The sequence below is a fragment of the Sciurus carolinensis genome, chromosome 7 (genome assembly GCF_902686445.1).
Source record: "Sciurus carolinensis chromosome 7, mSciCar1.2, whole genome shotgun sequence".
Classification (NCBI taxonomy): domain Eukaryota; kingdom Metazoa; phylum Chordata; class Mammalia; order Rodentia; family Sciuridae; genus Sciurus; species Sciurus carolinensis.
Window position 1 is genome coordinate 119,105,502 of NC_062219.1, and position 144,179 is coordinate 119,249,680.

A 144,179-nucleotide genomic window follows, 5' to 3' on the forward strand; every position below is an offset into this window, starting at 1 on the left:
TATATCTTCAGGTTCACAGACATTTTTACTACTACAATATCTAATCTGGTATTAATCCCATTCAGTGAATTTTTTCATCTTAGTATTCTCCAGTTCACTTTGATCTTTTTTATATCATTCATAATTCTACTTAACATGTTCAACATTTGTTCTAGTCACTTAAACATATAAAATAGAGTTGTAAATTTTTAATGCTCTTTTTTAACTAATTCTATCACCAGTGCACTTCCTAGGTCAGTTTCAAGTGATTGATTTTTCTTCCCATTAAGAGTTGTAATTTTGGGCTGGGGAGATAGCTCAGTTGGTAGAGTGCTTGCCTTGCATGCACAAGGCCCTGGGTTCGATCTCTAACACGGCAAAAAAAAAAAAAAAAAAAAAAAGTTGTATTTTTCTACTTCTTTGCGTAACGTAGAACTTTCATTGGATGCTGTAGCTATCTTGTGAGATATTGTCAGTCTTGTTTGATATTGGATATATTTGTATTCCTATAAATATTCTTGAACTTTGTTCTGGGACATCGTTAGTTATTTGGGAACAGTTTGATCATTTTAGGTATTACTTTTGTGCTTTGTTAGGTAAGACCAGAGCAACATTTAAACTAGGGCTAGTTATTTTCCAAAACTGAAGCAAAATCTGAGTATCAACTTCTCTGAATATTGGGTTCAATAGAGTCAAAGAAGCCTCATGCTCTAATTAGTACACACACACACACACACACACACACACACACTGGGGATTGAACCCAAGGGTGTTTTACCACTGAATTACATTCTTAGCACCCCACCTTTTTGCGGTGCTGGGGATTGAACCCAGAGCCTCACACATGTGAGGCAAGTGCTCTACCACTGAGCTACAACCCCAGCCCCAATCCTAGCCCTTTATTTATTTTTGAGACAGGGTCTCACTAAGTTACCCAGGCTAGCCTCAAACTTGTGATCCCCCACCTCAGTTTCCCAAGTTGCTGGGATTATAGACATAAGTCATCATACTCAGCTTAATTTATATTATTTTCATACAAACCTGTAGATGAAAACTCTTTTGAACTCATGTTATAGATTTGTTAAAACAAAACTTATAAGAATAATACTTGCTTTTTAGTAAAAATCTATTTAACAGAGAAAAGTGGTCATGGGGGAAGGAATTCCTATATTTCTGCTGCCTAAAGAAAATTCTGTTAACATTCTGGTGTGTCTGCTTTCCTACAAATCATGGGCTCTGTCATAGTAGTAAAGAGATTTCCCTCCCCTCCATAACTGTAATAGAACTTTTTTTAAAAAATCAGCAAATTAGGAGGTAACTTGGCTAAATCTAAAAGAAAAGAACCCATTTTAACATGCATTTCTTGTTCTCCAGATTAAAATAAACTGGGAATCCCTGCTGGTTGCCTTCCCCTGGCTCAAGCCCTCTCAGTATCTCCCATACCTACAGATTTATTTGTAACATCCTTTCCTTCAACTTAATAAACTTGAGAAACTGCCGGGGAACCACCAGAAAGAAACTATGGCCAATCCCTCACCTTCCATTTTTTTTTTTTTTTAGGAAACCTTGGTCTATAGCTACTCTCCAGTCCTAGGGGAGGCTGTTTTTGGCCAGGCTGTGACATCCGTTTGCCTCTTCTGTTGAGGACTATTGGAGCACTTGCCATGTGCTGAGCCTTACGCTTATCTGGGGTTTTACAAGATGCATCCTTGCTCTGCAGGGGGAGACAGCATGTAAAGGAGGAACTAGAATGCTGTTGCTCTGAAGAGCTGCTTCAGAGAAGAGGGCTGGTAGTGGAGGCAGGACAGGACTCCACCCTGCCTCTGCTGGCGGTACCTGGGAAGTCCTGTAGATAAGAGTCTGAAGGAAATAATTCTCTGGCTACAGTACCCATGGTACTCTTAGCCCACTCCACCCACTGAAGCTTGTCCGCTGGTTTTCATTCCCCCTAGCATCTGGGTCTCTGTGACATCTCAATATGTTTAGTATAATGAGTGCTCAGGAGACAGTGTCTGAAAAGATCCCCACTCTCCCACTCCTATTATGTTGGGCTGCCCCTTCTCTCCCAGGTAACCCATGTGTTCTCTCATCAGGAGCCTACAGACAAGCCTAAATAATAATCTTCATGTATTAACACTTTAATGTGTGCCAGGTTCTATTCTGAGCACTTCATAAAAGCAAACACATTAATCTTCACAGAATTCCTATGAGGTAGGGTGGTCATTACCCCTGTCTTGTAAATGAGGACACTGCCCTGGATTCTACCTGAGGCCCCTAACTCTAACATTGTGTTTACTGCTTCATCTGCAGCATCAGGGGTTCAGAGTGAGCCCAAAGTACAAACTTCTGCCTGGTAAGAAGGGAAGATAGTGCTACCAAAGGAGGAAGAGGCCGTGTTGGGACGAAGGACAACTCAAATTTTGAGTGCATGCGATGGTGCAGATGATTACAGGCACTGTATTTAATTGTCACTTCCGCCACTGCCTGTCCTTTAAATAGAGACAATTATTCTGTTTATCCAGTGGAAGAATCTAAGACCAGAAGTTTGTTCAAAGTCATGGCTACTCAATTCATTATCAGAATTCAAACCCCGACTGGATTCTAAAAATCAGGTCTTTACGCTGCTTCTTCAAATTGGGGAAAGGTAGACTTTTGAATGCACTGTTTTAAGTTTGCTGAGTGTTTTGCATGAGGGTTGTTTTGTTTGCATGGTACAGGGATTTAATTTAGGGTGCTTAACCACTGAGCTACATCCCCAACCCCCGCCCCCCCCCCTTTTTTTTTTTTTGAGACAGTGTCTTGCTAAGTTGCTGAGGCTGGCCTTGAACTTGCAATCTTTCTGCCTCAGCCTCCAGAGTCACTGGGATTACAGTCATGAGTCACCATGCCTGGCACATAAGGCTAGTTTTTAAACAATTATATTAGTTGGGTAAGTGAGGAAAATGTTTGAAAGCTCAAGTTCAAGTTTCTTACATGCTACACCCAGTTCAGTGGGAGCCTCTGTCTCTCTGTCTCCTCCTCAGACCTCCCAAGACACATATCCAGACAATGGTAATTTTTACATTCTTTCATAACATTCCACAGATATTCACTGAGTATCTCCTATGTATCTAGCAACTTTCAAGAGCTGGAGATACAGCAATGGACAAAAAATGAAACATTTCTATCTTTATGGGGCAGACAAAACAAGCATGCAAACCACAAAGTTCTCTCTCCCTCCCCAATGAATTTCAGGTGCATTGCCTGGAGGTGTGAATCTCCCAGGGGCCCAAATAAAGGGACATACTGAAAAACTGGTGTTTGGATCGAGAAAGTGAGTAACTAATAACAGGGTAACATGTCAGATAGTTTTCAATCACTTGTTTTTGACAAAATTGAAGTTCTTCCTGGAGTTGTCAGCCAATGGGTCATTAAAGTAAGTTTTGATGGTTACTATGTGATTTCTTCTTTACCCACTAGGTCCTGGGTTCAATCCATACCACCAAATAAATAAATAAATGGTTAAAGGTACATATCAAATTGCTGAAGTATTTAAATTCCATTGGATGGCATTCAAAACTGTGATGTAACAGTTTATGTTAAAATTTCAAATTCCTTTCCAATTGATATTCCTTTTAATTTTATTGCTTAGTGGCCTTGGCTAGAACTTCCAGCACAATGCTGAATAGGAGTGGCAAGAGTGAACATCCTTCCCTTGTTCTAATCGTAGAGGGAAGGCATTCAGTCTTCCATCATTAAATATGACGTCAGCTGAGGGGAGTTTTACAGATGTACTTTACCAGACTGAGGAAGCTCCCCACTACTTCTAGCTTGCTGAGTGTTTTGCATAGGGTAATTTTAAAACAATTATTTTAGTGGGTAAGGGAACAAAGTATTTGAGAGTTCAAGTTCAAGTTCCTTATGTACTCGGTTCCTTCTATACCCTCCGTACCAAACATAGTGCCTGCACAAAGAAGGGGTTCAACAAACATTTGTGGAGCAAACTATTTCCCCCTACCACCCCCTTGTTTTTAAACTCCAGTGATACTCCAGTTTGTGGTCCCCACCCCACCAAGTCCCAGAACTGAAGTTTCTTCTTCCCTTCTGTGTGACTGGTGCCCATTCATATTTTCCAATTCTCACCTCATTCAGGAGATCCCTCTCTCTTTACCCCCTTCAAATCCTGAGCTGAGTGGGCCTTTTTCTTTGTGCTTTCATAGTACCTTGTGCATTGAACACTGCACATTGTGTTTAATTATTTTATTTATATATCCATGTCCGACTAAATGGAGAGGTAATATAGTGTGTGGTTAAGAGTATGAATTCCAGAACCCAACTGCCCATATTCAAAACCCTGCCTCTTCCTAGCCTATGTGATCTTAGTTGAGCCTGGGTTTTCTTATCTGTCAAACGATCTCCCAGGGTTGTTTGAGGATTGAGAGACAACAGTGTCTAGTAAACAGCAATTATTATATAAGAGGGTAGCTCTTAAGTGTTACAGAGTATAGCCTATGTTGCTTTCCTCTCTGCTTCTCATACCCCTTTGTCCTGTGCATGGAGTGTATATATTTGTTATGAAGATGAGCATGGTAGAATGTATTTGAAAAGAGAGAACATTTTTTTAAAAAATGAATTCAACATTGCAAAGCAGATAGAAATCAATGCTCAAATGTGTAAGTCACATGTTGTCCAATTCTATATATTTCCTAAATTGATTATACTTTTGACCCTGAGCCTACCACGCTGGAGAAAGTAAATCCCAATTATTATTGAGCTCATTTCTCCAGGGTCACGTAAGCGTCTGGGAGGCTTACACACTGCTCGGAAACCATGGAAAAGTTTTGATTTTCAGTTCATTATTTTTATTGTCCAAGTCTGCACAGCCCCTTGGACATGCTAAGTACAGCAAAACATCTTTGCCCAGCCTGGGAACCTCCTAAGGGTGCTCCATCTTAAGATGTTTATAATTTACTTTAAAATACTTTGGCTTTCATTTTTAGAATTAAAGCAAGGAAAGCATATTCTAGGTGAGGATGTTTAACAAAGCTATTCTGGTACTTCCATAACCTTAGATAGGATCCAGTGCATTCCTGTTTTGGCAAGTTGCATAGCGGGATGTGCTATGAAATTTCTTAAGCATTCCCTTAGCGTTGGACTTCCAAGTTGCTCCTTCTGCTGCTGCTCCTCCTCCTCCTCTTCCTTCTTTTTAGTTGGCATTTGAAATCAGTAAATCTATTTCTTAAACACTTGGGTGCTGGAGGTATAGCTTAGTTATAGAATACTTACCAAAAGTGCATGAGGTCCTGGATTTGATCCCTATACCACAAAAATACCCCCCCCCCAACACACACAAAAAGCTTGGGAATATTAAACTTTAAACATGATATGCCAGTTAAAAGTTATACATAGGTACAACTTGAGTTTTAATCCACAATTTCCATGCCAGGAGAGGTTAGCAATTTGCTTATTTTTGGTTTTGTACTGGGGGTTGAAGCTGGGAACAGTCTATCACTGAGTCACATCCCTGGCCCTTTTAATTTTTTAAATTTTGAGGCAGGGTCTCGTTAGGTTGTGGAGGCTGGTCTGGAACTCCCAACCCTCCTGCCTCTACCTCCCAAGTTGTGCAGTCACAGGCAAGCATCATTGGGCCCAGTGGTTAGCAAATTTTCTAATCAGAAAGTGGCTACAGCAAAAGTAGTTCAGACTAATTGAAGGCCACAGATTTCACCAAGGGCATTGCTTTTCTAACACCCACGTCTTTTTTTTTTTTTTTCTTTTTTTTTTTTCAAGCAAGTCTTTTCACCAGTAAAAACCTATTTCTGATAACACTTTTGGCATCAGTCCGTCTCAAAATAGCATAATAGGTATAAGGCAGACTCCATCTCAGATTGCCTGTTGCCTGTGATGAGGGTGACTCAGGTTCTGACTCTGGGACTCGAGTAAACCTTTCATTCATGCTTTGACAGCAGCACTCAGCAAGACAGAGAAGCTGGGGCCCCCAGAGAACTTACAAGAACAGGCCACAGAGGCTATTTTGTGCCTGTCTGCTAATGAATGTTTACCAAATGAGTGTAGAGCTTGTTTTCTTTATATCCTGAGAGTGAGGTTCTGGGAGAAGCAAATCCTAACCATTGTGAAGTTTCTCCCGCAGGTATTATTCCCAACCAAAAAGGAACAAAGAGGCTGGAGGAGGCTCAGTGTGATCAGCTCAAGTTACTTTGCAAACCTTTGCAGCCTCTCCAGAGCACTCCAGGGAGCAGTGCACTGACCCTGCCAGCTCCAGGGACCACTGATCTCTGTAACCTCCTTTTCCCACATTCCCTCTTTTTTCCTGCATCTTCCTTACTACCTCTATTTCTGCTTCTCCAAGCCCAGGCCTTTATTCTTTTCTCTCTTCCACCTCCTCCCCTAACTCTTCACCCAAACACAATTTCCTTATGAAGTAGAAACTTTCATAGAATGAAGCCAGAAACCGGGGGGAGGGGCGGTATCCCGGAGCAACTTCAGTTCTCAACTCTCTCCAGGGATCAGGGGCTCCAGAGGTGGACTTACCTGCTTGGAATGTGCTAGCTGTTTCGGGTGTATCCACTGCCCAGACAGGCTATGCTGGATACTCTATTTAGCCCTCCAGATCTACTCTCCACCCTCCTCCACCCTCCTGTGCCCTGGGGAGGCTGCCTTCTAACCTCTAGTGGGTTTTGTCAGTAGGAGCCACTAGCTTGAGAGGATGAGAGAAGAAGTTGAGTATTTCTTTCCCTGCTCTGTCCCTGCTGGGCTTATTTGTTGGGCCGCCCTTTCCTGCTGCTACAGCTTTGTTATGGGTTGAATTGTGTCCCCACCCCCACCCCCACCCCAAAACACAAAGGATATGTTGGAGTCCTTACCTGTGTTAAACAGAATCTTTATAGAGGCAATAGGGTTAAAATGAGGTTATTAGGATGAACTCTATTCCAGGATGACCCTTGTCCTTATAAGAAGAAATGGAGAAACAGGGAGAGAAATGCACACAAGTAAGACAATGTGCAGAGACACAGGAAGAAGATAGCCATCTATAAGTCAAGAAAAGGGACTGAAAAAGATGCTCCTTCACAACCCTCAGAAGGAGCCAATCCTGTCAACACCTTGATCTAGCCTCCATAAGTGTGAGACAATACATTTCTATTGCGAGTAAGCCACCCAGTCGGTGGTACTTCGTTATGGCCGCCCTAGCAAACTAATACAAGTTCTGGCTAAGTTCTGGTACTATCTCCTTCCCTGGTCTCTTCTTGCTGTTGCTAGTCCCTGAGTGCCTCGGCAAACCTTGTTGGTTTTCCTTAATCCTATCCACACCTCTATCCCTTCATTAAATTCTCTTCAATTATCCTTTTGGATTGCCACGTTTCCTGATACTCAGACCTAGAATATGTTTTATCTTCCCAATATGCTTCACAAAAGTATCACAAAGGTAAGACAAAGTTCCGTTGGGGTTTTCCCACGGAAACTTTCTCCTGTTGTTTTCACTTTCTCCTGTCGTTCATTTCATCAGCAGGATGGAAGAGAAGCCATAAGGGGATGTACTACTTTGGATTTAAGTCAGATAAAAATTTTGGACAGTGTAACCGTTTGTGACAATCTAAGGCAGGGAATATTGGATGGGAGGATCCATGCTCAACTTTAAGCAGTGGGATTTCAAAAATGTCAACGAAGCATTAGAGAAGTTCACAAGTGCAGTCTTAAAAGGTAAATTAAGCTCAAGAGGAATAAGATCTTTTCAGAAAATGAAATTCTGACACTGTCCATGAGCTGCCCAAAATATGATGTTCTCTGAATAATTATACTTTTAAGGAACTTACAGAAAAACAACTAAGGGGCTTGTGTGTGTATGTGTGTGTGTGTGTGTGTGTGCGCGCGCATGTAGGCATGTGCATAAAACAGAATGAACACCAAAGCTACAACTTTTAAGAATAATTTCTGAACTGGGCATGGAGGCATATGACTGCAATCACAGTGACTCAGGAGGCTGAGGCAGGATGATCACAAGTTCAAGGCCAGCCTGGGTTATTTAGTGAGACCATCTCAAAATAAAAATAAAAAAGGATTGAGGGTGTAACTCAGTGTAGAGCACCCTTGGGTTCAATCCCAGGACTACACACACACACACACACACACACACACACACACACAGAATAATTTCTGGAAGGGTAAAGATGATTTTAAAGCAAGAAATAGAAAAAAAAAAAAAGGGAATGACTTTAGAACGGGGGAAACCTAATGTAAACAGTTATAGAGATCTTAAAAGAAATGTGGAGAACTGAAGCATAGTGAGAGAATTAAAAAAAAAAAAAAGGAGAAATGGTCAATTCAGGGTACTTTGTTCAAAGAACTTAGCATTCTCCTGGAAAAATTCTTGAATGAGTTATTAAACGGATGGTTAATAAGTTCTTGGAGGAAAGAAGGAACAATCAATCAGAATGGGCCTGACAGAATGGTGGCAAGCTGAACACATCTCTTTTTGATGGATTGGCAGTAACCATTTGGATTTTAGCCCAGCTCTTCTCTTGACTCAGTATTTTCTCTGTTTTCCTGACGTTTCTTATAAGGTGTAGATCATTTATTCTTTTATTAGATAAATATTTGAGCACCTACTAAGCACCAGACACTGTGTAGGCCCTGAGGATACATCAAGGAAAATGTACACGGGGTTCCAGACCTTCCAGAGTTTGGTTTCTGGTGAGCAGTTCTTTCCCAATTTTAGAATTTTTCCTAGCCCCCCCCAACCCCGCCCACTATCTTTGTTAAACCATCTAGGTTGTTCCTGAACTTAAGGAATCCTCAGACTCCAGGGCTTCCTTTTCTGTCCCGGCTCTCCTTTTGTTCTCAAGTTTAATTTAGAAAAGAAACTGGACTACAGTCTTCCTTGGCCAAGAGGTGTTGTCCTGTTTCACAATATGCCTAGAAATGCTATCATTCAGGTTTCATGCAACAGATATTAATTATCTAAATTTCAAATTTGGCAAACCTACCTTTCCAGCCTTACCTATTTCATCCCTTCAATCATTACCAGTCCCAAACCCCACCCATGTTTCCATGTCTTTGCCTTTTTACTCAATTGATTTTGTCATTCAAGAATGCCTGACATCTCCTTCCCCACCTATGGAAATCCTACACGTTTCTCAAGACTGCTCAAAAGTTGCCGCCTTCCTGGCTGGACTTAAGTTATTTACCATCCTTGACTTGTGTTTTACTATTACACTCTCATCTTCTTTTCCCAGTTGATTGGTTACTTGTCTGAAAGTTTCAGTTAACACCAGACTGCATATACAACAGTAGTCCCATAGATTATACCACCTAGTGATTTTGTAGCTATCTTAGTTTGTGCAAGTACTCTCTGATGTTCCCAGGGCAAAATCATCTGATGGCGCATTTCTCAGAACACATCCCTGTCTTTAAACCATGCACTTAACAACAGGGGTTAGCAAACCAAGGCCTGAACTAAGAATGGTTGAAATGTTTGAAAAAAAGATCAAAAGGAGAGTATTTCATAAATATGACAAGTATATGAAACTCAGCTTTCAGTTCCCATAAATCAATCTCTGTAGGAACCCAGACAGCCCATATTTTCTATGACTGTTTTTAAGTTCAAGTGGCAGAGCTGACCAGTGGGAAAAGAAATCTCAGGATCCACAAAGCCTCAGTGTTGACTTTATAGTCCTTTTCAGAAACTCTGCAGATCCTGCTTTACAGTAAGAGTTTGATGATGGAATCAATTGGGTTGGGACACCAAGATTCTGCCTACATATCCTCTCCAAGTTTTAATTTTTTGTGTAATGTAGGTACTAACTATCTTGCCTGTTGTATTAAACATCAAAAGAGATAATGCATTTAGAAAAGTATAAAAACATCCTATAAAGAAAACTTTAGCATGTACTTTAAAGATGATAACGCGGTAAAATGAAAAAACATTAAACGTTTTTATTCTCCCTTCCCTTCTTCCTTTACAACTTTCATTTAAACTTGTAATTTAAAAATTTCACTTTTAAAGACTTTTTAAATGATAGGGGAACAGGTTCCTTTCCTCCAGGGTTCGTGTTGTTCCCACTTCCTTCTCTTTCTCCCAGGTTATTTCTTTTTTCCATTTTAAGTGTCTTAACTGGCCCTCAAAAGAGCTCTGAGAAGGAACTGGGACATGCCTGATTAATCCATTCCACAGGCCAGGAAACTGAGGCAGATCTCAATTACCTGCTCTGACTCAGCACGCAGGGAGCCCTCAAGGACGCGCTCTGCTCCTTTTCTAAGGGGTTAAGGCCGGGTAAATAGAACAAAACTAACCAAGCCAGGCTTCCAACTTTGGATCTCAAAATACCATTTAGCACTTGCCCTCCCCGTTCCTCCCTCTCCCCCGCCCCTCGCGACACCCTCCTCAGGAGCAGGTGGTAGGCTCCTTGGTCAACGCGCAGGCGCGCGGCGCCGTGGGGCGGGAAGGGGCGGGGACTGGGGCGGGGCGAGCGCGGGCTCGGTTTTGGGCCGCGGCGGGAGCGGGATTCGCCGCCACTCCAGTGCGCAGGCGCCTGGCGGTTACCGGTCTCGCCATGGAGCGGAAAGGTGAGCGGTGGAGGGGCCTCCGCCACGAGGGGCAACGGCCGCCTGGGCGAGGCCGGAGTTAGCGCCGGGAACCTCGCCTAACCGCCGCCGTCCGGTTCCCGGGCGTGCGGCACCCCTCCTTTGAGGTGGCGCCGCCCCCCACCCCCAGTCTCTGGGCTGCGGGTCCGCGCCCCTCAGCCCGGGCGTCCTCCGGCGCTGGTGGTCACCGCCCCTTGTTCCCCGCCAGGCCGGCTCGCGCCTTGGGGCCACTCCTGGGCCCGACCTGCGGCGGGCGAGGCAGACTCCCGCCCGCCGGACCCCTGACCGGTCCCGAGCCCCCTCGGGCGCATCCTGCCCGGGCGCTGCTGTGCGCCCCGTGGGCCGCCAGCCCTCTGGCCGGCCACCTCGCCAAAGCCGCGGCGCTCGCCCCGCAGCCGTCCCTCAGGCAGGCCCCGCAGCCGGGCCTGGCGCCCCTGCTGGGTCTCCACCCTCACCTTGGTTGCCTCTTTTCCTCCACATTCGCCCTTCACCCATCCCTCTCTCCTGCAGTGCTTGCGCTCCAGGCCCGAAAGAAAAGGACCAAGGCCAAGAAGGACAAAGCCCAAAGGAAGTGAGTCTTGTACCCCAATGCCCCGTTCTTTGGATTTCCTCGTTCACCTCCTCTGCTCTAGTTTAGTGTCTTGAACGTGCACGGGGTTTGAGCACTCCGCGGCCCCCAACCGCATGGCCTCAGGGCTGCTTGGCGGGTTGCTCAACGGCAACCATGTGGAAGGGAGCTTCTGTTTCGGAGCGCCAGGCCTGGGTCTTAGCTGCCCCAGCTAAGGCTTGCTGGAAGGGCTGTTGGAGGAGGACCAGAGCCTGCTCGGCACCTCTCTTCTCCAAATTCATGGGAGTGAGAAGCTCCCCAAGTTTGGGCCCCCACTGGAGCTGGTAGATCATTATCAGTCTGTCGGTGAACTCTGGTCTCTTTCCCTTACTTGCTTCTCAGCGTCTAACTTGCCTCGTACGTCCGCACGGTAGGCCATCAGGAAATTCTTGAATGGATTTTCCGTGTTTACTTTTGGTTCTGCCAACCACATGCTCCCTTTCATAGAGGAGGGCATGGAGCTTGTCCCTGGTTAGTCAACTTCCTGAGCCTGCAAGGCGCATCGCCTAATTTACAGTTTGCGGGCGGATCACACAGTCGATGTGTTACTTCTCTTCCTAAACCTCAAGTCCTCCTGCTGAACGCAGATAACCTTTTGGAGTTATCACGGTAGTTCCGGGAGAGTTCTTCGTCTAACGTCGGTGATGATTCTGGTTCGGTGTATTTCAGTGCTACAGGTCCAGTTTCATTAACAGGATGCAACAGTGGATTAGCGCTATTGTGAGGAACACAAAAGTTGGTCACAGCCTGGTATAAACGCCCCCGGTGGATGACTTCAGCAAGTGAGGCTTAGTCTTAAGAACTTTTATCTCGTATTAATGTTTAATAGCAAAGGCTCCTGGAAGTCAGTTTAGACAATTCGTATTCAGCGAAAAAGTTCGCCTCCTAGTTCTTAATTTTAGATGTGTTATTTCTGCCCGGTTTCCATTATTTGATTTTTTTTTTTGGTGTTGTATACCGTCTAGTTCTTTCTGAGCTGGTGTAACGCATTTCAAAAACCTAGGCTATACTCTTGAATGACAGTACTAGACGTGGATGGATAAGGGTGGGTTTTTTTGAAATCTAATGGTTGGGAAGAGCTTATAATTGCTTCTCTCTTTCAATAGAGCTGAAATAGTAGGTGACCTCACTTCTTGCTCCATATCTATTATCTATCTTATGAAATTTTTTCTTTTGTAAGTGCTTGGTGACCAAGGCATATGTGAGTGTGTGTGTTTACCTCTTGATTATCTACATGAGATTCAAAACCAGTTTTTTATCCTAGATTGATGGAAAAAGCAAGGTGCTAACCTAGTTCTAGAATGCAGGAGGAATTTAAATGTTACTTTTTTCTGTTCCTTAGTTTTATTCCATGTGAAACTGATATGAATGTTATAAAATGTTAGTTTTCTATTGGTGTAAGAAGGTAGGGATTTTATCATTCACTCTCTTTTTTTAGAAATTATCGTCTCAGGCCTTCTCTCTTGAACACTCATGCTACTTAGAATTTAATTGTGATAATTAGCCTGAATTATACTGTAGTTTGAGAAGTGAGTGTATATTGTTGACCATATAACTTTATTTATTTTATTTTATTTTTTTGCAGTGCTGGGAATCGAACCCAGGGCCTTGTGCTTGCAAGGCGAGCACTCTACCAACTGAGCTATCTCCCCAGCCCCTATAACTTTATTTTTAATTAGATGTTTGTTACTTTGGATTATCTATGTCAGTCAGGTGCTTTATTTGTAAAGCACTGTTACTCTTCTATTCACTATTATGGGTAACCTAGAGTTATTTCTGTTCTTAATTATTTCCATACTTGCACTTTTTTGCATATGGATTATAGATGATCCAGCAGTTATTTTACTGAATACTATGTTTTCTAAAACTTTGACTTCTGAAATTAGAAGTGAAGAATTACCTCCATTTATTTATACTCTCAAAAGCACTTTTTGTTTTTACCTTCATTAATAAGGTTTTTTTTTTTTTTTTTTTTTTTTTTTTAATAGTTTTACCTCCGTTTCCCTTTTTATATCTCCAACCTCCTTGTAAGTAACTGGGATTTCTAATTAATTAAGTTGGTTAGATTATTGTGTCAGTTCAAGCCCACCCGACTCAGGTAACTTGACTCTGTTCAGTCACTCCTGACTGCACTCCTGACAACTTCTCATTTTGCAAAGACAAACTTCTACTTACAGATTAGTCAGGAAAAAGTTCTGAGGAAGAAACACACCACAAAGTTTGGTTTTTGAAGTGAGATGCTCTGGTTTTGAATTCTGATTTTGCTACTTTTTAGCAATCTGACCTTGGACAAGTTTGTTAAGGAAACAGTCTCATATGCTGTTATGATTGGTGGCTCAGTCAAAATGAAAATTGGTCAGGTTCTGTAGGTTACAAAAACCAAGCATTCATGTCAAATTTTAGAAACCTTTGCAAGAAGATAACAGTAACTAGCATCCCTAGTAATTCAGTCATGGCATGATATAAGTGGAAAGGATTTTCAGTCCACTGATTTTGTAGACCTTAAAAACTAGAACCCACATTATTGAAATAATGTGCCTGGGTTCATGGAGTTGGTTGCAGTTGAGAGTGGGCTCCTGCCTTTCAGGCCATTGCTCTTTGTGTGTGGCAGGGTATGTTTCCTTTGGGTTCTATCACTGTGCTGAAAGGTTTGACTTTGGGGCATTGTTTTATTTGATCAATTCCTTCATTTTACTTTTACAGTTTGTGTTTACTAATATTAACTTGTTGGTGATAATCTCCATTTGACTTTACAGTAATGAAGTTTGTTAGATTACACCTCTAGAAAATTGTAAAGCTAGGATTTGAATCCAGTTTTTGAATGTTGTAAAGCCCTGGTTCCTAATCTTGGTATCTCCAAATGACAATTCCTTTTTATGTGGCTGAGAATAAATAGGTAGAAGTTGAGTGAAAATAGGATTTTGAATAAGAAATCTTGGGATACCTGGATGTGTGGTTACCCTTTCTTGACCCATTGTTTAATGTCTCTGAAAGAGCCCAGTGTCTGTCTTTGAGATTTCAGTGTTCAGTATGTGTACTAATAGCCATGGCCCTCTGTCTATTCATCATAAGCTTTTATGATTTAACAGTTTATAAATACTTGCAGAATTGTTTTGATGAAACATAATTTCAGAATGGATTTCCTACCTTGTAATTTTATTACTTAGATTAGGAAGTTAGTTTGAACAGTGATCTTTTACTTTCTTTAAAATAAAATAATGTTACAGTTTTAGTATAAATTTGGTATTAAAATTGAGTTGGAGAAGTTCTTTTGCTCTTTTGAGTCCTCGATCTGTGGAGTTGGGAGGGAGATAGTGGTTTTATTTCTTAATGTTCCAAATATATAAATTGTTATATTGAAAATCTAGAAGGAAAAAGTGCTTAAAACTTTTTGATACTTTCGTCTACTAGGAAGTAGAACCAGCACACTTGAAATAATTTTTTAAAATTAAACAATAGTGTTGGGTGCTCTTTATACTTAACAATACACTTTGGAAATTGGTTCTTTAGTGCTTCCAAATAGTGCAGCCTTACTGTATTATACTGAAGTTCATCTTTTTTTTTAATTTTTAATTTTTTTTAGTTGTAGATGGACACAATGCCTTTATTTTTATTTGTTTTCATATGGTGCTGAGGATCAAATCTAGTGCCTCACATGTGCTAGGCAAGTGCTCTACCACTGAGCTACAACAACAGCCCCTAAAGTCCACTTTTTTTTTTACTAAGTCTTAGAAATGATTCCATATTGAGACACAAGGAATAACTTTATGTAGCATTCCATTAAGTGGATATACTATTATTTGTTTTAGTTCCTGTTAATAAACATGTATGTACTTTTTTGTTTGTTTTGAGACAGGAGTCACTATGTTGTTGCCCAGGTTGATTTTGAATTCCTGGGACTCAAGTGATTCTCCTGCCTCAGCCTCTTGAGAGTAGCTGGAACTACAAGAATGTGCCACTTGCCTAGCTAAACATGTCTATTTTTAAGACAAAAAATGGAATCATTGGGTATATTTTCCATAGTAACATTAACATGAATAGTTTTCATAGCATTAAATGTTTTACTGTAGACCGTTTACCTTTACCAGTTAATTCACAACTAAGATGAATAATTTTTTGGATAAATCATTGCTTGCATTAGTAATAATTTCTTAGGATGGATTCTTTGAATTGCTGGAATGAACATTTTAAAGATTTTTAATTCATAGTGTCAAAAGTTTTCTCCAGCCAATGCAGAGCATCAGGCCTGTAATTCCAGCAGCTCAGGAGGCTGAGGCAGGAGGATGGTGAGTTCAAAGCCTCAGCAAATTAGCAAGGATTTTAAAGCAATTTAGGGAGACCTTGTCTCAAAATAAAATATAAAAAGGACTGGGAATGTTGTTGATCAATGGTTAAGCACCCCTGGGTGTTCAATCTTTTGTAACCGCCCCCCCCCCCCCAAAAAAAAAAAAGTTTTCTCCAGAAAGTTTTAACCCTGTATAACTCCTGTTCATTACAGTTTAACATATCCTAATCACTATTTTTCATCCTTGAAATACACAGTGGAAGAAGGGAGAATTCCTGCTTCTCTCTAGAGTTTTAGTGGAAGGGGAGTTAGAATAACATAACAATAGACATAATGCTCAGTAAATTACACAGTATTTTAGGTTGAGAAGTTGGGATTAGGTTACAAAATTGCAGGGTTTTGTTTGTTTGTTTGTTTCGTGGTACCCCCTAGCTATACCATTCAAACCTTTTTTATTTTGGGACAGGGTCTCAAGCTGGCCTTGAATGTGCTATTCTGCCTCAACCTCCTGATTAGCTGGGATTACAGGCCTATGCTCTGAGTAAATAGTAAGATGGAGTCCACATTTTAAGAGATTTGAAGGACTGCTCCAAGCAGAACAGTGGGAGTAGAATTGTTCTTGGTTTTCCTGCTTAGAAACTAGTTGCAACCAGAAAGAACTCAAGTAGTATTACTTGAAAAAAATATTTCCAAATCTGGCAATCTGTAAGTCATCTTGTTTTAATTTAAATTGTTTTATCTACCCCCCCCCCCCCACCCTTTCTCTCTTTTTTCTTTTTTTGGTGCTGGTGATTAAACCCAGGGTCTCACGCATGCTAGGCAACTACTCTACTACTTATCTATATCCTCAGTTTTTACTTTGAGATAGGGTCTCACACAGTTGCCCAGGCTGGCCTTCAACTTGAGGTCCTTCTGTATCAGCCTCCCAAATACATGGGATTGCAGGTATGTGCCACCGTGCCTGGTGGCTCATTTTTTTTCTTTGGGTTATAGATCTTGTTTCTTGATTTTTAAGAGCTCTTTATTAGGAATATATCCTTTGTTATGTGACATAGTTGTATTTCTCATCTACCAACTGAGCTATATCCCCAGCCCGCCTCTAGTGTTTTTTGACTGTTTTTTTTTAATGTGGCTAACTTTTCCTTTGCTTTTTTATTATTGAAATTTTTCCAATATCAATTGTCATCTTTCTTTAAAAGTTGCTTTTTTTTTTTTTTTTGCGGTGCTGGGGATTGAACCCAGGGCCTTGTGCTTGCAAGGCAAGCACTCTACCAACTGAGCTAACTCCCCAGCCCCAAAAAAGTTGCATTTTAATTGTATGATTTTTTTATTATCTTTAAGAATGTACTTATAAATTGCATTTCAGGAACTCATGTCAGAAATATTTTCTTTTATTCTTCATCAGTAAGTGTATATCTTAGCAAATTTTATGTTTTTGTTTCTACTGCAGTGAAACAAATTACTAGAAACCTGTAACTTGTTAGAGTGCTAAGAGTAAGTTGGGTGTATAGGCATTCCCTTGTTAAAAGTGAAGAAAAGACAGATGAACTAGAATCAATTTAGTTCTTATAGAGTAACTGGCAGTCCTCTGCCCCCACCTTAGGTAGTCATTTACGCATACTCTCCAACTCTTCTCTACCACTAATACTGGTTTGGGGACTAAATTTCTTATTACTATTTTTGAGACTGAAAATGTCACTTTCACTTGTTATTGAGAATTGTGAAGTCTTCATTACACAGAATATAATGTAAATATCACAAAACATAACAATATAAAAATAATACTATTCCAAAAATTGGGAGCTTATCACAGAACTGGTGGGAAGAGGTGTATATTTTCTCATTTTTCATAGCAGAAGTTAATAAATTCCATAAATCAATAAATAAAAGTTATCACGCATTTCTTTAGCATGGTTTATTCATTTATTTCTATTAATTTTTTTAAACAAACACATATAGAGCACTTGCTAAGTGTCAGGCAGCCTGCAAACATTTCCTTGAATTATCACCATTTGATGTGAGGGTTATCTGCATTTTACAAATAAGGAAAACAGGCCTGGAGAAGCTGTAGAACAATGCTCCATAGCATGAGGCAGAGCCATCATTTGAGTCTGTGTATAAGATCTTTTGTCTGGAACACCTAAATTTATTTTTATATTGTCCAAAGTGGTATTTTTAATGCTTCTCTCACTGTAGTTAATTCTAAGGAAGTAAGAAAATTCAGATACCTGAGAGGATTTTAGAACCCCTCCCTTCCAAGTGCTATGTAATAAGTAGAAATGTGTGTGTGTGCAATCTTACAGAAATTTTTAAATTGAGTTTAAGGTGCTTTCAATAAGATAACATTTTATGTACTGCTATGAAAAAAATACTATCAGTTAATCTGACAGAATTAACATTAAGATGTGTCTTAATTTCAGAAATGTGAAATAATGGGGGAGATAAATGCAGTAATCCAGCTAAAGTAGGTGTTGTTTTATCTGCATTTTCTCCCCCATTTTCCTGCTTCTTATTTTAAAGCAAATTCCAGATTCCAGGCTTCATAAGATGTAGATTCTTTTTTTTTTTTTTTTTTTTTTTGTGGTGCTGGGTATTGAACCCAGGGCCTTATGCATGTGGGGCAAGCACTCTACCAACTGAGCTATATCCCCAGCCTAAGATGTGAACTCTTAATTTGTTTTTAAATTTTTTTTAGTTGTTGATGAAACTTTATTTACTTTTATTCGGTCTTGAGAATCGAACCCAGTGCCCTATACACGCTATGCGAGTGCTCTACCACTGGGCTACAACCTTAGCCCATGGACTCTTAATTCTTAAAAACATAACTTTAATACTAATAATCATACCTTAGAATTTTTAAAAATAAATCCTTGCTGAATACCCTGCTAATTGTGTTTGAATCAGGATCCATAAGGATCCTACATTGCTATTGCTTGAAATGTCTCTATTGTCTTTTAATCTATGGGTTCTCTGGTTCTTTTCCTCACGGATTTGTTTCAGCTAGACTCTTTAATGGATGATATTGTATTCTCTCAGGAAGCATCTATTGTCTGAATTTATCTTTTTTGTGTGTTTTGTGTGATATCAGTGGCCATTGATCATTGCTTAGACTCATTAATTTATTTAGGGTTTCAAAATGATAATATTCTGTTCCTTAATTTATTATTGTAAAGAGTTTTACTTTATTCCTTTGGTTACCCAGAAGGACAATTTGTCATTGTTTTCCCTACATCCTCAAAATGATCAATAAAAATTAATTTGATTATAAACAGTGGTTTTTTTTCCTACAATTTTATGAAGGTGTAATTTACATATTACAAAATCATTTAAAATATGCAGTTCAATGATTTTTAATGTGTTCACAGACTTGTACCATAATTTTTTTTTTTTTTTTGTAATGCTAGGGATTGAACACAGGGCCTTGTACATGTAAGGAAAACACTCTACCAACTGAACTGTATCCCCAGCCCTCTTGTAGCATAATTTTAAGATTAGAATGTTTTCATTGTCCCAGAAAGAAACCCTGTTGTACCTGTTAGTAATCATTCTCTAAAGCTGTCCTCATCTCATTCTGTCCTGCATCCAATGCAAGGCAACCACTAATCTACTTTCTGTCTCTTTGAATTTGCCAATTTGGGATATTTCATATAAATGGAATTATGTAATATATGGTCTTTTGTGACTGACTTCTTTAACTTAGCATAATTTTTAAAAATATTTATGTTTTGCGCATGTAGCTGTTATTTTTATTGATTTTCCCCTCTAGCCAAATAGAGTCTCTTCAGAATGAGTCCTGAGTCCTTTAGACTTAATCTGAGACATCTTTGATTTGTTTTTTGCTGCCTGGTATGACTGTAATGCAGATTTACCTTGTATATTTTCTTCTCCGGACCAGGGAAGAACCTGTTCTCCAAGAATCTTTCAGTGAGAAGGCCATTTGGAGACCACAGTCTGGGTTCTTAGGGAGCTTATTCCTATTGAGCTTGTCATCATTTCTAGGCTTTTTCTGTGATTAGAGCTGGGAACTAAGTTGTGTTTTTTCTTAACCACTTTGAATTTACATCTCTCTCTTTCTTTATCCTATGCTTAAAACCTCACGTCTCAACACCACCACTGTAATTACATATTTTCTTTTTCACACAATGTACACATAACAGTCTTAGGATGACAATGCTACCACTGCCATTAACAACATGATGGGATTATATTGCTGAGTTTTATAATTGGACTCATTCCTTGCTGTGTTATAACCTGATTACACAATTCATTTATTTTTGTTTTCATTTTATATTATCTTTGGTTTCAAGATTCCAAATCTTACGGAATTATCTGTATTGGTAACTTAAAATGAATATCATATATAATTGTGATTATGTTGGTTTCTTTTCAGAGTATGGCTTATGAAACGTACTGTAGGACAAAAGGGAATGGTAGTTGTTAGAATGTGTGGAACAGACTTCCTCCTTTGTATCTGAAGAAAGATGTCTTAGCTCCTGCTGCTTATACTGTGAAAAGATGAGTCCAGTGTTACCATGTCATATGATTTTTTGAGAGAAGCTAATGTGATTCTCCAGATTGCTTAGTGTTCACAGTTTTGTGGAGGGGAGTTACCGAGGATTGAACCTGGGAGCCCTCAACCACTGAGCCCCATCCCAGACCATTTTATATTTTATTTTTGAGACTTGGTCTCACCAAGTTGCTAATGCTGCTCTTGAACTTGTGATCCTCCTGCCTCAGCCTCCTGAGCCATTGGGATTACACTCATGCACCACTACACCCCACTAGTGTTCACAATTTTTTTAAAACCCCTTCGTCAACAAAAGTATGGGGACAAGATTTGTTTATAGCCTGCAGTTCGTAATCTCTCCCTTAGAGTCTTTAGGGTGAAGTTTAGGCATTAATAGACCTGTCTAAAGCACCCTCTCCCAAAGATAGTACTAAGCATTGTTGTGGAGGATCCTGTGGTTCTTTGGGTCTTTTACTAAAGAATAATTTTTGGAAATTTGATAAAGACCCACAAGATCAGTTGTGAAAGACCACAGCGTCCAGGTTTTTAACCAGTTTAACAAGGAATGATTTCAGAAAGTTATTAGAAACCGCAGAATAATTTAAATGTGTTTTGTTTTTTCTCAGAGAAGTATAGTAGGAAAATATTCCTACTAGATATAAAAGTTAGTGGCAGGAGCTAGATAATAAAAATCATGTTCATTTTTTCCCATGTGTGCCTTCATGTATAATTTGCTTTTTAGGTAACAAATTTCCTGGTGAATTAAATGCTTTGAACAGTGTTGAAGATTATTTTAGAATAACTTATCAATCAATGTTTGATAACATTTAATATATCTTAGCTACTGTGTAAGAATTGTCACAGGTTGTGAGTAAACATCAATGCATGAAGTTTGGTGTTAGTACCATAAAATCTGTTGATAACCCTTATTTAACTTACTCAAATTCTAAATTCTTTGTTCTAAACATTTTAAACAAGTCTGCTAGTCCTTTTGGGGGTGATCTTGTATATTTTTGTTTCTTGGAATATTCAGTTAGCCTTTTTTTATAGTGTTGGTTTATTTTGTAACTGATAATAAATGTGCCTTATGGACCAACACTCTTGTTTACTTTTTAATTTTTTTGGTACTGGGGATAGAACATGGGGGCTTTATCACTGAGCTAAAACTTCCTCAGTGGTTTTTGTTTTGTTTTTGAGGCAGAGTCTTTCTACTTTTAGTCAGTGTTTTCTTTACTTGATGGCAAGGTTTTGAGGATGAGATGCATGTTGAGTGCTGAGCTAAAGTGAAGTGCTCCCTCGTGCTTTTCATTCCTTAATTAAATGGGTTTTCCTTTCACTTTTATATGATGTTTCTTATTACTATTCATGTATCAAACTATTACTGACTTATCTGTTGGTACTTCACAGATATGTCAGATCTGAAGATAAGAGATGGATTATATTTAGTTATTTGTGTGTAATACATGATAAATTTTAACTTCGACATTGCCAAACCCTAACTTCAGTTCCAGAATTTTTTTTTTCCCTTGCAATATCGGGAATTGAACCCAAGGAGCACTCTATCACTGAGCTACATTCCCAGTCCTTTTTAGTTTTTATTTTGAGACAGAGTCTTGCCAAGTTGTACAGTCTAACCTCAAACTTGTGATCCTCCTTCTTGTCTCCTGATTAGCTGGGATTTCAGGTGTGTGACCCTGTGCCTGGCCAGTTCCAGAATTTCTGAGTTGAGAAACTTAGACTACTTGAAGATGTTTCAGAAGTTAAGTTCAGATAAATTTAGATACATAAAGGATTATGTCAGTTTGCAAAAGAAAATGTCTTTAAGGAAATTATATATGGAAAAAGTAGTGGGAGAAATTTAGCATTTATTGAATTTCATCATGTGTGGGTGCTAGATCTAAAATAGTATCTCATTAAATCTTTGCATCAGTTATGAGTAAGTGTGATACTCTGGTGGGATATAAGGATGACTAGAATATAGTCAACCCCTCCTTAAGGTACTTCTGATTTCTTAAAGGAAGTAAGTGTAGAGATAGGATTTTCTTTGGTTTTCCATAACAAATTACCACAAAGGGGATGGCTTAAACAACAGAAATTTATTGTCTCACAGTTCTGAAGGCTAGAAGTATAAAAATCAGTGTGTCAGCAGGGTTCCTTCTGGGGATTGTGAGGGAGAATTGACCTCTTTTCCTTTCCTTGTAGATGGTTATCTCCCTGGGTCCAAATTTTTCCTTTTTTAATAAGGACACCAATCATAGTGAATAAGGCCTTATCCTAATAACTTTATTTCATATTTGGGCTCTATATCCAAATAAGATCAGTTTTTAAGTACTGGAGGTTAGGACTCCAGCATCTTGTTGCAAAGGTCACAATTTAACCCATAACTAACTGACCCTAGAAGACACTTCTCAGTATTAGGAATTCCTACAATTCCCCATTTCCTAAAGAAGAAAAAGACTAAAGTTGACAATTAAGTAAACTAAAATTTCTAAGGATTTTCTTTATTTTCTTATTTGTGCTTTTTAGTCATACATGACAGTAGAATGTATTTTGACATTATATATACATGGAATATAACTTCCCATTTGTGTGGTTATTCATGATGTGTAGTTAAACTGATCATGTATTCATATGTGAACATAGGAAATCTATGTCCAGTTCATTCTTCAAAGGTTATTTTCTAGTGAGTTTTCAGCTTATCTTTTTTTAAAAATTCATTTGTTTATTTTTATTGGTACATTATCATTGTACATTATAGTTGTTACAAATTTGTACATGCACATACATAATTTGGTCAATTGCATTCACCAGCATCTCTCTTTCCCCTTCTCTTTTCGTGTGTCTTTTATCTAAGGTATTTCTAAGATCTAAAACATACCATCTTCAAATAAGTTCTTCCTTATGATTTTCAGTTTTAATTTTGGAACCTCTGTTTTGAATCATTCCATATTAAACTCTAGCATCTTTCATTTCCTTACTCAAATGTCACAACCTTATTTAAAATATGAGCCGAGTGTGGTGGCATGTGCGTCTGTAATCCCAGTGACTCTGGAGGCTGAGGCAGGAGGTTTACAAGTTCAAGACCAGCCTTAGCAACTTAGGGAGACCCTGTCTCAAAGTTTAAAAAAAAAAGTGGAGAGAGGCTGGGGGGTGCGGCCCAGTGGTTAAGTGCTCTTGGGTTCAATCCCTGGTACCAAAAAATAAAATAGTATGAGTACATTCTGTCCTTACCCTACTTAATTTTTCTCTAGCCCTTTTCATGGCCTGACTGATATAGAATGTGTATTTCTTAGAGTTGTAATAGAGTTATGATTTTGATGGAATTTTGGTATTCCATCTTTTGCTATTCACTATCCGAAGTTCAAGATAGGTTTAGATAAAATAGGACTTTTTTAAAAATAGGAATTTTTTGTCCATTCATGCTAGAACATAAACAAAATGAAGGCAGGAACTTTTTTTGCTCATGTCTGTATTTTCAGTGACTAGAAAAGTACCTAGCAGACCTATACATACTCAGTAAAAATAAGTTGAGTAAATGAACAAATATTTGCTTGTTCTTTTCCCCTTATTTTCTATGCACATTGCTAAAATTCAGGCACTGTACTTTAAGCACAGGGTTATCATAAATCCTCCCAAATCCTGATGAGTGGTATTATTCCTGCCCTCATTTTACACATGAGGCAGCTGAGACACTGAGAACTTCTTATACTAGCAGTTTATCCAAAGTCATGGAGCTTTTCTGGTAAACTACAGAGCCAGGATCAAACAAGTCTTACAATTCAAGAGACCTTAGCTGTGACCACTGTACCACTGCACCGTCTCCTGCATCTTTTGTTTCCAGTACTGCTATGTTTTACCAAACCGTCCCAAGGAATCTTTCTAAAGCACTCCTTCCGTAGGGTCACTCTGATAAACCCCACTTCTAGATCCATTAGGGAATTAGTTGGGAGTAAGGTATAATGGGCTTCAATGAAGAATGATGAGTAATAGCTAAAAGGTGAAAGAGAAATACCTTGTATGTTCTGTTCTGTGTATTTAGGTATGGTAGTGAGCAAAGAAAAGTGGGGTTCATGAAGCTTACATTCTGGGAGTGTGGGGAGGAAGATAATAAAATGCCAAGTACTGAAGAAAAATAGCAGAGTAAGGAATGCCAGAGGGCATGTGGCAAAGAGTGATGTTTTACACAGGAAAGTCAGCCAAATTCTCTGAAAAGGTGTGACAATAACAGACCCGAGGAAAAAGATGAGTATGGAGGGCAATGAAGAGTCAAGATCATGTAAGGCATTATGGGTCTTTGTGTGTGGGGGGAATCTGTTTTGAGTGTAGTGGTTGCTAATATTTGTGCTTTATCAAGTACAGTTTTGTTTTTGTTTTAAATATAATGGAGTCTAAAATCTTGTTTCCTGTGAAAACAGACTGCTGGGATTAGGAGATGACAGAGTCTTCTAGTGACTCTTATCATAAATGTAGAGAGTAAGCCTTCCAGAGCCTTCCAGAGCCTTCCAGGCTCTACAAAGTTTCTGTTACCAGCTGAGTCCTATAAATGGACAATGTGGGTGCCTGAAAAAAAACCTTAGAAATACTCAAGATTAAGTTAAAACATCATGTTCCTTTACCCCCATATGTATTTCATGTATTCCCTTAGACATTCACTTACATAACCACATTATAATCACATTAATACATTATTATTAATCCATATCATATTCACATTGTCAGTTGTCCCAATGCCTTTGATAGAAAAAAAGTTTTTTGTTTTTTTCTGTTCAGTACCCAATCCAAGATCACCTATTTTATTTAGTTTGTGTGTCTCTAAATCTAGAACAGTTTTATAGCCTTCCTCCTTTGTCTTTCCTGATATTGACATTTTTAAAGAATTCATAGACTGCCCCTGAGTTTGGGTTTTTCTCTTTCCTTATCAGATTGTGCATGTTTGATATTCCTAATTAATTGTATTTTCCTTTGTGAATCATACCACTTAGAGGCACATACTTAGTATTGGTAGTGTTATCCTTGATCACTTAGTTAAGGTAGTACCTGAAAATGGTGATTATTTAATGCTAACATTTTTCCACATGATTATGGTCTGCATTCAGTTATTGGAAGGAACTTTGGCTTTTCACCATTAATTTATTTTTCATCACAATCATCATTGGTATGAATTTATGGAAGTCTGTTGTATTCAATGAGTTTTAATCCATTACACTCTTTTAATGCTCAAATTCTTTATGATTTAACTTAGAATCCAAATCTAAATAGTTAAATCATAAAGAATTTGAACATCAAATGAGTATAATGGATTAAAACTCATTGGATACAACAGACTTCCATAAATTCATATTAATGATGATGGTACTGGGAATTGAACCCAGGGGCAGTTAACCACTGACCCACATCCTCAGCCCTTTTCATTTTTTATTTCCAAACAGGGTCTTGCTAAATTGCTTTGGGCCTCACTAAGTTGCTGAGGCTGACTTTGAGCTCAAGATCCTCCTTCCTCGCCTCCTAAGTTGCTGGAATTACAGGCATGTGCCACTATGCCCAGCTCTCTCTTTTTTCATAGCTCCATAGTGCATACTGTGTGACTGTACCAGTTTATTAAACCACTCTTCGTGTGTGGGCATTTAAATTATTTTCAATATTTGTATTTTGGAATTTTTAAAATTATAAACTGCAATGAATAGCTTCTCGCAATTCTATTTTCAAATTGTTGGAGGTATTTCTTTCAAGGTAGATTCCTAGAACTTGGATGGCTGAGTTGAAAAACAAGCAAACATTTAATAAGTAGTGCCCAATTTCCTTCTAGCAGGATGGTATTTGCATTCTCATGAGCCAGTGTTTCAGAGTTCTCATTTATCAACAACTTCAGTAGTTGAAAAAAGTAATATGATAACCTATAGTTTCCTTTCCTGTACTGACTAATTGCTGATTTTTTTGCCGTATTTTCTTCCCTCTCTGTATATGCATTTGAAATATACATTTTGATGGGTTTTTACAAATGTATGCATCTGTGGAACCTCCACCAAAACAAAGTACAAAAAATTCCCAGAAGTTTCCTTATTCTCTTTGCAGCAGTGACTGATCTGCTTTCTGACACTACAGATTAATTTGCAATTTCTAGAATGTTATATGAATGTAATCATACATGATATATTCTTTTATGTTTGGCTTCTTTCATTAAACATAACAAAGAGATATTTCCATGTTCGGTATACATTGATGGCTATTTGAATTGCTGCATAGTTCAAGGGTATTTCTGTAATACAATTTGTCATCCATTCACCTTTTGGTGATTCTTTGGGTTGTTTCCAGTTCAGGTCCTTTATGAATAAAGCTGGCGATTTGGTGATTTTGTTGCTGAACTGTTTGGAAGTTGCAGAGTTCATGACACATTACTCTAAGTAACAAATATTTCAGCATTAAGCTTGAGAATGACATTTTCCTTTAATGACCATAATATATTTATTAAACCTAAGAAAATGGATATTAATTCAAAAGTCATCTAATTTAAGACCATATTCAGATTTTTCCACATTATTGCTTTTGTTTACTTGAGTTTTGCAGTACTAAGGATTGAATCCAGGACCTTGTGCATGCTAAGCAAGGACTCCACTACTGAACTACACCACCAGTCCCTTTTTATTTTGGATCTAGAATTTAATCAGGGTTCAAGCATTATATTGGATTCTGTTTCCTTTAACCTTTGAATTAATTACCTTTTGGTACAGGGAAAGGTTCTGCATGGTGGCGACTCTAATCCCAGAAACTGAGGCTGAGTCAGGAGAGTCTTGAGTTCAAAACCAGCCTCAGCAACTTAGTGAGGCACTTAGCAATTCAATGAGACCCTGTCTCCTAAATAAAATACAGAAAAGGGCTGAGGATGTGATTTTGTGGTTAAGCACCCCTGGGGTCAATCCCTGGTACCAAAAAAAAAGTGGTACAGGGAAATATCCCAGGTTCACCACATACCTTCATGTCCCAAACTATACACCCCTATTTCTTCTAAAAACACTTCATTGCCTTTAGTGAGAAATGAGTTTTGGAAATCAAGGTCTGGGTACTAGCACCTCTCATTGCTGTTAGGATTCCATTGCTTCTAGGCCCTTTAAAAGGCCCAAAGGGTGGAGCTGTAAATATATGGATATATTTATATAGTGCCAAATTTCCATATATATATATATATATATGGGTAGTTTATATTCCAATTGCTTTTTTCTACCTTCCCCATTTCATGTTTGCATATTCTTTTCTTTCTGGTTCTCAAAAACATGTATACATTTTTATTCCATTTTCTCTCCTATAGTGTGTGCAAAATAGTTTCAAGATTGCACATCAATATTGATATAAAATCTGAGTTCACAACTTCTGTAGTTCTTAAAAGACTTCAGGATATATATCCTACTTAGGCGTGAACAGGTTAGAGTTTGCTTTTCCCATTACTTTTTCTTTATTTTTATAAAATTTTATATTTCTTAATAAGTCCTCCCTATCCTCTATTCCTACCCAATGTCTAAAGGTAACCATTTCATTCATTTCTGATACATCTCTTTTTTGTGTGACAATAAACAAATGTAAATGTATTATTTTTTCATCTTTCTTGAATTATTATGTAGGAAGCATACTGTATGTATATTATTTTGCAGTGTGTTGATTTTTAATTTTTTTTCCCCTAACAGTACATCCTGAAATCCTACCATGAGTTAGTTTTTATTTTGTTTTGTTTTTGGTGCTGGGGCTTGAACCCAGGGACACTTAACTACAGAGCCATATCCACAGCCCCACACCCACTCCTGCCTTTTTTTTTTTTTTTTTTTTTTTGAGACAGAATCTCCCTAAGTTGCTTAGGGCCTTGCTGAGTTTCTGAGACTAGCTTTGAACTTGCCATCCTCCTGCCTCAGCCTCCCCAGCTGCTGGAATTCCATGCATGTGCCTCTGTACCTGTTGTCTTGAGTTATTAAAAATCCTTTGTTAGGGCTGGGGAAAATTTTTTTGGGGGGGATTCCCAGCTATTTTCAAGTTCTTATTTTTACCTAATAGAGACCCCAATGGGAAATGATAGTTTTTACGTATATTTTGTGTGTTGATGATATAAGAAAATGACTGGGAATACAGCTGTATGCAAAGAAATAACCTGCTTACTTAAAGTTTTAGCTTACAGTAAATATTTAAGATACAATTTTGTGGAATTTCTGTGAAGAGCTTTAGCCAGCTTTTTCACTTGATACAACTACCAGTGTGTAGTATCCTTGAATTATAGAACTTTTACCATCCTTTGAAATTCCATTTCTCTTCATCAGGTTGGCAAAGTTCCAAAAGTTAATATTTGAAATTGAAAAGGAAGTGGTTCTACATTGTTGTTGGAGTATAAATTGGTATAACATATATGAAAGAATTTAGTGAATATGTATCAAAAAGTAAATTACATATACCCCTTGGGCTGTCTTCTATCAATTTGTTACATTGATATGCATATATGTTATTCACAGTTGTGACATTGGAAGAAAATTGGCACAGAGAGAATCTATTTTTAAAAAATAGGATCTATCCCTCCTTTCTTAAGAATACTCTCTATCACTAAGTAATAATTTCTAAAATGTTACTAAATGAAACAGGAATGCCTTGGACATTGTATTGTTAGCCATTGTTTAAAAGTAATTCTGTATGCATGTACATTGTATGCACATTCTTATATACAATGATGAATAAATTGGCTTGTGGTCCCTTTTAGGAAGGGAAAATGAGGGATTGGTAAACTGAGGTGAGAAAAATCTTAATTTTTAGAGTAACAAAAATAAGTTAAAAAAATGTCTCAAAGTAGAAGTTTATTTCTTCCCTGTGTAAAATTCTAGGGTATATCCTGAGCTGTTTATAGTTAGTCTGCTCTTTCTTGGTTGCTTCTGCCATCCTAGATTGTGCTTCTTGTCCTTAAGGGCCAAGGTAGCCTTTGTGTCCCATGCATGAAAAGAAAAGGGCATCTAGGGTGCCAGTTGCTTCTTGAGGGTTTCCCTCTTAGTAATCATGTAGGCATAAATAGCTTAGAGAGATTGGGAAGTAGGTCTAGGTCTCTCTCTCTGGTAGTCCATGTGCCCAGCTTAAAAAGTTTTACTGTGGAAAAGGGGAGAACAAAAAGTGGCATAGCAGTCTCTGCCATGTTATCTTTGTACTGGTCTGAAGTTTTGTTGTATACATATTTCCTATTAAAAATGTATGTATCAGTATCCCTTGTCTCAAATACTTGGGATCAAAAATATTTCAGAATTTGTAATATTGGCATAAATTTTACTTGTTGAACATAATCTGATCCAAAAATCTGAAATCCAAGGATGCTGCAAAATCTCAAGTCAGCAATCAAAAAATTTCAAGTTTCTGAGCATTCCAGATGAGGGATAAAAAAAATCTGAAGAACTAAAATGCTCTAATAACCTGTACCTATTTATTGAATTTGAAGGTTAAACTAAATGGCAAACACATTTTAGTTCCCTAAAGTAATTAAACTTACTTTACCTTAAAAATCCAGACATACATCAGTTCCTTTGAAAAATTGCTACTTGAAACATCTGAGATCATACAGGGGAGATCAAAGAATACTGAATTTTAGATTTAAAAAATAATTTGGTGTAGAAAAATTTTCAAGTAGGTTTTATTAAAAGGACTTCCTAAGATCATAGAAACTTAGAATTTCAGACTTAAGAATTTTTCCAGGGCTGGGTTTGTAGATCAGTAACATAGCATTTACCTAGCATGTGTGTGGAATTGGGTTTAATTCTCATCTACAACTAAAATTATTAAAAAAGAAAAAAAATCCAAACCAAATTTTGAAAAATTGTTGTGATGAGGATCTTAAGCTGACTCCTATTTTTGTTCTCACTGATCTTTTAGTTAAGAGGTCCACCTATTATCCTCAGGCTCCTTGCAAATTTAAGGGCTTTTCTCCTGATCTGCTGCTATTCTGCTTTCTGATTCTCTGCTTGGTTTCGTCTAGGACCTTTCCTTAGGAAGAGCTGTGTTTTGGCTAGATGGCAAGAACTCTTAATAAACAAGGAAACCCTTTAATTCCTTGACTTGGAATGAACAGGGATAACTTTAATTTCTACTGGAGAAATAAGGAAATATTCTTCCTTATTTTAAAAACAGCTCTTCTGAGGGAGTGTTTTAAAGTAACAAAATAAACTTAAAGAGTGCAGTTCAATATGAGCCTGAATTTTCTCATTTGTAAGATGGCATTAAAGTAATATTAATAATAAAAAAATTTGCAGTTCAGTATGTTTTGACGAATGTGTGCATCCCTGTAGCTAACACCTTGTCAAGCGTAGGGCATTTCCATCATCCCAAGAATGTGTGTGTATCCTGTTGCATTCAGTTTCTCCCCAATCTGGCCCTAGACAACCACCAGTCATCCTTCTGTCACTGTAGATTAGTTTGTTTAATAATTTTATGTAAATAGAATCATTTAGTATGTACATTCAGTGTGTAGCTTCTTTTACTCAACATAGTGATTTTGAGATTTGTCTCAAATCTCAAATATGTTTTTTGTACTAGTATTTTGTTCCTCTTTGTCTTGGTTTAATTACTGGAATATGGTTAAAGTCTGTTTAATTTTATGTGAAACTACCAAACTATTTTTCAAAGTGAACTATACCATTTAATCTTACCACCAAAAGTATATGAGAATTCCAGTTCCTCTGTATTTGATCTATTTAAATTATTTTTTCATGATGACTAAGTGCTTAGAGTACTGACTAGTACCTGTGTGTTTTCTTCACAGAACTGTCCAAATCTTTGACCCATTTTATTTTATTTTTTATTAGATTGTCTCTCATAGATGTAGTGTTCTTTAATCCTTCCCCATTCCTCCTCCTCCCTTTGTTCTTCCCCTTCCTTCACTCTGCTCGAAAATGATGATGTTGGGATTTAGACTGGGTAAGAAACACTCATTTCTCCTCAGAATTAAGAAATCATTACTTATTATCTTTTAGTTTCCTGGGTTTCTGATGAGATATTTGATGTCAGTTTACTTACTGTCCTTTTGACCTGTTTTTTATTCCGTTTTTTTTTTTTTTTTTTTTTTTTTTTTTTTTTTTTTTTTTTTTTGGGTATGTTTTAGGATCTTAACACTGGGATTCTGAGATTTCCCTAATATATCTATACGTAGATAAAGGCAGTCTTTTTAGCACTAGGAAGGTCCTTTTGATTTTAGTGGAGATTCCATTCAATCTCCAGACATAGCTTGTATTTCTTTAGTGATTTTCTCCCGTTTTCTTCTTTCTGCAATACCTATTTTTCAGACGTTGAAACTTGTGAGTTGATTGTCTCTTTGCACCTGTTTACCTCCATAGGTGATTTCCTTTTCTCCTACCCCTCTACTACCTTACTTTCTAAAACTCCTTTCTCACTTTAATTACTCATTGCTTTGTGGCATTTTATTTTATTCAGAATTCAGCATCTTTTTTATATTTTTGGAAGGGAGGTATCAGACCTGGTTGAAAGGGCTGTGTAGGCTTTTTGTTTAGGTTGAATAGGTATGGAGCTGATTGTGATGCTGGTGGTTCCCAGTAAATGCCAGAAACTGAAAAACTTTACTCTGGGTTACCATCATCTGCACTAAAAGCCTTTGTTTTTTCTGTTTTGTTAATTTTTTTTAGAGAACAGACAATCTTTTTTCCCTACAGCAAGATAAATACCAGCCTGTCTACTGTGCAGTATAGGGTATCAGCTTCTTTTATACGATCCTTTGGTTAATCTCTCTTTTAACTGTCCCTCTTCTCACACCCTAATGCCATCATGCCTATACTTTGGGTTTTATTAGATCCACTCCCTCCTCCACTACAGACTACAATTTTCTTTTTTGAAGACTGGGTTTTGCTGTGTGCCCCGGTTGCTGACCTCAAACTTGTGATATACTCCTGCCTTTGCCACCTGAATAGTTAGAATTACAGATGTGTCCTGCTTCAACCAAATACTCTCCATCTCTAGGTTGCCAGCAGCTTGCTCTAACTTGATTCCACCTTTTTGCACTGATGACAATCACTGTGTCCAAATCTTTGTTTTCTTCATAATTAAAAAAAAATTATTTTGAAATAATTAAGATTCATAGGAAGTTGCAAAGTTAGTACAGAGAGGTGCCCCATATTCTTTAGCTGATTGCTCCCACTGGTGCTTCTTACGTAACTATAGTACAATATCAAAACCAGGAAATGTGACATTGGTATAAAGTACATATGTAGTTATCTTAGGGTAAATATTTAGAAGTGAAATAGTTCAAACTTGTGATTTCTACCAAATTATGTATATGTCTTATTTAGAATATTTTTTATAAGTAACCAAATTCAAACTCAGACTATATTCAGGGATTAATATATAGGGAGCTGTCCATGATGCTGGGATTTGAATGTATCTCCATAGATTTGCCTTTCTACTCCTAGCCAATACATGTTTTAACATTATTTTATTGTATTTTTTACTTCGTTCTCAGACATCTTTTTTTTCTTACTTGGCAGTCATTGTCTCTGGCAACTCTGTGATCCTAACTGATTTAAATTTCAGAAACATGGACTGGGATTGTGGCTCAGTGGTAGAGCTTATGCCTCGCTTGTGTGAGTCACTGGGTTTGGTCCTTAGCACCACATAAAACAAATAAATAAAATAAAGGAATTGTGTCTGTCTACAACTAAAAAAAAAAATTAAAAATAAGTAAATAAATTTCAAAAACAGCTTATTCCCTGCTTACCTCTGGGAGGGATTCTAGTTGATCTTGTTGTTTTGTGTGGGGGTAGTTGGGTAGGGCCATGTGGTTGACTGCCTTCCTAGCTTGGAAGGAGGCAATTCCTGAAAGGAAATAATGCCAGGCAGGCAGAAGACAAGCTCAGTTATTATGGTTTCCAAGTTATATTTATATTTCCTGCTTAACAAAAAAATTTTGGAATTTAGATGTTGTATAACATCACAGCATCTTTCTAAGGCACTGTTAAAAGTTCCTACATAGAATTTTTGGTGGTTTTTTTTTTTTATGTTGGAAAGAATAGATACAAAATTATATATCTAAATCTAAATTTAGCATATATGATTACACTACCTGTGTAGCTCTACATCATGTAAAACCAGAAGAATGAGAAGTTATACTGCATTTATGTATATGTCAAAATGCATTTTACCGTCATGTATTAACTAATTAGAACAAATTTTAAAATTTAATAAAGTCCAAAAATAAATAAATATATAAATTTAGAACATGATTGTTATCTAAATCATCTGTATATACTTTTGTTTGGACTGTTTATTTCCCATAAAGTAGAGAAGTTAACTATATTTTCATGCAGATACAAGTTTGTTCAAGAATTAACATGGTTGGGGTTGTGGCTCATTGGTAGAGTGCTTGCGTAGCATGCATGAGGCCCTGGGTTCGATCCTCAGCATCACATAAATATAAAATTAAGTTATTGTGTCCACCTACAACCAAAAAAGAAATTTAAAAAAAAAATGTAGTTGTATTCCCTCCCATTTGCATTTTATAGCAAGAGAGGCCATAGAAAATCACTCTTATGTAATGACTTGATGGGTAATGTCAATAAGGTTCCCACGTATGAAACCTTACTTAGTATTGGGTTTTGCTTGAGCCTGAAAACAGTCTAGCCCATACGTTTTAAATAAGGTATTTGAGATGTATACCCCCACAAAGAATATAAACACTTTAATTCCTCACCCAGTTTAAAAAATAAATTTACCACAAAACTGATATCCACATGTCTCTTTCCCCTTCCATATAGCCTACATTATAGTTCCCCTATAGAATTCATAAATCCAGAGGTGGTTCCCCCCCACTTTTCTTCCTGTGTTCCTCTGTTTAAACTATGTTGACCAACCCTAAAAGATACTTACTTCTTCGTATGTTTTTAAACTTTGATTTAAATGTTCTGTAACCTGCTGTAATCACTTAATGTCTTAATGTTTATGGAATTTATTCATGTTGATGCATATAGATAGATGGACAGATTGATTGATTATTTATTGGTTCCGGGGATTTAACTCAGGGGCTCTCGACCACTGAGCCACCTAGCACCATTTTGTGTTTTATTTAGAGAAAGGATCTCACTGAGTTTCTTAGTGCCTCAGCCTCCCGAGCTACTGGGATTACTGTTGGGATTACGTGCGTGTTCCACTGTGCCCGGCTTAGATCATTTATTTTTACTGTTGAGAATAATATTTCCTTGTATTGGAATGCATAATATTATCCATTCTCCTGTTGATGGACATTTAGTTGTTGCCAGCTTTTGGTTAGTACAAATAACGTTGCTGTGAATATGATCACACAAGCTATTTTTAGGATGATTCATAATAACCAAAAGGGAAAACAATACAAAAGTTCATAAATTCATGAATGGATGGATAAAATGTGGCATACCCATGTAATGGAATATTATTCAACTGTGAAAAGGAATAAAGTACTGATACATGCTCTGAAACGGATGAACCTTTAAAAGGTTATGCTAAGTGAAAGAAGTCAGTCACACAATACCACATAGTGTATAATTCTATTTATATGATGTCCAGAAGAGGCAGGTTCATTGAGACAAGGTAGTTTGAGGGTTCTTTGGGGAAATGAAATGATCTAAACTCAGATCATGGTAAGATTGTACAACTGAATGTATTAATAATTGAATTTTTTGAAAAGGTAAATAAATATTTTTAAGTGGGGATTAAGTTTTATTGTCCTCTATCAAAAGGAATGCTAAGGGCCAGGCACAGTGGCACACGCTTGTAGTCCCAGAGGCTCAGGAGACTTGAGGCAGGAGGATCAAGAGTTCAAAGCCAGCCTCAGCAATAGTACAGCACAGGGTTTTCAAGATGGCAGACTAGAGGGCGGCTGCATTTCATGTTGCTCCAGGACGCAGGATTCAAAAGAGGAAATAGTGAGAGACTTGGGACCAACTCAAAGCCGCTGGGTGAGTCTCTCCTGTTGGGGAGGCGTCCCGGGATGGGGCCGTAGTCCCGGAACGCAGGGAACTTTGTGAAGTAGAGTTGCCCGGCGAGACGCCCCCTCCCCCCCGCTGGAGCGGTAAACACTGACAACTGGGAACATCATAGAGGTGGCTGCTCAGCACAGCGCTTGGACTCAGAGCAACCACTGGGGCTCCGGGCGGCTGCCTGAGGAGGAGCTGCGTGGCGAGATGTTTGGACTCAGAGCGACCGCTTCTGAACACCGGGGGGCTGCCCGGAGGAAGAGAAGGAGCGCGGTGGGTCACTTTGTCTAGGAGTGACTGCATCAGAGCTACAGGCGGTTGCCAGAGGAGGAACTGCATGGCAAGCTGTTCAGACTCAGAGCGACCGCTTCTGAACACCAGGGGGCTGCCCAGAGGAAGAGATGTGTGGCGGGTCTCTGGGTTTCGGAGTTATTGTACGGGGGCTCCAGGTGGCGGCTCAGAGGAGGGGCCGCATAGGCAGGCGATTAGGTGCAGAGCAGGGTCCCAGGACCTAGGCAGCTTCTTGGTGGAAGAGCCACACAGAGACACGCTTAGGGTGGGAGTGAAGTTTCCAGGACTACGGGCAGATTCTCTGAGGAGAGGCAGCCTAAGGAGACTCCTCTGCGAAGGGCGAGGCTCCCAGGCCCAGGAGGTAGGTGTGGGCCCCTGGGAACCTTGCAGAGGAAGGCAGCCCAGACCAGGCGGTAGTTGTAGATTGAGGGGAACCTCTAGGAGGGGAACTAACCAGCGAGACCTCCCCACCGGGTGAGTCTTCCCTGCCGGGTGAGGTTTTCCCACAGGGACGGTAAAACCAGAGACACAGGCACAAACAGGCCTTGCCTCAGCTCGCAGCCCAGTTCCCCTTTGGATGACCATTGGTCAACAAGTGGAGGCACCTCTGCCCACTATCAGGGAATATACCCCACCTGAGGGTCACCACACCTAGAGAGGCAGCTTCTTTGTGGAGCACCGCATTATCAACTTTCTTCAAGACTTCAGGCTACTGAAGGATAAGAGGGGATATACTAGCAATCTTCAGGAACATTATAAGTCAGTAGAGGAAATCTGCAATATCTTAATGATCCACTGATTCCTGAACAATATGAGAAAATAAGGGAAGAAAATGCCCCAAACAAATCTAGATGTTACATCAATAGAATCCAACGACAGCATGGCAGAAGAAATGACAGAAAGGAAGTTCAGAATGTACATAATTAAAATGATCAGGGAAGCAAACGATGAGATGAAAGAGCAAATGCAGGCATTGAATGATCACACCAATTGACAGTTAAAAGAGCAAATACAGGAAGCAAAAGATCATTTCAATAAAGAGTTAGAGATATTGAAAAAAAAACAAAACAGAAATCCTTGAAATGAAGGAAACAGTAAACCAAATTAAGAACTCCATAGAATGCATAACCAATAGGATAGAACACCTGGAAGACAGAACCTCAGATATTGAAGACAAAATATTTAACCTTGAAAACAAAGTTGAACAAACAGAGAAGATGGTAAGAAATCATGAACAGAATCTCCAAGAACTATGGGATATCATGAAAAGGCCAAATTTGAGAATTATTGGGATTGAGGAAGGCTTAGAGAAACAAACCAAAGGAATGAACAATCTATTCAATGAAATAATATCAGAAAATTTCCCAAATCTGAAGAATGAAATGGAAAATCAAGAGGCTTATAAGACTCCAAATACACAAAATTAATTACAACAGACCCACACCAAGGCACATTATAATGAAAATACCTAACATACAAAATATAGAATTTTAAAGGCTGTGAGAGAAAAGAACCAAATTACATTCAGGGGGAAACCAATACGGATATCAGCAGGTTTTTCAATCCAGACCCTAAAAGCTAGAAGGGCCTGGAACAACATTTTTCAAGCTCTGAAAGAAAATGGATGCCAACCAAGAATCTTATACCCAGCAAAACTTACCTTCAAATTTGATGATGAAATAAAATTATTCCATGATAAACAAAAGCTAAAAGAATTTACAAAAAGAAAGCCAGCATTACAGAACATTCTTAGCAAAATATTCCATGAGGAAGAGAAAAAAAGCAAAGAAGCAAATCAGCAAAGGGAGGAATTATCCTAAAGGAACTGTCAAGTAAAGGAGGAACCAAGTTGTGTCAAAAATAAATAAATAAATAAATAAAATTTTAAAAATGAACCAAATGTCCGGGAATACAAATAATATCTCAATAATAACCCTGAATTCATCAATCAAAAGACATAGACTGGCAGATTGGATTAAAAAGAAAGATCCAACAATATGTTGCCTGCAAGAGACTCACCTCATAGAAAGAGATACCCATAGACTAAAGGTGAAACGATGGGGAAAAACATTCCATGCACATGGACTCAGCAAAAAAGCTGGAGTATCCATCCTCATTTCAAATAATGTGTACTTCAAGCCAAAGTTAGAAGGGATAAAGAAGGACATTTCATACTGCTTAAGGGAAGCATAAATCAGCAAGATATAACAATCATAAACATCTATGCCCCAAACAGTGGCTCATCCATGTATGTCAAACAAATTCTTCTCAATTTTAGAAATCAAATAGACCATAACACAATAATACTAGGTGACTTTAACACGCCTCTCTCACCACTGGACAGATCTTCCAAACAAAAATTGAACAAAGAAACCATAGATCTCAATAACACAATCAATAATTTAGACTTAACAGACATTTATAGAATATACCATCCAACCAAGAGCGAATACACTTTCTTCTCAGCAGCACATGGATCCTTCTCTAAAATAGACCATATATTATGCTGCAAAGCTAATGTCAGCAAATACAAGAAGATAGAGACACTACCTGGTATTCTATCAGATCATAATGGATTGAAGTTAGAAATAAATGAAAGAGTAAAAAACAGAAACTACTCCAACACCTGGAGATTAAACAATATGCTATTATATGATGAATGGATAACAGAAGATATTAGGAAGGAAATTAAAAAATTCTTAGAGGTAAATGAGAACAAAGAAACATCATATCAAAATCTCTGGGACACTATGAAAGCAGTACTTAGAGGAAAATTCATTTCATGGAGCGCATTTAATAAAAGAAAAACTCAACAAATAAACGACCTAACACTACAGCTCAAAGCCTTAGAAAAAGAAGAACAGACCAACACCAAAAGTAGTAGAAGACAGGAAATAGTTAAACTCAGAGTTGAAATCAACGAAATTGAAACAAAAGAAACAATACAAAAAATTGACAAAATAAATAGTTGGTTCTTCGAAAAAATAAACAAAATTGATAAACCTTTAGCCACACTAACAAAGAGAAGACGAGAGAAAACCCAAATCACTAAAATTCGGAATGAACAAGGAAATATCACAACAGACACTACTGAAATGCAAAACATAATTAGAAGCTATTTTGAAAATCTATACTCCAACAAAATAGAAAATTTCGAAGACATCAACAGGTTTCTAGAGACATATGAATTGCCTAAAGTGAACGAGAAGGACATACACAATTTAAATAGACCAATTTCAAGTAATGAAATAGAAGAAGTCATCAAAAGCCTACCAACAAAGAAAAGTTCAGGACCAGATGGGTTCTCAGCCAAGTTCTACAAAACCTTTAAAGAAGAGCTCATTCCAATACTTCTCAAAGTATTCCATAAAGTAGAAGAGGAGGGAACCCTCCCAAACTCATTCTATGAAGCCAATATTACCCTGATACCTAAACCAGACAGAGACACATTCAGGAAAGAAAATTTCAGACCAATATTCTTAGTGAACATTGACACAAAAATTCTAAACAAAATTTTAGCAAATCGCATACAAAAACATTTCAAAAAGATAGTGCACCACGATCAAGTGGGTTTCATCCCAGGGATGCAAGGTTGGTTCAACATCAGGAAATCAATAAATATAATTCATGATATCAATAAACTTAAAGTAAAGAATCACATGATTATTTCAATAGATGCAGAAAAAGCATTTGATAAAATACAGCATCCCTTCATGCTCAAAACACTAGAAAAAATAGGGATAGTGGGAACATTCCTTAACATTGTAAAGGCCATCTACGCTAAGCCCATGACTAATATCATTCTAAATGGTGAAAAACTGAAAGCATTCCCCCTAAAAACTGGAACAAGGCAGAGATGCCCTCTTTCACCACTTCTTTTCAATATCGTCCTTGAAACTTTAGCCAGAGCAATTAGACAGACCAAAGAAATTAAAGGTATACGAATAGGAAAAGAAGAACTCAAACTATCCCTATTTGTGATGATATGATTATATACTTAGAGGAACCAGGAAATTCCACCAGAAAACTTTTAGATCTAATAAGTGAATTCAGTAAAGTAGCGGGATATAAGATCAATGCACATAAATCTAATGCATTTTTATACATAAGTGATGAATCTTCAGAAAGAGAAATTAGGAAAACTACCCCATTCACAATAGCATCAAAAAAAAAACCAAAATACTTGGGAATCAATCTCACAAAAGAGGTGAAAGACCTCTACAATGAGAACTACAGAACACTAAAGAAAGAAAGAAACCTTAAGAAGATGGTAAGATCTCTCCCATGTTCTTTGATAGGAAGAATTAATATTGTCAAAGTGGCTATACTGCCAAAAGTGCTATACAGATTCAGTGCAATTCCAATTAAAATCCCAATGATGTACCTTATAGAAATAGAGCAAGCAATTATGAAATTCATCTGGAAGAATAAAAATTCAGAATAGCTAAAGCAATCCTTGGCAGAAAGAGTGAAGCAGGGCGTATCGCAATACCAGATCTTCAACTCTACTACAAAGCAATAGTAACAAAAACAGCATGGTATTGGTACCAAAACAGAAAGGTGGATCAATGGTACAGAATAGAGGACACGGACACAAACCCAAATAAATACAATTTTCTCATACTAGACAAAGGGGCCAAAAATATGCAATGGAGAAAAGATAGCCTCTTCAACAAATGGTGCTGGGAGAATTGGAAATCCATATGCAACAGAATGAAACTAAACTCATATCTCTCACCATGCACGAAACTAAACTCAAAATGGATTAAGGACCTCGGAATCAGACCAGAGACCTTGCATCTTATAGAAGAAAAAATAGATCCAGAGCTTCAACATGTCATCTTAGGACCAGACTTCCTCAACAGGACTCCCATAGCACAAGAAATAAAAGCAAGAATCAATAACTGGGATAGATTCAAACTAAAAAGCTTTCAGCAAAGGAAACTATCAGCAATGCAAAGAAAGAGCCTACAGAGTGGGAGAAAATCTTTGCCAATCATACTTCAGATAGAGCACTAATCTCCAGAATCTGTAAAGAACTCAAAAAACTCTACACCAAGAATGCAAATAATCCAATCGACAAATGGGCTAAGGAAATGAATAGACAGACACTTCACAGAAGAAGATCTACAAGCAATCAACAAACATATGGAAAAATGTTCCACATCTCTAGTAATAAGAGAAATGCAAATCAAAACCACCCTAAGATTCCATCTCACCCCAATTAGAATGGCGATTATCAAGAATACAAGCAACAACAGGTGTTGGCGAGGATGTGGGGAGAAAGGTACACTCATACATTGCTGGTGGGGCTGCAAATTAGTGCAGCCACTCTGGAAAGCATTGTGGAGACTCCTTAGAAAACTTGGAATGGACCCACCATTTGACCCAGCTATCCCACTCCTTGGCCTATACTCAAAGGACTATAATTCTTAAAATCAGCTTATTACAGAGATACAGCCACATCAATGTTCATAGCTGCTCAATTCACAATAGTCAGATTGTGGAACGAACCTAGATGTCCTTCAATTGATGAATGGATAAAGAAACTGTGGTATATATATACAATGGAATATTACCCAGCCATAAAGAATGATAAAATTATGGCATTTGCAGGCAAATGGATGAAACTGGAGAATATCATGCTAAGTGAGATAAGCCAATCTCAAAAAACCAAAGGACGAATGATATCGCTAATAAGTGGATGATGACACATAATGGGGGTGGGAGGGGTTAGTGTTAGGGTTAGAGTTAGGGTTAGGGAGGGGGGCAAGAATGGAGGAAGGAAGGACTGTATAGAGGGAAAAGAGGGGTGGGAGGGGTGGGGGGAGGGAAAAAATAACAGAATGAATCAAACAACATTACCCTATGTAAATTTATGATTACACAAATGGTATGCCTTTACGCCATGTACAAACAGAGAAACAACATGTATCCCATTTGTTTACAATAAAAAAATAATAGTACAGCACTGAGCAATTCAGTGACACCCTGTCTTTAAATAAAAAGTACAGAATAGGGCTAGGGATGTGACTCAGTGGTTGAGTGCCCAGGTTTAATCCCTGGTACCTAAAAAAAAAAAAAAAAAAAAAAAAAAAAAAAAAGGAATACTAAACCAGGCGCAGTGTTGCATGCCTATAATCCCAGCAACTCCATGGTCTGGTGTAGAAGGTTTCCAAATTCAGGGACAGCCTCAACAACTTAAGAGAGACAGAAAATATAAAATTAAAAGGAGAGTCAGACACGGTGGCACATGACTATAATCCCAGCAACTGGGGAGGCTGAGGCAGGAGAATCATTCAAAGCCAGCTTAAGCAACTCAGTGAGTCCCTGTCTCTAAATAAAATGCAAAAAAGAGCTCAGGATGTGGCTCAGTGGTTCAGTGTCCCTGAGTTTAATCCCACACCCCACAAAAAAAAAAAAAAAAAAAATTTAAAAGGACTGGGGGAGTAGCTCAGTGGTATTTCTTCCCTGGGTTTAATCCCTGTTGTGGGGGATGAGGGGATTGGAATGCTATAAATTGAACTTGGTGACATATTCCTGTTGTCCCAGCTACTCAGGAAGCTTAGGTACTTGGATTGACAACCCAAAAGTTTAAGGCCAGCCTGGGCAACATATAGCAAGACCCTATCAAAAATGAAGAAGGAAAAACAAAAAGGGAGAAGAAAGAAAGGAGGGAGAAAAGAAACAAAAGTGTTGTATGCCTTGTTTTTTAGCTAATGGCAGGCAGCTGTGTTAAGAACCTATATGCAGATCTAGGTCTTTTTGCCTGCTGAACTTCTCAGTGCACAAAAATCTTGATAAAACTAAATTGATGGCATACACAGAAAGGAATCAATACAATTTTAATGTATTACGAAATGACATTTCATTTTTAACTTATTAAATCAGTGAAGTGTTCTGAACTAGTAGCAGATAGGGATGTACCACCCTTTTGGAAAACATTTAAATTTATATAGCAGTCCTTAAAAGTATTTATGGCCAAAACTAGAGGGAAATGCCCCAATAGTTGTTCAGATTAGGGGTACCTTAAAACAACTGTTTATAGCATTTCTACATTTTGTTATTTTTGCAAATGAGGGAATGTTTTGGCCCCTTTTGGTACTCTAACTTTAGGAAAATAATTCTAAATTCAGAATAAACATTATCCAGAAACATTCAACACCTTTGTTTTTAATAATGAAAAATAGAAACAAGTCAAATGTTCATCTGACTAGAATGTGCCAAAGTAAATGGTGATATGTCTAAGGGAACTGTGTTAAGATTTAAGAGATTACAGAGAAAAAAGGAAAGAAAGTTTACACTAGAATAGAAAAAGTAAGAAACAAAATTATTTATAAAATGTGATTAGAGATAAATATATTTTTAAAGATACAACAAAATGTTGGAAGAAAATCCAGTAATTTCCTCAGTGACTATGTTTAGACATTAAAACTCAAGTAATTTTTCTCTTTGTACTCTTGTATATTTTCCAGCTTTTATTTAGATATCATGTACGAACTAACTTTAAAAAGTAGTATTTTCCTAACATGAGGTAAAGATCTAGCTAATTTTTTTTAGGCTGCCACTTGATAATAGTCTTTATTTTTATTTTTATTTTTTTAGTTGTAGATGGATACAGTACCTTTATTTGTGTGGTGCTGAGGATCGAACCCAGTGCCCCTCGCATGTGAGGCAAGCACAAACCCAGCCCCCATAATACTCTTTTTATATATTGTCTGAAGATGGGGGATTTGCTAATGATATTTTCTTCACCTCTTTTCTTCTGTCTATATGGAATGAATGTATTTGTGTCATTTCTTAGATCTGAAACTCAACACCGAGGCTCAGCTCCCCATTCTGAGAGTGATATACCAGAGCAGGAAGAGGAGATTTTAGGATCTGATGATGATGAGCAGGAAGACCCTAATGATTATTGTAAAGGTAAGTTTAGTTTATAAGGGGATACAAAGTAAGATATCCTTTTATTCATTTGGATATTTTGTCTATCAGTATAAGCTCAGTTTTGACGCTTTCTGCTTGTTGCGTCCTTTTTTGAAGATATAGAAAATTGTGTTTGCTCTTGGTTTGACTGAAGGTGCCAAAGTCAAATTTTATATTAATTAAATATTTACTTCTTTTTAAAAATGTTAGTACATATTACCTTAGAAATTTTCAGATATATATTAAATAGAAAAACTGTTTGCAGTGCTGTACCAGAAATAAACAAGTATAATATTTAAATAAATACTTTATTACTTATTTCTCATGGTGATAACTGCTTAGATAAGTTAAACTGGAATTCTAGATACTTAATGTGTCATCAGATTTCTTCTCTTTTCTGTTTCTTGATGAGACTTCCCAGGATCCTTGGAGTAGGAACTTATAAAATATTGTACTATCTAGGAAAAGAAATTGGTTAGTCCATATTCTCAGTAAGCAAAAGATAAATGTTAAAATATCTTGGTTCCTGACACTTTCGGCAACTATTTTAGGCCTTCCTGTTCGTTTTTATTTAGAGGAGAGCCTTCCATTTTCTACTTTTCAGCCAAATTAATAGAATTCATTATTCTGCCTCCTAAGAAATATCCTGAGGCTGCAACTCTAAGTAGATTTATATATTTAAGTAAATCTGTTGTGTTTTTGAGTGACAAAAGTAACCTTATACATAACCTTAATTTTCTTTGAGCATGGGGTTCTTTTGAAGAGAATCACTTGCTCAAGTTAAAATCTTACTAAGATTTTATGGAAGTTGGATAATAGAATCAGACATTATTGCCTTATGTACACATGTGACTGCGTGACTGGTGGGATTCTACATCGTATACAACCAGAAAAATGAGAAATTATGCTCCATTTATGTATGACGTATCATATTGCATTCTACTGTCATGTATAACTAATTGAAACAAATTTAAAAAAATAAAAAAATCTTTTTAAGATTTTGTTTGTAATATGAACTCAGTAATACTGTGGCTAATTTGACATTTAAGGTTTTCTTCTCTTGAACTGATTTTATAGGATAAACCTTTTTATTTGATAAAAGGCATATGAATGTTGAAAAATGGGATATAAGATACCTTTTCTTACTATTTGATTCTCATCCTGGTTATTCTTATATTCTTTCTTTCTCTGTTTTTTTCTTCTAGGAGGTTATCATCTTGTGAAAATTGGAGATCTGTTCAATGGGAGATATCATGTGATCCGAAAGTTGGGCTGGGGACATTTCTCAACAGTATGGTTATCATGGGATATTCAGTAAGTTGTACTGGTCCTGCAAAAGAATTAGTTAAAATGATACCTCCATGTTTTTGTCTGATTTCCCAAAGACAATCTGGGCTTCAGTCTATCTCTAGACTGATTGATTTCTTTTCCATATATATATGTGGTGTGATTTTTTTGTTTTTGTTTTTGTTTTTGTTTAATTATAGACTGATTTCTTGACCAGATTTTTGTTGTTGAAAGTAATCTTTATGTTCTTGGACAAAGCTCTTTTTGGGTCATGAAGTAATATATGTTCTTCTTGGACTGGGGACAAAAGATTGATTAAATTAGTATCAGCAAAGCACTTGGAACTCCAAATTCAAAGCCTTGAAAAATATTCAATTGTGTGTAAATTAATAATTGTCTCCCACTCAGGTAGGGCTAAATTTTTGGATAATGTTAGACTAACTTTTGTGAAATTATTTATTTTGTAACAGATTTGGTCAATCCTGCACTTAAAATTTTTCTCTACATAAAAATTATAGGCAATGCAAATACCCCTGTAACATTGAATATTTACCTACTTTTTACTTACTTTTATTACATACAAAATTTTATTTTATTTTATTTTATTTTAAAAAATATATTTTTTAGTTGTAGGTGGACACAATACTTTTATTTTATTTTTATGTGGTGTTGCGGATCAAACCCAGGGACTCATGTATGCTAGGCGAGCACACTACCTTTGAGCTACAACTCCAGCCCACAAAATATTTTATAAAATAAAATTCAGGTGTTTGCCATCCTACAACCCAAAACTAATTTTTTTTTTAAACTGAATGTTTTTTGTCACATTTTCAATAGTCCAGACAAAAACCTCAGTGTGACCAGCTGAGGCCCTGTCCTTGATGAAGTAGTAATTGCTGTCTATGTACTTAACTTTTTATCATTTAATTTTTTTGTGATTTTTGTCATTTCTGAGCCACATCCTCAGGCCTTTGTATAATTTGTTTGGAGACAGGGTCTTTCTAAGTTGCTAAGGGCCTCGCTAGGTTGCTGAGGTTGCCCTTGAACTTGTGATCCTTCTGCCTCAGCCTTCTAAGATGCTGGGAATGCAGGCATGAGTTACTGCACGCAGCTTGTCTTTTTGTTTTCATCCAAGTATTTCTTCTGGCTTCTTATAGGAAAGTGTTGTATATAGCTTTTATCCTTTAAACTTTTGCCATATAGATATTATACAGGGTACTTCTGATTTGATGGGGCTTTTCCTCTTATTTGTTCCTGTTTCTCAGTTTTACTTGGAATTCATGGGGCTATTAAAAAGGTAGATTTTAGCTAGGACAAAATATTCAATGGCAGATTATCTGAGAATGGATTCTTCTTCCTGTAAATGAAAACTGATCAGTTAGTGCCTTTAACAGTTATAAGCAATCCTATAGAAGACACTCAAGCTAGTTTGACTACAGGGAAATATGCAATCAGTATTTGTGTTTGTTCCCTGTGTCTCAGTTATAATCAAATCTTGTCTTCCAAAAATGAGGGTAGGTTGGGCGTAGTTGTGCACACCTGTAATCCCCATGGTTCTGGAGGCTGAGGCAAGAGGAGCTCGAGTTCTAAGTCAGTCTCAGCAAAAGTGAGGCACTAAGCAACTCAGTGAGACCCTTTCTCTAAATAAAATACAAAAAAGGGCTGGGAATGTGGTTCAGTGGTTGAGTGTCCCTGAGTTCAATCCCCAGTAACCCCCTGCTCCCCAAACCCCCCAAAAGAGGGGGTAGCATATTTAGTCTTAATTGCCTATGTTTGTTTCTTAGAGGGAAGAAGTTTGTGGCAATGAAAGTAGTTAAAAGTGCTGAACATTATACTGAAACAGCTCTAGATGAAATCCGGTTGCTGAAATCAGTGAGTATGTTTATGAACTGCAAAGCATTATAACGTTTTATAAGACATGCCAGGTGGTAGACTCTTTAACTTGGCTAAATTTTTAGTGTATTTCTGATACGCTAAGGAAATTTAGAGGAAGAGGACGATATTTACATGTTCCACTCCTGTAGTAGGGAATTGTTGGAACATGCTGTGGTAACTTTATTGAGCATATTTTATATTTTATATACCAGATAGTGGTAAAAATTCTCCTTACACAGACACCCCAAGATTTTTCAAACAAATAAAATTTTATTGAGCATGTTTTATGTGCCATAAATATTTATCTCTTCTACTGTGGTTAAATGGAAAGTTGTATGAGTAAATTTGTAACATCTATTTTGTTTTGAAATATGTAATATAAAATTAAACACCGTATTCATTAATTCCATCTTAACCTGAAAACTTGAACAAATTTTATCAAAAAATTACATTTTGTTGTAATTTAAGAAGATATCAGTGTGATAAAGGTGCTTAAACACGAGATTAGAAAACCTGGATTTTTTTCCATCTTTATCCTGGCATATTCTTCATCACTTTTTTTTTCCTTCTGACCCTCGGTGTTTCATTCATAAAATGAATGTTGGACCAGGAGATCTCCAAGGCAGTACTTTTCAAAGTGCCATTTTATGACAAGATATAAAGAACATGTGCCTAAAAGTAATTCAGCTTACTGTTTCTTTCAGAAAGTTTTCTAGGAAAAAAAAATGTCAACTGAACAAATAGTGTGGTTAGGTCTATAATTGATTTGCAACCTGTAAAGCTCCTTAATTCCTCATAATTTGGTAACCAGCACTTGATTTGGAGGCCACACTTTAGCAAAATTGTTGAATTAGAAAATTAGTGAATAGATTTATAGGAGCTCATTCTTGGAGTTGGGTTACTGTAGGTATTCTTCCATACTGAATACTGTCTCTTCCCCTAAACAGGTTCGCAATTCAGATCCTAATGATCCAAATAGAGAAATGGTTGTTCAACTATTGGATGACTTTAAAATATCAGGAGTTAATGGAACGCGTATCCTTTTAAGACTTTATTCTTAATAAATCAGCATTTGACTTTATCCCAGAGAAAGAAGCTGGATTTGTACAAATAGCATTGATGTCTTTTCTTGGCTAAAAAATATATATATAATAAGATTGCCTTCTTTTATTGAACTTTTCTGAACAAAGCTCTGATTTATGTATATTTTTGTGTGGCATGCTTTTTCAGGATATTGCTTTAGGCTCCCCTCCCTCTTCTCAGATAAATTAAAGCAAAACCAAAGTAAACATTTTTTTAAAATAGCTTTGTGTTACTAAATAAGAAAGCTTAGGGGAAAGTTTGTGTGTGTGTGTGTGTGTGTGTGTGTGTGTGTGTGTGTGAAAAATAACAGATAAATAAGAATTTAAGTTATGATTTTCTTTATTATTCACCAGGTCTTAATATTGAAGATACTGTGAATGTAGCTTTTGTTTAGAATTGAAAAAGGGAATGATTGTTTCCATTCTATTGTAATGAAAAAAATGACATTAAATGTTTTTATACATTTATTTAGAATTTTAATGTTGGAGGGAACCTTAACTGATTATGTTCATAAGTTAACTGATTAATGGGTGATGTGCAGTGAGCTACTTGAAAGGTTATTGCAACAACTATGCTTAAGAAAGCCTGTCAGTTTTTTTTAGAATCTGAAAAATTCAATTGGAGAATACAAAATTATTTGTTCAGTAGCTATCTAAAAATGGATAAGGAAGCCAGGAGTAGTGGCACATGCCTGGAATCCTAGCTACTAGGGAGGCTGAGGTAGAGGATAGCAAATTTGAGGCCAGCCTGGACAACTTAATGACACCCTGTCTCAGAATAAAATTTTAAAAAGATTTGGGGCTAGAACTCAATGGTAGAGTGGTTGCCTGGCATGCGCAAGGTTCTGGGTTCAATTCCTTATACACACAAAGTATAAGGAAAGACATGTCACATATCATTCTATTTTTCATGTCTGTTTCACTTTTCTGGACATATGTTCTTAACTGGTGGAGTTTTTGGTATTTTTTTTGTTTGTTTTTGAAATGGTGTACAAATGGCTCTGTAGTTACATGTGACTATGGGAAGAGATTTGGACAGAGAAGCAGGAAGAAAGGAAATTAGAGAAGAGATATTAATGTGAAAAGGCTCATCATTCTGAAGTTTTGAGTTATTTCCTTAGAGAAGTACAATTACAACCCCAAGATCTCTAAGGAAAATTGTTGACGTTCATCTTCAAATAATATCTTTTACCTACTGTGGACACTTCATCGATGGCTCTGTGTGTTTTTCAAAGTATTAAGAAGAGGGTTATATAAGACCTAAAAATCTATGCAGGATGTCATGGTAGTCATTAGATTCTGTCTTCTGTTACTCAGTTTTATAATGTTTATCAAATTGTGCCAATTTTCTTTACTTATTTGGGAAAATTACAAATAAAACTGTAAAAGTATTTCACATATTCTCAGTAATGTTGAGTACCTTTGTTTCACTATAAGGAAGAAAACTTTTAAAAAAAAGTTAATAGGTTTGAATTTCAAGTTCAGGGTATTTTTGAAATATTTCTATGTGATCCCTATCCACTTTTTAATTATTTTCTCCCCTTGTACTTAGCCATTTTTCTTTGCTCTTCCTCCTGCTTATCCTGCTTATCTCTCCACTGTCTTGGCTGCTGCATAAAAAGGGTTACTCAGCTGTGTTAAGGGTTAACTGCTTATGTCATTCACCTGTCTGTATCCCTTTTCACAGTTCAGCACACCTACAGATAAAACTGTATAGCTGCGTTTTTCTTTGTGCCTGAAAACTGCTTTTTTCTAGGTCATTGTTCTTTCTCACAATAAAATATAAAAGTCCCTGAATTAGGTAATTACTATAGACTTCAGTATTAAACAAGTTAATTCTATTTCCATGGCAGTTAAGGGAAGAAGAGGTAATAAGGAATGATAACTGGTATCCACATAATGACAGTAAGCCATTGAGTCTTTATTGGCTACCTACATGCCTTAAGTCTTCAGTACTTAGGACTTCAGTTAAAATTATGTAGTCTCTTTTGCTAACTCCTTATTCATAATGTACCCTAAACATGGCTCTTTTTCTCCCTATATTTTTTATTGGTGCATTGTTGTTGTGTATAATGATGGGATTTGTTTTTATATATTTGTACATACACACAGTCTAGCAGTATAATTTGGCCAGTATCATTCCCCAGTATGTCCCCTTTTTCTTCCCCTCCCTCCCCTGGTCCCTTTCCTCTGCTCCATTGGTCTTCGATTTTATGAGCCTAACCATGGCTATTACTCAGTGATGTTATTAGCCTTTTGTTGTTTTCTTCACACTTTCTCCTCAGTTTTTTTTTGGGGGGGGGGTGGAGTGGTATGGGGGATTGAACTCAGGGGCACTTGAACACTGAGCCACATCCCCAGCCCTATTTTGTATTTTATTTAGAGCCAGGGTCCTACTGAGTTGCTTAGTGTCTTGCTTTTACTAAGACTGGCTTTGAACTCATGACCCCTCCTGCTTCAGCCTCCAGAGCTGCTGGGATTACAGGGGTGTGCCATTCCACCCAGCTCCTCAATGTATTTTTTAATGTATCATTTTGAGTTTAATTTTTACTGCCTCTTCTGACTCCTCAGTCTTTTTTCACCCAAGCTATTTGACTCTTCCATTTTGAACTACAACCAGTTATGATATTCCTTTATTCAGTCTTTTTTTAAGCTACTAAATATGTCATTATTTTTAGTTCACCACTTAGATATTAAAACATTTGTCAAATTGTAATTTGTTTCTTCTCTAAACAAATAAAAAGTAAGAAGGTTAAAACTAGAAACAAGAGAATAATGGTTTACAGTTGAATGTGGTGCGCGTACCTGTCATCTAGCTACTCGTGAGGCTGAGACAGGATTCAAGGCCAGTCTCAGCAATTTGGCGAGACTGTCTCAAAATAAGAAATAAAGAGGGCTGGGGCTTTAGCTCAGTGGTAGAGCACCCTTGGGTTCAGTCCCCAGTACTGCTGGGTCAGGGTGGGGGCTTAAAAATTCTTTTATTTTTTTGTTTTGTTTTAAGCAGTTTGGATTTTTTTAAAAACTTGTTTTGGTAAATTTCAAACATAAAAAAGTAGAATAGTTTAATGAATCCCCACAGATCCATTAACCATTATAGCATTTAGCTCATAACCAATCTTATTAGAGTGTATCTCTAAAAGACAAGGTTTAAAATTATAACCTGAACCAAAAAAAAAAAAGGATCAGTTTCTTAGTCATCAAGTTTCTCTAGTCAGTGAGTCAGTGTTTGAGTCTCTTCAAATGCTTCAGGCTTTCTTTTCTCTTTCTCTCTCTCTCTCTCTCTTTTTTTTTTTTTTTTGGTAATGATATTAAATATACTTAACCTTGTGCAACGGTTACCACATCCATCAATGTAACTTTCCTGGAGTATCTTCTGTGTGAGCTGATTTTTTTTTGTAATGAAACATTTAAATTCCTTTTTCATTTCCTTTTGTATATATTATGTGACTATACCCTGTATGGTTACCACAAGGATTAGATTTGAATTTATAGGAGCTTAACTTCAGTAACATAAAAAACTCCTTTAACTGCTCCATGCTCACTCCTTTTGATTATTGGTGTTATAGAATTATGTCTTAAAAGCTATTAATTCTTTCAGAAGAATAGTGTCTTTTTAGGGCCAGGGATGTAGCTTAGTGGTAGAGCACTTGCTTAGCATGTGTGAAGCCTTGATTTGATCCTACACACCTCTCCTTCTCCTCCAAAAAAAAAAAAAAAAAAAAGTGTCTTTAAATTATGTAGAAAACAAAATGTGGAATTATAATCCAAAGATACAGTAATAATTGCCTGTGTATTTACCTTAATTGAGATTATTGTATCTTTCATTTTACTTTGCAGGACTCTATTTTGTGTTCCTTGCAAGGCACATCCAGTGGTATAAATTTCACTATTAACTGTTGATGTCTTAATTTCCCCCTCACTTTTTTTGTGTGTGTGTGTGTGTGCCTGGGATTGAACCCAGGGGCGCTTAACCTCTGAGTCACACATCAGTCCTTTTTATATTTTATTTAAAGACAGGGTCTTGCTGAGTTGCTTAGCTTAACTAAGTTGCTGAGACTGCCTTTGAACAGGGTCTTGCTGAGTTGCGTAGCTTAACTAAGTTGCTGAGACTGCCTTTGAACTTGCCCTCCTTCTGTCTCAGCCTCCCAAGTTACTGGGATTACAGGTATGTGCCACCTCACCCAGCTTCTCCCTCACTTTTGAACGACAGTTTTGTTAGCAATAGGTTTCTTGGTTGACAGTTTTTCTTTCAGCACTTTGACTATATTGACCTTCTAGCCTCAAGTTTCTTAAGAGAAATTTATAATCTTATATATGTCAATTCACAATAGCTAGATTGTGGAACCAACCGAGATGCCCTTCAATTGACAAATGGATAAAGAAACTGTGGTATATATATACACAGTGGAATATTACTCATCCATAAAGAAGAATAAAATTATGGCATTTGCTAGTAAATGGATGAAGTTGGAAAATATCATGCTAAGTGAAATAGACAAACCCAAAAAACCAGAGGCCGAATGTTTTCTCTGATAAGTGCGTGACAATATATAACGAGGTGGGGTGATGGGGGGAAGAGAAGAATGAAGGAACTTTGGATGTTGTAGAGAAAAATGGGGTGGGAGGGGGTTGGGGACAGAAAAATAGTAGAATGAAACAGTATTACTCTGTATATGTATGATTACACGAATGATGTGAATCAAAAAAATTAAAAATTAAAATATTTAAAAAATCTATATGTGACAAATCTCTTGCAACTTTCAAGATGCTTTTTCTTGTTTGAGTATAATACACCTTGGTGTGGATCTTTTTGAGTTCATCTTACTTATAGTTCGCTGAGCTTCTTGGATGTTTATATTCTGGTCTTTCAGCAAATTTAGGACATTTTCAGTATTATTTCTTCAAATATTCTCTCAGTCCCTTTTTGTGTCTTTTCTAAGACTGCCACAATTGGGCCACTTCATTGTACTTCTCTTCAATCTTTTCTTTGTTTTGCGGACTCAATATATCATTTCCATTGTCCTGTCTTCAAGTTTGCCTGTTCTTTTTTCTGCCTGCTTAAATCTGTCTTGGAAGTCCTCTAGTGAATTTTTCATTTCACTTGTAGTTTTCAGCTCCATATTTATTTTTGGCTACTTTTTAAGTTTTCTTTCCCTTTATTAATAAATTTATTTTGTTCATACATCATTTTCTTGATTTTTTTTTTTTTTTCCACCTTTATGCATCATGAAGACAGTTGTCTAAAGACTTTGTCTAATAAATTTGCCATCGGGTCCTTTTCAGGGGCAGTTTTTGTTTGTTTCCTTCAGATAAGCCATAATTTACTATTTCTTCATATTTCTTGTTGTTGAAAACCGAACTTGAATCTTAACAGTAACTCTGGAAATCAGATTCTGCCCCTTCCTCAGGGTTTATTGTGTTTTTAGTTTGTGTTCTACTATTAGGAAATGTAGGCTGTCACTGTGAAGGATCAGCCTGGGATGTAAACTGAAGGTCTTGTTGGGTCTTTCTGGAGAGCCTCGCCTTTCTCTGGGCGTACATAGTCAAGTTTCCCATGTGTGCAGTTGGTCTTGAACATTCCAGTCTTTAAGTCTGGCTCCTAAAGGGGAAACAGAAAAATGAAAATGAGGAAAAAGACATTAACCCTTTAGATCTCTACAAGTCACTTGGTAGGGCAGGGGCTTGAAGCAGTTGGGGAGGTGCAAAATTGGTCTTTTTATACTGCTTTTCTCTAATTTGAAGCGGTGGTCAGAGAACAGATCCTTAATGTTTCAGACAGCATCCTTTTTGCTCACCCTGGCCCCTGCAAGCTATGTGCAGGGCTGCCTCCACAGGACTGGAAGTAGGAAATGGGTAGCTGCTGTTGTGCTGAAATCAACCCAAATCAAGCACCATTTACTGTCTTCCCTGAAAGTTGCAAGCTTTCAGTATCCTCCTATAATTCCAAAACAATGATAGCAGACAACTCTGCCAGTGCAACACCCAGGGAGGGAAATAGATTATTGGTGGCTTCCTATTCTACCAGAACCCTCTCTGTTTGTTTATTTTCACTTGAGTTAGGATCCACATGAGCTCTTTGGCAGTTTATTTATTATCTGTCTCACCAGGATGTTCCAGGCTTATTTTGTACATTTCCTCTAGAATCAACCATTTCTCTAAGAACCCCTGATTCTGTCTAGTGAGAAATGACATCCAGAATCTTAAGTGCCTCAGGTTATGTATTGCTACTGTATTGATCATTGCCATTTTATTTATGATTTGTTGAATTGTTGTAAAAAGCAGATACCTTCCTTTTTTCCCCTCCCTTTTTTGGGGACTTATTTGAGGTTTTTCTCACAGCTTACTCTAGTGGTTGGGTAAATTTGCTGGTTTGGATTATTTTTCCTCCATGTGTTTTATTTTGAATGTTTTCTGTTGCTATAGTTCACTAATCTTTTAAAATTTTTCTTCCAACCTGCCATTTATCCCATTCAGTGTATTTTCACTTCTTATATTGTATTTTTCATCTCTAGAAGTTCATGTTTTATCTGTCTTGTATATCTTCTTTGTCTCAACTTTTTGAGCATGCAGAATATAGCTATGGCAGCCCTTTAATATTCTTTTCCACTAATTCTGTCACTTGTATTCATAGATTCTGGGTCCATTTAAATTAGTTACTCTAATTTTGAATATATTTTCCTGCATCTCTGTTGCAGCTCTAGAATGATTATAAATAAGATAATATAAAACATATGTTTAAAGATAATGCCAAACATGTTGGCTGCTGGATAACTTGCCTTCCTATAAATCTTGAACTTTTTTCTGGGGTGTGCAGTGCTTGGTTTAGAGATAAATATTCCTCTTGACTGAAGTCAAGACCTTCCTGAATATTCTACCCAATGCCCTGTGACTGAGTTTTTTCTAGTCTTTTTGGTGGGAACAAGTACTCTTCCAAGTCCATGCTGGGTACTGTTTTCCTCTAATTCTTTCAATTGACTTTTTTCCTCTGCCTCTGTTAGTTTCCTCACATGTATGTACTTGTTAGTACTCTGCTGAATACTTGAAGGGACCCTCTGTGAATTCCTAAGTTGTCTTCTATAGCTTTCTCCTCTTTGAGTCCTTGTATAGCTTCCTTGTCCCCCAGATTTTCAATTCCATCTATTCAACTTATAGGGTGCCTAGAAAGTTTCAAGGCAGCACAGTGGGGGCAGTCAGAATTTAACTCATTTGTTTCCTTTTCTCAGGGATCATTGCTCTTGTTCCCAGTAGCCAGAGTTTTCTGCTGTTTTTTTTTTTTTTTAAATAAATAAATAAATATATTTATTTTTATATATATATATGTATATATATATATAGGCTCTTTCTTTTTTTTTCCTCATTACAGTAGCTTGAGATGTTATCTTATTTTGATTTGTCATGTTCCATTAATCTTCAGTTCCTTTCATGACATTAACCTTTTCTGTTTTCTGTTTTTCTTTCTTATTTGGTTAAGAATTCAGGCTAGTTATTAGTTTGCTTCTTAATTTTGATTTGTCTGATTATTAGTTCAGGTTAATCAGTTTTGTCAAACCTGATAGATAGTGTCTTATTCTCAGTGTATTGTATCAGAGGGCAAGCAATGCAAATTTGTTTATCTTTGGTAGTGCTAAGTTTGATTACTTCTTTGAGGCCGTGCTTTACCAAATTCCCTGTTGTAAAAAATACTTTGTTCCTTTTATAATTAAAAAGTAATCTGTGAAGTAATATTTTGACACTGTGACAGTCATTTTCCCAACAGTCTTTTACATAGTGGTTTTAGTATTAATTGATTCTTACTGGAATCTGTTATTATTATAGTGATTATAAAATTGTGATTTTTGTTTCCATCATACCTTGTGTATTGATCATTTGACTCTCTTTAAAGAAGACATTTCCTTTCTGCCCCTCTCACACTTAAATAGTATCAGTATATGTACTCTTCTGAGGGAGAAAAGCAGGCAATACTGGGGATTGAACCAGGATGTGCTACCACAGAACTATATCTTTTTTTTTTTTTTTTGCTGTGCTGAGCTATTTTCCCAGCCCCAGAACTACATCTTTTTATCTTATTGTGAGACAGGTTCTCACTGAGTTGTCCATGCTGGCCTTAAATTTGCAATCCTTCTGACTTAGCCTCCCAATTTTCTGGGACTATAGGGATGTGCCACTGCACCTGGCTCTTTTTAGTTAGTTTGTTAACTCACAACTGTACTCTTATAGTCCTCACTTTGGCCATTGGCATTCTCTTCAAAATGATTCCTTTTTTTTGGGGGGGGGGGTTATTCCCTTGTTTGGGACAGCAGGGTGCTCTAAGCCCATACTGTATTTTCCCTGTCCAGTAGCCTTGGGTCTAGCCATTTCCAAGCAGCACAGGCTTTCTTCTAGTAGAAAATATTTAAAACAAAATCTAGACTGGAGTTACAGCTTAGTGGTTAAGTGCTTGCCTTACTCGCATGAGGCGCTGGGTTTTATCCTCAGCACCACATAAAAATAAAAGTATTCATCTACAACTAAAATTAAAAAAAATATATCTGGACACTAGGTCATTATTATATGTGTATGTCTCGACTTTTTAATGTATATAGTAATTTAGGAGGATAGAGGACAGCAACATAAGCCAGGTGCAGTGGCACACACCTGTAATCCCAATGGCTCAGAAGGCTGAGGCAGGAGGATCACAGGTTCAAAGCCAGCCTCTGTAACTTATGAGACCCTGTCTCAAAATAAAAAATAAAAATGGACTGGGGATGTGACTCAGTGGTTAAGTGCCCCTGGGCTCAGTCCTGCCCTGCCAAAAAAGGAAGACTAAAACTGTCAAAATCTCTGCAGCGCCCTGTACATTCAGAGTAGGCTCAGAGTATTCCTGCTATGTAGTGTGATCAGAATGTTTGAATATAGAGAACACACGGTGGAAGTAGGATGAAGATTAGTTTTGTAAACTATAAAGCATAGGTCAGTTTTTTATTTTTTAAAAATATTGAGGACTGGGCTGGGGATATGACTGAGTTGGTAGAATGTTTGCCTCACAAGCACAAGGCCCTGGGTTCAATCCCCAGCACCGCAAAGAAAAAAAATAATAAAAAAAATTGAGGGCTGAAGATATAGCTCAGTGGAAGTGCTTGCCTGCACTGGGTTCTATCCCCAGCATTGTTAAAGAAAGAAGAAAAGGTCGACATTTGCATTTTTATTTTGAAATCTTCTAATAATGCCAAGGAAGAATTTTCTTTTCTTTTTTTTTTTTTTTCTTTTAAACTTTCAGACTTTTGAGAGTGGGAGCTATTGCTCTGCAATGTTAGAGGAAAAAACTGCTTTGCCTAAATCTAATTGATAACTTGAGCTTAGTGCTTACAGTTTGTATGTGTGGGTTTTACTTTTCACTACTGAGTATGCATAATTTATTCAAGAAACTAGCTCTTCTTTTCATGGATGTTTTCAGCAGTAGACCTTGGAATTTCAGAATATTAACAAGCTTTGTAAATTTTTGTATCAAAAGAAAAGAATATGTAACATATTCATTATGGTGGAATCTACATCTTGTCTTGCCCTGTTTTTCTCTTGTGCCTCCTTTTATTCCTTAATGAACTCCTAGATATCTGCATGGTGTTTGAAGTTTTGGGGCATCATCTGCTCAAGTGGATCATCAAGTCTAATTATCAGGGGCTTCCACTGCCTTGTGTCAAAAAAATCATTCAGCAAGTATGTATCTCTGTCTTTGCTATGTAGCGATTTTTCAAATATTGCTAAAGATCAGGAGTTTCTTCTCCCAATATAATTTTTATTTTAAAAATCAGGGGGTTTTAATTGCTAAAATTAAGTGTTTTTTTTTTTCCAGCTGTGGGGTTTATTGTGTCTATCCTGTTTGCAGTTATTGAAGATATCTAAATCTCCTTTACCTACATTTAAACACTTAAAGGGTGTGCTGAACATTTATTCTCAGTCTTTATAAATGTACTTAATTAAAGAATATTTCCAAATAGAATTAACTTTGTAAAACTTGAAAATTTATAATCAATCTTGTATTCTTTGTTTACAAGTTTGCTGTATTCCCATTCAGGTGTTACAGGGTCTGGATTATTTACATACCAAGTGCCGTATCATCCACACTGACATTAAACCAGAAAACATCTTGTTGTCAGTGAATGAGCAGTACATTCGGAGACTGGCTGCAGAAGCAACAGAATGGCAGCGATCTGGAGCTCCTCCACCTTCAGGATCTGCAGGTATATTGGGTGAAGAGGGACTTTGCTCTCATTAGAAAGTTAGATAAATTTCTATCATTACCATTGTTCTATTGCCAGGGAGTTAATAAAGCACTGTTTGATCATTTAACTGTAAAATATTTAAGAATATGTCAACCTTCAAGAGACTTTTCCTATTGTTCCTCTGAGATTGTTGTATCTTTTAGGTACAGACATGTTATATATTAAAATAGTTCATTTGTATTGTTTTTTAAAGATGGTTTTCCTTTTATTTGATGACCATTTTTCCTATGCCTACTGCTTACCATGATCACACATGCTCACTTGTGGATTAGTGATCTGCACAGGAACAAGATAACATTGCATTTAAGAGCTTGGGTTTAATTTTAGCTTCACCATTGACTAGAAGACCTTAGCTGACTTACTCAATTTAATTTTCCCTCATTACATGAATTACCATGGTTAAATTTCACATTGATATCGTTACTAGCATGCCACATAATAGTATGTGTTGAATAAATTATGATTGCAATTGTTTTTTTCCTATTTTAGTAGTTAAGTCATATTTGAGGAACTTCCTTTTTTAATTTTTTTTTAGTTGTAGATGAACACAATACCTTTATTTATTTTTATGTGGTGCTGAGGATCAAACCCAGTACCTCGCATGTGCTAGGCAAGAGCTCTACCACTGAGCTACAGTCCCAGCCCTTGAGGAACTTTCTTGATATGCAGGTTGAAACCACAGTTATAAAGTTACTTTAAAGGAAGAGCAGAAAAGCAAGAAAAACAAGAAGTTGAAACAAGAGTTTCAGTTTTGCACAGTGAACAAGTTCTAGAACTCTTTTTGCACAGCAGTGTGGATATGGTGAACACTACTGACCTGTACATTTGAGAATGATTGAGGATACATTTTTCATCATAATGAAATTATTTCCACCTAACTTAAACTGTTACCCATAATATGTTCTAATATATTGTATTACTATAGTTCTTGGTGTCACCTAGCCTCCCCTTTTAAAATTGATAGGTTCCAGGGGAAAGAGTTAAGATTTGGAAGTACAGGTTGGGGATGAGTTACTTGTTGCTTGTCACTTTCTATTTTAATTAGTGTGTGGGAATGGGGAAATAGGTGATTTTAGCAGTATTAATAGTAGAAACCATAAATTAGGACTTGGTCCTTTGCATGTATTAATGCTACCTGGGGAAGGATTCATTTTAACTTTTTAAAGGTTTGACAACTTTTGTATACACTATTCGTTTTCTTTAAAAATAAGGATAATGTGGCTTCTACTAAAGTCACTTAAAAACAGGCTGTATAAAAAAGCTTTTCATTCTGGTCAGGTATCTTATCTAAGTTTATCTTGCCTGCTAAATGCTAGAATTCTTACTTGGCTTTCTTTTCTTTTCAGTCAGTACTGCTCCCCAACCCAAACCAGTAAGTATAAGGGGTTTCTATATTTAATTCTGACCAATGGGCTCTGGGCATGTATTCTTCCATTATAGATGGTCTCTGTTTAAACCAAGGGAGAAAATATTCCTGCGCTTCTATAATTTTCTTCAGTAAATTTCCACACATCTTCAGCAAATCTTTACTGGTGTTGCCTCTATAAATTTTGAGTGTCTGAGAATAAGCCAGCCTCAAAGACTGCTCAGTAAACCAAGATTTATTGTTAATTTATTTTTATGTCATTTTGTTTCATAAGAATATTTGCTGGTATTTTTGTTTTTGTTATTCTTTTTTTGGTCTGGGGATTGAGCCCAGGGGCACTTAACCACTGAGCCACATCCCCCAGCCCTTTTTACATTTTATTTAGAGACAGGGTCTTGCTAAGTTGCTGAGGCTGGCTTTGAACTTGCAATCTTCCTGCATCAGCCTCCTGAGCTGCTGGGTTTACAGGTTTGTACCACCATTCCCAGCTACAACTTTTAAGTTAATGAAAAACTTAGGGAAAGAGTGAAATTTAATCAGGAAGTATTTAAAGTTAACAGTTATCTCCAACTAGGGATAATGGATTAGCCACCTGAAGGCTTTATCTGTTTGTAATCTCCGCCCAGGCTGACAAAATGTCAAAGAATAAGAAGAAGAAATTGAAGAAGCAGCAGAAGCGCCAGGCAGAATTACTAGAGAAGCGAATGCAGGAAATTGAGGAAATGGAGAAAGAGTCGGGCCCTGGGCAAAAAAGACCTAACAAGCAAGAAGATTCAGAGAGTCCTGTTGAAAGACCCTTGAAAGAGAACCCATCTAATAAAATGACCCAAGAAAAACTTGGTATAAATAGAGCATCACAAAAATTATTTTATGGCACACTTTAGCATTGATTTATCATTGTTATATAATATAGTGGTTTCATACATACAGTACATCTCTGGGGGTGTCCTTATAAGAATTCAGATCTTTTCATAAATGTTAGGCAGGTGATATTCAAATGTAATTTCTAATATGTCTCAGGAAGTAGAACATAGGCTTTATTTAGCCATTGGGTAAGGATAAGATCTTTGTCCTTCCATAAGTAGGTTTTAGATATTTAGTCATGTTTTTATGTCACTCAGTATAAGTTCTAAAAATGTTTTAATCTTGTGAGAAATTGTTCTTTCACTCACATACATATACATACATCCTGTTTTGTTTGTTTGTTCCTTAGAAGAGTCAAGTTCCATTGGCCAGGATCAGACACTTATGGAACCTGGTGTAGAGGGTGGTGCAGCAGAAATTAATTGCAATGGAGTAATTGAAATCATAAATTATACTGAGAACAGTAATAAAGAAACATTGAGGCTTAAAGAGGATCTACATAATGCTAATGACTGTGGTGTCCAAAATTTGAAGCAGGAACCTAATCTCCTAAGCTCCCAAAATGGTGACAGCAGCACTTCTCAAGAAACAGACTCTTGTACACCTATAACTTCTGAGGTGTCAGATACCATGGTGTGCCAGACTTCCTCACCTGTAAACCAGTCATTCAGTGAACAGGACATCAGCCAACTTCAAGAAAGCATTCGGGCAGAGATACCTTGTGAAGATGAGCAAGAACAGGAACATAATGGACCACTGGACAACAAAGGTATCTGTGCAGATACACCAACACTCCTCCCCTGCACAGCACATTCATGATTTCTAAACTAAAAGTACCATTGTTTTTGTAACTAGTTTTACAGCAGGTGTTGTCCAAGTTACCTTCAGTTTGTAAAGCAATAGCTAACTTTAAAGTTTATTGGTTGTGTTTGAGCTTCACAGTATTTCTCTTGGTACTTTGAGCACAAAGGTTTTTAATTCTAGAAATAGAAGTTACTGCTGTGTTCATTTTATCTTAGAAAATTATCATAGGTTGCCAGTCGAGGTCCTGTTTAACTCTTACCTTGGAGAGAGTCATTAGAGCCCTTTGGATATTTTTTGTTCATTAAACAGTTTTATTGACAGTGCCTATTGTCTGTAGGAAAATCCACTGCTGGAAATTTTCTCGTTAATCCCCTTGAGCCAAAAAATGCAGAAAAACTCAAAGTGAAGATAGCTGATCTTGGAAATGCCTGTTGGGTGGTAAGTTAAATTTGTCTTGGTGATTTGTTTTGAAGTGACTGGGAATGAATGAGAATTTGGACTTAGTTATGCTGAAATAAAACATCTGTAATTGTGTATTCATAGCATCACTTAATATTTTAGTGAATATTGTTTTACTTTTTTAAAATTATTTTTTGTTGTAGATGGACAAATACCCTTAAATTATTTATTTATTTTTTAATGTGGTACTGAGAATCAAACCCAGAGCCTCACATGCATTATGCAAGCCTCTGCCACTGAGACACAACCCCAGCCCTTGTTTCTTTTTTTTTTTTAACCTTTTGTTATAGAAAAGTTCAGATATATCTACAAAAATAGGAAAACTGATAAAATAATGAACAGTCCACCCCCATCCTCCACCCTGTTCACCCATCACCCACATTCAGTAATGTCAGCTCCTGGCCAATCTCGTGTTATCCCTATTCTTATTCTCTTTTCATACTTTTAATGGCTAGATTCATAGCATCTCTCTAACCCAACTCCTGATTTCAAAACTGCAACCCAACTTAAAAATTGTGATCTTTTAATTCACTTAATATACTTTGGACACTTTTCTTTTTATATAAAATTCAGATGATTACACAATATTCCCTACATCTTTAAGCTTTTTTGACAGCTCTTTGTGATGAGAATCTTTTTGCATAAATCTTTGTGTAGTTGTCTTTAGAACTTCTCCTAAAGGTGGAATTGCTAAGTCAAAAGCTAGGTGATTTTTTTTTTTTTTTTGAAGACTTTTAGGTATATAGTGCCATATTACTTAATTTTAATTGTATATAATCATATGTAATTATAAGTCCACATTACATACTTTTTTGTTTAATATTGTATTATTTTCCCAAAAGAATACCTCAATTTTCCTACCTTCAATAACTCAAAGTATTTTTTTTCTCTAATCTCCAGGTTAAATAGTGGGATCTTGCTTTAATTATTGTTATTATATTAATACTTAAACGTTTATGTCTAGTTAGGAAAGTTTGGGGGGGGACAATTCTTTAATAGACAACTTTAAAAATCTATAATAAATGGTTTGCGTGTAAATGAAAACTACTCAAAAGAGGAAACAGGAAATGATCCAGGAGGATCTCATTTCCAGGATTTATTCTAGAATATTGTTAAAACATTTTAGAAGAAATAAAGTTAGAGTTGAGCACTGACTGATAGGAAGATGGAACATCTTTCCAAGTAATTAGAATCTCTCCTCCATACTACTGTTTGATTCTGGCTGTCATACAGGTGAAGTGTTGTGACCACTGTAGCCCTCCTCACTTTCTCCTGCTGCACTTGCCCCCTATGTACTGTTGTTAACGCAGCTATCAGAGTGATGTTTAAAATGTAGGTCAAGTCAGATATTCTCTAAAACTTCATTTGGAGGTCCTACTTAGAATGAATGCCAGAGTTCTTACCATTTTCCAAACACCACTAAGCAAAGAGCACTTACTGTCCCTCCCACTGAAATGCTCTCCCCAAGATACTGTGTTCACCTTTCTCCCTTATTTTAAGTTCCTATTCCTAGGTCAACAGAGAGCTCTTCCCTCAAATACCCAAACATAATTAGCAAACCACCACTCATGAGTTTTTTTCTCTTTCTCTGTCCCTTCAGTCCTCCCCCATAATATTTAGCACAATCTGATACTCTATATTTGCTTAATGTCTCTTTTCCTAGAATATATGTCCTATCACAACAAAGATATTTTTGGTCACTGCTCGATCTATAGTACTTAGAATAGTACCTGGTGCTCAGTAAATAGTAAACGAGGGGCTGGGGATATAACTCAGTTGGTCGAGTGCCTGCCTAGCAAGCACAAGGCCCTGGGTTTGATCCCCAGCACCGCAAAAAAAAAAAAATGTAAACGAATCAGCAAATAATATTGGTTCTAACAAATATCACACTGTTCAAACATCAGACGTTGTCACCTTTCTGTCCCCTACCCCCATTTCAAGTTTCTGTGCCTTTGTCTTTGGAACACCTTCTTGCATGCTTGCTTATGAACATGGAACGCTTCTTTGTTCTGATACAGTTCTTCCTGTCCCTTTTACTACAGCAGATTAAATTTCTCCAACTATTACATGCATCTCTTTCTTTTTATAATATCTCTCTACTAAAATGACCTTACATTCTTTTCACCCATTTACTCATTCAGCACTGGCATATACTCTGACTTGGACACTAGGACACAGTGTCCCACCTTGCTGGATCCTGCTCAGATCTCACTTTTTAGTAACCTCTTCAGCATATCAGTGTCTGGTACACAGTAATGAAATTTTACATAGTTTTCAAAGAGCTTGTTTTTGTTTGTTTTGTTTTGTTTTGTTCTTTGTTTTTAAAGATATAACAGTTATTGTTTTGCTTATGAGGTATGCATGTATTTAATTCAGTTATAAACATTGTGATTTTAAAATGTGCCGTTCTTTTTGCCAGTTTTTCACTCGCCTGATATATTTATCTTTACATGAATAATAAATGACATGGTTATAGTACGTCTTCGCCCCCAATTCTAGTTACTATTTCTTCTTTGTGGAAAATAGGACCCATCTACCAATACTACCCCAATCCCCCATCTTCCAAATGTCATATCATTTTTTCCTAAATGATTATTCCATACTTAAATTATTGGGATTCCAGTACTATCACTGAAACATGTATTGTGATTCCTTTTCCTTTCTACATTATTTGGCTTGTTTAGTTTTCTTTGTAATGTTCATCACTTAATTTAACCCCATAGTGATATAAATATTTATGCTTTAATATGGACGGTACATTTGGATATTATTTCAGCTTCATCTTCCTAAAGAACTCTGTCCTGCAACCTAGAATCTTCTAATCTGTGTTCATGTAATTGGGGATTTCCTTCACAATCACCCTGTAGTTTATTATTTTCTCTCTCTGTCTTTGTAACCCCTGTTAATTAGCTGTCTCTGATCTTTTTTGTTTTTGTGCAGAGGACTTGAGACCTCTTCAGTACCATATTTCACTGCATAATTACGTATTTTATGCCAAATTTTTTGTAAAAATATGGGGTTGCAACCATTATGTGAAGTTTTTTTTTAATTGTTTAATAAATTGTGCTAGTATTACTTAAAAATCTTTTATTACTAAATGATTATACATGGAATACATGTGAATATATGTAAATCCTGCAGTAACAATTATGTGGTAGAATATAGTAGCTGTAAGAAAGAGTACAAGATTCGGGGGAGACTTTGAATGTCTGATAGTCTTTATTCTGCTTTCATATTCGGTTGACTACGTATAGAGTTCTAGGTTAAAAATAATTATCCTTCAGATGTTTGTCAAAATTTATCCAGTATCTTCTAGTTTTCATTCTTCTTGCTAAAGACCTTTCTTCTTGCTCTGATTCTTCATCTTTGTGTGAAATCTTTTCCCTTGCAGAAGTCTTTAGTATATTATATTATTTCACAGTGATGTGCCTCACTAGAAGACTATTTTCACCTAACTGGCTAAAGATTTTGATGTATACTTTGAATTTTGAAACTCATAATTCTTTGGGTTTGACTCTTTCTTAATTTTTTACATTGTATTCTCCTCCTTGGTCTCTATTCTCTGCTTCTGAAATACTTTTACTCAAAAGTTAAAACCCTTATATTAGTCCTCTTCATCTCTTACCTTCCTCTGCTATTTTCTTTCATTCACTCTAACTCCCGGCAGTTGGGTGGGGAGAGATTCTTTTTAGCATTTCCTTATATAAGTCTCATTATTTCTTATTTCTTCTATTATATATTCATTCTGTAAAAGTTACTTAGTTCTCTCATTTCTTTTGTTGTGTGTGAGGTGCTTACTGGGGATTGAACCCAGGGATGTGCTCTACCACTAAGTTATGTCACCAACCCTTTTTTATTTTTAATTTTGGAACAGGTTCTTGCTTAGTTACCCAGACTGGCTTAGAACTTGCAATCCTCCTGCCTTAGCCTCCCTGGTCACTAGGATTTCTGGAATTTTAGGTGTGCACCATCACTTCCAGCTTGGTTCTCTCATTTCTAAAAATAACATCCTGTTCCTGTATCATTTGTGTGTGTGTGTGTGTGTGTTTATTGAATCTCTTAGAGGATATTAGTTTTCCTTTCTTGATATTTTCTTTTTCCTACATGGGGTGTGTTGCCTTCTTTCTGTTTAGAATCCCTAAATATAAAACTGTCTAACTGTATGAATAGAGTAATAAGCTATTGGAAGCTCTGTGCCTGGGTCAACCTCGGTATTCACTGTAGAAAGATCTCTTTGGGGTGTTTTCATTTCATCCTCACATGTCAAAATCTTTGGACCTTTCCTTTTGGGTTGGTCATATTCCACACAGAAGATTTATCTTCTTCACATCTTCTACCTAGAATGTAATCACCTGGCTACTAGTATTCTGGGAACTGAGTTAAGCAAATGATCAGGTTTTTTCAATATATATAGTTCAGTCACTTAATATCCTTTTTTTCAAAATAGTACCCTTCCCTTGACTGTAGGTATCCTCCAGAGACCCTATTTTATCCCCCCCCAGAGAATAAACCTCTTAGTGACCTATTGGGCCAGGGAAAGGGCTGTTAGCCTGCATCATTTCCTGTGTTCTGTGGCTTTATTTCTTAACCCATTTTATCCGTGTCCCAGTTATCATATTTGCCTGATGTCCTATTTATGGGATGGCTTCTATATGTGAAAGATTCTATATTGTCCCAGTGTCCTATTTATAGGACAATCTGTAGCCAATTCTTAATGATGATAAAGGATATATAAACTCTAGATTATGGTTTCCATCCTGTTTTAATGAATCTGTGTCATTTTCATTTGAAATTTTCTCAGAATTGCAAACTTGTAATTTAATGGGCTAAAAATGTTTCAAAACAATATTACTATGTTGAATTCCGCCCTCATCCCCATTTACAGAGACACGTGGTACCACCAAATCCTGAGCCTTGTGGGGAGGAATACTGTAGTATAAATTACATTGCTTCTCAGCTTTCACCAACAGTGACATTTTGGATCCAGTAAGATATTTACTAATGAGCCCTCTGTTTTCTAACTTTTAAACTTCGTTGCTCTGACTTTGACAGTCTCTGTTTTTATCAGTTTAAGTCACTTCAAACTCAGGATCTGAGCCCTTTGTTTTTCTGTAAAACTACTTTCCAAATCTATCTTTTCGTCAGTAGCAGCTAACTCTAGGCCTCTGGGTCAGAGTTCATTTTGACATTTTTCATTGTCTCCAATATCTAGCCATTGGATTTTTAAATTCTGCTCATTTTTTCAGTGAATGTCCTTCAGCTGGGCTCTATGGCACAGCCTTTAATCCCAGTGGGTCAGGAGGCTGAGGTATGAAGATTGAAATTCAAGGCCACCCTCAGCAATTTAGTAAGGCCCTCAGCAAGACCCTGTCTGAAAGTAAAAAGGGCTGAGGATGTAGCTTAGTTGTTAAATGCCTCTAGGTTCAGTTCCCAATACCAAAAAATAAAATAAAATAAAATAAAAATAAAAAGGGGTGGGGATGTAGCTCAGTGGTAAAGCACTTCTAGGTTTAATCCCCAGCACCAAAAAAAATTTTTCCCCCAGTAAATATCCTTGGATTAACTTCCCTCTCATTTTCTATGTTGTTCCAATTTTTATTTCCAAATATAAATGTGACCACTAGCCAGAGGATTACCAAAATCATGTTTTCATCTGTCATCAATATTTTTAATAATATTTTCTTCTCTTCACTAACATAGAGTGATACTCTCATATTTACCAGATGAAATCCAAACCCTTTAACCTTTATTTGCACTGTCTGTAATGATTTTCTACCTGAAGCTTTCTGATTACCACTCTCCTCAAATGCTATTTTTTGTTTTTTAATTCCAATGGGATTAAAGAATTATCCACACTTCATATGTTTTGATATTATTTGAATATTTATGCTTCTGTTTTCTTAATATTTGATTTTTAATTATGGGAAATTTCAAACATGTACTGAAGTAGAATAGAATAATGAACACCGAGGCCATTATATTAATGTCCCTAGCAATTATAACTTAATGCCAATCATTTTTCATCTGTATCTCAACCTTGCCCAGATTATTTTGAAGTATAGCCCTATATATATTTTCATTCATAAATATGACTTATTGAAAGGTTGTTCTTTTTGGTAACTGACACCATTGTCACACCTAAACAAAATTTTTTTTTTTTTTTTTGGTGCTGGGTATCGAACCCAGGGCCTGTGCTTACAAGGCAAGCACTCTACCGACTGAGCTATCTCCCGGGCCCCTAAAAATTTTTTAAAAGGCGATTCTTTAATGTAACATATTCAGTTTCCCTAATTATTTCATAAATATTATTTTAATTTTGTGTGTTTAAAACGACCCAAATTCTTGAATGCAAAACTGAATATTGTTTATTAAATTGCTTTTACTACAGAAATTTCTCCCTTTTTTTTTTTTTTTATACATTTTATTTATTCACAAAACTCCTGTCGTTTTGCTGATTGTATCCCTATAGTCCTCAACTTGTTCTGTTTCCCCAAGATGCATATTTGATTTGTGCTTATTTTACTAGTATCAAACCCTGGGCCATATGCATGCTAAGCGAGCACTGTATATCTGATCTGCATCCCCAACCCTTTTTGTTTTTTGAGACAGGGTCTTCCTAAGTTGTTCCACCTAGCCCTGACCTTGCAGTCTTTCTGCCTCAGATCCTGAGTATCTGATGTTACAGACACATGCCACTGTGCCAAGCCATATTTGATGTTATTTTGAGGGATTAAAGGTGTACAGGGGAGAATGAAGAATTCTTTATAGGTGGTGTAAGTGGTTATAAACTTCTTAAGACCTACATTTTTTATTTTTCATAATGAATACATAGCTAGGGCAGTTTGAATCAAATTTAAATTAGTGTCATTTATTTGTTGAAGTAGTCTATTAATTTTAGACAAATGAATAACATAAATTTTATTTGGAGTAACAGTTTTTCATTTCTTATAAAGCTATTGTTTCCTAAATCCGTGTATCTGTATTACATTTATTCTCATCTGTTAACAAAAATAATTTGGAGTAGCATGTGGGCAAGGCAAAGGATTATTTAGGGGTAATAGTTTCAAATGAAACTTGAGGAGTTAGCTAAATGGAAACTTAGGGAAAAACTTAAATTATTTTCATCTTCATTATTAATCTATCCTGACTTGTTGCTTTTTAGAATAAATGAATTTTAAAATACTGTTTTCTTTTCCATTTGTTCAGCACAAACATTTTACTGAAGATATTCAAACAAGGCAATATCGCTCCCTGGAAGTTCTAATAGGATCTGGCTATAATACTCCTGCTGATATTTGGAGCACGGCATGCATGGTAATGTTTTGTGACCCTTGACCTTAACTTGTTTCATGCCTTACCCTGTTTCAGTAGACCAACGAATTAACAAGCAGAAAAAGAACTTACCATAGGTGACTTATCATGGGAACTGTAAATTCTGTGTCTGAATTAAAAATAACTGCTATGAGGTTGATTTGGATTAAATTACCAGTACCCATACCCTTGTAGCATTGATCTATTTGCAGATCAGGGACACCTGGAAACTATTTAATTCTGTACAACTCAGCAATTCCTCAGACTTTCTTTTTCATCTTTGCAACTCAAGATGTGAAGCCCAGACATAGATTTATAAGTTGCTTCTTTGTCCCTAGCAAGCACAACTACTCAAGTAGATTTAGTTGATATTAAAGATAAAGATTTCCCACAACTAGACTTAAATTGAAAGGTATTTTATCGTTTCCTGAAACAGTGATCTTTTATCACTGTTTGTACTGTTTATTTACTTGTTTCTCCTCCTCAAAGTTATAAACACCATGCTGACGAGAATCATGTCTGTTATATATGGCTGGCATTTTTTAAGTGGGTCCTTGAAATGCAGTCCTGATGATAACTACCCAGAGTTCTTGTAGACTTGACAGTTAAGGGCATAGTTCTCCACAAGACTGCCCTTACTTCAAACCCCTGCTTCAAGCCAAGGGTTGACAAGCCACCTGCTCTTCTGACCAACTGGTTATAATACATTCAGGGATTCTCATCACCCCTTTAGCAAACAGTTTCATTGTAAAGGATTCAAATCAAGATGAGACACACAGGGTAAAGTGAGAGGGTACCAATCATGAAGAAGTTTTTATTGAGATTTCATTAATAAGGCATGATTAATTCATTGACCATGCCATTGTACTCAATCTCCATCCCTGATGGATGGGATTCTAGAGTTGGGAGCACAGAAAGCTCCAACTTTCTAATCAAATGACTAATCTTCCCAACATTTCCAGCCTTCATCCTAAAACTATGTAGGGACCTACCATACCTGTTAGCATAAACTTAGGTAGGTCCAGGAGGCACACTGTGAAGAACAAAAGCACTTGGGAATTCCAAAGTTAGAGTCCCCCTCCCAGGAAATGAGGACAAAGACCAGTGTAGTTTTATGTCATGGTACTTAATATTTGTGAACCATCAAATGAGCAAACAGAAACATACTTAATTTTCACTTCAGTTAACATGTATAGCATTATGGGAAAAATAAGAAAGAACAGATTGGAAGCTCCAACCTCTTTTAAATCATAGATTACTTTCATCCCTGAAAAACTTTGTTTTCAAAAGTAGTAGAGTTGCCAGGTGTGATGTGCACACCTGTAATCCCAGTGACTCAGGAGGCTAAGGCAGGAGGATTGTAGTTTGAGGCTAACCTCAATAACTTAGCAAGACCCTGTCTCAAAAATAAATAAATAGGGCTGCGGACATAGTTCAGTCGGTAGAGGACTTACCTAGCATGCACAAGTCCCTGGGTTTAAACCCCAGCACCACCAATAAATAGATAGATAGATAGATAGATAGATAGATAGATAGATAGATAGATAGATAGTCAGTCTGAGTGTGTAGTAAAGTTAGAACCATGTTATTAATGTAGTATGATGTTCCTTATACAGCACTTAGTTGTAGTGTATTCCTCTAAATTTAGAGGGTTATCTGAAGTAAAGTAAGTTTCAGAAATGTTGCATGAGTTGAAAGAATATTGGAATAAAATATCAGGCTTCTTTCTTACTGTAAAAGCTTTGTATTTTGAGGAACTTGATTTGAGTTGATTTGCTAGAGAAAAATCATAAGCTATATGGATGCCACCAGTTGCAAAATATAGGTAATTTTATAGATGGTACTGATTGTTTTTTTGGGGGGAAGTATTGGGAATTGAACTCAGGGACACTGAGCCACATCCCCAGCCCTATTTTGTATTTTATTTAGAGACAAGGTCTCACTGAGTTGCTTAGCACCTCGCCATTGCTGAGAGTGACTTTGAACTTGTGATCCTCCTGCCTCAGCCTCCCAAGCCACTGGGATTACAGGCATGCTTCATGGTGCCAGGCGGTACTGGTTTTTTAAAAGGACAATTTACTAAGATATGGTTCTTAGGGGTTAGTTGTTGCAAGAAACAAGGATGTTGGTTTCTATCTCTTTGTCTTATTCCACATTCCTATTTTGCTTGAGGGCAGTAGGTCCTGCTTGCTTGTTTAATAGTATTTCTAATGTCAGGCTTTAAAAATAAAGTAAAAGATCCACTTAAATGTTGGGATTTCCTGGACTGGGGTTGTGGCTCAGTGGTGGAGCACTTGCCTGGCATGTGTGGGGCACTGGGTTTGATCCTCACACCACATAAATGAATAAAATAAAAAGGTCCATCAACAACTAAAAAAAAAAAAATAAAAGTTGGAATTTCCTTGACCAAGTAATGGGAAAATACTTACCTGACATGAATCAATATCATGAAAATTTGAGCCCTATTTTTTTTTTTTTGTTTCTCTCATTCTGCCAATAAATACAGGATATGTTGCTTTAAGTTTGTCATATACTAAGTAAAAATAAATCTTGTAATATCAGAAGTGCTGGAAAAATGATGGATCATCCTGCACCAAATGCAATCTCCCAACATTGGGGTCAGGGCATGGAGGAACATCACTGGCAGGATGAGAGTCTTCCTCCCTGTCCTTTGAACATCCTTTTCTCACCAGCTATGGGGCAGTAAGTTTATAATGTCCAGTTAAATCCTTTCTTGCAGCTCTTTCCTTTCCTTCCTTCCTTCCTTCCTTCCTTCCTTCCTTCCTCCCCCCCCCTCTTTTTAATCTTTTATCTCTAAAAATCAGTACAAAATTGGTGGGAAACTGAATACAGCTATACATAGTGATAAAATAGAATGAATTGTGTATTTTTGTCTGTCCCTGAAGTTACACTCTAACTACTAGTAATAAGTATGTTTAGGGGAAAAAACTAGAGAGTATAATTTTATTTCTACTCAAATATTTTAAGCAAGGGAATGACTCTGGGAAATGAAAGGAAGGGCTTTATCCCATTTCATCTGTTTAGAACTCTTAAGGCAGCTAAAAGGCCCTAAGCTATTAGAATCCAAAAGTGATATATTTGACCCATAAAATTTTTCCTCTATCATCCCCAGTCCCTAATCTGAGCTGCCTGAATGAAAAGGCAAAAAATATCTGCATTGCACAAGAGCTATTTATATTTCACCAATGATTATCACCTTTATTCAGCAGCAAAAAGTCATGGTGGTAGGGATAGAATATCATTTTAATGAGTAATATTTTGAGTTATTTTCATGTAATTTCTTTATCCTATATAGCGAAGCTGATGGGTTTGCTTTTTCTGTTACTATTGCTGCCACTGCCATTTCCTGGTAAACAGATACTATAACATTGTTTTAAAAATAGAATAAGTTGTCTCTTGTCTCTCACAGATGGAGACAACTAGTGTAAGCAACTAGTGTAAGCAGAGGTCTCTGGATTTCTAGACATTGATGTCAGTGAAGGGGAAGAACATGGCCATTGCTGAACTCAAGAGATGGAGATGATAAATGGCATAACTCTCAAAGCAAAACATTTCTTAATAGGGAAGAAAGCCAGAGGAATTGCTCTCCAAGGCTGATAGAGTTGTAGTTGGTTGACTATAGGTCCTACATTTTCATTGTAACCCCTGTAAATAGGACACAATGAAGGAGGAGGACCCTAGATCCCTGAGGCAAGGTAGTCTCCTGTTTTGATCATGCATAGTTTCTACAAGTCAGTTCACATAGTATATGTTGGAATATTTATTTCAGAAATAATTTGATTACCAAAGTAATCAAAAGCTTTAACTCCAAATCTCTAGCAGTATCTTGTCCTTATTGTCTAATTTTTGTTTGTACCAATTAATGTCAAACTTAAATAGTCTGACTCTTCCTCTTAACTTAAAAAAAAAAAAAGACTTGGTTCTTGGTCTTTTTGTTTTCCTGGGAGAGCCCATCAAGTCACATAGCATCTCCAGCATCAGCTTCTCTCTACATTTCATCTGGCTTTTTCTGTCCAACTCTGTCCTTAACAACTTCATTTTTTTAAGAATATTTTTTTAGTTGTCAATGGATCTTTATTTTATTTATTTATATGTGGTACTTGAGAATCAAACCCAGTGCTTCACACATGCCAGGCAAGCACTCTATTACTGAGCCACACCCTAACCCTGGACAGCTCCATTTGAATATCTAATCAACACCTCAAATTTAAATTTTCAAAAGGCTTGTTTCATCCACATACCTACCTTGTTTTTGTAAATGACCCCCCGTTTCACCTGCTTAAAAGCTCAAAACCAAAGACTTTTAGGTTAGTTCTTAATTCTTTTCTCCTTTTTCTCTATACATTTAGTTCACCAGCAAGTTCTACCTTCTTATATATCCAGTACCAGTTACTTCTTCCCTTTTCCCATTAACCCATTGTATCCCAAGTCACCGTTGTTAAATATAGACCACTGTACTAGCCTCTTAATTTCTTTCTTTGCTTCTGTTTTTCTCCCTTCAGGGTACATTCTCTCATAATAGCCTGAGTGATCTTTAGTATTAATCAGATCATGTTATTTCCCTGTTTTAAATTCTTGAATTGCATCTATTCCACTTAGCGCCCCCACCCCCCACCCACCCACACACATACACGCATACACTTCGGTCATTTCAAGCTCACTCTTGCCTTGGGTCCTTTGGATGTTCTTTCTCCTACCTACAAATAGGTCTTGGCTCAAACATAACCTCATGACCACTGAAGATTTGGTGGTCTGTATTGTTAATTAGCTATAGCTATCAACCTTTTATGGTTCTTAGTATACTGTGTTTCTTTTTTAACTTGGTTTATTCCTAATTTTTCTGTTTTATTGCTGTTATAAGTGGGATTGTTCTCATGATTTCTTTTTTCAGATAGTTCATTGTTATTGTACAGAAATGCTACTGATTTTTGTGTGTTTTTATATCCTGTAATTTTACTAAATTTTCTTGTTCTAACAGGTTTTGGTGGAGTCTTTAGGAATGGAAATATGTATATCTATATCTGTCTACATAGATATATTATTTATATATCTACATCTGTATATAGATATATGAATAACCATGTCAACAGTTTCACTTGCTTGTTTTGTTGTTGTTGTTTGTGGTGCTGGGGAGTGAAACCAGGGCCTTGTGCATGCAAGACAAGCACTCTACCAACTAAGCTATATCCCCAACACCTCACTTCTTTCTTTCAAATTTGGTTGCCTTTTATTTCATTCCCCTGCCTGATTGCTTTCACAAAGATTTACTCTATTAACTGGATATATTTGCCTTGTTCCAGATCTAAGAGGCTTTTTTACCATTGAATGTAATGTTAACTGTGGGTTTCTCATATATGGCCTTTATTCTGTTGAGTTGCATTCCTTTTGTACCTAATTTGGTGAGACTTTTTATCATGAATGAATGTCACATTCTTTTTCTTCATCTAATTAGTTTTTGTCCTTTGTTCTGTTCATGTGTTGATTCACATTTATTTATTTGTCTTTGTTGAGCATCCATGCACCCAGGGATAAATCCACCTGTCTGCTTCAATTTTTTTAAAGAGTTTGAGGAGGACTGGTATTGTTATTTTAATGTTTTTTAGACTTCAGCAGTAAAGCCATCAGGTTCTGGGCTTTTCGTTGATGGACTTTTCTTTGAGACCATGAGACACTTTGTTACAAATTCATTGTTCTTTTACTAACTCCTTGAGTAAATATATTTTTATTTGACATCTTGTTTGATGTAGGCATTTATTGCTTTGAAATTTTTCCTTAGGACTGCTTTTGCTATATCCCATAAGTTTTAGTATGTATCATTTTTTATTTTTAAATTTTATTTCTATTTGTTTATTTGGTTCTGGGCATTGAACCCAGGGCCTTGCAACTATGTGCTCTACCACTGAGCTACAGCCCCAGGCCCCAGCAAACACTCTAAATAATATTATGCCCCAGCAAACACTCTAAATAATATTATATCTGTATTTTTAAAATTTTAATTTCACTATATTTACTGAATGAGACTGAGATTTTGCCAAAGTACTATTTTCAAAAAGTTTCGAGGTATTGAATAAGAAGCACATTTTTGTTTCTGTGCTGATTTTTGGATTGTAACCCTTAGGTTATACAAGTAGAATAGGCATCTGTTCTGTTGGTGTGTCTTAGTTTTATAATGAACTGCTAGAATATGAAATAAGCTATGCCTAACAAGACACCATTGCATACCTGACATTATGGAGACAAGTAGTTGATTCCTAGAACTATCTTGAAACTTGTTGACCTCACTCTGGGCAGTAGTAGTACAACCAAGTAATTTTGAGAAAGGCTGTCTTGTGAAACTGCAGAAACTGAAACTGGTGAGCCACTAAGACCTAAACTGGGTCTAATTTGAGAATGTGCACTGAATAAATTCACCCCTCAGTCATTATTCTTTTTCTGGGGATTGAGCCCATGGTCGCTCTACCACTACATCACCAGCCCCCTTTATTTTTATTTTGAAATAGGGTCTCTTGAGTTGCCCATGCTGACCTCAAACTTGGGACCCTCCTACCTCAGCCTCCCAAATTGCTGTGATTACAGGTGTGCACCACCACCTACCTGGCTTGCCCCTCAGTTGAGATTATCTTAGTGCCATTGACTCAGTACAGGTACAGCTTTGAACTGTACTTTCACATCAGTAAGGCCATTTTTTTTAAAACTGCTGTTGTATTAGTTATTTTTGAAAAATCCATTTGTAATCAATGAGAACTTTATGTAGCCTCATTATCCAGATGTGCTGTCCTTCCCACACTGCTTGGTATTCCAGAGTCATCTTTTAAAAACCTCTCAAACACTCTCAAAAGGTTTTCAGGTCATGGGAAGACGTGTGCCTTTCTTTTCCTAGTTGGTAAGTGCTGACCTCTGCTGGTTACATAAAATAGTGACTCCTGACACCATTGACATTTTAACTTTTTCTTAGTTTCTATAGACCTAGAAATTGGAAACTCCATCTGGGACTGTTTAGGGAGCGCTTTCCCCACAAAAGTTAAGAATAAACTTTTTGTCAGTGACTAAATAGTCATTGATAGAAGATGTCTGAGTATTTGGTTTCAATGTAGGGTACAGAATTCAGTTTGTAGCTTATGTGAAATTATAATGTAAAAAAGACCTGCTCTTCTCATGGACAGCTTAGTAACTTAGAATTACCTTAATATTCAGGTATGCCCTTTCCTAACCAAAAGGGAAACTCAAGAGGGTTGAATTGCTGGGGTTTTTTCCTAACTGACTCATAATAATTGTACATTTTTCATGGGGCATAGTGTGTTGTTCGAGTGCATGTATACAGTATATAATAATCAAATTTGAGTTATTAGCATATCCCTCACTTTATTTGTAGTTTCTTTCTGGTAAGAATATTCAGAATCGTCTCCTGTAGCTATTTTGAAATATATAATGTATTATCATTAACCATAGTCCCCTACTGGGCAGTAGGATATTAGAATTTCTTATATGTGACTTTGTACCCATCATTCAACCTCCCTCATTCCCTGCTTATTTTTATTTTTGTTTTCTCTTGTTTGGTTTTTTGTTGTTTATTTTTTCCCCTGTGGAATAGTCTACACATCAGTACCAACAGCTTTCTCCTTTTTTTCCATTTTATTACGATACAGATGTGGAAGAAAAGTTCTTTAAGAATAATCTTAAGACATTTTTTTTTTTAGACAAAAAATAGTCATCTATAGATTTTTTCCAAGAAAAGCATTCCTTGAGTCCAATAGCAATAAGCTTTTTCCAAATGCCTTCTTTTTCTTTGATATTTTGTATACTGTCCTCTTTTTCTTAGGCCTTTGAACTGGCCACAGGTGACTATTTGTTTGAACCTCATTCAGGGGAAGAGTACACTCGAGATGAAGGTGAGTTCCCTTAGCCAAAGCTGTCTGTGCATGGCAGTTTACTTTCCACATGTGGCTAACATCATTTGTTCACACCAAAGATCCCTAGTAATTTTGTTCATGTGATAAGTATGTGTAAATACTAGAAAAAGTAGAAATTTAAGAAATATTTTACAATTGATATCAGATATACTAGGTATTTTATAAAAGATACTGAAGAGCTGTAACAGATGGTAGGGCATAAGGCCACAACTGATTAAACTAAAACTTATTTGACAGGTAATTTTTTATTCAATATTTAGTCACCTTCCTTTGTAGATCCATGACTTGTTCTTTGCCCACTTTAAATATACTTGTTCATAAACCTGTTTTCAGCTGTGCCTCCAACTTTATTTGGAAGTCCATAATCTTCATCTACAGAAACTACTTGACTAGAGACTATCCTGTTTACATAAATTCTGTAATACTTAGCTTCCTTTTCACTTTTCTGAAATTTAAAGCTTTAATTTTTCTTTTTAAATGATACTAACATTTAGAATGCCACTTAAAAACAAAATAAAATGGATTTAAATTTTATAGTACCCTGTGAGGAAAGCCCACACTCATTTGCTTCATCCATGAGGCTACGGAAGCAGACAACTGTATATGTTTGATTTTTATTTTTTATTTTTTTCTCCCATCCAAATAACTACAAGTTAATAAGCGAATGAAAAAATTATTAGAAGCTGGCTACAGTGGCACACACCTATAATCCCATCAACTCAGGAAGCTGAGACAGGAGGCTTGTGAGTTCAAAGCCAGCCTCAGCAACTTAGCGAGGCCCTGTGCAACTCAGCGCGACCCTGTCTTTAAATAAAATATGAAAGAAAGAGCCATGAATGTGGCTTAGTGGTTAAGTGCCACTGGGTTCAATCCCTGGTACAAAAAAAAAAAAAAGGATTATGGCTTATTGGTAGATCACTTGCCTAGCATGCTCAATACTGTGGGTTCAGTTCTTAGCACTAAAGAGAAAAAAATGATTGTTGTTTTGCTTTCTTTTTATGCTATTCAGGCAGTGTTTGTTTTGTTTGTAGGATTAATGAGGATTAGTTTAAGGGCACACTTAGCACTGCCCAGTGTGAAGAACATGTCCTTCACTGACTGTGCTTTCCTCCAGGTTTTGGGAATTCACATTTAATGTTCTATGGAACCAAAAATACTCTCTGTTCCTCAGTATGGTACCTTCAGGTTTTAATTGGCAGTGTTAGTCCAACCTGCTAATATTCCTAACAAAACCTATTTGAAAAGAGATATGTTAATTTCCATAACCAACTACCTATTTTGATTGGTACAATTTGGACACCTTTAAATGTATTTATGAAAATACTATAACAACTGCTCATGTACCCACTTGATTTTCCCCTGTTCTCTTCTTGCTTTTTTTTTTTTTTTTTTTTTGAGTTACAGGTTTACAGTGGTTTTGTTTGTTTGTTTGTTTATTTATTTATTTATTTTCTCTTCATTTGTCTTTGTTTTTGTGGTGCTGGGGATTGAACCCAGGACCTTGTGCTTGATAGGCAAGCACTCTACGAACTGAGCCTACAGTGTTTTTTAAATGCCCTAGTATATCTATTTGGAGAGAAGTAATTTTTTTTTCTCTTTACTTCCCTAGAGTACGAATACTAGTTAGTACAGAACACACATAGTGGCTAGCATCATATTGAGTAGTACCTTAAGCTATTTTACTGAAAAATTGAAATATGTATGTGAAAAGTCCCAAGTAAGAGATGAGAGAACCATCTTCCTTAGATACTTATAGATTTTATTTCCTCCTGTACCAGTCAGTACTGATCAAAGTAATGACTTGTATATCTGTACTATTCCACTGTAGCTTGCCCTATAAGAGCAAGCTCCTCTTACTCCTGGACAATACTTGATAATTTTGCCTATCAAGTATGTCAATCCTGTGATCAATTGAAATGCCAGAAATAGGTTCCTGGAATTAAATGTAAAGTAATAGTTTCAAAGGAAAAATAATTCCACGGTATATAAAACTACACTATTTATTCTTTGGTATTCTCACTTTGGTTATTGTCAAATTATACATACAAAGACATTTATTTGCAGGTTCTGCCTAAAATAGGCAGAAATTTCTCAGCAGCCAGGTACTTGTTACCAGACCATAAACTCAGTCAAAACTGCTCAGAGGTTGTAGTGAATTGATGAATGTAAAGGCCTTTTTAAATGACACCAGTAGATCTTTTACATGAGAAAGAGATAAGACCTGAGACCTTTAAGATTCCAAAATAAAACTGATGTCTATAACAGTTGATGTTAAATGACTCCTTTTAACTTTTAATGATTCTACAAATACAGAATTAAAGTCGTTTTTCTGATTGTGAGCCATTGTTTTTTAAAATCTCTTGATATGCTTAGTTTCTATCACTTGAAGAATGAAAACAGTAGGACAGCTGCCTAGAAGTTTGAATACTGGCTGGTACCAGACTTAACCACCCCGCAGTCTGCCCACCTCCTGGCAGTGCTCACAATCTGTAGGACATTTTAGTAGCCTAGAGTCAAGTAGTTATACTTTAAATTTTATTTTAATTAAAAATTGATTAAAAAATTAATTAAAATTGATTGTAATTTAAAAGTGATTTTAGAAGAAGAAGAAGAAGAAGAAGAAAGAAAAGCTCTGGGCTCGATAAAATATGAATTGTCATTTTAGTTTCAGCTCTTTTAGCCCTGAATCTTCAAATAGGCTATTTAGTCTCTTTGAAGTTCCATTTCTTATCTTTAAAATATGGCATTAATCTTTAACCTGTTTTTACAGGATTACTGTAAATACTCAATAGTCATATGTGATAGCTTTGTTGTGAACATTCTTAAGGTGCCCAGAATAGTGTTATAAATAAATAACAGTTCTAGAATACCGAAAGCAAAGTGGCATGTTTTTTTAACCTACTTGAACATAGACACAGACTAAAAAGTATAGTTATAGATAGTTTCCGAAATCTTGAATGAGACTTGCCTGTTATGATCAGGTGACCAGCCACCTGAAAAAATCCACGGCCTTCCCAGTCTTCCCTTGAATATCATTGGTTTTATTTGTAGTTACTTTTAAACACTTAGTCCTTTAAAAAACTATTCGTAGAAAAAAAAATCTCTTTAACAACTTGTCCTTCATCCTGTTCTTCTTACCCTTCTATTTTAGACCACATTGCGCACATTATAGAGCTGATAGGCAGAATTCCAAGACGCTTTGCCCTCAGTGGGAAATATTCACAGGACTTCTTCAATCGCAGAGGTAGTATTGTTAAAATGAGTTTCCATCTAGGCCCCAGGAATACAACAACTTCAGGAAACAGAGCATTCACACCAAGACTATTTTAGTTATCACTCAAGTCCCACTGAAGTGGGTACCCATTGTTTTTATGCTATTCTGGACTCTCCATTAGATGGATAGAGTCCACCTCTTCCCATTTAGGACAGAAATGCTTTACAAAAAGGTGTGCATGCTACTCTTTCTGCCAGTGTGTAGAGCTGCATTTGTTACTCCTGTTATGTATGTCTTTTTTTCCCCCTTCTTGAAATGTTTGAAACATACAGATCACATTGCATTGATCATAGAACTTCTGGGGAAGGTGCCTCGCAAGCTCATTGTGGCAGGAAAATATTCCAAGGAATTTTTCACCAAAAAAGGTAAAACAAATGTGTTCGTTCCCAGACATTAAGGGGGCAAAAGTACTTAAAAATAAAAAGGTAAGTACAGCTGGTTACATATTTCTACTGTCCCACAAAAAGGTTAGCCTACCTTGAATGCTGATCTGTGACTTAGCAGAGAAGTGATGAAATAGTCAAAAGCGAGATCGGAGTTGAGTATCCAGTCCCAGCTTTTCCACTAGCTGTGTGACTTTGAACGCGACCTTACTGTACATCAGTATGCTAATTTCTAATTAGGGAAGATAATAACTTACCCTTTCTGTTAAATTAGTTAATATGTGATTACTTGTGTAGTACTGCTGGGAAATGGACAAATTTTTGCTGGTGTGCTGTCTATAAACTTGCTCTTCCAAAGGGCAAGTGGTTCAGTTTAAGCTCTTATGAGTGGGAACTACACCTCAGTCATCTTTGTATCCCAGTGATACCTAACACAGTCACCCAGACACATCAGCCATACAAACTAACTTAGTACTTTAGTTCCTTAAGTTTGTTACTACATATTAATGAAAGAAACAGATCTAAGACTCTCACTTGAAATTTTTTACTTCATCATGTATTTCTTGTGCATCCCAAATAAAACTGAAATATGAAAAGCTAACCTAGAAGTATCTAGAAAACTGTCTGGCCTGTTTTTCTACATTGTGCTGTGGTTCTCCTTTCCATCACAATTTCTACAGGAGGCATCCTCAGAATCATTACTCTTTCTTAAATAACTCTTTGGGCATGAAAATAGGGAAATGCTTATAAGAGTTCCTCCTGTATGCAAAATCAGATTAAGGTATGCAAATGTAATTGAATAGACCCCCAGAAAAGACCCTAAGTAAGTGTCATATATGAAAAAGTGTTCAGCAGCACTTGCCTTAATAATTCATTGGTAGTTGACTGTATTTTTTTAAATTGTCACTTTAGCTGGGTGCAGTGATACATGCCTATAGTCCCAGCTTCTCAGGAGGCTAAAATAGGATGATCACTTGAGCCCAGGATTTTGAGGCCAGCTTGGGCACCATGTAGCAAGACCGCCATCTCCCAAAGTGTCTTAAAAAAATTGTCACTTCAAAACTGCATATGTTAAAAAAAAAAAAAAAAAGACTGCATATGTAGCTCATTGGTGAGTGCTTGCCTATCACACACAAGGACCAGGGTTTGATCTCCCAGCATTGCAAAAAAGTGAACTTCAGAGAAACAATTAATTAGATTGAGGTTTTTGCTTATGATAACTGCTATATGTGAAATCTATGTCAGCTGTGTTCTTTTAGTTTTGTTGCTTTTATACATTTGCCATGGTGTTAGCTCTTTATTTTTAAATCAGTGATTCACTTTGAAGCAACATTTTCTAGACTATTGGGCTAAGAAAAAGTACAAACAAGTTGGGTACAGTGGCACACACCCGTAATTCCAGCTCTTTAGGAGGCTGAAGCAGGAAGATCATGAATTCAAGGGCAGTCAGCCTGGGTGACTTAGGGAGACCCTATCTCAAAATAAAGAAAAATAAAAAGAAATGGGGGTGTTGCTTGGTGATAGAATACTTGCCTAGCATATGTGAGACCCTCAGTCTGATTCCTAGTGCTGCAAAAAGAAAGAGTACAAGCAAGTTGTTCTAATGTGTAGACCTGTATATATGAGTGGATAGACACTTAGTATTCAAAATTTAGTGAATAACTAGTTTCTGTTGAGGTGTATCCAGTTTGGGACCAGAAAAAACCCTGAAATTAGGAAGAAAACAAATCATCTTAAATTTTTAGTACCTTATAAAAAACAGAAGTACTTCCTTTCAAGATTAGAGACGTGTTTTGTGAATGGAACATTAGATTCTGATTGCAAAATTTGATTCTTTGTAGACTACCTGGATTAGTTCCTGGAGTGTCACACTGTCACTTGTCAATATTGGTCAGTTTCTTTTGTACTGTCTTCACCACAGGTGACCTGAAACACATCACGAAGCTGAAACCCTGGGGCCTTTTTGAAGTTCTAGTGGAGAAGTATGAGTGGTCTCAGGAAGAGGCAGCTGGCTTCACAGATTTCTTACTACCCATGTTGGAGCTCATCCCTGAGAAGAGAGCCACTGCTGCCGAGTGTCTCCGGCATCCTTGGCTCAACTCCTAAGTCCTGCCCAGCATTGCAGCAGAGATCACCATACTGATCCCCCACCCCTTCCAAGCATTTCCCTCTTCTCTTTTCAGGGTGAAGCTCTTTCTTCAAGAGTTTCTAGATTTTTCTTCTGCCTTTTTTTTTCTTTCTTTTTTTCTTTTTCTTTCTTTTTTTTTAAAATCCAACATGTTCATTTGGGTTTGCTTACTTGACCCTGTGGAGAGCCCCACAGCCATTGGCATCCTAGGTGAATTTGGCCTTGGTAGGGCTCTGCCAAAGACTAATGGACTAAAAATGTGAAACAGCCTCTTGGCCTATACCCTTGCCTTTTCATTAGAACATCCTTCAAATTATAATCACCCTTTTTAAAAAGAGCCTTGAAGATACATGAGCCCATCTTTTTATTCATTGACTCTACGAGTCAGATTTTCTAGTTCATATCCTATTGCCAGCATAAGGATGAAGAGGGAAAGGGTGTTCATTCTGTGTACAGCAGAGACATTAAACTTGCTGTATCCAGGCTGCATCATCTTCCTGGATTGTTTCTCTTGTTTTCTATGTTATTTTTCCTTCGACTCTTAATCTACTACCTTTTTAAATGAGCTGTATAAACACCAAATTTGGGTACCATATTATCACGATTCAAAGCACTGTCATATTCCTTTCATCCTTTAATAACTCCAAGATCCTCAAATCTTCGGTCTGATTTTTAATGTAAACAGAAATGGAACCATTGAGTAATAATTTCTTGAGAACCTCAGGTGTTCTGCAAATAGTCCTTTCCTATGTGTCTTCTATTACCCTAAGAGCAAAATTACTTTGGCAGTTAACATTTTTGAGTTTTGTTTTTTTTTTTAATTCCTGTCTGGCACTTGGTTGAGTTTATTGCCCTATGTCCAATGGATCAGGGTGACTCTAGAAAAAAAGATCTGAGTTTCAGAGCTTTCTCATCTAAAGAAAAAATGTCTAGAGTTCTGATTCTTTACCAAATAATTCTCTACTTTAATTTATAGCTTTTTCTTTACCTTGCCCAAAGTTCTGGCTTTGAGCAGTTACTCTGTGTCTTTGCTGTTCTTATTTCTCAGAGGCTTGGGGTCTCTAATGAAACCCTGGAGAAAAGAACCAAGGGGAAGGGTAGGATGGCACTTTTTCATTGACTTTTTTCCCCCTTGTTGGTTTTTTAAGATTAGCCATTCTCTGCTGCTATTTCCTTGCATAATGTAAGTTTTTAACTGCAATTTCGAGATGATTGAAATGTACTTGAGGCTTTTCTTTTTTTCCTCCTTAATTTGAAAAGGCTTTATGAATTTTATTTTAGGATTGGCCTCTCCTAGACTTGCCCTAAACATCACATATTCCTTGGGTAATATGAGCAACAAAAGAGGGAGGATTGGGGTCAAGCCAGTTATTCAGTATGGACCAAGTAGGCCTTGAGGATTACAGCTTTCTCCAGAAGTGGCTTTAGAACTCCAATTTGCAGAAAGTCAAGGAGATGCAACGCAATTCTCTACTAGCAAGCAAACTATGAAAATGTCGGACATCAGCCCTTTTGTATGGAAGAATGTTTCAGTCATTTACCCACCAACGACAACAAAGGAAAAAGTGTCATTATGCAATCCATTTAACTCATAACCATATTGCTCTGAGGAACTATCCAGCTACTCATTGGATCCTTGATTGGTTACTCTTGAAATCAGACGTGTTCCTGTAGAAAGAATTTTAAGTCGTTATCTATGCACATATCAAGAATAAATAGAACTTGTATCAAACAACGGCAGGGAAATCCTTCAGCAGTTCTAATCCACTTTGGGTTTTAAACTATATTTACACCTAAAGCAATAGCGGACTTATCTGATAATCTCTTCATTGTAAAATCAATTGTGGAATCACAGGAATTCTGGTGATATTAAAGTGAAATAACCAAAACATAAGCAAACAGAAGGCCCCTTTTTAACAAAAACGTGTAACTTCATTTTGGAAATATTTTCCCAGCAAATAAGGGCTTTTTCTCCCACCACTTAAAGAGCCAGATGAATTAGAAGATCTGGAAAGTGGCAGCTGTAGAACTTGATCTTCTAAGTACTTCACAAACTTTTATTGAGCTTAATCATAATACTGTCAAATTACCATGATCCCAGTAAAGGATTTCTATTTGCTGTTAAAAATAAAGCCCTGATACATTTTTATTCTTTCTACTGAGTGCATTGTCTGTTTTCTTAATAAATGCAGTAAAATAAACAAATTATTTAATAACCAACATGTTTCTAGAAATTTATTTGTTGCTCAAGTTGGTCTGACCAAGCAGTTGGAGGGAAAGATTGGTTGGATGTTTATTAAGTTTAAATTTGCACTGACACTGTACAACTTGAACAGTAGCCATTTGTGGGGTTTGTAGTTTTGCTTCTAGCTTTTAATTGTGGAATTAAAGCACATTTTGGAGAGCTGTAAGAAAATTATTTCCTGCATCCAGTAGTATTTTATAACATTTGTAGGGTTTGTTTTTTTCTCAGATTAATAATGCAGTATGTGCAAAGTTTAGTAAACTCTTAGTCATTGGCATGTGCATTATTATACACAAGTTTTCATATACTTTGATTTGCTTTTTTTCTTTCTCTTTTTTTTTTTTTTTTCCTTTTTTTTGAGGGGGTGGGTGCCTGGAATTGAACTCAACCCTATTTTGTATTTTATTTAGAGACAGGGTTTCACTGAGTTTCTTAGCACCTCACTGTTGCTGAGGCTGCTTCAGCCTCCCAAGCCACTGGGATTACAGGCATGGACCACCGTATCTGGCTCTGATTCACTCTTTTTAGGATCATATTCTTAGATTTGAATGTCTGGGCCGGAGAATGAACACATTTCACCCCAGCCCCCATACTGGGGATCAAACCAAGGGTCCTCTAGCACTAAAATACATCCCCACTTCTTATTTTGAGACAAGATCTTCCTTAGTTGCCCCAGCAAGCCTCAAACTTGGAATCCGTTCACTTCAGCCTACTGAGTGGGATTACAAGCATGTGCCACTTCACTTGGCTGAGTAGGCACATTTTAAAATCTTAATTAAAACCAAGCCTTATCAAGAGAATACTTGGACTATTTTTCTGTGTACTATAAGTATATGGATGGGCCTATTATAACCTCATTTATTTTATTCCTAATAACTAGTTTGCCCCAAAAGAAGGAATATCTTGCTTTATGCCTATTGGATTATTGGTGAGATGAAACACCTGTTTCCTGGGTTTTACTGACTGTTTTACATTTTTTGTGTGTGTTTGCACAAATCTCCTAGCTTTACTTTGGAGTGCTTCCTTCCCTATTTGATAACTTGGTCGGGATTTATGTATACTAAAGCTAATGTCATTTTCCTGTTTACTGAGGTTTTAATTTGCCTTTTGTTTTTATTTGTGGCCTTGTTGGCACTGGGGATTGAACCCTGAGGCACTTTACCACTGAGCTACATCTCCAGCTGCCACCACCACCCCTTTTTCTTGGAGACTGCCTCACCAAGTTGCTGAATCCGACCTTGAACTTGTGATCCCCCTGCCTCAGCCTCCAAGTCATTGGAATTACAGATGTGCACTTTTCACAGCATTTTTTAGTGTTATTTGTAGAAAGCCCTTTCCCACCTATCCCTGAACTACATAAACTATTCTAGTTAATTTGTTTTAATTATGCAATACTTAAGACATGTATTGTGTTTGTAATGTTGACTAGAATGTAACCTATCGATATTCGTCACACCAGTATGTTTACCAGACTGACCAACCAAGGCAGTGCCTATAATCCTGGGTTAACCATATAAACCTAGAACTCTCAAAGTTCAGGGAAGCCCTTAGTGCTGTTGTACAAGAGTCTATAGCTGTCTCAAAAAAACGAGCAAACCCAGAGTCCACAAGGAAAATCCCATCATTCCTCCACTGAGCCACATCCCCAGCACCCCCTGGCCCCTTTTTTTTTTTTTTTTTTTTTTGTATTTTATTTACAGATAGGGTCTTGCTAAATGGCTGAGGCTGGCTTTGTACTTCTAATCCTCCTGCCTCAGCCTTTCAGGTTGCTGGGATTACAGGCATATGTCACTGCACTGGGTTTTTTTTTTTTTTTTTTTTTTTTTTTTTTTTTTTTTTTTGAACCATGTAGAATTTTCAAGGCCAGCTTTATGAAGAAAGTGCTAAATTGGTCATTTACTGATAATGCATCTGAAATTTTATTTGCTTAAAAATAAAGCCTTATAACAAAAGCTTGAATAATCAACACCTTGGGAGTTGACAAAGCATTGGTAATGTTAAGCTCTTTCACAATCTAGAATGGTAATATAGGAAGATAACTATAAATCAATAGGACGTTTCTTTTTGTGTCACTGAAGACGTTGAAAGTTGGAGTTAACTATGTGCATGTATTTCTAAATTGTTGGAGCAATATTAATTCAGACATTCAGTTTAAAGGGCAGAAAGTTTGAGATCATGTGTTTAGAAATGTTAGCCAAGGAATTAAGTAAGTTTACCTTAGTATCTGGGGCTGTCTATACTGTACCATTTCTTGTAAATGTCCAGTTTAATTTTACATCTTCCCAAATTCAGTTTTCATCTCTCCCTTTTGTCCTTTATTCAAATCTAGTTTTTGGCCATTTTAATACAGTAAAAAGTTTTGCCCTCCAGATGACAGAACTGAACTTTTATAGAAGTGAGTGTATTAAGAGCCAGCAATGTGAACTATGTTCATAGTTGTGCCACTAAGATGACATGCTCTAGTTGCTTTGGACTTACTAGATATCGAGGAAATATAGTAGGACCTACTTTAAGTCCTGTGAAGTTAAAGTACATTTTCAAAATTTGAGCTCTTCTGCTTTTCGTCTTTATTGGTTTATTACAAAACAAACATGAGACATGTAAAACATTCACCATGTAAGGCTACCAGAAGTTACCTTTGTTCCAATTAAGCATTCTGATGAATGCCTATTTGGGCAGAAAATTAAAACTGACAAACAACTTTTCAAAGATCCCCAGTGATTCCTACCTTCTGGTACTCATACCCTGTTTTAGTGAGCTTTCCTGGAGTGTGGGCTTGGCTTTGTGACTGTTGGGGCACCATAACCATCTCTATACCCCCCTCAAACAGACAAACCAAAAGTGAGAAAGGAATAGAATAATATGGTAATAAGTATGATTTTTATTCTAATAATACTTTCATAAATAAGTTTTGAGGGGCCTTTAAGAATTTATTTAAAGATAAAGCCACTTGAAAAGAGCTGATAAGGAGTTAGTACATACCTGAACTCAAAAGTCATGTTATTAATGAAATAGAGTTTTTAGTTTACTTGAAGATAAAAGGTGATACATATGTTGTATGATTGTAAACAGATTTGCAGGTCCTTCCCCAGCACTGGCCATAGGTTAAACATGACTTCTCTTTTGGTGACATTCTCTGTTCTGGCAAGAACAGAGGGTAGCCTATAGGCAGATGCACTATAAGCCCTCCAGGAGCTTCTGTGGACCACCATAGTTGCCATATCAGAAAAAAATAATCTGATGGTGGAGAGCTTTTAGAAACTTACCTTGTACCTCTTTTATGAAAAGTCCCTAAGCTACAGGATTTGTTAAATTGTTTTTAATCAAAAAGTGAGTGCCAGGCTAAGGCTGTAGCTCAGTGGCAGAGCACTGTCTAGCATGTGTGAGGCACTGGGTTCGATCCTCAGCACCACATAAGAATAAGCAAAGGCATTCTGTCCATATTACAACTACAAAAATTTTTTTTTGAAAGTGAATGCCTGTGAATTAAATAATTTTATCCGCAAAAAATATGAATGTGATTATTCTTATAAAAAGACTAAGTGATGAGGTCAAACTCTATTATAGTAGTACTTATAACCAGCTATTTAACTGGAATAGCACTGGGATGTTCATTCTCAGCCTAGCTGAACTGAATACAAACAGCACAATGGGCCAGTAGTCACTGTACACGAAATGCCCAGCAGCCAAGGATAACAACATTTCCACGTCACTTGATCAAGCAACAAGTTTCGTTAGTTTTATTCAGCATTTACCCTTTCTCCACCTGTGAGAGAATAGCACACCCAGATAGTTTCTTTAGTGAGTCACTCTAAATGGACAAAGACCAGGTCCTATTTATTAGTGTCACTCAAAAGTTTCTGACAAGAATTGCCATCTATTCCTGTAACAAATGACTTAGATACAAGTAACAAATTTCTGAAGCTGGTATCTTGTTCTAGTTGGGCCAGTGTAGGTACTGTGAGGAAATGTTGGGGAGAGAGGTGTCAAATTAGTCTCAAAAGGGTTTTTGGTCCATTGTGAGATGAACCTGAGGTCTTGTGCATGCTCAACAAGCTTTGTACCATTGAGCTATATCCCCAGCCCTCAAGAGTTTTTAGGTCCTACATTTACCCAATTAGACTTCCTGATGGATGTTAAAGGATTCAGGGTCAGGCGGTTTCACCATTCCTTGCCTCTCTCTGAGCAGCAATAAGAAAGCAAAAAATGGGGAGAAGCAAAAGACCCCCCTAATCGGCCTGAAATGACCCAACACACTTTCAGCCACCTCTCTTCAGTGACCTTCCTTTTTAGAGCTGGCTGGAGTTTGTTTCTGTGTGTGCCTCCAAATGAGTGTATCTTCTGTGAAGTAGAGACAGGAGAAGCCTCTAGAATGGACTCAGCAGCCCTCTCATTTTATAGAGAAGCTGAAGTGAAAGGATACGAATGAAACTTGAACTCCCCCATGGCTGAGTAAGTCCCACACCACTGGACCTGTGAACATCTTTGATATCTGTCACTGCAGTTCTGCTTCACCTGGAAGAGTTCTCTGTATGCTGCAGGAGGTCTTGTCTTAGGAGATGGTCAGGTTCCAACTATGAAGAAAGACTTGGGCCAGGGACAAGGAAGCTGTTAGAAAGATTTATCTCTGAAGAATTAGATGCCCTACTTTTCCACTGTCTGGGAAGTAGATAACCTGTAATGTAAGAAAAACAAAAGATTTCAGGATTATAATATTTGATGTTTTTTAAAGTAAAATAATAAAAATAATGTTTATTCTCACATTATAACTTCAGTTCTACCTAGACATGGGAATTTCCTCATTCATGTATAAGATAGTATTCACTGTCCCTGTATGGTCTTTGAAAATGTAGTGGAGAGGGGAGACAGAGATAGAATTGCCCTTTGATTTAGTGATGTCACTTGGAAATTTATCAACAGAAGCAAAAAGTTGTTAACTATGAGAGCAACCCTAAATGTCTAATAACCGAAGTGTGGTTTAGAAAGTAATGGTACATCGGTGTTAAAATTTTTTAATAATGGGTTTTGGGTTTTTCCCCAAAAACATGGGGGGAAACCTTTGATTCTCTAATACTTTGCTACTCAAAGTATGATCCCTGTTCAGGATTCTGGTTAGAAACGCAGTGTCTGTGGCCTCCCTCCCAATGAATCAGAATCTGCATTTTAACAAGTTTCCCAGGTAACTAAATACACACTGAGATTTGAGAATCATGCTCTAATGGATAGAGAGGTGTTATAGTTATTCAAAAGAGTATATGTAGTCAAGGATTGGAAGGTACTTTGCAACATAAAAATAATGTAAATGGAGATAATCCCTCCTACCCACACACAGCACCTGGTCTGCTGTGGGACCTCAATAAGTGACCCTTTTAGATGACAGTATTGTGGGGTTTTTTTTGTGGTTGTTTTTATTCCTTAATGGACTTGTTAAATCACATTTTGGAAACTTAAAAAACAATAAATTAATATGTTGTGCTTCCTTTTGAGTCAGACGTTAAAACTGGTTAATTCATTGTTTTTTCTTTTTGCTTCAGCTATCAGGAAGCATACAGCTAAACTTAATACTAAGTATAGTAATTCTTGAATATTTGTTTTCCTCTCCATGACTTTTATTTCCATTTCCTATTTTATTAGATATTCTACTATGCTTCTTACAAGTCGTTTTTTTTTTCCCCTGAAAATATGGGTCCAGATGAGGATAACGACTTCTAAAAACAATCTGTTCTTGTTTGCCAGGCTCCAAAAATAAATAGATAGATAGATAAATGGGTTCAGGAAGCTAACCCCATGCCTATTTTGAATTATTTCTTCTCTTATTCTTTTCCACATCTCTAGACTCGGAGGCTTCCTGTCTAGACCCTACCCCACCCCAGGGAAGGTCTCAGGTGCCAGATAGCTCCCACGCTGGTGGGTTTTTCCTTGCTCCTCTGTCCCAGGCTGCATCACAGCAGCCCCTACAGCCCAACCCCATGAGTCATTCTGCCCAAGAATTCAACAGAGCTGAAAGACCCCAGCCCTTCAAAGGCATGCAGACCACCTTCCAATATAATTACTCACCGACCCTTCAGCTGCTTTAGACTTCCTCTGTAATGAAAGAACAGTACATGTTTACAGCCAAGCCTTGTTTTTTTACTCCATCTCCAAGCTAGATCAGATCCCCCTTATTGGGCTGGGGATATGGCTCAGTTGGTAGAGTGCTTGCTTCGTAAGCACAAGGCCCTGGGTTCAATCCCCAGCACCGCAAAAAAAAAAAAAAAAAAAAAAAACCAGATCCCCCTTATTCACTCCCAAGAACTCTTGCACTTTTTTGTACACAATATTTATCAGGTTGTAATTCTATACTGCATGATTGTCTCCTTTACCAGATTGTAAGCTCCAATTTAGACTTTTTCACTCACCACTGTACAGCAGTGCCTAAATATGTTGGTGGGTAACTGGAGCACCGTACTAGTGATCGTTTGGGCAGAAGTGTGATATAAAAAGTCGAGATGTGGGCTGGGGCTGTGGCTCAGTGGTAGAGCGCTTGCCTAGCACATGTGAGGCACTGGGTTTGATCCTCAGCACCACATAAACATAAATCAACAAAGATATTGTGTCCATCTACAATTAAAAAATATTAAAAAGAAAAAAAAAGTAGAGATGTTAGAAAGACCGAAAGGGAACTAAGATTTATTAATCACTTACAATATACAGGCTTTGTTAGTGTTTCATGTATACTATTGAATCCTCAGCACAATCCTTTTTATTAATATAATTCAGTAACATAAAATTTACTCATTTCAAGTCTACAGCTCAGTGATTTTTAGCATACTCACGAGTTCGGGCAACCATCATCACTGTCTAATCCTAAGGCGTTTTCATCACCCCAGAAAGAATTTACCTTCACCTCTCAGTTCCTCCCTCTTCCCAACCCCCTAATCTGCTTTCTATCTGTATGGATTTGCCTATTCTGAACATTTTATATAAATGGAATCAAACTTATCCAAATGGAAGCCAGTCTTTTGTGTCTGGCTTCTTTCGTTTAACAATGTTAAATGTTTTTAAGGTTCATCCACATTGTAGCAGTTATCCTTCATTCCTTTTTAATATTCATTGTAATTGTATGGATAAACACATTTTGTTTATCCATTCATCAGATGGGGGACATCTGGGTTTCCGCTTTTTGGCTATTATGGTGCTTTGAACATTTGTGTGCAAGGTTTTGTATGACCATATGTACATTTTCAGTTTTTTTAAACGAATTTTTTATACATTTATTTTATTTATTAATCTTTATGTGGTGCTGAGGATTGAACCCAGCCTTGCCCATACAAGGCAAGCACCCTAACACTGAGCCACAACCCCAGTCCGTGTTTTCAGTTTTCTTGTGTATACACCTGGGGCAATTACTGGGTCATACGGTAACTGACTAACCACTGGAGGAACTGCTAGACTGTTCCACTGTTCCACATTCCACAGCAGGTGGACCATTTACATTTTCTTTTTTTTTTTTTTTTTTTTTTTTTTGGGTGCTGGGGATCGAACCCAGGGCCAGGGCCTTGGCCTTGTGCTTACAAGACAAGCACTCTACCAACTGAGCTATCTCCCCAGCCCCCATTTACATTTTCATTAGCTGTGTCTAAGGATCCCAATTTCTTCACATGCTCACCAACACATTTAATTGTTCATCTTTTTATATAGCCCTGCTATTAAATGTGAAGTATCTTATTGTGGTTTTGATTGGCATTTTCTTAATAATTGATATTGAGTGTCTTTTTATGTGCTAATTGCCATATACATATCTTCTTTGCAGGGATGTCTGTTCAAATTGCCTGTTTTTAAAACTGAGTAAGTGCTAGGGGTCTGGCTCAGTTGTAGAGCACATGCTTAGTATGCCAGAAGCCCTGGTTTCAATCCCCAGCGTCAAAAATTTTTTGAGTAATTTACCTTTTCATTGTTGAGTCGTAGGAGTTTTTAATATATTCTGGGTGATACCTTTTTAAGATTATTTCTCCCAGTCTGTGAGCTGTCTTTTCACATTGTTAATGGTGTCCTTTGAATCACAAACATTTTTAATTTTGATGAAGTCCAATTTACCTTTTGTTTCTTTGGTTGGCTATGCATTTGGTGTCATATCTAAGAAATCATTACCAAATCCAAGTTCATGGGGATTTATATCTATGTTTTCCTCTAGGATTTTTATAGTTTTATATCTTATTTTTAAGTCTTTGATCTGTTTCGAGTTAATTTTTTGTACATGTTGTGAGATAGGGGTAGATGTAGGTAGAAACTTGGTTGTTCTAGCACCATTTACTGGAAAGACTATTCTTTCTCCCAATGAACAGTCTTGACACCCATGTTGAAAATCAGTTGGATGTAAATGCTTGGATTTATTTCTGGACTCTTGATTCTACTTCATTGAGCTGAATGTCCCCCCTTATGCTGGTACCACACAGTCTTATTTTTTTGTGGCTGTGTATTAAGTTTTAAAATTGTAACATATGGATTCTTCAGCCTGTTGTTCTTCAATATTATTTTGACTATGCTGAGTCCTTGCATTTCTAGAAGAATGTTAGGGTCTTCTTGTCAATTTCTGAAAAAGTCAGATGAGATTCTGGTAGGGATTTCATAGAACCTGGAGATAAGTTTGGGGAATATTCCCATCTTAAGAGTATTAAATCTTCCCATTCATGAGCATAATATGTACTTCCATTTATTTAGATATCTAGTTTTTTCAATGTTTTGTAATTTTCATGCTCAAATCTTGCACTTTTTTTTAAAGTTTATTCCTAAGTATTTTTTCCATACTATTACAAGTTGTTTTCTTAATTTTTCCTTCAGATTTTTTGTTGCTAGTGCATATAAACAATAGATTTTTGTAGGTTACTCTTCTATACTACAATATTGCTGAAATTGTGGTTAGCCCTACTAGTTTTTAGTGGATTATTTAGAATTTTCCATGCACAAGATTATAACTTCATTGAACTGAGATAGATGTTGTTGTTTGAGATAGTTTTATGTTTTCCTTTCAAAATGGATTTTTCAATTTTATTTTTCTCTCCTAACTGTCCTGGCTATAACCTCCAATTCAACAGTAGTGACAAGGGCAGATATTCTTATCTTATTCCTGAGCACAATCTTTTCAAGTAAGTATTTTCTTACCATTAAGGAAAAACCTTCCTCCCATCCCCATTGAAATTAGGTTCAGATGAGGAAATAGAGGCTCAGAAAAGCTAGGTAGGGTCACACAAGTAGGTAACAATGGAGCCACTCAGTTCTGACTCTAAAGCCTGAACTTATATTCCTCTGACTCCTTAATCCCTGATGAGTTTTTGAGCAACTTCATCCTTGTGCGAGGTTTCATTTCTGCTTTATTTCATTCTACACAATAAAGGAAGTGGCAGAGAAGGGTTAATGTTCTCCTTTTTGCTGGAGAGAACACAGCAGTAAAATGACTTGGAAGAAGTAGGATTCAAACTAAAAATTTTGTGTTTTGACAGAAGAAGTAGGGAACTTCACTGAGTAGCTAGATATATAGAGAAATGTAGCTGTTTCCTCAAAAGTTACAAAGAAAAGAATAAAGCAAGACTTGAACACTAGTGAGGAAAGTAAAATGTAGAGAGAGAAAACCTGAAAAGACTGAGGACATGACGTGTGGGATATGAGAGGAGAGGGACAAGGAAGGAGAGGACAATTTGACTAGTAAAGAAAATGTCAACGGCTGGGGTTGTGGCTCAGTGGTACAGCACTTGCCTAGCACATGTGAGGCATTGGGTTTGATCCTCAGCAACACTTAAAAAATAAATAAACATGAAAGTATTGTGTCTATCTACAACAAAAAATATTTTTTTAAAAATGTCAAATGAACAAAACCATGCCTATATAAGAAAGTACTTTCAAGAAGATTTCTGTGAATAAAAGTGTTTTTGACTAAAAGAATCTCTTCTGAAAAAGAAATATATAGAATATATGTATGTGTGTGTGTGTGTGTGTGTGTGTGTGTGTGTGTGTGTGTATGTGTATTGTATATATTTTTCTGTGCACGTATCCAGACAGATTTAAGGGTGGCCCTGCCTGGGAGCTAAGAGCTACACAAAGTGCCTCCAACAGCTCCCACTATGTTGTCTCTGGAAAAGCCTCCATCACTGGAGAAAGTGCTAGTTGTGCAGATCTGCTAGAATTCCCAACTCCAACATTTCTTTATAGGTTTACTGTGAGGACTAAGTAAAAATGGCCTCTATAAACAAAACTTATATCACTTGCATGTGGAAGAGGCTCAGTAAATACTAGCTCCATTTCCTTCTGCTTTATGATGCCCTCAAGGAATCCAGGCCCTAAGCATTCTCCTGACCTAGGAACTACAGAAGTCTATTGCAAAGGAAAGGAATCTTCCGCTCCTCTCTTCCTTGACCCCGATCTTTCCAGTAATTTGGGTTCCACCTTTAATCACGTAATAGGCATTGAATTGTGTTTCTTTCATGCCTGAAGAAAGATGAATTGTTTCAGATTACTTTGCTACAGAGAAGTGAGTCCCAGACTCAGGCAGAGAAGACCTCAGTTTGGGGCTCCTCTTTGCCAGTCCCTTTCAGAGAACCTCCAGGTGAGCCTCCCACGGGGTTTCAAGTTCCTTGGATGGGAAGTGTCCTTGGTCCTAGGGTACAGGGGAGTTTGGCTGCTTCTTCCAGCCCAGGTCAAAGGACTGATATAAGACCACTACGGGGAAGGAAGGTTGCAGGGATTCCCTGAGGTGTGGCAGGTTCTAATAGGTGGCCACCTGCTAAGAGTAGACATTTCTGGATTCTTAGGGGTGTGAGACAGACCTTGCCCTCTGACTAGGAGATGACATTTATACTCTGAAAAATTTAGTCTCTCAATGCCAACAAGAGAGCTACACAAAGTGCCTCCAACAGCTCCCAAGAGACAGGAGCATAGAGCACCCTAGGAAGGAGGAAGTCAAAGGGAAGCAGTCAGGGAAGGGTCCACCTGGGCCATGAGGGTCAGCAACCATGCACAGGATTTGGATGAGAGAGTTGGAACAGTATAAACACTTGGAGAACCCCATGACTGCCCTACTGCCAGGGAGCATGGGCTCCCGCCATCTACACTCCTTGCTGGATTATTTTCAAAATGTTCCAAGCGTGAAAGTTGGAACATACCTCAGCATTGTAAAGGTTATCTGTGCTAAGCCCAAGGCCAATATCATTCTAAATAGAGAAAAATTGAAAGCATTCCCCCTAAAAACTGGAACAAGACAGGGATGACCTCTTTCACCACTTCTATTCAATACAGTCCTTGAAACTCTAGCCAGAACAATTAGACAGACCAAAGAAATTAAAGGGATACAAACAGGAAAAGAACTCAAACGATCACTAGTTAGTGCAAAGTAAAGGATCAGCAAAGTAGCAGGATATAAAATCAACACCCATAACACTAATGCATTTCTATACATCAGTGATGAATCCTCTGAAAGAGAAATTAGGAAAACTACCCCATTCACAATGGCCTCAAAAAATATTAAAATACTTGGGAATCAATCTAACAAAAGAGGTAAAAAGTCCTCTACAATGAAAAATACAGAACAATAAAGAAACAAAGAAGACCTTAGAAGATGGAAAAACCTCCCGTGTCCTGGATAGGTAGAATTAATATTGTCAAAATGGCCATATTACCAAAGGCGTGATACAAATTTATTGCAATTCCTATTAAAATCCCAATGACATTCTTTGTAGAACTAGAAAAAGCAATCATGAAATTTATTTCAAAAAGTAAAAGATCCAGAATAGCCAAAGCAATTCTTAGCAAGAAGTGTGAAGCAGGACGCATCACAATATCAGACCTTAAACTATATTATAGAGCTACAGTAACAAAAATGGCATGGTATCATCACCAAAATAGACATGTAGACCAATGGTGCACAACAAAGACACAGAGACAAACCCACATAAATAGTTATCTCATACTAGACAAAGGTGCCAAAAACTTACATTGGAGAAAAAAATACCCTCTTCAACAAATGGTGCTAGGAAAACTGGAAATCCATAGGTAGCAAAATGAAATTAAACTCTATTTCTCACCCTGCACACAACTCAAAGTGGATCAAGGACCTCGTAATTAGACTAGAGATCCAGGACCTAATAAAAGAAAAAGTAGGCCCAAATCTTCCTCAGGTCTGCTTGGAAAACTTGGACTGGAACCACCATCTGACCCAGCTATCCCACTCCTCAGTCTATACCCAAAGGACTTAAAATCAGCATACTACAGTGACACAGTCACATCAGTGTTTATAGCAGCTCAATTCACAATAGCTAAACTCTGGAACCAACCTACATGCCCTTCAACAGATGAATGGATAAGGAAAATGTGGTCTATACACAATGGAATATTACTCAGCCTTAGAATAAAATTACGGCATTTGCAGGTAAATGGATGGAGTTGGAGAATATCATGCTAAGCAAAATAAGCCAATCCCAAAAAACCAAAGGTCAAATGTTTTCTCTGATATGTGGATGCTGACCCATAATGGGGGGTGGGGGCAAGGGAAGAATGGAGGAACTTTGGATTGGGCAGAGGGGAGGGAACATAGGAGTGGGAAAGATGATGGAATGAGACAGACATCATTACCCTAGGTACATACATTATTGCACGAATGGTGTGACTCTACATCGTGTACAACCAGAGAAATGAAAAGCTGTGCTCCATTTCTGTACACTGCATCGAAATGCATTCTGCTGTCATGTATAATCAAAATGAATAAAAACAAAAAATAAAAAATATTCCAAGCATTAACCTTCCTCCTCCTCCTCCTCCTCCTCCTTTCCCAGCAATTCATTGCCTCTGCTTAGGTCTGCAGGCTGGATTAGGGCTCTTGCCCTGGGACGCTGAGAGTGCAGAGGAACGAGAGACACCACTGTGTCAAGACAGCCCTGCTACATGGGTCTCCTGTGGCCCCCTCGCCAGCCAGCTGGCAGCCTTCCACTGATGTAGCCTCAAGGGGGACTAGGGCTAGGTCTGCCTCCCACCTAGGATCCCCAGGCAGGGGACGCCATTGTAGAGAAGGGTAAGTTACCTTTTCCATCTGCCTTGTAGTCATCAGGGAGGAGCTTGTCCTGCCTGTAGCCCAACACAAAAGCCAAGAAGGAGAGGATGAGGGCGTCGCCGATGCTGAGGATGGCCAGCATGAAGGCCCAGCGGATGGTGCAGTGGCCCAGCGTGTACTTGCCTGTCTGCTCCCCACACATGCGTCGCACCTCACTGGAGTCCCAGCCATCTGGGTAGACCAGGCAGCCGATCATTAAACCTGTGGCTGAGGGGACAAAAAAGGGTGGAAATGGTGTCAGTCCACTGCCTCCCACCTTGAAGTGCTCTTATCGTGTCACCTCTCTTGTCCTTGCATTAGCCTTGAAAGGAACTTGAGGTAGCTCCTACCATTCTTGTAAAACAAGTGAAAAGACTGAGGCTCCAAAATCTAAAGCAGCTGGTCCCTGGGACCCAGCAGTCAGGGGCAGAGGCAAAGAATGGAGCTCTTTGGCCAGGTGGCATCCTTCGCTGCATTAGTTGGTCCTACCAGGCTCTCAGCTTGTCTTCTCACCTTGGACTCAGGAGGCACTGCTTACCCTGGTACCAAAGCCCTCTAAAATCTCATCCCAGCACACCTGTAATCCCAGAGGTTTAGGAGGCTGAGACAGAAGGATCACAGGTTAAAAGCCAGGCTCAGCAACTTAGTGAGACCCATCTCAAAAAAAAAAAAAAAAAAAAAAAAAAAAAAAAAAAAAATCCAGCCCAGAGAACTTATCACTCCTAAGATATATACTGTTCATATTTCAATATCTCTGAAATAAGTATAATAAGAAAGCATTAGGCCATAGTTTTGATTAGCAGTATTTTCCCCTTTTACAGTATATAGCATATAATGTGTCCTATAACTCAAATATCTTAGATTCAGTGACTACTCAGTGACAACAAGAAGCCTTTCCAAGCCCCAACCCATGCTTCCTTCATGAACCTTCCATGTAAGTAAACAGGTTCCTCCTCCTCCTTACCTAGTACAGCACAGTGCAGTTTTCCACTCTTGCCTGAATTTAAGAATCCCCTGGAATATTCATTTTAAGTGCTGATACCCAGGTCAAGTTTGGGCTCAGGAATCCCTATTTTTAGAAGTACTATTCCAGTACTGGGGAGATAGCTCAGCTGGTAGCGTGCTTGCCTCACAAGCACAAGACCCTGAGTTCCATCCCCAGTACCACAAAAAAAAAGTACTGTTCCAAGCAATTGTTTCAATAGGAGAGGTGGGAAACACCTGGATTTCAAGCCCAACTTTTTTTTTGCTAGCTAGCTGTGTGACTTGAAGCAAGCTGCTTAAACTTTCTTTGCCTGAGTTTCCTCATCTGTAAAATGCAGATAATACTGCTTGAATGTTGGGGTTATAGCAAACTTAAAATTGGTTAATAATGGAAAGGAACTTAGTGCCAGGCATACACATGTGGCATTCCATGAGGATTAGCTACTGGGCATAGCTCCTTAGTGTCCTACTGACTTGGCATGTACAGCTAAAAATTCTATTTTCCCCTTTCTTCCCCAATTTCTTCCATACCCTACCATGAAACCACCCCTCTCACCTTAGCTTCAATAGGGTGAAGCACAAACAGGTGACATAATCCTGGAATGTGACCAGGGTGATCCCAACCACAACTGCCACTTTCCCACTCTTGGCCCTCTTTCCACAAGTTCAGGACCCCCCTCGTCTCCAGACTGTACCCGACACAGAAGCTGCTCAGAGAAATGTCTCACAGGAGAAAATCTCCCTGGACCCAGCTTGTTCTTAGAAGGAAAGTCAGTGGATCAAACATAATGTAAAGACCAGGGTTCCACCTTCCCACCTAAATATATCAACCTTCTTTTGATTTTTTAATAGGAGAAATTAACGTATACAGCTCTTATATGGATCACATATAAGACAAAAATTCTGTGAAGTAGGCCAAATATTAATATCCCCCTTTTACAGATTAGAAAACTGAGGTCTTAGAGAAATCAGGCAGCTTGCTCAGTCATCCAGCTATAGTACTTCCTTCTGACTTTCCTGACTTCAATTTTTTTTTTTTTTTTTTTTTTTTTTTTTTTTTTTTTTTTGTGCTGGGGATTGAACCCAGGGAGGCTCAACCACTGAGCCACATCCCAGTCCTTTTTATTTATTTAATGTTTTAATTTGAGACAGGGTCTCAATAAGTTACGTAGGGTCTTGATAAGTTGCTAAGACTGGCTTTGAACTCACGATCCTCCTGCCTCAGCCTCCCTGGACACTGGGATTACAGGCATGTGCCACCACACCCAGCCTGTCTTCAAAATTCATTCCCTCCACCCTAGATTGTAACACCTCTCCAAAGGGTTGAATGTGTTTAGCGGTGACATTTCAGACTTCGTGGCAAACTGAAAAGTGTTTCAGGAAGACAGAGTGAGGGAGGGGAACCCTTCCACAGCATTTTGGTAAAACATGTAGCCAGGCCCATCCCCACATGGTAAGAGACCAGTCCTCTGGTGGTTGGCACGGCCTCTGGTTTAAGCAGCATTCTACAAATGCTCATTGCACAGTGAATGAAGAAAGAAGCTGCCCTCTTAGACTGCTTCTCCCCAAAACTCTTCCCCAGGACCCCCTCCCCCTTCCACAGCATCTCCTTTGGGGGTTCTGGAAAAGAACCCAGGGCCTCTGGCTTGGAAACAGGTTGTCATTACTGTGGACAGGCGGGTTGCATCCCATCCATCCGCCCCTGGTTCTGCGTATAGTTGGGAGGTGGCCCCATTTGTGGTGTCTCAGAGCTCTAGGCGGAGGCCAGCCTAGTATACTCAGACCAGGTCACTCGCCCTTTCTGACTCTCATTCTCTTCTCTGTAAAATAAACAGACCAATACCTGACTCAAAGCAGGGTTGTGAGGACTAAGTGTAATCATATGTAGAAGACACCAGTGTCTGGCGCATGGTAAGTGGCCAATGATGTTAATTGTTGCTATTGGTAATGGCAATTCTTTCTGATGGCAGCCATCTTGCAGGATGGAGATATCATTCACAAAGATTCCAGGTACAAGGTAGAATTGCACTTCCTTGTCCCACTCGCCTGAGGCTAGGTGTGAATTCCCTTGATCATAAGTGAGCAGAAATGTGTGCACTTCTAAGCCAGAGCGTTTAACTGCTGCTCTTTCCCTCTGCAATTAAAATAGGCAATGACAACTGATGCTCTTCCAGCCTGGGGTTCAAAAGGAGAAAAGAACAATAAGAGTAGAGCCCCCAACTGATCCTCAGTTGGCCGGTACCATAAACAAGGAAAAATCCTTTGTTTCAAGCCACTAAGATTTGGGGGTTATTACTGTAACATCACTTCCTATCTGATTGAAGAGGTTGTTTTCTGTTTTTCACATTTACAGAGTCCCTACCATGTGCTAGGCACTGTGCAAGGTGTTCTGCATGCATTATATCATCCCGCCCTCACAGGAACCCCACCAAAAGGGGTACTGTTGCTACACTCTATGGATAAGTACAATGAACTGAATGTGTTCCAAAAGTCCATATAATAAAATTCTAACTCCCAATGTATTACGAGTGGGCTTTGGGGAAGTAATTAGGTCATGAGAATGGAACCCTCATGAATGGGATTAGTGCCCTTACAAAAGGGACCCAGAGAACCTTGTTGCCCTCTTTTCTGTTTTGAGGACACAGCACAAAGTTAGCAGTCTGCAAATGAGAGGGCTCTCACCACAACCAGACTGTGCTGACACCCTGATCCCAGACTCTAGCCCTCCTAAAGTGTGATAAACAAACTTCTGTTGATTAAGCCCTTGGTCTCGGATGATTTGTTGTAGCAGTGCGAGTTGACTAACACACGAGCTTACCAAGTCCCAGAGAAGACGATCGACTTGCCTACGATTTTAGGAGCTGAGACCATACTCAGCCTACGCCTGGCCTCCTGATGCTCAACTCATATTCTTAAGTTTACAGCCCCACATTGCCTCATTTATCAGTTCTTTTCCCTGTGTCCTAACCCTTCCCCACTCCCAGGTTTTGTGGGCAAGTTAAGCTAACTAGTTTAGGCTTCTGTAAACTAATGCATCTCCCAGCTGCTTGCTGTGGGGCACTCCCCCTCCTCATTGCCCTCTCTTTGGCTCATCCTCCCTTCCCCAACACAGCAGAATGGAACATGATACCATCTTTGCCTTCTCCAAACATAAATGTTTCATGGGATTGCACCTGGCCACCTCTGCTATCAGTGTCACAAGTTCTGTGACCCAGACAGGGTCTGACTCAAATGGTATACTGATATCTCCCTCCCAACCCAGGCCTTCCTGGCACTGCTGAGCACATGGCACCTGTTGCAGATGTTGGGGTGAGGGGTGGACAACATGGAGAATAAGAAGGAGTGGTGTGTCTCCAGCATTCCATAGCCTTGACATGGAGAGCCAGCTGGCAGGCACATCAGAGTCCATTCTGCTCCTCTTTGGCACAGAACTGCTACGTCTTCAGCTCTTTCTATCTTTCCTTCCTTCTTTCTTTTTTCTTCAGTATTGGGGATTAAACCCAGGGGCACTCTACCACGGAACTGCATCCCCAGCCCTTTTTTATTTTGAGACAGGGTCTCATTAAGTTGCTGAAGCTGACCTCAAACTTGTGATCCTCCTGCCTCAGCCTTCCAAGTTCCTGGGATTGTAGGCATATGCCACCATCGCTGGCTCCCCACCTTTCTTGATATGGCCACCCTCTATCCTTGTCCCTACTACCCACCAAATCTTACCTCACTCCTGCCCAGCCTCCCCCTTATCATACAGAGAGACAACAGAGAGGGAGGGAGTGGGGGTATCTAGGGTGACATTCTGAAGTCAGGTTAGTGGCCTGGGTATGAGACTGGGAATCAAGAGTCTATCCCTCACTACTATGTGCCCAAAGACAAATTGCCTCCTAGCAGCCTTATCTGTTAAATGGAAAAATATTCACCTCCTGGGTTGTGATGAGGCTCTTCCAGATGAAATATGTGAATGTATTTTATAAATCGTATTACTTACGTAAATATGAGTCTCAAAAGAATGTCTTTAGAGTACATCTAGTTTCTTGGGATCTGATACTTTAATTCTCTTAGGTTCTCAGTTGCCAGCTGATTGCTAAGTTTGACCCTCCCTCTCAGACCCAGATTCCTCATATGCAGTTGCTGGTAGGAGACAGCTCTCTGGGGTCCCCTCCAACTCTGCAGTCTTAAGTCTGTGTGCTTGGTGGTCTGGGATTCAGATTCCTGTTTCATTTTGACCTGAGATAAAACCACATCCCATTCTAACCAAAGATGTTAAGAGTTCTACTCTAGTTTGCAGTCCTCAGCACTGTTCCTGGACATCTCCCAGCATGGACAGTCTGTCCTTGGAATGGACAGGAATGAAGGGACCAAAGACTGCAGACAAGATCTTGGTCCATCTCTTCCTGGGCTCTAAAGGAGAAAAAGACCAGGTGACCCAAAGGAAAAAAGTACCAAGAGGCCTATATGCGCCTGGAAGGGAAGTCCTTTCCTCAGGTCACCACAAGTGGCTGCCTATCTCATATAGGGCTTTGTTGTTGTTGTTTTTGTACCGGAGATTGAACCCAGGGGTGTTTAACCACTGAGCCACATCTCCAGCCCTTTTGTTGTATTTTTACTCAGAGACAGGGTCTCCCTGAGTTGCTTAGGGCCTCGCTAAGTTGCTGAGACTGGCTTTGAACTCAAGATCCTCCTACCTCAGCCTCCCAAGCTGCAGGGATTACAGACGTGCACCAATGCACCCAGCTATTCTCATATAGTTTTAAAAGACCCCGGACAGCCGCCTTCCACCTCATAAAATATTGTTCCATTTGCTGCCACGAGTATGGAATCCTATACTGAGGGAACAAAGACTCACTCCACAATAAAAGAGGGGAGTTTAGATGCAAGTTTCTAAGGGAGCCGTCACACACAGTGTAAAGTAACACTCGAAAATAAATGGTTTTTAAATTCCCATCAGTGTTGTTTGGGTGTTGAAGAGAGGGCAGGGATGTGGGCACTGATAAAGGAGAAGGAACAAATGCCCAGAAGTGGGAGATGAGGGTATCTGGAATAGTGACCCACATCACTATTTTGCCCCAGGGTTGAGTCTGGGACAGAGTGGACAGCGGATGCTTCCTTCTTTCTGCCTCTCACAGCTGCAATAACCTCTCAAAGTATGGTGGCCTGGGAGTCAGGACACCTGAATTCTTTTACCAGGAGCTGTGTGTTCTTGCTCAAGTCACTGCTCTCTGGGCTCTGTAACATGAGATTGAAAAGTTTGGTCTCTGAACTCCTTTTTGCTTCAATCATTAAAATTCCCCACTCAGAATCTAAGCAGAGCATTAAGTAGAAGACCCAGAGCCTCTACAGAAGGTGGAGTGATGTAGGCATACCTGTGGTCTGCCCTCCCGTCAACCCTGCTCACCTGCCGCCAGCTGCATCCATGCACAGATCTTGTAGACAGTGGCCGAGTTGCAGATGAAGAACAGACTGAAACAGATGATGGAGCCAATGATAAGGAACATGGCCAAGGCCACGAAAAACATGGCTGTCTTGAAGGCTCTGGAGGGGATGGAGGAGAAGTCCAGAGGACCGCCCTTGCAGATGAGCTCGGAAGACAGTACGTTGCCCACGCAGTAGGAGAAAAGGCCGAAGTAGCCTGCCTGTGGCGTATTTACGCTGTCACCAATCCAGTAGGGCTGGATGAAGAGGGCCATGACCAGCACGGAAAAGCAGATGGTGAGCGTGCCCCACATTACACCCACAGCCCGCGAATTTCGCACATAGTTGGTATGGTAGATCTTGGCTGCCTCCTGGGCGGGCAGCAACTTCACCATGGTGAAGGCAGCAGGCCGCGACTGGGGGCCTGGGAGCTGCCAGTCTAAGACTGTGGATCAAGGCCCAAAAGTGAGTCACTCCTCAGCCGTGCTTGAGGAGGAGGCTGAGGTCGGGGCACAAGGTGAGAATCCTTCCAACTTAGGGGGAAGAGGTTTAACAGGACAAGGACAGCCCTGGCTTCCTCAGGGGAGGTTTGCCGAGTGCCTGTCTGCTCTAACAGGCCTATCTCCGATCTCTTGCCTCCTCTAGAGCCTTCCCAGGTCTCGGAGGCCTGCTGGCGCCACCCGGTCCCCTCCCGTTTTCCAGTTCAAAGCTCCAGAGAGCCCCGCCCCCTTGCCGGCCGGGCCCCGCCTTCCTCCCTCTGCGGAGACCGTCATTTCAGCACCGCGGCCAGCGCCCCGGGGCTCCGATAGGGGCGGGGCCGGGCGGCTGCCGAGCCAGGGGCGGGGCCGACCCGGGCTGGGGTAGAGCAGGGAGTCTCCAGACGCCCGCGCCCCTCCCGCCGGGAACTGGGACCCTCTGCGCCCTTCCGTAGGCGACAAGAATTGAGAGGGCGGGGCTGTGCTACCACGTTCCTCCGCTCAGTTCCAATCGCAAAGTCGCTTCCCCCTACAAAAAGCGCCCGACCACACACTACCCACCCGGGTCTGGCTCCCCAGTCGCCCTCCCGGAATCCCCAACCCCCACCGCCAGAGGTCCGCAAATGCTTTCCTGATTGTGTTTTTTGGTCCCTATCATTCAGTCAACATTGCAAAGAGCCTAGTTACTATGTATTAAGCTTGTGTTGGAGGGTAACTTCTAAGCAAAAACCACAGAGATAAAAAGACAGAACGCCTACCCTCAAGGGCAGTGAGACACGTACACTGAAAATGCATGTAGTGTGTATACCACACGCAGACGGATAACAAGCGACTGTACAGCAGAGAGCATTCTTCATTCTTCACGAGCCTTCTCAGACTTTAACATATGCTCTTCGTTCAGTACAATGCCTTTCTCCATTGTTTATATATTTCATATGTATATTTATATGTATACTTGTATATTTTATATATTTCCCTTTTCCACTTTAAAAACATATTTCTCTTGATTTTATAGGTAACCACATGGCTCGTGTAGCGACCTAGGAAAATTTAGGAAAGTATTTGTGAAAAAATAAAAATCCTTCATAACTCCCACATCAGGAGCTCAGGAAAGATAAGACCATCTTTAAAACACAAACTTTAGCTTTAGATCCCCCTGGATTTGAGTCAGCCACTTGCTAGCTTACTTAGCTAGCATCCATAGATTTAACCTTCCTGAGTCTCAGTTTCTCCACCTCTAAAACAGGGAGGATGGTTATACCCATCATTTAAGGGTTAGGTAGCTGAAAAATATTTAACCCAGGGCATCACATATAAAAGTGTTCAAAAGTGTTGGTGATTATTACCATGCTAACATGGCGCATTTCCCTCCTGCACACACTGCTTCACACAGTTAGATGTTAATGTATATACAACTTTATACACATTTTTTCACTTAGCATTACACCATATAACATTTTGGCATATTACTTTTTTCCAAAACATTGTTTTAATACTTGTGCAATGATGTGATGTTAGTACATACCATAATTATTTAGTAATTTCCCCTTCAAGTGTGTTTTGGCAATTTCTACTTTTTCTCTATTCAAAATAACTCTGCCTTGAACATATTTGTATTTCCCATATATTTTCTCTTTCTCTTGAATCTCTTCTTTGTTTTTGTGACCATCTTTAGCATCAGACTGAAAGTTCTTCAAGGTCACCACTTGCATCTCTACCATCAGATCAGGATCTTCCCCAAAGCAGGGACTGAGTCTTTCCTCATTCAGAAAAAGGCCTTAGGCTACAGCCAAATTCTTAGGAGCTGGTGGATACCCCTCCTTTGGTCTGCCAAGCACACCTTTCTCCCGCTTCTCCTGCTTCCTGAGATTCTGGGAAGTCAGCCAAGCACAAGGCATGCAGACACTGGATACTGATCTGAATGACTGATCCAAGCTGGCCATTGGTCTTTCACTGGGAAATCTGAATTGGTGGTGGGTGGGCATGAGGGGAAGAACAGCATTGCTTTGTTGGACCTTGGTAATATCCTCAAGAAACAATCCATGAGCTATTACTACTGGGTCTCAGTGCCACCCTGATTCCTGTGCCACCTAAGACAGGCTGTCCTATTCTTCTTCAGCTCTGTGATTCTGCTAGTATCAATCCATTTCTTTCCATTTTGATTTCATTAGCCAGAGCAGGTTTTGACTGTTGTCATCAAAGAGCCTTATCTGATCCAAATATTGGCAACAGAAAGGGAGTTTCATTCCTAGGCAACAGGCTCTGCGACTTCTGTTTATGTTCAAACTGGGAAAACAGCAGGTCACAGTGCACAGAGGAGAAACAACTAATCAAATCATCAGCTGTGAACACCAGGACCACGTGTCCTCTAGGGTCGAGTTCTGAAAACTGAGTGACTTTTGCCACAGACAGATGGGAAAGGACTGAAGAAATCAAGAACCCCAAATGAAGTTGCTACTTATAATGGCTTTGAATAAAGTCAAACAAGATAAACTCAAATGTCTAGATTATTGATTCCAGAAATAAAATGAAACTCAAGATCTTTATGCAGTGTGGCTTAAAGAATCTGCTAGGCCTTGTTGCTACAAAATTCAGATCATTAAAGTAAGATCCAGGGGTATGAGGGTGCTCAATTGCAAGGCCTCAAACCCATCCCATGTTCCTGGATCAGTAGACCAGATCACCTCAGGAAGAGGCAGACCCTTGCGCTAAAAGTTAATGTACTAAGAAGATCTAGTCCAAAGCCTCTGATATTCAAAAGAATAAATCCAAAATAGTATTATGTCCCAAGGGGAGCTGTAGAAATTAGTCACTAGCAATGACTTGAAAGATGAGGGTTGGTGACTCTATCTCTAATGAACATTTGCTATATTGTTTGGTCTTAGTTTTGGCTGACCTGCTTCTCAACCCCCTTATTATTCGGGGGCTATAACTCTGCGGGAGGAGACCCCTGGCAGTACCTCTCCTTGCACTGTGGAAGCTGAAAGGGCCAAGTCCCCCCTCCTCTGCCTGTTCTAGAAAGAGCTCTACTGGCGTGCTGGCAGGTAGAAGAGGGAGGTCCACCGTGGCATGACATCCCCACTCGGGATGGCCCTTGGGACTTCAAGGAAGGCAAATCTACAAGGAGCTCAGAATTTCAAGTGCTATGACAACCTCTGAAAGATTCACATCCTGTTCCCAAGAACCTGTGAACATTATCTTTTTTGGAAAAATATTCTTAGCAGATGTAAGTAAATTAAGGATTTTTCAAAATGGAGATCCAACAAGATGATCTAGGTGGGTCCTAAATTCAATGACATGTGTTCTTTTTCTTAATTTGTTCTTTCTACTTATACATGACAGTAGAATGTATTTTGGCAAATTATACATACATAAAGTATAACTTACTCTGTGTAGGATCTCATCCTTGTGGTTGTATATGATGTGGAGTTCACTTGGTCATGTATTCAAATACAAAGCTAGGACAGTTATGTCGGATTCATTCTACTGTCCCCACTCCCTTCCCTTCATTCCCCTTTGAATGACAAGTGTTCTTATTACACATGAACCCTGGCACGGTGGCACACGCTTGGAATCCCAGTAACTCAGGAGGCTGAGGCAAGAGGATTACAAGTTCAAGTCCAGCCTCAGCACGATCCTGCCTCAAAATGAAATTAACAACCATAGCGACAATGACAGTAAAGGGTGGGGATGTAGCTCAGTAGTAGAGCAGCCCTGGATTCCAATTCCCAGTGCCACCAAAAGAGAGACAGACAGACAGATATTAAAGGAGATGACAAACAGAAAAAAAGGTAACATAACCACAGAGACAGATTGAGGAGTTGTGGCCATAGCCAAGGAAGTTGGCAACCACCCAAAACAAGAAGAGGCAGGGGTGTAGCTCAGTAGTAGAGCACACGCACAGCATGTGCAAGACCTGGGCTCCATCCACAGTACAAAAGGGGGATGAGCAGGAGAGTAACGGAATGGATTCTTCCCCAAATCCTCTGTGAAGACCTACCGACACCTTTATTCTACTATTAACCTCCAAAGTGGTGAGAGAATAAACTTCTGTTGTTCCAAGCCATCATGTTTGGGGTAATTTGTTATGGCAGCCTGAGGAAATTCTTACACCACCTACTCAGTAAGGAGAAAGGGCCTGAGGCACAAGGTCACCATTTTGTGGGCAGTGACTAATAGACCAGCTACATGATCAGCATCTAGGATGGGGTAAACTTGGACGATTAGGCTGAAGAGGGAGTGTGTGGTTGGAGCCCCGAGAATAGGGTGGGACTAGAGAATTATGTGGGCCTCATGGGAATGTTTTCTAGGGGACTGACACTGCAGAGGAGGTTTCACATGGCTCCCAACAATGCCAACAAACCTTGCGCCCCCTGGTAAGACATCCATAGCCCTCAAAACTCAGTAATAAGAAAACAAACAACCCAGTTTTAATTATGGGCAGAAGATTTGAACAAACACATTTGAAGATACATGGGTGGCAAATGTGAAAAAATGTTCACATCAGTAGTCAGTGGAAGGTGCACTTTAAACAATGAAAGCGATATACACCTGTTAGAAAGGCTAAGCTAAAAAAAGAAAAGAAAAGAAAAACCTGATAATACCAGTATAGTGAGGGTGTGAAGGAACCAGAACGAATATATTGCTGGTGGAATGCATATTGGTTCAGCCATTTTGGAAAACTCTTAGATAGACTCTCCTAGAAACCCAAACAAACTTTTGCCCTATGACCTGGCACCTCACTACTAGATACTTGTCCAGAGAAATGAAAATTTGTGTTCACACAAAAACCTGTAAGTGTAAGCCAGGCGCCATGGTGCACGCTTATAATCCCAGTAGTTTGGGAGGTTGAGGCAGGAGGATCTCGACCAGCCTCAGCAACAGTGAGGCCCTTAGCAACTCAGTGAGACCCTGTCTCTAAATAAAATACAAAAAATGACTGCAGATATGGCTCAGTGGTTGAGTGCCCCTGAGTTCAATCCTTGGTACAAAAAAAAAAAAAAAAAAAAAAAAAAAAAAAAAAAAAAACCACAAAAAACAAAAAAACAAAAACTGTAAGTGTGTGTACACACTAATATGTGCAGCAACTTTCTTCAGGATTGCCCAAATCTCTTTCTTTAATTATTTTTAATTTTTTTTATAATTGTAGATGGGCAGAATGCCTTTATTTTATTTTTTTACTTTATGTGGTGTTAAGGATCAAACCCAGTGCCTCACACATGCTAGGCAAGCAGCTCTGCCACTGAGACTCGGCCACCACAGCCTGGCCTTCTGATTGCCCAAATCTTCTGAGAAATAACACAAAGTTTCTTCCACTGGCCAGTGGCTAAACACACTGTGGTTCCATCCATATAATGGAGTATAACTGGGTGATACAAAGAAACCAACTTGGGCTGGCATGAGGCTCATTGGTAGAGCACATGCTTAACAGGTGCTTGTTTCTGGTTCAATCTGCAGCGCCAAAAAAACAAAAACAAAAACAAAAGACCATGATTGTTTTTTCTTCAAGAAGAAAAAAATTGTTGATATCTGCATCAACATGCATGAACTATAAATGCATTATGCTGACTAAAAAAGCCAAACCACCACCAACAAAGAAAAAAAAGTGCATGCCATATAATTACATATGGAGGATGTTAAACTATAAGGAAAGAAAACAAATTTGTAGTTTCTAGGATCTGGTGGACGTGGGTTATTACAAAGAAGTAGTGTGAGGGGATATTTTAGGATGATAGAAGGGCTCTGCAATTATGTGACTGCATGTGTCAAAACTCAGATATGAAAAAAAACCTCAGATATGGATACTAAAAAGGAAAAATTTTATGATATTAATTATTCCTTAATATTAAAAAGAGAGATTGCTACTTTTGGCAGGGTCTCCAATCCTGACTCAATAGGGAATAGGATGCCAGCGTACAGAGGCAGCAGGAGGATGTGCGGAACTCAGGAAGTGTCTGCACTGACTCCTGTAACTGCCACAGAAACATTAATGGAAGAAAGAAAATAATTCAGTAACCAAACACAGGGCCAAGACCCTGAGGGTGAATTGGTCTGAGTCAACAAACTGCATAAAGAACCCTAATGGGCAGAGATGCTGGCTGAGGGCAAAAGGAACATGAGATGCGGGTAGAGGATCCAAGTCGTAAGTACCACTTCTGCCACCAGGTGGCGCCTGCAGACAGGAGTCCAGGATCTACTGGTATTTTCTTTGTTGTGCCATGTATATATTTATGTATCTTACTCTATTTTTCATTCTTTTTTGATGTGAATGACTTTACGATTTAGCCGCTAACATGCAAAATAGAGAAATGAAGGAGACCAAGCTAGAAAGCGGCATCACACGGACTCAGAGGTGAGCATCACTGAGGTGGCAAGCAGTCTCCTGAGCATGACAGTCTCACAAACCTGGTGGGTTGAGTCCTACTCAGAACAGCAGTGTGTTCGAAGGGAATACTTGCAAGGAGTGGAAACTATAAAATGAAGGGCAAAATGAATTCACGCGGATAGTGATCAGCCAGAGATATGAACTGTAATAAGAGAACAGAAAGCACATTTCAGTATCCATAACTTCAGCAGGATCAGAAGGATGAGGTAAGACAAGGGACATCACAGCAGTCACTGGGGACCCAGGAGATCATAAAGGCGCCTCCCCTGCTGCCTTGAAACCTCGGAGGCTCCAGCCACACTTGATCTATTCTTGGTCAGGAGAATGGGAGGTAGGAGGGACCCTAGAAAGAGAATGGCAATCTTAAAGTCACACATGCTGCACTTCCCACTCCCACCTAAATAAGATGGAGACTGGGCAGTCAGAAAAAATGTACAAGTTACAGTTGTTACCAACCCCAATTTGTTTTCAAGAACAGATCAATCACCACTCAGAGGTCCAAATCTGAGAGTCTTTATTAGCCGGCTGGCCAGCTGTCTCACACAACGCCTCAAAAATGGCTACTAGGAGAACAGCCCCGACCACAGGGTTACAGGGATTTTTATACCATAAATCAGTACAACAATCATAAGTGTCTGTTGCTGTGATTCCAAATTACAAACTAACATCATGAGATCTGAAATCATTAGCAGAGGGGGAAGTGGGTCAAAATGACCTTACTTAGGTACAAACTAAAGAATGGTTACTAACATCTAGACAATCACTGTTGACATCACTGTTAACATGGTACATTGTTTAGGAAAAATAGGAATCAAAAAGAGAACAATTTTTCATTATATAAGAATGGTCGCTTTTCTCATCCCTTCTCTCTCCTACTCACTTTCTCTATCCTCCTCGCTTTCCACTCTCTCTAGTACATGCCCTTTCCCTTTCCCTTTCTTTTCCTCTCATTTTCTCTCTTACCCTGCAGGGAGACACTCTGTTTACTTAATAAACCCTCTTATGTGATTTCCCGTGTCCAGCATGGTTTTCGTGGGATCCCTTACATTGGTGCTGCGACTCGGGATGTGTCCTTCCACTGTCTCTTAAGAGAGTGGAACCCCATCTGAGCCCCAGTGCGCCCCAGACACAGCCTCACCTTCCATTCTGCCCGGACGCTCTGCTCTGCATCCATCACCGGACTTCAGTTGGTGAGTCCTCTAGGCGGGTTCCCCTAGGCCGATTTATCCGGGACCCTTGAGGCAGCTGAGGGGTGGGGGTACCCCCAGTCACAACTTTTATAGTTACAGCTGGCCCTTATCTGCTGGGTGGATTCCTGATTTTATGGTGGAGATTCTGTCTCAGGGTCGAGGCTCATCTCGTACCCACATTCGAAATCGAAAACCCTGATATCAGGTCCTCAACTCTTCTCGGCTTTTGCCTGGCCCCACATTGATGTTTGTGTGACGACACCATCTATGCGCCGCCTTCTTGTCTCCAGTCCACTACTCTGTGGCCTCGGGACGCCGGGGCACAGACTCGGCTGTATCAGTCCCACCATGGAATTTGGGTCCTCCAATCTGGTAGATTCAACCCTGGGAACCCTTCGCCCGATCCCCGACTTAAAGCCATCAAAATTCGTTTGTGTAATGGCACACAGCTTCCGTGAGCAAGCGGGCAGATGGAAAGGGATTCCTTATCTTCAAGTCTCTTCTGTCTTGCTTCTTGTCTCTTCCTGCAGGCTCAAGCGCCTCCAGACCCTGCTTCTCCATCTCCTTTACCCCGTTCTGTTTCTGTTCCATTCCCTGGCCCCGCCTACCTAGTCCTTCTGCCACAAGGTGGTAGGAAGCTGGTGTGGAGGGAGGAACCAGCCCAACCATCGCTGGCATGTCCCAGTAAGGAGTATGTTGTAGCAGCCCCATTCCCCACAAGTAGTGGGAGATAATCATTTGACAATTTTCTGCATCCAAACCTGAATTAATTACTAACCAGGAAAAAGAGTTAAAATGCCCTAAGCATCAAGTTTCTGCTAGAACATTTTAGCCCCTTTCAGATCCAGATCTCAGTCAAGGTTTACATTGAAATGTAAATGGAGGAAGGTGCAGTGGGAGACCAATCTCAAACCCAAGGAAAAAAAAGTGTCCATTTTAAATTACTCCTGGGCCACAACACAACACTTTATCTCTACTTTTCCTCTTCTCTCTGCTCTTCTCTTTCCCATTTTCTCATACTATAATTAATGGCCATTATAATTTTTCTTCTAGGACTCTTGTTTTTCTTAAATGCTATATTTTTGAGCTCACAATTTTGATCCTACATACTTAGGTTAATGATTTTTTATCAGTTCTTTTTATCCAACTCTAGAGTTATTTTTGAACATCTGTTAATTGCAATGGAGATAAACATTACAAGGCCTTTTGTGTTAAATATAAGCACACATAAAAATTAAAATAAAAAAAATGGTTCCGAATACTTTTAATTCACGTGATTTAAAAAGGTTCAATTTAAATTGGGTAACTAATAGAAGTAAAATGTCTTTAGAATTAACTCACAAGTCTCTAGGTGGTCACACTAATAAAATGTTGATGTTTATAAAATGTCTAACATCAATTTTTCTAGGACTTTTCTTCAACAGGAAAGAGATGGCAAATACTGTTGGTACACTTGTCTGATATCTTGATTTTTTTACAATAAGATGAGTGAATTAGAGTCGACACGTATGGGATTACTCAAATGTGTTTGTTAGAGACGTCTAATTAATTTACAAAGTTATTCTTTGTATATTAAATGTGTTCATATTTTCCAGGTATACAAGCCTTTAAAGCAGAAAATTTATCAAGCTGCTATTCTCCAAATTAAACTTGTCTGTAATGGTAATTTTAAACTCATCATTTAATGTTCTATATAGGACCTGTCATCAATAGGGTATATGTAAAATTTGTTAAATGTATTCCTAAAAGTTATTATTTTTTTTTTTTGGGTGCTGGGGATTGAACCCAGAGCCTTGTGCTTGCAAGGCAAGCACTCTACCGACTGAGCTATCTCCCCAGCCCCCCTAAAAGTTATTAAGAGCCTAATTTGTTTAAAGATTAAGCATGAAAGCATTTTACCACTTTGCCACACAAAAGAAAACTTAAAAGCTCTCTCAACCTTTCTTTAATTCATGTTTTAGATATAATGTTAAATTGTGTTAACTAATATTCATATAGACTCAGGAGTCAATATATGTAAACTTCTTAAAATGACATTTAAGAAAGAGTGTAATGCACAGTAGCAAAAATGGGACAACAGTGACTGAGATTGGGGTCAATGTTGACCTCATGGCTGTAGCATGCCTGGTGCCTGGGAGTGCTCCTATGCAGGGGCACAAGATGCCTAACTCCTGTGGCAGTACCCTCCCTGGGGAGGCTCTATACAGGAGTCCTTTCGGCATTGATCTCAGGCACATCAGCTCTTGGGCAGGAAGGAATTCTTTTGCTAGATAACCAGTGTTTCATCAGTTCCCTTCTATAGTTCCTGCCCACCTTACAGTAACTTTAAAGAGTGGACTTCCATGGGCTGGGGAGATAGCTCAGCTGGTAGAGTGCTTGCCTTGCAAGCACAAGGCCCTGAGTTCAATCCCCAGTACTGAAAAAAAAAAAAAAAAAAAAAAGAGTGGACTTCCTTGAGAGCTACACAGAGCTCCTAACATTGCACTTTGCAACTCTGAAAAAAGTTATGTTAATGTCCTAGTCTCTGTAACTTTCCTGAAAACAAAGAATAATGCTTACATACATATATAAAGATTGCTGACATAACTCTTTCGATCTGCATTTCCATCAGACAACAGAGCTCCATCTGATCTCAGTTTAATCTTCAAAATCTGTGTTTATAAACCTTTATTTTCTAATATTCCTTTGCTCCTCACTGAACTTGAGAATTTGGTCATGCTGCTCATGGCAAAAGAGGAAAAATTAGCTTCAGGATTAGAACATTTTACCTAAGATTTGTGAAAAGCCCCGCCTTACCTGAGATAAGGCTCTGCCTCACAACCCTGCTGCACGTTAGAATGACTCCAAAGTAAGCCAAACTTTAACTCATTTAAAGTTGTGTTCAATGAATGCCCATTTGTGGCACATACATACAGGTAGCATGTATGGTTTTATCTTTCGCTACTCAAAATATGAATGTACGATGTCCAGTGGAGTTACATCAGAGACACATCTAATTGAATACATGAGGTCAGTCAAGAGGAATCCATAGGGAAAATAACACAAAGCCTTGTGACAATGCCACTAACTTAAATGCATGCCCCCAAGTGAGCCTGGACCAGTACTGTACATCTGCTCCTGCTTTAGTCATCACCTTTTCACATCTGCCTCTTACCCAGCAAGCATCCTGTAGGGCTAAATGTGATTATAATATTTAAAAGAATGTCCTTTTTATACACAATTGTCCCCAGATCACCACCATCAATGGAATTTGTTGTGTTAACTCATTTAAAGTTGTGTTCAAAGGTTTGATGTTTGTTATAAAGATTACTATGATCTCAAACAGGGGATATAATAAATAACTCAGCCAAAATTCAAGATAGCTATTGCACAAACTGAATGTTTTACTGTTGGTAATTCCATTTTGTATTTTCCTTGTAAACTCTAATTGTTGCCTAATCAATATTTTGCAGAAGTACTGCTTCAAGAGCGAACACCGTAAATTAACTTGGAATAGTAAGCCATCACCTATAGGACAGATAATGTAAACCCCAATTAGGTAAAAGGGGGTAAATAACTGTAAAGTCATAGACATTGAGATTTAAGTCCAGTACTCTTACTTTATGACTGGTGAGACTGACTTGCTTGATGGTTAAGATCAAACTTAGAGATTGAGATTAAATACAGAGGTCAAGAAAAGTCCATATTTGGGTCTTGCCCTCAAAGTCATCCTGAACCCAGGGAACAAGAGGACTTCTCCAAGGAGTTTGCAACTCTGGGTCACACAACCTCCTGATCAAGGAGATTGATGAGGCCATAGAGGAAAAGCCACTCAGTGCACCTACTGCAGAGGAGGGTCAAGGAAAAAGGGAGACATCCCTGGTGCTTTCAAGGGAAGCCACCTCATTGAGGAGACCCTGCCTAACCAATGGCACTAATGGAGCTAAGAAGCTGCTCTTAAGTTCTCTATGAGTGACCCCTGAGGGAACTCAGCTGACTCTTTAACAGACAGGAACAGATCACTTTGACCAACTTGATCTTAAACACCTAGCAAAACAGTTAAACCAAAATATAGCCATTCTTGGGCATTTAAAAGAAATAATATTTAAATGTAACTTAAGATGTACACTTGTGTTAGCCTTCTAGAATAAAGACTAAAAGCTACAAAAGAGATTCTTAGGCAAATGTGCCTGATAACTATCAAGAGAAACTTCCAGAGTCAGAAGTTTTAGTCAATTTAAAGACTACAGACACAGGTAGGCTTAATCTATATTTGCTAGTAACAGAAATGTAGAGATCTCTACTAAATGTTGTGTTTACATTCCTGATAACCTGGACAATGTTAAAGTTCCCAAATAAAGGCCTTGTCCTCTCCAGCCTTTGCCAGGCCTTATTATGGGAACACCTTCTCAGTTCTTCCACCCCCTGGTGAGGAATTATTGACTTCTGTCATCTTTATGATATGCGTTGGCAGGTTCCAGATTCTGCAACATTGTATCAACTGTATCAATCTCATTTCAATACTCATGTCTTTTTGTTCTTCTCTCATAGAAGCACTCATCCCCAGATGCCTTTACAACCTGCTCTTCCCCAGTCGAACTTCTACCTTGGACCCCTCGATTAAACCGATTTCTAAAAGGGATCTCCAAACTGCTTGCCCCACGCTGTCCCCTTCCAGCTCGAAGAAGCCAGATCGGTCATCACCCCCTTTCCCTACAGCAGTGAAGGAGGTCCTAAAATTAGAGGGGTGAATGAAGCCAGAATTGGGAACAGGCAGTTAGTGTAGAAATAGGGGATCAGTCAAATTGAGGAAATGAAGTCCATGAAAGCCATCTGCCTCTGGAAGTCTGCAAAACCAGCCCCAGTCACTTAGGCAGGAAGGAGAGAGAAGGTTTTAGAAAGAACTGGAGAACAAAAGATTTTCTTATAAAAACAGAAACGGGGCAGTGGGAGGATCCAAGATGGTGGACTAGAGGGAGACTGCATTTCTTGTTGCTCCGCAACTTCGGTTTCAAGCAGAGGATATCTGTTTCTTAGTGAGGCAGTTTTTGCTGCTTATTGATTCCCTGGTGTTTACCCCATTTGTCTTCTGTGATCACCTGCAGTCTGCCAGCGTATCGATGCCTTTTTTGAGTGCAGATTGCTCACTGTCAAAAGGCACCTATCATCCGCCATTTGCCTGCCTCTGGCCTGTCTATCGCCTGCCTTACACCTATCCATCACCCAACGCACGAGGTTCACCTCCCGATCGTCCGACAACAGTCAGCAAACTGATCGCCGACCGCCAGTGGAGCACCAGCTGCCTGCTGTTGCCTAGAAGTTCACTGTTACAGTACCTGCAGGTTTGATTACACGTGACTGCCACCATTTTGAGACAACAGCCAGGCCCCATAGGACCCCTGGCCGGACTGACGGAGACCCGTCTCCAGGATCCCTCAGCCCGACCGATTACTCCCTGCCTCTGGGGCCCTCACATCGACTGACTGCTCCCTGCCGCCAGGACCCCCAGATCAACTGACTGCACCCTATCTCCGGGACCCCAGACTGACTGATTGCACCCAGCATCCAGGATCCCACAACCACACCAAACATACCTGACCTCCAGGACCCCTGCCTGATCAACTGCATCCTGCCTCCAGGACCTCCTGCTGACCATGGCCACACCCTGAGCTGCAGCTCCCCATTTGCCAACACATTTCGAAGCCAGAGCAGCCATCTTGGATAATCCTGAAAGCCGTAGCTCCCATCTTTAGGTGGGGCAAATCCCATCCTGAGACACCTGCTGGAGGCTTGAAGCTCATTGGCAGGTACCTCTCATGCATCAGGTTACTCAACACTGGGAGGTTTGAATACTATATGACTGTTATAGTGTAGATTTTCTTTTTTCTCCTTATAGAAAAAATTTAAGTTTTTATTTCTTTACTTTTCTTGCTCTCTTTTCCTTTTGTTTACCTGTTCCCTCAGAGTCTCTTTCTCCCTTTTTTGTATGCTAATATCCAATTTCTTTTGATTACACTCTCACCCTTTCTATTATCTAGAACTTCTGTATAATCTTTTCTTATCCCATTAACAGCCACATTCTACATCCCTCTGCATCCTCTTTGTCCTCCATTAGAAACTGCAGATCTTATTGCAAATCTGTTTGTTTTATTGAAGATAATATTTCAACTCATTCTGTTTATTATGACAATTTTGTTGTTGTCCTCATAGGGGCTATTTGGTCTAGGATTGCATAGTGTCTGAATTGGGCACTGCTAATATTGATCTCCCCTTAAAGAAAGGGTTTTGGAAACCTATAGGGCCGCTATAAGCTTATAGGGGGAAATCTGCAATACCCCAGATCTGCACTGCTAGAGGGGAAGATACAAGAACAACATGAAAAACCAAGGGAAGAAAATGATCCAAACAAACCTAGATTCTATATTAATAGAATCCAATGACAGTATGTTAGAAGAAATGCCAGAAAAGGAGTTCAGATTATACATGATTAAGATGATTCGCAAAGCAAAGGATGAGATAAGAGAGCAAATGCAGGCAATGAATGATAATACCAATAAGCTGAAAGAGCACCTGCAGGAAGCAAAAGATCATTTCAACAAAGAGATAGAGATTCTCAAAAAAAAAAAAAAAACAAAAAACAAACAAACAAAAAAAAACAAATGGAAATCCTTGAAATGAAGGATACAGTAAGCCAAATAAAAAACTCAATGGAAAGCATCACCAAAAGACTAGACCACTTGGAAGACAGAACCTCAGACAATGAACACAAAATATTTAATCTTGAAAATAAAGTTGCCCAAACAGAGAAGATGGTAAGAAATCATGAACAGAATCTCCAAGAACTATGGGACATCATGAAAAGACCAAATTTAAGATTTATTGGGATTGAGGAAGGCACAGAGATACAAACAAAAGGAATGAATAACCTAGTCAATGAAATAATATCAGAAATTTTCCCAAGCCTGAAGAATGAAATGGAAAATCAAATACAAGAGGCTTACAGAACACCAAATGCACAAAATCACAACAGATCCACACCAAGGAACATTATAATGAAAATGCCTAACATTCAAAATAAAGATAGGATTTTGAAGGCTGCGAGAGAAAAGCATCAGATTACATATAGGGGGAAACCAATACAGATAGCAACCGACTTCTCAACCCAGACTCTAAAAGCTAGAAGGACCTGGAACAACATATTTCAAGCTCTGAAAGAACATGGTTGCCAACCAAGAATCCTATACCCAGCAAAACTAACCTTCAGATTTGAAGATGAAATAAAATCCTTCCATGATAAACAAAAGTTAAAAGAATTTACAAATAGAAAGCCTGCACTATAGAATGTTCTCAACAAAATATTCCATGAGGAGGAAATGAAAAACAACAATGGAGGTCAACAAAGGGAGGAACTACCTTAGAGAAAACCACTTAAAGGAGAAACCAAGCCAACTTAAAAACCAAAAATAAGCCAAATGACTGGGAATACAAATCATATCTCAATAATAACCCTGAACGTTAATGGCCTAAACTCATCAATCAAAAGACATAGACTGGCAGAATGGATTAAAAAGAAAGCTCCAACAATATGCTGCCTGCAAGAGACTCATCTCATAGAAAAAGACATCCACAGACTAAAGGTGAAAGGATGGGAAAAAACCTACCACACACATGGACTCACTAAAAAAGTGGGGATTTCCATCCTTATATCAGATAAAGTGGACTTCAAGCCAAAGTTAGTCAGAAGGGATAAAGAAGGACATTTCATACTGCTTAAGGGAACCATAAATCAGGAAGACATAATGATAGTAAATATTTATGCCCCAAACAATGGTGCATCCCTATACATCAAACGAATCCTTCTCAATTTCAGGAATCACATAGACCATAACACAATAATTCTGGGTGACTTTAACGCACTGCTGTCACCACTAGATAGATCTTCCAAACAAAAATCGAACAAAGAAGCCATAGAACTCAATAACACAATTAATAAACTAAACTTAATAGACATATATAGAATATTCCTTCCATCAATGAGCAGATTCACTTTCTTCTCAGCAGCACATAGAACCTTCTCAAAAATAGACCATATGTTATGTCACAAAGCAGCCCTTAGGAAATGCAAAAAAATAGAGATACTGCCTTGTGTTCTATCAGATCATAATGGACTGAGAATAGAAATCAATGACAAAATAAAAAACAGAAATTACTCCAACACCTGGAGACTAAATAATATGCTATTGATTGAAACATGGATAACAGAAAACATCAGGGAGGAGATAAAAAAAATTCTTAGAGGTAAATGAGAATGACCATACAACATATCAAAATCTCTGGGACACTATGAAAGCAGTACTAAGAGGAAAATTCATTGCATGGAGTGCATTCCAGAAAAGAATGAAAAGTCAACAACTAAATGACCTAACATAACAGCTCAAAGCCCTAGAAAAAGAAGAACAGAATAACAGCAAAACTAGTAGAAGACAGGAAATAATTAAAATCAGAGCTGAAACCAATGAAATTGAAACAAAAGAAACAATTCAAAAATTGGCAAAACAAAAAGTTGGTTCTTTCATAAAGTAAACAAAAGAGACAAACACTTAGCCACACTAACAAAGAGAAGGAGAGAGAAAACTCAAATTACTAAAATTCTTGATGAAAAAGGAAATATCATGACAGATACCACTGAGATACATAACATAATTAGAAGCTACTTTGAAAATCTGTATTCCAACAAAATAGAATCTACCGAAGACCTTGACAAATTTCTAGAGACAAACTGAACCAGGAGGACATACACAATTTAAACAGATCAATATCAAGCAATGAAATAGAAGAAGCCATTAAAAACCTGCCATCCAAGAAAAGCCCAGGACCAGACGGATTCTCAGCCGAATTCTACAAGACCTTCAAAGAAGATCTCATTCCAATACTTCCCAAAGTATTCCAGGAAATAGAAAAAGAGGGTACCCTACCAAACTCTTTCTATGAAGCTAATATTGCCCTCATACCCAAACCAGGCAAAGACGCATCAAGGAAAGAAAATTTTAGACCAATATCCTTGATGAATATAGATGCAAAGATCCTTAACAAAATATTGGCAAACCATATCCAAAAGCATATTAAGAAAATCATGCACCATGATCAAGTAGGGTTCATCCCTGGATTGCAAGGATGGTTTAACATCTGTAAATCAATAAACGTAATCCATCATGTCAATAGACTTAAGGATAAGAATCATATGGTTATTTCAATTGACGCAGAAAAAGCGTTCGACAAAATACAACACCCCCTTCATGCTCAAAACACTAGAAAAAATAGGGATAGTAGGAACATACCTGAACATTATAAAGGCTATTTATGCTAAGCCCATGGCCAACATCATTCTTAATGGAGAAAAACTGAAACCATTCCCTTTAAAAACAGGAACAAGACAGGGATGTCCTCTTTCACCACTTTATTCAACATTGTCCTCGAAACTCTAGCCAGAGCAATTAGGCAGACCAAAGAAATTAAAGGGATATGAATAGGAAAAGAGGAACTGTCACTATTTGTGGATGACATGATTCTATATTTAGAGGATCCAAAAAACTCCTCCAGATAACTTCTAGACATCATCAATGAATTCAGCAAAATAGCAGGCTATAAAATCAACACACATAAATCTAAGGCATTTTTATATGCAAGCGACAAAACATCAAAGGGAAATGAGGAAAACAAATCCATTTGCAATAGCTTCAAAAAAAAATACTTGGGCATCAATCTAAACAAAGAGGTAAAAGATCTCTACAATGAAAACTACAAAACATTGAAGAAAGAAATTGAGGAAGACCTTAGAAGATGGAAAGATCTCCCATGTTCTTGGATAGGCAGAATTAATATTGTCAAAATGACTATACTACCAAAAGTGCTATACAGATTCAATGCAATTCCAATTAAAATCCCAATGATGTACCTTTTACAGAAATAGAGCAAGCAATCATGAAATTCATCTGGAAGAATAGTTAAAACAATCCTTAGCAGGAAGAATGAAGCAGGGTATATCGCAATACCAGAACTTCAACTATACTACAAAGCAATAGTAACAAAAACGGCATGGTATTGGCACCAAAATAGACACATAGATCAATGGTACACAATAGAAGACACGGACACAAACCGAAATAAATACAATTTTCTCAACTAGACAAAGGTGCCAAAAATATGCAATGGAGAAAAAATAGCCTCTTCAACAAATGGTGCTGGGAAAACTGGAAATCCATATGCAACAGAATGAAAATAAACCCATATCTCTCACCCTGTGCAAAAATCAACTCACAATGGATCAAAGACCTCAAAATCAGACCAGAAACCTTGCATCTTATAGAAGAGAAAGTAGGTCCAAATCTTCACCTTGTTGGCTTAGGAACAGACTTCCTTAACAGGACTCCCATAGCACAAGAAATAAAAGCAAGAATCAACAACTGGGATAGATTCAAACTAAATAGTTTTCTCTCAGCAAAGGAAACTATCAGCAATGCGAAGAGAGAGCCTACAGAGTGGGAGAATATCTTTGCCACTCATACTTCAGATAGAGCACTAATTTCCAGAATATATAAAGAACTCAAAAAACTCTACACCAAGAATACAAATAACCCAATCAACAAATGGGCTAAGGATATGAACAGATGCTTCACAGAAGAAGATCTACAAGCAATCAACAAACATATGGGAAAATGTTCACCATCTTTAGTAATAAGAGAAATGCAAATCCAAACTACACTAAGATTCCATCTCACCCCAATTAGAATGGCGATTATCAAGAACACAAGCAACAACAGGTGTTGGCGAGGATGTGGGGAAAAAGGTACACTCATACATTGCTGGTGGGGCTGCAAATTAGTGCAGCCACTCTGGAAAGCAGTGTGGAGATTCCTTAGAAAACTTGGAATGGACCCACCATTTGACCCAGCTATCCCACTCCTTGGCCTATACCCAAAGGACTTAAAATCAGCATACTACAGAGATACAGCCACATCAATGTTCATAGCTGCTCACTTCACAATAGCCAGAGTTTGGAATTAACCTAGATGTCCTTCAATTGATGAATGGATAAAAAACTGTGGTATATATATATACAATGGAATATTACTCAGCTATAAAGAATAATAGAATTATGGGATTTGCAGGCAAATGGATGAAATTGGAGAATATCATGTTAAGTGAGATAAGCCAATCTCAAAAATCCAAAGGACAAATGACCTCACTGATAAGCGATGATGACACATAATGGGGGGTGGGAGGGGGACAAGAATGGAGGAAGGAGGGACTGTATAGAGGGAAAAGAGGGGTGGGAGGGTGGGGGGAAGGAAAAAATAACAGAATGAATCAAACACCATTACCCTATGTTAATGTATGATTACACAAATGGTATGCTGTTACTCCATGTACAAAGAGAAACAACATGTATCCCATTTGTTTACAATAAAAAAAAAAAAAAAAAAACAGAAACGGGGGAATGTAATGTGTACAAAGCTGCTCCCCACAATCTTTCCAGTGCAGCCATTTTCCCCGCCTCCCAACCACTTGTCAATCTGTGAACATCCTAGCTAGCTATTGGTTCATCAGCCAGCTTGCAAGTATCCTTCTCCGATATTGGTCCCCTGTTAGCTCAGCAGAATTCAACTGCTTTATTGTAGCTACCCCGCCATCTTTTCTCATTCCTCTCTCTCCTACTCACTTTTTCTATCCTCCTGGCTTTCACTCTCTTTCTTGCACACGCCCTTTCTCTTTCCCTTTCTTTTCCTCTCATTTTCTCTCTTACCCTGCAGGGAGACACTCTGTTTACTTAATAAACTCCCTTATGTGAAAAAAAAAAAAAAAAGAATTGTCATTTTGTCATTTTTATTGCCAAACATGTCATGCTAAGTGACTGATGATGGTATAGAGGTGGGGTGTTCCCATGGGAGAAGCACTCCCTATATAACATGGAGTCTCAAGGTAAAATGGAATCTGTGTGGTCATTGCCCACATAGCCTGGCCTGTAACTTTTCCATGGAGTGAAACCTGTCAGCCCATCACATTCCCCACTGGTTTTACATACATAATCAAATCAAATTCATTATTAGAGTAGAGATGATCGTAGTGGGTACGTAACACCATTAGTTTAACAGATTGGGTTCTATCTCTAACATATTTAGTTAAATGTTTATCATGCATGGCCCAATTAAAAGACCCAACATAATTAGGACGAGAGGTCCTGCCATTGTGGTTATTAAAGTATTTAACCAGGGGAGCCAAAAGAACGTATTTTGGTACTAATTTCCCTCATGTTTTTGGCTTTCCATCCCTTTTCTTGAGGCTTTTCCTAATCAAAGATAAACTATCACAAATGACACCTGAGTGGTTAATATAGAAACAACAGGTCTCCCCTAAAGCCATACATAATCCTTTTTGTTTTAAAAATAGTAAATTTAACCCTCTTCTATTTTGTAAAACTACCTTAGCAAGTGAATCAAAGGGAATTTTTTAAGTGGTTTACAGAGTTTTTAAATTCACTTACGTTCGGATCTATTTGTTCACTTAAGGTTTTGAAATTTTGGTCTCCTGTAATGTAGTGCAGTGGTCCCCATAGCAGGGGAGCCAGCTATACCTAATCCCACAAGGAGGGGAACTAAGACAGGGGCTGCTCATTTAGATCAATGTACTAGCCCCAGATAATCCCTTCCTCCCTCCCCATCATAAGAGTACATCTGGGGAATGATGCAAACAGTAACACGGAATTCATCCCACTTGGTAATTTCGAAAAGTTGAAGGGTCAGGCATGGAGTTACACCTGACATACAAGCAAACCATGTTCCCTCAGGGACCACAAGATGGTTGTCAAATGGGCCTAAGGAAGTCCCAAGAACTACAGTAAAGATGCAAGAAGCCTTGATTTATCTTTTAAATTAAGTAAGGGGGCAGGTGACTCAACAAGATGGCGCGTGTGTTGACGTCCATGGCCAGGGCTGCAAGGGCCATAGGTGAATACTGGGATCACCGTGGGGCGGGATGGGGCACGCTGGACGGCAAGCCCCGGGCAGAGGAGATCTAGTGTGGCCACCTTCCTGGGTCTAAAGCGTCTTGCCCCACCGAGCCGCTTTTCGCAGCCTGTCAACCCCTTAGCCTGCAGGACACTTTTCAAGATTCCCAACTCCAGTTCCAGCAGTGAGAACTTTTTCTGCGTCACAGTCCTTGCATCCAGTGGCAGGTCCTGTATGGAACCTTGGTTGACTCAATCATGTAGCCATTGCAGGGCCAGATTTGGAAAAGGCCACAGGATTTTATAAGAATATTTTGGGGGCCCAGGTAAGTGAGGTGGTCCCTCTTCCTGAACATGGAGTATCTGTTGTTTTTGTCAACTTGGGGAATACCAAGATGGAACTGCTTCATCCACTGGGAAATGACAGTCCAATTGCAGGTTTTCTGCAGAAAAACAAGGTTGGAGGAATGCATCACATCTGCATTGAGGAGATTACTTTTGGCTGCAGGTTTTACCAGTGGACAAGAGGGTTTGTGTAAGCCCCACAGGATGAGAAACAGGACCATCTGCCTTTGAATCTACTCTCCTCTCTCCCACACTGCACTATCTGGGTTCTACATCAAGAGAGCCTGTGCCTTCAAAGGAGGCTGACTATGTGGATAATATAAATGCAGTTATGATGGATTTGAAAAAAATGAAGATCCGTATTCTAAGTGAAGAGGTCAAAATAGGAGCACATGGAAAACCAGTTATTTTTCTCCATCCTAAAGACTGTGGGGGAGTTCTTATAGAATTGGAACAAGCTTGATTTATATTTGCAAGAAAATGAATTGCCCTGAAAACCCTTTATCAAACACTATCAAAATGTATTATGACCAGATAAATGAGAGTTTATACTCCATTTATGTATGATGTGTTAAAATGCATTCTACTGTCATGTATAACTAATTAGAACAAATTAAAAAAAGAAAAATATATATTAAAAAAATTAAGTAAGGGGTTATAGTGGCCATGTGAATATATTAATTTGACCCATACATGTCAAATCTAAATTACTTATTTTCAAAAAAACAAGATACCAGACAAGTGTATTGGACAGCATCAGTCATTTCTTCCCTGTTGAAGAAAAATCTAGAAACAATGAATATTAGACATTTTATAAAATTAACTTTTTTTTTCATTTTTTTGACGCACCTAGAAAAAAAACTGTTAGTAACTTGAAAGCCATACTTTTTGTTTACCCAATTTAAAAACCTTTTAAATCATGTGAATCAAAGGCATTTGGATCCATTTTTTAAATTTTAACTTATAAGTTCATCTGTCAAATTTTGGTACCAAACATATGTAGACATGATAATGTACCAGTATACATATACATGTAATGAACAGACAAAGGCCTTGTAGCTTATTTTTAAAAATCCATTAGATTGAGAGTTAATCCTATACATTGGCCTCTGAATGAAACAGCATTAGAAAGACTTTATAGTTGGATAGAATAGGTCTGATCAAAAAATTAACCTAGTGCACCAGATCAAAATGATGAACTTAAAAAAATAGAATTAAAAAAATTTTTTTTAGTTGTTGATGGACCTTTATTTTATTTATTGATTGATGTATATACGGTGCTGAGAATCAAACCCAGTGCCTCACACATGCTAGGCAAGTGCTCTACCACTGAGTCACAACCCTAGCCCTAAAAAATAGAATTTTAAAAGTTTCCATTCTGATGTAGTCCTGCTCATCAGAGATGAAAAGAATCAAGAGAATATAGACAAAGGTCATGCCTAATCCCTCCCTGAAGGAGCTTCTGGAAGAGACAGCAAGGGAGCTGCTTCCATTGGTCTCCTTGGGAGAGCTCCCTCAGGTTGGGGTCTTGTTTTTAACTGTTTTTTCTGTCTCTTGGATAGCAGTCATTAAAATTTTAGCCTGGCATTTTGGTGGACCAACTCCAATAGTTGGAAGTTATTGTTGGCAGCAGTTTACATTTTAATGTAAGCTTTAGTGAACATAGTTTAAAATCTTTTAAACTATTTTTTAAAAAATTTGAACATAAGACATTTGATCACGATATCCACGTTGCCCAAAGACAATTTGGTGGTCTCCTGAGGGGGCCATCTGACCATGAAAGTTGGCCATTCTCTCTCACAGAATTTAGAGAGAGAAAAGATGTCATACCAGGTCCTATAGTCAGTGGTCCTTCTCTGGAATTCCTAGAAATTGGTCAAAATACATCGAAGAGATGTGCATGACAAACATGAAGGAGACTGACCCATGTTCACACTCAAGGGTAACAAAAAACAGAAAAAGACGAACAAACAGAGAACAGGTAAGATGCCAAAAACAATGACAAGTGGCCACTCCTGATTCCTGACCTGAGGGCCTGGGCAACGTCTTACCACAGTCCTGGACTCAGGAAGTAATGCTGTGTCCAGTCTTCCTCAGAGTCCCTAGATGCGGATCCACCAGAAACAGACTTACGGGTTCCCCAGGAGCGCAGAAACAGGTGACTCTCTTGGAGAATTTAGTTCAGTCCTGGGGCGGGGCTCCACAGACCGTGCAGCCTGGGGCTGAGGAACGTCTCTTAGAGGCCTTCCCCTAGGAGCAAGTTGGGGCCTCTCCTCTCCGCAGGAGTTCCCAGGTCAGTGGTGAGCGGTGGTTACCCACCAGGCAGCCAGGATCTCGCTGGGGCCTCCAAATGTTATGGGGCACAACTTAAGAACAGACCGATCACCACTGAGAAGTCCAAATCTGAGAGTCTTTATTAGCCGGCTGGCCAGCTGTCTCACACAACGCCTCAAAAATGGCTACTGGGAGAAAAGCCCCGACCACAGGGTTACAGGGGTTTTTATACCATAAATCAGTACATCAATCATAAGTGTCTGTTGCTGTGATTCAAAATTACAAACTAACATCATGAGATCTGAAATCATTAGCAGAGGGGGAAGTGGGTCAAAATGACCTTACTTAGGTACAAACTAAAGAATGGTTACTAACATCTAGACAATCACTGTTGACATCACTGTTAACATGGTACATTGTTTAGGAAAAATAGGAATCAAAAAGAGAACAATTTTTCATTATATAAGAATTGTCATTTTGTCATTTTGTATTGCCACACATGTCATGCTAAGTGACTGATGATGGGTACAGAGGCAGGGTGTTCCCATGGGAGAAGCGTTTCCTACAAAACATGGAGTCTCAAGGTGAAATGGAGTCTGTGTGGTCATTGCCCACATAGCCTGGCCCGTAACCTTCCCATTGAGTTAAGCCCGTCAGCCCGTCACATTGTGCCCCCTCTTTGTCGGTATCTTCTGGTGTAATCGCTCTGGTAACTTTCACCTCTGTCTGTGAGTTTTGCCTCTTCTTGACTTCTGGTAAATGGATGGTACAGTCTGTGTTCTTCTGTCTATGGCTTTTCTTATTCAACATTATGCCAGAAATTGTCCCATATGATTGAATGAGCTCAGTTTTAAATTAAAAAAATTTTTTTAACTTAATTATTTATTTAAAGACAGTCTGGTTCTGCAGCCCAGGCTGGACTCAAAATCCTGGGCTCCAGTGATCCTCCCACCTCAGTCTCTGAGTGACTGGGACTACAGTGTGCTACTGTACCCAGTTCATTTTGGGGTTGTTTGTCTTTTGCATGGGTTTCTTGCGGGGAAAAACCTCCAGAATTAAACCCTATTTATCTAGCAGTGCTCTGGATCAAACCCAGGGCCTTGGGCATGCTGAGCTAGTGTTCTACCATCGATCTACACCCCAGCCCCCAAACTCTCTTAGATTAGAAGGCTGGCTAATGTTTAGGGGTTTGGGTACAAAGATTGCTTACATTTTGGAAGCACATAGAACTGTCAGAGTCCTCTCTGCTGCTCTCTGCGTTTGTAAGGGGAAAACCTCCGGTCTCAGTCCTCTGGGACCTTGGCAGTGGGCTGCTGGGGACAGGACTGGTGCGTTTCCACAGCTCCTCTGGTTCCCCCTGCAGCCTCTGGCCTTGACTTGGGAGAAGACAACATGATGACCTCCCTGTGGCTCCCCTCCCATGGGCAGGGGCTGCAGATGGGAGTGGGCAGCAGGTAGAGGAAAAAGGGTTCAGGCTGAGCTCAGGGGAAAGTAGTTTCAAACACCAACTTCCCTACAAGGGACAGAACAGTGCTCCTTTCTGACTCTGTGCAAGTAAGTGGGCTTCTCTTATTTGGAGGCTCTCCTGGCTCATCCCTCCATGTTCCATGTCCCAGGGATTCAGGGGTGAGGGACAGAGGTGGTATCACAGGAGCTGAGTACCTGAAATGTAGTGGGAGCATCCAAAAGGTTCCATATACTTCCATTTATTTGATCCTGACTTTAAGTAGGAGTCCTCATCCCCTTTAGGTGGATAAGGAAATTGAGGCTCAAGAAGCTTACGAAGTTTGAATAACTCATCCAAGGTCAAGGAGCTAGTGAGTGTTGTGTTTTGAAGCACAGAATGGAAGCTGTGCTTCAGGTCGCCCAATCTGAGGCTCCCGTCCTCGAGGACGGGGTGGGAAAGTGTGCTCTGGGCACAGCGACCTGACCTCCAGGGAGCCTGCTCTGTTTGCACACCTGAGTCCACTCAGGCAGCTGCACCCTTCTCAGCCTGCGGCCCCTGCTCCACCTGAGGTTCAGGAGACCTTCCCATTCTCCTCCAGGACCAGTGACTGCTCATGCCAATGTGTGGCCTTGGGGGTGGCAGGAGTGGAAGCCTTAACTAGAAGAATGTTGCAGTTGCAGGTGGCGAATGAGGTAGGAAGGAAAGAGGAGCCGTCACTGGAGAAGGACCTCCTGAGGGTCCAAATCACTCCGTGGGCAGCCCGCTGGAATAGGGCGAAGGCAGTGGCCAGACAGAGAACACACAGACCCTGGCCCGGGCCGAGGAGCTGGCCAAACCCAGGGACCTGTGCCTGCCTGAGATTCTCTGAGAGACCTGGGACGATAGGGAGACTGTGATCCCTCCTTACCGGAGCCGCACACTGCCAGACACTGGGTTTGAGTGGGGCCAAAGGCAGGGCTGGGACTGGGGTGGAGCATGCGAGGCACCTAGGACACAGCATGCAGTTGGGCCCTTGCTCCTGGCTGCCTCTCATGCCCTACCCCAGCCCCTGCGCTGCCCAGGACTTCAGGGTCGTGGAGCAACTAGTATTCAACCTAAACCAGACCTGCCCCAAGCACTGTGTGGGTGGTCATATGTAACATAGGTAGGGCTTACTAACTACATAATTGTGTTAATTCATTTAACACACATGTGTGTGCTGACTCCCACAGTGCTTGAAATTATCCTCATTGCCAGATAAGAAGACTGAGCCAGAACAGTTAGATAACTTGGCCGCTAACACTGGTAAGCCTAAGTGTGAAAAGTCCAATGTTTTTCTTTCTTTCTCCCTTCCTTTTTCTTTTTTTGCAGTACTGAGGTTTGAACCAGGGCCTTGTACATTTCTGTACCACTGAGACACACCCAGCCCAGAGTACGCACTCCCAACCTTCATGCCACCTCTCTCTCTCTCTCTCTCTCCTCTCACATGCATGCACACACACAACACGTGTACACACACACAGACACCAGATGTCTGTCTAGCCACCTTATCAGGACCTCCCCTGCCCCCAGCAGATTGGCCACAGCTGTGCTTCTGCTCACGGCAGGCCCTGTGGAATGCAGAGGGTGGGTCACATGTGGACAGGGCCCCTTTTAAGGTCCCACCACCCCAGCTAGCTCTGTCTTCTGCCACCTGACCTGCCGGCTGCTACCCACACCAGTTGTACACTCGTCATGAAGGTCCTTGTCCTTCTGCTTGTCACCCTCGCAGTGGCCTATGCAGCTCCTGACCCCCGGGGAATCGTCATCAACCTGGTAAGGGGCTCGCCAGGGGAGGTGACTTCTGATTCTCCAAGTGAGGATTTTATGAGTTTGCATCTTGGCTTCTGATGTCCTCAGCTGGAGTTGCCTGGGGCCTCTTTCCCTTGATTGCTCAGCTCCATTGTGTACCTCTTCCCAGGGTGCCCCCCAAAAGACTAATGGACAATGCCAGATTCAGGCTGGGGCATGCTCAGAGCAGTGTGGTGGCAAAGAAGTGGCCCTGGGCTGGGGTTGGGACCCATGGGGTCCCAACAGATGGAAAGTCTGGTGTGAGGAAGTAACCGCCTGAGCCAGAGCAGACCCTGAGGGCTGTAGTACTGGCTGTAACTGCCTCCTTGGGCCTCGGTGATCCCATCTGGATACGCATAGCTGGCCCCCAGCAGGGTCTCCCAGTGGTTCCAGCTCCAGCCTCTGAGGAGCCTGTGAAAGCTGAAGCCCAGCATCCTGCAAGACTCTTCCCTCCCCCAGACTTTTACACAGCATCACAGGGGCATCCAGGACCCTCCAAGACCATCCCTGCCCAGAGTGAAGAAACTTGGCACTGGGTGGCTGCTGGGCCTGGCTGTGAGGGGGCGTTTTACAAAACCAGAGCCCTGGGCCCCACCCTGGAACCCTGGCTCAGAAGGTCCCAAGCTCTAGAAATCTTCCCTGTGCTGGGGATGGGGGGAGGGGGGGTGGCACCACCCCTGTAATCCCAGCAGCTTGGGAGGCTGAGGTAGGAGGATTGTGAGTTCAAAGCCAGCCTCAGCAACTTAGCCAGACGCTAAGCAACCTGAGGGAGACCCTGTCTCTAAATAAAATATAAAAATGACTGGGGATGTGACTCAGGGGTTAAGCATCCTAAGTTCAATCCCCAATATAAAAAAAAAAAAAAAGGGTGGGTGGAAAGGGGAGGGGAGAGAGAGAGAGAGAGAGAGAGAGAGCTGCACCCGTGATCCTGGCTTCCGACCTGCAGCGGCTCACGTCCTGTGTGCCAGACACAGTTCTGAGCGCCTCGCTACCTCTGCGAGACCCTTCTCACCAACCATCATCACAGAGAGAAGTTTAGCGCCGGCCTGAGTGGAAAGGTGTGGCGCTCGACTGGCACTTGGGAGGGCCGGCCCCACAGCGCCTCTGCCACAGGTCACAGTCCCACAAGGCAGTCACCCCGTGCCACGGTCCTTTCTCTCCCGGCAGGAACAGGCTCGGAGGGTCCAGGACGCCCCTGTGATGCTATGCAAAAGACTGTGGGGGGACGGAGAGTCTTGGGGGGCCATGGACTTCAATTTTCACAGACTCCTCAAAGGAGTGTGGGATCTGGAGCCATTGGGAGACCCTGTTTTGGGGGCCATTTCCGCAACCTCCAGATGGGATCCCTGAGGCCCAGGGAGGTGGGAGTTACAGCCAGTACTAGAGTCCTTGGCTTCCAACCCAGCCCACTGCCCCTCTGCCACCACACTGCCCGCCGCGCTCCTCACGTGGGGAATGCAGAGAGGCCACCAGACCCAAGGGTTGGACTCCTTCACACACGAGGGAGATAGAGTCGGGGTGCTGAGTGGGACAGAGGCCCAGTGGGGAAGGAGCAAGGGGCAGGGCGCTGGGCTTACTGTCTGCCGCTGCAGGAAGATGGCGAGATCTGCCTGAACAGCGCCCAGTGCAAAAGCAGCTGCTGCCAACACTACAGCCCCCTGGGCGTGGCCCGCTGCACCCACAAGGCCAGCGAGAACAGCGAGTGCTCGCCCAAGGTGAGGACGGGGGAGTTGGCCAGAGGGCGAGGATGGCCCTTGAGGCTTGGGATGGGGTCCAGGCAGAGGCTCTGCCTGAGTGTTGAATGCTGAGGGGGTGAGTAGAAGGACATCAACAGGTGTCAAAGCACGGTCCCGTCTACCACACCTCCACCCCATAGCTGGCCACGGAGATGGGTGGGGCAGGCGTTTGTTATTCCCATTTCATGGGTGGGTAAATAAAGGCTCCCCAAAAAAGATCAAGTTAGTAAGATCAAGTGAGTCACAGTGGAGACCAGAAGCTGGGCCTCCCTGGACCTAGTACCCTCTTGAGAGGTCATTGGGAGAAACACCCTCTGAAAAGGGACCAGTCTGCTGGTTCTCCCTCCATGCAGGGGGCAAATGATGCCGAAAGCAGTCCCCCATGGTCTGTGACTCCACTGGTTCTGTCTCTGCAGACAATCTATGGGATTTACTACAAGTGTCCCTGTGAGCGGGGCCTGACCTGCGAGTCGGACAAGACCATTATTGGCGCCATCACCAACACCAACTACGGTGTCTGCCTCGATGCTGGCCGCACCAAGGAGTGAGACCACCCCACTCCTGCAACTAGCCCGGCAGGCTGCACAGGACCCTTCCCCAAGCTCTACCTCTTCTCCCGAGCTGGCCACCTCCTTGACCAGCACCTCTGTCACCTAATTGGGTTCTCAGCAATAAAACCTGCCTGCAAACCTTCCCTGCTCCTTCCTGTGTGTCCTTGCTAGGTCAGGGTTCCCCTTGATGCTGCATCAAGCCTTGGCCCACCAGGGCAGGTGTCCAACAGGCCCACGATGGAGGGAAGCTTCGGGCCCAGGGAGGATGTGCTTGAGTAGATTGGGGACTAGAGACAAGGTTGTGAAAAGGCCCAGCTGGGCTGGGAACTTCTTCATTTCTGGGAGCAATTAGCCCGCTCTGGGACGCACCTGGGATGTCCCTGCAATTCCCAGAGAGATAGGCAGACAGGCAGACACACACACACACACACACACACACACACACACACACACACACACCTCTGGCGGGGACTTCTAATGGCTAAGTGTTAATTAGTTCTAATTTGCTGCCCTGTTGTCCTCCATTAGAACTCTCCAGTCCCTCTCCTGGTTCTCACCCAGCTTTCTGATGTGACAGTTTACACAATCATGTGTCAGACCACCCACACGGGTCAGATCACAATCGCTCTGGGCTCAATCTCTGTCCTAGCAAATCCTCACAATGATCCTGGTGGGGGGAGAATTTATCATCTCTATTTCATAGATAAAGAGACTGAGTTTCAGAGAGGTTAAGGATATTGCCCAATATCACATAATTAGACAAAGGGGGCACTATACCCACCTAACTTCACCCCTACCCTTTCTGTGACTCCCTGCTCTTTGTCAACATGCACACTGAGAAAAATGGGCAGAGATTGTAGCACATTTAATTTTTATACAATACAAAAATAGTAGGGCTGGAGTTGTAGCTCAGTGGAAGAGTTCTTGCCTAGCAGGCACAAGGCCTGGGTTCAATCCCCAGCAACACACACACACACACACACACACACACACACACAAATTGCATACCCCTCGGGAGCCATTAAACATGAGTTGCCTTAGGCGGTAGTGAGGTCCCCGTCACCACAGTGTGCAGGCAGAAGTTCAATGGTCCGTGGGTGGTGGGGACACGGGAGAGGAGATTTACACAAAGCGTAGGGGATAGGGAACGAAATGAAATTTAGATGCCCCCCAGCCCAGGATGCTGCAGTTCTGGGATCAGTGAATCCTCTGGTAACTGAAGGCAAATGAAAGAGAACACAGAAAGAAAAAGACCGGAGACGGACTTCAGCGGATCAGTGAGGCCTTATTAATCAGTAGAGGGGCACGTTTTCAAGAGGGACAATGGCGACTGGCTACAATAAGGGTCTGAGTTTTATGAGGCTTAGAGGGGCTGAGTCCTGGCAGGAAACATGTTGGTTACAACTGGAGGGAGGCCGTGGGCAGCCAGAGGACCCGCTTTAGAGAAGTAAAGTGGCAACACGTTCAGAGCCCATTACTCTCCCTTTCTCCCTGGGGTTGTTATTTTCCAGGTCCTTCAGTAACCATGAATCTATGAGTTAGGGCTGTGTTCAGCTGTAAGCAGTAAAAAAACCCAAGTAATTATAGTTTAAACAAACAAGGACATATATCTCATGAACCAAGAAGTCTAGGGACAATGCTTGCAGGCCTGCAGTTGTCTGAACCCTCCCTCCACAGTTGCCAAGCCCTTTGTGGCAGTGCGACCTGTCACGGTCGCCAAAGGCAGGAAGTGTGGGGTGGGGGACGAGGAGCATCCCTTCTTCTCATCTTTCCCAAAAGCCTCCAGGCAGACTTCTCTTCACGGGGTGAAGGTTAAAACTGGGGCACTGGCCACCGTAGATGCAAGGAAGGCTCGGGGAGTGAGTGGGACCCCTGTGGCCAACTAATCCCCCCTCTCCTGGGTTGGCACCTTGTTGGCCAGACAATGCTGGGACTCAGCTAAGGGGGAGGAGGGCAAGACCGTGACCCTGGGAAACCAGTAACAGAGTCCACCACACAGGAGTCGCTGCTCAACAAGAGGGGCTTCCACCGTCGTACTTTAGGGGGCATCTCGCTCCCTAGTGTCCAGACAGCTCTGGGAGAGAATGACAGTCCTGTCTTCTTCAAGTATCCTCGGTGACCACAGCGCCCCAGCATGGTTTTAGACTGCAAAGGACATGAGGCGAACGTCCCTGGTTTCCAGGAGTGAATGGAGAGTTGGGCTCTGCCGAAGCAAGTGGCCAAGACCCCAGCCCTGTTTCCCTCTGTTAAATCTCTCCTACTTGAAATACCCAAGTGGTTCTTGTTCAGCTGCCCTGAACCTGACGGACACAGGGTGTCTGGAAGGAAGGGAGCACTTTGTCCTCTGGCTGTCTGCCTTGTCACGCCTCCTCTCACAGAGCCTGGAGCCCAGCAGTCCCTTTTTAAAAATTCGCATAAAGATGTCCCGTAGGCTGCAGCCTTTCACTGACCCTTTCCACCTTCCCATCCTAACCCCATCCTAACCCCAGGAGCTCCCTGTCCTGTGGTGACCTTTTCTCTAAATCCGCTAGATAGTCACTGGAATGGAAGCAGGGTGTTTGTAACTTTGAGCCCATTTAAAAAAAAAAAAGTCCTTGGCCTTGTGGTGCCACACTGATAGGGCAGCTTTGGGTCAGCCCCACGCGGCTGTTGGGCACTTGAAATGAGGCTTCTCTGGATGGAGGCAAGCATAAGACATAAGCTGGATGATGAAGACTTATTACAAAAAAAGAAGGTAAAACATTCCAAATTGTGTTGAAATGATGACTTTTTTAAATGAACTTAGAAACAAAAATAGAACATTAAAGTTCTATTTTTTTTTTTTTCAACGTAGTTGTTAGAAAACTTAAAATTATGTAGATAGCTTGCTTTTTACTTCCATTGGACAGTGCTGCGTAGACTTGGGATCTGCCTCTTCTCAGCACAGGAGAGGAGCTCAGAGAATTTTCTGCCCACAACTGTCCCTAGACTGGCAGCAGGGGCCTCTCCCAGTGACCACTTCTCCCACAGGGGCAGTGGAATCTCCAGGTCTGTGAAGGGGTCCAAAATACACCATGGTGGCATAAATATTTTGAGCTCAATGGGCTGGGGAGATAGCTCAGTTGGTAGAGTGCTTGCCTCATATGCACAAGGCCTGGGGTTCAATCCCCAGCACCGCAAAAAAAAAAAAAAAAAAAAAATTTTTTTGAGCTCAAGCCTTTTGACAATAGGCTCTTTTCTGAACCCCTTCATTGGCCTAAAAGCAGAACCTCCCAAAGAAATGGATGCTCATAAATCCCACCCCAGGAACTCCTGGAAATCAGGGCAGGAAACCAGAGAAGCGGGCGTCACCTAGTAAATGCTTTATAAGCTCCAAAATCTACCTGCCTCCTAAAGTCACATTTTTCTATGAACTCCCCTACATTCTGAGTAAAAACCTGACATAGCTCCTGTTACCGTGTCTTTTGTTGGTTTCATTGGCAAGGCCCCATTCCCTGAGGAGAGTTTTTTCTTACCAACACATGGAAATGGGTTAATTGTGTCAGCAACATGTCTTTCCTCTTTCGCCACTTTAAAAATGTCACCTGAAGTTAACAATGTTTATTAAAGGACATCAAAGACTTGAAGGTTTTGTTTTTTTTTTTTGTAAACAACATATTGAAACTTAGAAATATTAGATTTTTTTATTCTGTGTGGACTCAAGCGAGGCCTTCGTAACTTACAACGATGGTCCTTTAACATCTTTGAGACAAGACCAACAACACAGAGCAATTGTTAATGTTGCAGTTGGCCACTTAATGCTTTTATAACAATTCAACTGCAAATGTAAAGGTTTTCAGTTTCATGCGAGGGTTTTTTGCTGCTGTTATGCAAAAGTATCACTCAAAAAAAAAAAAAAAAAGTTTTCCAGGTTAGGCCTAATTAATGAGACACTAGCACATGCCATGCTGTAGGTAACTGTCTTTAGTATGAGGTTGCAAGGCTATGAAAAATTATTTTCTCTTTTGGGCCCCTATTCCTACACTTCTGCACATGATTCTGTTTACACCCCAATAGATGTCCTGAAGAACATTCTATTAAATATGATTTTGGAATGTTTCCTTTTTTCCCTTCACTTTGTTCATTCACCCACCCATCTACCAACCACCCCTGTACTAAGCAAAATCTTAAATACCCCTCTTACCTGGGGAGTACCCAAGAACTTGTAATGGGGACATTGGGTGACTAAGTAGTGACTTGAAGGTTTTTTAAAGGCATATTTTGTCCCTGGATGAAAATATCCAATATTGCAAAGAACTAAAATTTCCCCAAATTAATTTTTTGCGGGGAGGGTTATCAAGGATTAAACCCAGGGGTGGTTAAGCACTGAGCTACATCTCCAGTCCTTTTTACAGTTATTTATTAATTTTTTTAGTACCCAGGATTGAACCCAGGCGCCCTTAACCCTGAGCCACATCCCCAGCCCTTTTTTGCATTTTAAGCTGAGTTGCTTGGGGCCTTGCTAAGTTGCTGAGGCTGGGTTTTAACTCGAGATCCTCCTGCCTCAGCCTCCCAAGTCACTGGGATTACAGGCAGGCATCACCGCACTAGGCCAAATTAATCTTTTTTAAAAATTGTACATACATAAGGTGTACCACATGTTGATTTGATACACTTATCCTGCTAGACACAAACACAGTGATGTGATTACTACTGCCAAGCAAATTAACACACCCATCATCCTAAATGGTTACCTCTCTCCCTCCCTCCCTTCCTTCCTTTCTTCCTTCTTATCTTATTTTACAGTAAAAGTACCTAAAACCTGCCTTCTTAGCAAATTACCTGCACACAGAACAATATCATTAACTGCAGTCCTTGTGACACCCTAGTGCTCTTGAATTTCTTCATTCTGGGTAACTGCAACTTTGTGCCCTTTGACCTCCATCTTCCCATTTCCCCTCCCACACCACCACTCTCCTTAGAATCACCGTTTCACTTTGTGTTTTCTGTACTGGATTTTTTGTGTGTTGACTTATTTTTAGACTCTACATGTATGTGAGATCAAGCACATTTTTCCTTCTGGGTCTGACTTCTTTCACTGAACATAATGTCCTCCAGTTCCAACCATGCTATTGCAAGTGGCAGAAACTCCTTGTGTAGGGCTGAATAATATTCTACTATATATATGTGTACCACGGTTTCTTTATCCATTGGTCCATCCGAAAACACTTCAGTTGTTTCTATAGCTTGGCTATTGTGAAAAGTACCACAATGAATCTTGGGAACATGACTATCCATTTCCTTTGGATGTCTACCCAGAAGTGGGATTGCTGGATCACATGGTAGTTTCATTTTTAATTTCTCTAGGATCCTCCATACTATTTTCCACAGTGACTGCACTGATCTACATTCTCACCAACCTTTTCCAAATATTCTCTTTTCTCCTCGCCCTCTCAACCCTGTTACTCTGATAAAAGCCATTCTTACTGGAGGGAGGTGATATCTCTATATAGTTTTAATTTGCCTTTCCCAGATGATTAATAGTATTGAGCACCTTTTCATGTACCTGCTGCCATATTTATGTCTTCTGTAGAGACACAGCTATTCAGATCCTTTGCCCATTAATTCATTTTTTGTGGCTGAGTGGTGTGAGCTCCTACAACTTGGAGGTTGACCCCCTATCAGACACATAGTGCTCACACATTTCCTCCTGATCTCTCTTGGGGCCTGCTTTGCCACCTTGGGGATTGCTTCCTTTGCTGTACACTCATGTTTTAGTTTGATGACATCCCACTTGTATATCTTTCACTGAACATGCATTTTTTCCCGTGCTTTGGTGTCCTATCCAAAAAATCCTTGCCAAGACCCATGTTATGTTCCCCCAGGTTTTCTTCTTGGAGCCGTAGGATTTCAGGTCTTACTTGTGGGTCTTTAATCCATTTGGAGTTGCTTTTGTGGATGGTGTAAGACAAGGTTCCACTTTCATTCTTTTGCATGTAGATGTCCAGTTTTCCCAGCACCATTTATTGAATAATGATTCCCATGGTATCTTATGTGTCTCTTATGGAAAATTAGTGAACCATGTAGACTTGGGTTTACTTGTGGGTTCTCTAACTCTTTAAGACTTTGGACATTCTTGGAGGCTAGTTTCCAGATGGACACATCTCCTTCTGAGTTGATTCATAGACCCTCCGAGAGCAGAGTCACATCACACCGGGACAGTCCACTGTTGCCTGGACATTCAGTGCGGCTCTCATATTCCACTGCAGCATGATTTACAAGGGTGCTTTAAGTCCGACCACAGCTTACACTTCAACTTCGGAGCTCTTGCTTAAGTCCCATATCCCAGAGAGGACGCCCAGCTCAGCTCTGGGCATATTTAATCAGAGGTGTCTGACTATGGAGACTTATCTGAAATGGTCATCTCGAAAATGTAACCCCAAGATGACGGGCTTCCTGGAGGAAGGTGCACTTGGCATAAACAAGCAGGCTCTCCTGGGACTCTGAAAGCCTCCGACATCCAGCGAAACTTCCTGAGCCCCTCTGGACTCATTCTCTCCCGCCCCACGCCCGCAGTTGGTGCACCGACTTTCTTTTCTCATTCTCCTTCCTTGGCTCTCCTTTCTTATCTCTTCCTGCCTCCCAGAAGGTTCAGGTTCATGACTTTCAAACTGTGTGACCTTGAGCAAGTGGGTTTCCCTGCGGGTAAAAGATGGGTGTTGAAGCCCGGACTCCTCAGAGGCTTGTCACACGGTTAGAAGAGATCATGTGTGTCAGGCGCTCAGACCCGCTCCCGGGGGACAAGGAAGTACTCAGGAAACTTTGGTAAAGCTTTGTACACATATATATTTCATTACCGACTTCCACGTTTTTGAAATTTCAAGTCAGGGGAACCAAGAGACCAAATATAAACTGGGCTTTCAGAAGCTGGGCCAAAGCCCAAAAGGAGCTGGGGTGGGAGGGGATCTTAATTCTCCTCTGGGGGACTTTCATTCATGCCCCAACTGGAGAAAGACCCCAAGTGCCTTTTCTTGCTTCCCCCACACCTGCTCCAACCCCCCAGCAACCTGTACCACACCTGCCCAGCTCAGCCAGCAGCAAACACTGAAAGATCTTCATGCAATGATGGAACATCAGCGCCCCTCCCGTCCCCTGCTAGCAAGGCCGGGGGGCCACCGGCAGGAAGGCGCAGTTCTGAGTAGCAGGAGCGTGGGCAGCAGAGGTGGGCAGCGTTAGAACCATGTTCTCATATGTGTCTTCTTTACATATTTCTCACAACTGCCATAGATGAGCTTAAATGATTTCTGATTCTTCGGAAATACACAAGTCAGGTTTGAACCGCAGGGACACTCGTTATACAAGCCGAAGAAAATCTGGGGAAAGCAGGACTTTGACCTTAACCTTGAGGTTGCTTCTCCTCTCAGTCCTAGGGAGGGGAGCCCCTAGCCCGCCCCAGCTCCGATCCCAGGTCCAACTGCTTGCCCAGAGCAAGAAAGCTGGGGATAATGGACCCCTCGGGCTCCTCACCACTGCTCAGAGTCATGAATTGCCCTCTCCCGGTGACCCCGGAGTGCTCAGGACCTCCCCAACTGGACCCTGGTGCAGGCTCGCTAGTTAACTCATCTCCCGGTCCTAAATCCACAAACCCCAAGGGGGCCTTCATGTCTTCTTAAATCACTTCACGGACACACCCAGCAGGGAGGCTGCTTCCGCCAGTCTCCAGTCAGTCACACCTGGGGCCAGAGGACGTCGTGGATGGGGAGAAGCGCTACCCTTGGAGGGTGGAAAGCCGCACTGGAAAGTGAAGCATGCCTTCCCCTACCGCCCCCATCCAGGAGCCAAGGCTCCGGGGTGAGCTTCCACCCTGGGGGTCCACAGGCTCCCCAGACAGTTTGTACTTATGGGCCAAGTGGAGAATTCTTCCGCACCCCTCCCCCATGCCCTCCAGGGCGACACCTACCTCCGTGTGACACTTGCTGCCCTCGGACCCCTTCCTGGTGCAGTGCGACTCGCAGTTCTCTTCTCCCTTGCGGCAGCACCCGCTCTTACACTTCTGGTTCGTAGTGCAGATCTCTCCGTTCTCCTGCAGAGAGACCAGCGGCCTGGGTCTCCTACCCACCACCGGCTCCTCCACAGCCCAGCCCCGCTTCACTCTCCTGGGCTCCCCACCACCACCCTCTCCGCCAGGCACCGTGGTGTCTAGCTGAGGACCGGCCGGGCGGGGGGATGTCTGCATAGCCGGGGGCAGGAGGACACTGCAGGACAGACTGTCGCTGGAGGTGACTACAGGGTTTTTATAGATTTATCCTTAGTGTCCTCAAAATAGGTTGCTTCTAACACACACCATGGGGATCCAGACTTCCCCGCCTCTGCTCAGGAACTTCTGAGGCAGCAGCCTTCTGTCCCATAAACTGATACTTACCCTTCCATCTGAGCTTGTCACCTTCACACTCCCTCCCATCCCCAACGTCAATAATCCCCAGTGCTGGGGCTTAGGATATTACATCATCTATCATCACCACCCTTCAGCTCTCTCTTGGAATGATTTCAGGGGTCATTCAAAGAGCAAATAGTAGCCCCGTGGCTGGGGAGGCTGAGGGAGGAGGTTCACAAGTTCAAAGCCAGCCTCAGCAACTTAGTGAGGCCCTAAGCAACTCAAGGAGATCACATCTCTAAATAAAAGCATAAAAAGGGTGGTGAAGCCATCTTTAGTAATAAGAGAAATGCAAATCAAAACTACACTAAGATTCCATCTCACCCCAATTAGAATGGCGATTATCAAGAATACAAGCAACAACAGGTGTTGCAGAGGATGTGGGGAAAAAGAAATACTCATACATTGCTGGTGGGGCTGCAAATTAGTGCAGCCACTCTGGAAAGCAGTGTGGAGATTCCTTAGAAAACTTGGAATGGACCCACCATTTGACCCAGCTATCCCATTCCTTGGTTTATACCCAAAGGACTTAAAATCAGCATACTACAGAGATACAGCCACATCAATGTTCATAGCTGCTCAATTCACAATAGCCAGACTGTGGAACCAACCTAGATGTCCTTCAATTGATGAATGAATAAAGAAACTGTGACATATATATATATATATATATATATATATATATATATATATATACAATGGAATATTACTCAGCTATAAAGAATAATAGAATTATGGGATTTGCAGGTAAATGGATGAAATTGGAGAACATCATGCTAAGTGAGATAAGACAATCTCAAAAATCCAAAGGATGAATGATCTCACTGATAAGTGAATGATGACACATAATGGGGGGTGGGAGGGGTGCAAGAATGGAGGAAGGAGAGACTGTATAGAGGGAAAAGTGGGGTGGGAGGGGTGGGGGGAAGGAAAAAATAACAGAATGATTCAAACAACATTACCCTATGTAAATGTATGATTACACAAATGGTATGCTGTTACTCCATGTACAAACAGAAACAACATGTATCCCATTTGTTTACAATAAAAATAAAATAAAATAAAAATAAAAAAGGGTGGTGATGTGACTCAGGGGTCAAATGCCCCTGGGTTCAAACCCCAGTACAAAAAAATAAAAAATCTATCATCTTCTGCTAGAACTCAGCTCCGCGAGAGCAGGGATGGCACTCTTTCAGTCTCTAGTTTACTGCTTCTTCATCCCTCCTCCTGAACTGCAGGTGTGCAACGCACCATAGCTGGACACATGAGGACACTGTCTACCCGGTCCCTCTATCCTGCTCTCATGGCTTGTGTCCACTGCCCCTTTTGGCCATTCCTTGAATACAGAGGGCACAGTCCCCCCACCTGAAACGCTGCAGGTCACCTGCCTTGCTCCTGCCTTGAAAACCTGTGCTCCCTTTAGGTCTTTGCTTAACTTCCACTTTGTTAGAAAGGTCTTCCCTGCGCAGCTCCGCGAGGGCAAGGGTGTTAATCTGTCTCGTTCACAGCCCTCTCCTAAGAAAAAAATAATAATAAAAAATAAAAAAAAATTACATCTAATAGGTGCTCAATAAAGTGTCATGTCATCTGAACAAGGGGCTGGGGGCTGCGTCACATCTGCCTCTGTGGTGGCAGCACCTGGTCACCACCTTGGCTCAGCTCTCAGGACTAGGGTGTCTTTTTTCCTCCCAGACATCCTCCACCCAGCACCCTGCTGGCCCCTGCCCTGCTTCCACCTTTCTCCCACCCCAGCCTCCCAGACCTTAGGACAACAGCAACCAGGCACCTGCACCCTCCAGCTGTCTTACCAGAAGTTTTTTTGGTGCCAGGAAAAATGAACTCCTGTTGAAAAGGAGGAGGAAGGAGAGGAAGAATAGCAGCTGTGGCTGCGGCATCATGGCCCAGAGATAATGGTGGCTTTTGTAAGACCCAGCTAAATGCTTGGCACCTGTTGTATGACAGCCACCTGATTAAGGCCTGAGGGGTGAATGCCAAGTCCTAAGGTTAATGGGAGAGAAAGGCTTGAAGTTCTGGCCCCCAGCTCAATGAACCAAGAATGGCAATGGGCATGAAAGGGCAGTGTCTGGAGAATGGCAGTGGCATCCTGGACCCTTCGCTGTGCTCACCTGGCTGCCAGAAGGGTCATCTAATCTGTGCACTTGGGTTTTGGCACTGGGTTCAAATCCCTTCTCAGCTTCTCACTGGCTGTGCAGCCTTAGGAAGACTTCTTAACTTCTCTGAGCTTTCGTTTCCCCAAATGCAAAACAGGATAACAAGAGCATGTCAAAGGGACGAGGTTTATATTAGATAACATGAATTGTGCTTTGCAGAGAGAAGGCACCCAATAGACTGAAACTGTTACCATTATCTTTAGAATTAGAGTCACAGAGTTAGAAGAATTTCAAAAGATTCCCATGTCCAATCCAACTGTATTATTTTGTTAATAAACAGCATTATGCAGGCTTTGTTTTTTAGATGAAGTGACTAAGAAAAGTTGCAAGATTTCTCCTAAAGTCAAAAATCTATTAAATAACAGAAGATCATATTCTGTCTTTCACCTTTCTACTCCCTTCCCCCAGATTCCTCAGTTAGAATTTCAGTAACTGCCTCGCTGCAGAAAATCCAGTGTGACAATCCAGTGTGAACTGGCCCGCTAGTGAGAGCCTTTCTGAACAGAGCAGGCTCCGAGTCCCAGAGCCGCTGCAGCGCAGTGTACTCCTGCAAAGAACCAGCGGAGAGCCTCGATCTGCAAG

The 144,179-nt window shown here is 39.6% G+C and overlaps 3 protein-coding genes, 1 non-coding gene and 1 pseudogene across 7 annotated transcripts; 4 read left to right on the top strand and 1 right to left on the bottom strand.

Moving 5' to 3' along the window:
- The first annotated feature begins 10,450 nt into the window (after window positions 1–10,450).
- On the top strand, window positions 10,451–84,370 carry Srpk1 (SRSF protein kinase 1). Of its 2 annotated transcripts, XM_047557965.1 has the most exons (17): window positions 10,451–10,539; window positions 11,068–11,128; window positions 43,009–43,127; window positions 44,333–44,441; window positions 46,199–46,286; window positions 47,237–47,324; window positions 56,958–57,064; window positions 57,423–57,588; window positions 58,977–59,002; window positions 59,623–59,836; window positions 60,210–60,629; window positions 61,002–61,102; window positions 68,330–68,437; window positions 76,275–76,344; window positions 79,517–79,609; window positions 79,912–80,004; window positions 81,944–84,370. In XM_047557965.1, the coding sequence occupies exons 1-17, from the start codon at window positions 10,527–10,529 to the stop codon at window positions 82,126–82,128; spliced, it is 2,061 nt and encodes a 686-aa protein (XP_047413921.1). In that variant the 5' UTR covers window positions 10,451–10,526; the 3' UTR covers window positions 82,129–84,370. The 2 variants fall into 2 exon arrangements, with proteins under 2 accessions (XP_047413921.1, XP_047413922.1); XM_047557966.1 differs by lacking the exons at window positions 10,451–10,539; window positions 11,068–11,128; window positions 79,517–79,609 and having other exon boundaries at window positions 42,983–43,127.
- A 1,938-nt stretch (window positions 84,371–86,308) lies between these two features.
- Window positions 86,309–104,234, bottom strand: Lhfpl5 (LHFPL tetraspan subfamily member 5). 2 transcript variants are annotated; one of them, XM_047557932.1, is made up of 4 exons: window positions 103,823–104,234; window positions 97,441–97,677; window positions 90,453–90,479; window positions 86,309–89,070 (listed from the first exon to the last, which is right to left on the bottom strand). In XM_047557932.1, the coding sequence occupies exons 1-3, from the start codon at window positions 104,232–104,234 to the stop codon at window positions 90,469–90,471; spliced, it is 660 nt and encodes a 219-aa protein (XP_047413888.1). In that variant the 3' UTR covers window positions 86,309–89,070; window positions 90,453–90,468. The 2 variants fall into 2 exon arrangements, with proteins under 2 accessions (XP_047413888.1, XP_047413887.1); XM_047557931.1 differs by lacking the exon at window positions 90,453–90,479 and having other exon boundaries at window positions 86,309–88,982.
- Window positions 90,566–90,639, top strand: Trnat-cgu (transfer RNA threonine (anticodon CGU)). Its single transcript has one exon. It is a non-coding gene; the product is annotated as a tRNA-Thr (tRNA).
- Window positions 104,235–124,827: 20,593 nt separating the features above from the next.
- LOC124988446 (methylmalonyl-CoA epimerase, mitochondrial-like) lies at window positions 124,828–125,846 on the top strand (annotated as a pseudogene).
- Window positions 125,847–129,473: 3,627 nt separating this feature from the next.
- Window positions 129,474–133,163, top strand: LOC124988448 (colipase). 2 transcript variants are annotated; one of them, XM_047557933.1, is made up of 5 exons: window positions 129,474–129,630; window positions 130,150–130,222; window positions 130,689–130,732; window positions 132,340–132,462; window positions 132,900–133,163. In XM_047557933.1, exons 1-5 carry the CDS (start codon window positions 129,604–129,606, stop codon window positions 133,029–133,031), a joined length of 399 nt encoding a protein of 132 aa, XP_047413889.1. In that variant the 5' UTR covers window positions 129,474–129,603; the 3' UTR covers window positions 133,032–133,163. The 2 variants fall into 2 exon arrangements, with proteins under 2 accessions (XP_047413889.1, XP_047413890.1); XM_047557934.1 differs by lacking the exons at window positions 129,474–129,630; window positions 130,150–130,222 and having other exon boundaries at window positions 130,523–130,732.
- Window positions 133,164–144,179: the final 11,016 nt, after the last annotated feature.

Excerpts from the sequence above, each read along its gene's own strand:
- Srpk1 (XM_047557965.1), top strand. Across the intron at positions 68,438-76,274 it reads TTTGGAGCACGGCATGCATG|GCCTTTGAACTGGCCACAGG; the intron begins GTAATGTTTTGT and ends TCTTTTTCTTAG. Across the intron at positions 80,005-81,943 it reads GGAATTTTTCACCAAAAAAG|GTGACCTGAAACACATCACG; the intron begins GTAAAACAAATG and ends TCTTCACCACAG.
- Lhfpl5 (XM_047557931.1), bottom strand. The coding sequence starts at position 104,234 with ATGGTGAAGTTGCTGCCCGCCCAGGAGGCAGCCAAGATCTACCATACC. Across the intron at positions 97,678-103,822 it reads ATGGATGCAGCTGGCGGCAG|CCACAGGTTTAATGATCGGC; the intron begins GTGAGCAGGGTT and ends TTGTCCCCTCAG. Across the intron at positions 88,983-97,440 it reads CTACAAGGCAGATGGAAAAG|TCTTTCTTCATAGTTGGAAC; the intron begins GTAACTTACCCT and ends CCCTGGCCCAAG.
- LOC124988448 (XM_047557933.1), top strand. The coding sequence starts at position 129,604 with ATGTTGCAGTTGCAGGTGGCGAATGAG. Across the intron at positions 129,631-130,149 it reads AGTTGCAGGTGGCGAATGAG|TGCTTGAAATTATCCTCATT; the intron begins GTAGGAAGGAAA and ends TGACTCCCACAG. Across the intron at positions 130,223-130,688 it reads TAACTTGGCCGCTAACACTG|TGGCCTATGCAGCTCCTGAC; the intron begins GTAAGCCTAAGT and ends TCACCCTCGCAG.